Raw genomic sequence first — 144,179 nt, 5'->3', positions numbered from 1 at the left:
AAAAAGAGGAGGCCCATGTTACAACGGGATACCTAGCAATTGACTGACCACGTTACATAACTAGGAACTAGAGCAACAAAAAGGGTGCTCAATGCCCATCACTTGAACAAAATCTCACACCCTCCTACCCCAACAGACATATGCACTTTTCCAAAGTAGATCTGAAACCAAATATTGTGGGGACTTTACACCACTGTGAATCAGCTCACCGCCTAGCCAACTCTCCCTCACCCTTTAGGCAAGGACTCCACAAAAGCTATCGCTTCAGGTGGATCTGTAAAAAAATGTGTCGTATTATTGTGAACGGCATGTAGCGTAGAAGGATACAGCATTGCATATTGTAGCCCCTGCTCCCTCAGCATATGTTTTTCAGGTAGAAATGAGAGTCAGGCATGCTGCACCGAAGGAGTAAAATCCTGGCAAAATGACACTCTAGATTCCTCATAGTGCAAGTCCCCAAGTTCATGTGCTCTGCGCAAAATAGCATCTCGGTCCTGGTAATTCAACAGTCTCACAATGACCGGGCGAGGATTCTGCCCCGGTCTCAGCTTCGGCATTGACACACGATGAGCCCTTTCAATCAGAAACTGAGAGGAAAGCGGGGGATATCTGAGGACTACCCTAATGAAGGACTCTATAAATAGTTCCATATTCTGCGCTGGCACTGATTCAGGGATGCCAACCACTTTTATGTTATTCTGACGAGACTGCGCTTCAAGGTCCTCATTCTTGTCCCTAATTTCCTTCACCTCATGCTGCAATTCTCGAGTAGCCTGCGTCACTTCACTGCTTGCATCTTGTAGCACCCCCACTATGTGCTCAGCTTCACAAAGATGCCTGCTCTCCTTCTTAATCCTCACCTTCATGCAGTCTATTTTGTACTCCATTCGATCAAGTTTGGTATTCACTGATGCAAAGCCACTCTTCACCACCAATAATATATGGCTAAGTTCCGAAATTTGGCCTGTGGACACCCCAGGTGCAGTCGGAGCCGATCCAGCCAGCACCACTTCCTCCTACTCCCTGGAGCAAGATGCAGCTTGCTGCCCTTACACAGAGCCAACCCCTCTTTCTGAGTAAATTGCAAGCACCCCGCTTCTTATTACCCTTTTGGCAATCCAATAACCGCTCACTGACCCTCACCAATGGCACCTGCCGCCCCTACGTATTCAACCAGGAGAAGTTCTTCACAACAGTTCCTGCAGGGGCACCCTGGCCTCCAGTCTCATGCATCATCCCCCTCCACATGCATCTATAGATCAGCCCAGCGATGAAGCGCAGGAATCAGCAGGAAGAAAACAAGATAGGGTAATGGCAAAAGAAGACAGGCAACATCACTCAGTGCCCCAGTCTGATCACCACAGACCACTCCACAGGATAAAAACATCCACCTAGCAGCCGGGTCACAAATAGCCACAATCCAACATGCCCTTTAGTTGGCCATGAATATCACTCCAAACGTTGTCCAGATCCTCCCAGCTGCACAAGGACAGAGCAGCCACAATATATCCAGAAGATGCCCAAAACATAACAAAGTTCTCCTCTGCAGCTCTGCAGCGTGTGTCCAGCAGTGTTGTTCTTCCTCTCTCTGGGCTTGAAGGCTCTCATACGCTGGTGAACATCATAGGCCTGCAGCCGACAGCACCATTCACCCCATGCTCCACCATGCGGCTCCTGGGAGCAGCCCACTTTATAGTGGAGCGAGACACCTCCAACTACCCTGGAGGTGGATGGAGTCGCAGGGCAGCAGCAGGCCATATATCTTTCAGCCCGCAATAGGCTCTGGAGCGGCCATGCACCCACAGCCCTCACCCGGGTTGCAGTCATTCTCAGCCACACCGGAAAGTCAATGCCACAGGAGGGCCAGCACCTGCCTGCAACAAGGCCCTCCGACTCTTCCAGTCTCCGGGCCCAACTGGTAGTGGCCAGGTGCAGTGCCACTGCACTTTATACCCCAAGCCGATTTATCGTGCACAGTGGGCCTCTGGCGATCTCTGCCTCCTCTTGCTACCGTCAGACCACACCCTACTCCAGGGGGTTGCTCACACACTGCACATTGGAACACCTCAAAACATGGTACCCTCTCCTGCTGTGTATCTTACCACTTTGCAACCCATCGTTATAAGGACAGCTATCCGGGCCACATCAGATCCTGGCCTCCTCTTCTCGACTCACCCGATAGGAGCTCAAAGCACAGCAGCCATCTTCGTCTAGAGCGCGAGCGCACCCGCCATTTCTCACTTTAATGTTTTTTCACAAGGTTAAGGATATGAGGTTCTACTAAGTTTAACCCTGCTTTAACATAGAGACAGGTGAGTAGAAGCTCAGGACAGTCAGTGGTTGGCATTTTAAAATGCAAGTGTTGCACAGGCTTGTTAGGGAATTTAACAATTCCCTAGAGTAGAGGAGAGTTACATTGATAACATGGCATAGGCAAGAGTGGGTTTGAATATTTTGGGCGTGTTCAGGGTACATAATTTGTGGGTGGGGTTGGGATTTTTGGGTGATAGGGCAGTACAACGCCCTCGTATTTGTGAATGTGTGAATTGTGGGTGGAGGGTCAGTACATCCCATTTGCATTGTGTAAGCAGAGGAGGCGGCCGCATCACTGAGACCGCTCACATGCATTCCCTAGGAATAGGGAAAGGCCAAAGCACTGACAACCCCATGTCCATTTACTTGGTGTAGGAGAAGGCCAAAGCAAAGAGGACCCCATGTGCATTTTGTAGGCGAATGAAAAAGCCAAAGCACGGAGAACCCTGTGTGCATTTTGAAGGTGGAGAAGGCTGAAAGGATACTGATGATAATGATTTGTTATTTATATTGCGCGTTTGCCCAAGTGTTGTACATAGAACATATTTGCATACAAATGGGAACACTAAGAACATCATGTGCATTTTGTAGGCAGTGGAAAAGGCAAAGCACTGAGATCCCATGTGCATTTATTAGTCACAGGAGAAGGTCAGAGAACTGAGAAACCTAAATTCATACCATATGTGGGGGACAGGGCCAAATCTCTGAGCAACCTATGTGCATTTTGTATGCAGAGGAGAAGGCAAAATGCTCAGAATTCCACATGTGTTTACTAGGCATAGGGGAAGAACAATGGCTTGAGAAATATATGTGCATTTACAAGGCATATGAGAAGGTCAAGGCATTGAGGACCACATGCACATGTTCTAGGCAGAGAAGAAGGTCAAAGATCTGGGAACATATCTAGGTCACTTTCACCATGTGCAGGAATCTGTGTTTCTCTGATTTTTGTTTTCTAAGGTATGGGGGACTAGTGCACGATTATACCTTTTTTACATGGGACACATGGCTATGGAAATACCAGACTTGTTATATTGCCAAGCACACTAATTTTTCACACTGGTAATACTGATCACCAATTTAACAGGTTGCACAACAATAAAACACACACAAACAGTTCCTAAGATTCTGCCTGAGGCACTTTATAATCTTTCTGCAGACTAGAGCAAAAACACGCAGAGAAGAATATTTCAATGGACGTTCATTGGATACATGTACGAAATTACAGCTTTCACAATCTGTCAGTGCAGTGTGTTTATATTTGCAATTATTGGCATCAGACCGCTTGGCATCCCAACCCCAGGAAATGACTTTCCCTTTTGCCTTCAGCGCAATTAGCTACTCCCTAGAAATCTTGGCAGATTAAATGTAATCTGGTAAGTGTGAATGATAAACTTTAGCAGTGCTGAAAAACACTCCTGCAGACCACTTCTCGTTCTCAATGAATTTCTCTTTTCGCAAGGGCGAACACAGCTTCCTAAGAGCAAATGGGATAGTGTCCCCTTTTGCTTGTTTGTCCTGATTTGGCACTCCCTGGATTAGGCTATCAGGTACCCTAATTAATTAATTATTTTTATCACTCTCTACTCCCACAGTCAGCTACTTGCAGGAAAACAGTGAGGTCTACTGGCCCATCTCCCTGCTCTCTCTGCAGCCCAGTTAAGCCAATCTCCCTCTCACTGCACAGTCCAGCCAGCATTTCCCCAATTTCTTTTCTTTTCTGTTTTTCTCTCTCTTAATGTCTCTCTTCGCTCCTTCAATTGCCAGCTCCTGACACTGCTCTTCCTCTGGCTCATAAGCCGCGTTTCTGCTTCCTCAATTTTCCTTATATTTTCATAAGGCCCAATAGTGTTTCACCACCCATTTTCATGCATTTTATCATGAGGTCATCAGTCAATCATCACCTCCCCTTTTAGCAAACACCCCAGTAATTTTCCAAACTCTTAATGTTTCTCTACAGTAACCTTTATACAGCACTCTTCTCCAGCCCGAATGAAATGTAACATAGCACCCTGACATGCTCTCTGCTTTCCTGTTCAAACGAAGGATTTGTTTTTGCAAAACATATTCTGCTGTCTCATTGCGGTCTGAACCCTACATCCACAAAGCAGACTGCCGTTCAGCTTTCAATTCTCATATTTATTTTCTAGGCCAACATTGCAGTGTGACTTCATGCACCCCCATCCTGCAGCCGATCTGCGGCCTAAGCAACTCACTCTCATCCCAATAATTACTAACATTAGTCTTGTTAAGATTAATCATTAGTCGAATTAGTATTTAGTGGTGTTAATGGTTACGAGCATCCTACAATACTCTGTGCTATGCCAAATCGCACATCACCCCCTCTTTAGAGTGCCCTCAATGCCTCACATCATTACTAAGTCACACACCTAACACATGCTGCTACATTAGCATAATGTTTACAGTGGTACACACAACCTCCTACAGAGGTCAGTGCTGCAGATAAAATTAGTGTAATGAATGTACTAATTATCCCTACAGAAACCCAGGCACATTTTGTGGGCAGAAAAGAAGGCAAAGCACTGAGAACCCCACATGCATTTAATAGGTTTATTATAAGGTCATAGCACTGAGAATCCTGTATGCATTTAATAGTCACAGGAAAAGGCCAGTTTACTGAGTACCCCACATGTATTTACTAGGAATGGGAGAAGGGCAAATCTAGAGCACTATGTGTAATTAGGAAGTGCCAGATAAATTAAAATGTCTAAACCTACTGCATGCCCCAAACGTGAATAATGTATCTGTTGGGCATGTTTCACCTGCTACATTAGCATGTATTGAGAAAGCCCAGTTAGTATTTGGGTCTCTGTGTCAGCCACGTCTGTCAATTGGTAGCCACATATCTCTTCCACTATAAAGAGCGAGGGCATCTTTCTCAAAATAATCTGATGCAGCATGAAGAAATGTATTTGTGCATTCAGCTCCTTCAGGCATGTATCAAGTACCAGAGGATGGAGTTCAGGAGGAGGAAGGGGAAGAAGTTGAGGCATCCTCAAGTAAGTTGCAGAATCAGATCATTAACTAACAGAGCAATCCATGGAGGAGGAAGCCGAGTTGTTTCCTGAGAATTTGCCACTTTTGATGTCCTTGGAAAATGTTTACTGGTCACCTGGTCACCCTCTGAACTCTGGCCCAGGCTCATGCATGTCCAGTTGCCCTTGCACTGCCTCCGGGCTCCCCAGCCTATAAGGATCTGTATCGTCAACCCTACAGTCCCTTCTCTGTGCACTTATGAGCCACCCGCTGGCTGCACTTGTGAGTTAACTTGACTTCCCCCTTCCTCTCCCCCTGGCACTTCTTCTCTTCCCTCTTCTCTGCACTTGCACGATCTGAATGACACAAGGCCAAGAAATATTGTTATTTTGTCCTCCCTCTGTTTCCCCCTCCTTGTCTTGTCATGCCTAGAAACACTTGTGTACATGCGCGTTATAAATGCCACATCATATCATATCATAACATCAAAAGCACCAGCTTTTTCCGACAAGAGCACCCTGCACAGCATCCAATGCAAAGTACACCAAGCAAACCCCAAGAAGGAGGAGTTATAAAGGCCAACCCAGAACTCCTGAAAAGTCAGGCAAATGGAGTTATTTTATATCAGCAAAGAAACAATCTCATCTTGCTACCTGCCATGTGCATGAAAGGTGTATTGCAAGAGAAGCTGGATACCCATTTAGATACCATTGCCCTGTGGGCTCACATGAGATGCCACCCATATGGTTGGCAAGGAAAGGGTGACAGAACATCCTCCCAGCAGCTCTCAACTGCAGGCAATGAGCACATGTCCACCACCATCCAGTATTACCACACCAGAAAATCTTACTGATTCACAGATTTTGACAAGCCCTGTTAGAAAACCATCTTTGCCTGCAGACCCAACTGCACACAGACAACTTGTTGTTTGCACCTTAATGAGGCAGCACACTGTAGCTGAGACTTTTGAGCATGTCACAAAATATCACAGAAGACACAAAGCTGTTTAATGAAAAACGTAGTGTAGTGTTGGCAATAGATTTACCACCCTAGTCCTTCCAAGATAACTATGGATCCAGACAGCTCCTAGGCCTAGATGATTCCCTCTTGGAAATTTTGCTTCTGGAATACTTGAACCAAAGATAAGTAGCATGCCGCTACAACCATGCTTTGGAAAGAGTTGGAATGGCACTGGAGCACTGTGAGGGTAGGACTATTCACCTGACAATGCACATGTAGACCAGTGCTCAAGGCACATATTCCTTGGCCAACACCAGAGACTGAGTCACCTTCGTCCCATAACTCTCATCAGCAAAACCCAGGACAGCAGCCACAAAATGTTATCTGCCAGCATGCCACCATTTGCGTGGAAGGTTGGTCAGCAGTTCACATAGAGGGGCTGATTTCTCAGAAAAAGCAAAGGAGATTGCAGCACGTTAGCTCAATCATTGGTTTACAAGTGTGCTTTGAGACAGCTGACACCGGATCTAAGGTATCCCCTGAAGATAGGCAAAAGTATGTGCATGTGCAATGCTTTGCCCATGTTCTCTATCTTGTGGTCACCCACTTATTAAGAACCTGCCACTAAATGGGACGTTAATTGCGGCCCACAGGTTTTGCACACGCGTTAGCTGCACCTTCACTGACATAGAGGCTTTGGAATAGTTCTGTTGGGTATTTTGTGGATATTTGGGGCTTTGCTGTATTTTCTTACCGCCAAAATACCTTTAGCAATAATCACTCTCTTTATTCATATTGGGTCACACATAACAATAATACATTGCATTATTTCAGAATTCAGACCTATTTAGATAATGTGCGCGATAATTTGCGTGGTTGGTTGGTATACTGGTTGGTTTATTTGTGGCCCCAATATCCAACATCCCTTGTTTTTTTATCTAGATTGTTCTTGATCACTAGAGAGACCTCAGGCCTACATTTTAGGGATACCACATTTTCAGTGTTGTGTGCCACCATGGGCTATTGTGGTATTTTTGTGGCAATTTCCACTACCTCATATACGGTATGGAACTATGTCCAGAGAGTCTCTCTTCCCGTTGGCTCATGTACCTCCAACAAGCTATTCTACAAACAGTCACTCACAACTGTCCATACTGAATATAATCATGCACACATCTGTTTTAAAATGACAATTGCACTGTTTAAAAATCTACCCACGTTTAAACCTTTTCCCATGCAAAATGAAAAAGATAAATAATACATACTAGCTATCTGTTTTCAGATATTTTTGTATTATAGAAATTTCCTTTAAACACAGTTTAACCTTTTTTTTACAGAAATAAATGAAATGGTACAACATTATTTGTGATAAAATGAACAGAGAGCTGCGAGAATATATTCAATTGGTAACATTAAATATGCTGATAAGGGACTGGGACTCCCTCGAATACACTGACTGAACAGTTTCGCACACTTTCGCACAGCTCCCACACTTCTGTAATTACCTTATCTGTTCAGCATGAGTTTTCTCCGGCTATTCTCTTTCTGAATTTGGCTCCCTTGAAGATTAACCCCAGGTAAAAACAAGCGTCTGCCGTTCTCAAACCGGGGTTATTGCCTGGAATTCTCAGCTTTTGCAGCAGGAATCCCCAGCCAGGAAACAGGTCCTTCTCCCAGCTCTGCAAGATCTCGATTGTCCTCCCCCTCTCCTCAAGCTTCCCCAGCAAAACTCTAATCACAGCCTCTAGCATGATACTTGCTATGACGCTGCTCCAATCAGAATCAATCATGTCATCTCCTCCCTCACTACACAATGGCTCATTTCTACAGTAAAAATTGTAACAAGCTGATTTCCTGTTCCTTCGAGCTCTTTGCTTCCTGTAGTTATGTGGACAGAGCAGCAGAGAAAAAAAAATGAATGTGCGTTTAAAAGTTCACTTTCAGAGTAGGCCTAATTCTGCAGTGGAGACACATTTTTATTAGTGGGTTATGTTAAATGAAGTTTTATTAGTCAAGTTAGTTATTAATAAGGTTAGTTATTAATTTTCAAATGTGTCTCTTGCAACATAGGCATTTCAGGTGAAAAATAGTGTGCATTTTGAATGTGCACATTTGTGCTTTTAACTGTAAAAATAGATTTGCATCTTATATGTAAAAATCGTTTTTGACTGAATAGCCTGTCTTTACTTATATGTCCATGTTACTCTGGCAACACATATAGCAATGCACCACACCCATGTGGTGGTGCTGCATCAAAAAAAAATGCTACCTGTGCAGTAGTGCTGTACTCTGTGCTGTAACACGGCAAATATCCTTACAGTTCAGCCCCTTATCTTCTCCAACTGGCACTGCCTCCAAATCAAAGCAAGTATTGGCTAGGTTTCCAGTGTGCAAAACACAACTGTTCCCAGTGGGCCTAGTATGTCAAATGTGTCAATATGCAAAACATAAAACGAGTGTCAAAGACTGTGGAGGATTGCCATCTGGAAAGGATGTGGAATACACAGCTTTTTTATTTTTAATAATAATAAAATTAGCAGGTCATTCTCTCTCAGAAAGGGTGGTCTGCTGGCCCGACCCCCCTTTCAGCCAACGCCATGCCAAAAGCTTTGTGTATTGCTGCACTTGCTGAATCGGTATCATGATGTGCAGGGACTGTTCTCCAGTGGCATAGAGTAGGTTCAGAGGTCACAGATGCCCCCTGACAGCTGCAGTGCCAGCCAAGTCACTTCAGCGCACAGGCTGCATTTAAGATATGCACCTCTGTTCCCAAAACCACATACCTATCAGAGTTATTATCCTGCTGGCATTTGCAAACTTTAAATACAAGCCATACCTGAGTTTAAGGTATGGTATATCTCACCACAGAAAAATCAGCACACCTCTCCCTGCCAATCAGCATTCTAGCACACAATTGCATGGTAGAGCTCATCTCCTTAGAAAGTACTCATCGAGAACATGATATGACAGGTTATTAATAACGCACTTAATACCCAGAGGTTTCTAAGCGTGGACCCGGAGATCGAACCTGTGTTGCTCCATGTTGTCTTGCTTCCAAGGCGAGCACGTTGCCCCTGAGCTATCCTCCCGAGACATGGCATAAAGTATAGGGTCGCTGAAGAGCGTGAAAGCTCAGCGATTGTCAAATCAACTAATCATAAATACATGTTTATAGCTACAGACAGTACGCAATCATATTTGCTCTGGACCAATCAAAGAGCCCCCTAACTAGAGCTTGATTTACTGTCTAGTATCGATGGAGGTAATGGCAAACCGCTCGGCGCATGCAATACAACAATGTTGTCCAAAGTGCCAAGCAGAGATTGAAGACAAGGCTCATTTCCTATTCTTTTGCCCTGCATATTGACATTGGTTCTATGTCATTTCATCAACTGATTTGTTTCCGATGGGTTTTTAACTAATGTTTTTCAACGGAAAAACTCATCAAATGTTATTTTATTTTATTTTGGGGGATCCCCCCAACCCCAGTCCCCTATTGTTTTTCTCTATTCCCGACCACCCCCACCCCTTATATGCACTTTTCCACCCCATATATTTGTTAATGAGTTCTTTCATTGAAATTATTTTGTTAAAAAGCCCATCGAAAAAACGACTGTCGATGAAAGGACGTTGTACCTTCACATCTTAGATCAAGTTTACTGGTGCCACCGTTAAAAATCTTCAGATTTGCATAAAACCGCCCCGCCCTTTATTAATTACTAAAAGTTAAGACTCCACTAATAGCTTGGCCATTGTCACTGCATATTTGTAAAGCATGGAAGATCCGGGGGCCGTAAGTAAAATAAGGACATCTTAAGAAACAAATGCATACTGTAAATGATGTCATAATTACATTGTTCATTTTTTTAACAACTGCTGCTTTTTATACGTATTGCAAGATTGTTTTTATCCACTTCAAATGTTTTTTGTGCATGATGTAATTGTTTAATGGAATATATTTTCCTGAATTGAATTGAATAATGTTCCCTTGCTCGCCAGGTGGATGTGGCATGGGAGAAACATGCCTAACAGAACATTGGCGAACACATAGGACACCACATAACCACATGCGGCACCGGGTAGGGAACAGATGCGGCATCTGCTGTGTGATAAACACTATCGAGTAGCCTCCGCGCATGCGTATGTGCTTGGTGAGAGGTTACATCCTTTAGATTGTATTAATACATTCGGAAATTGGTTCAAAAAATAAAATAAACGTACTGCGTAATAAAGGACCATTCCATGTTGCATTGGGTGGCGGAAATGCGAGTTGTAAAAGTGATGTACTTGGGGGAAAACGGGAGGTGAAGCAATCAGGCCCATCAATCTGTGCATTGCGCCCTAAAGACAGGAAAATGCATGCAAAGCATCCGCGAGGGCTGTTATCTATTTCATTTCTATTTTGACATGTTCAGGGGAGCTCTTGGCTTGTGGGGAGTAGTTGTAGGCCCTGCGCTTGTAAAGATAAAATGCTTCCAGAATGTGCTGTCAGGAAACGATGCCTGATTGACCGCATTTCGGACACAAGTCTGGCTCTGGGTGCATTCACTGCTCGGGGAATATCGACGCACGAGAATATTTTTCATTTTGTGTTTGTCCGCTGATGCACTGGTTTAGTAGTGACATTACAGCATGAAAAAAATAGCCGCGCGTTCCCTGCGCGCAGCCTCGCTCTTGATTTAAGAAACCTAACAACACAGGGGGGTGCTGCTGCAGCGACCACCATCCATTGATGTTTGCAGCTGTGATTGCACCGCCATTGTCAGCTCTGATGTTGATTCATGCTCGATTAGATCTACAGATAAGGCACTTTCTGAAATATGCCAATGTGTACGCGAGAGGCTGCTCTGTGCTAGAAATATAACACATGCACATAACTGAAGGTGGACATTTTTATAGTGCTGACTATTCATTTATCCTTGGCACTTTTTTGACTGCATGGGATGAAGAGGGCCAGGAAATAAAGCGGTTGATTGAAAGTGTTCGTTTTAAGTAATCTGCTGCAGGAGCCAAGCACCTGTACTTCAATTTTTATTTCTGGTGCTTACAGCAGCCGCCGACATCCAACATTCGACGCCTGACAGTGTCTTGGACCGCGCGGGAATATTGAGCTGCCATGTTGGACACGCAGGACAAGCTGCGTCATCTGTATCAGAGTGGAGCCATGGCAGTGGCGTTGGCGATGGTCCAGGGAGTGTCTGAGACGTATAGGCAGTGCTTTAAGTGGGGTAAGAAATTGAGGGTTGGGGGGGCTCGTTTGGGGGCGTGGCTTCCATTGTGGGCGTGGCCTATAATTGAGGGTTGGGGGCTCGTTTGGGGGCGTGGCTTCCATTGTGGGCGTGGCCTAAAACGTGCACAAATCATTGTAAGGTGCGCAAACAAATATATAAATGTATGTGAGCATTTATACATGTATGCGTACTACTATGGTTTGTGTACTTTTCAAGCCTTATAAACATAGCAATGTTAAATATTTCTATCTTTATAAAAAGGTGGCTTGAAAAGTGCACAAACCATAGTAAGTAACACACACTTGTGTGCTAACCTTACTATGGTTTGTGTACTTTTCAAGCCACCTTTTATAAGCATAGACATTTATAACATATTTCTATGTTTATATAAGATGGCTTGAAACGTAAACAATTCAAGGCATCTTTTATAAAGCGTTGAGGACGGACAAAACCCAAGGTGATTTTGTCCGTCGACAAAGCTTTATAAAAGATCCCTTGAATTGTGCACGTTTCAAGCCGTCTTTTATAAACATAGAAATATTTCTACGTTTATAAAAGATGGCTTGAAACATATACAATCCAAGGCATATTTTATAAAGCTTTTCCAGCGGAGAAAGGCGACTCGGGCTCAGTGATCTCTGCTCAGAGCAGATAGATCACAGAGCCCGAGGCGTCTTTCACCCTCTGCAAACCCGCGGGCTTCGTGATCTAATCTGCATATTAGATCATGGAGCCCGCGGGTTTGCGGAGGGTCAGTGACCTGGGAAGTGCAAACAAAGGGACAGTAACTTTCTCTGACGACCCCTCAGATGAGCGGTCGTCAGAGAAAGTTACAGTGAATGAAGGAAGTGCCAGCCAGCCTCAGCGACTCTGTGGCTGGCTGGCACTTCTGTCAGCTTGCCTGACATAATGGCGGGCGGATCTCCTGTTGCGGCTGCGTCCGCGACAGGATAATGCGTCCTGCCGATGTTTTGTGGGACCAGGGCCCCGGCAGGGCCCCGGCTCAGTCCCACTTTTTGGAGACTGGCGGGGCCCGGCCCCAGCAGGCCCCGGCCCACTTAAAGCACGGTGTATAGGGATGTGTAATAGACAAGGAGTGGTGCCCTGGGAGATATGCATAAAGTCGGTAAGCAGTTGCTTTAGAAATCTGCTTGAAATGTTTTCTGAAGCGTTCAGGATCAAATCCACACGAGGCAGGCTGGCTCATCATTGCATCCTTCCCAGGTCGATTAAACGTGCCACATTATATTAACCTATCATGGATGCCACGTTCTCTCTTCCTCGTCCCAGTGCATACTCTATGAAGGACCATCCACCGTTTGACGGAACCCTTATCCAAAATTCTTCATTTTTTGCCCTTTGACCTCTCCCAGGCACAGCCCCAGAAAAGATTAACTGAAACAGGACCACCCAAAGAAATAAAGCATTCTACCACAAATCACCACAGCATAATATTAACTTAACAGATAAACATTACCTCTCACAAAAGTACTCAGGCCTCTAACCTTACAAAAAAACTATAATACTCTGAATACTCATCCTCAAACAATGAACAAATCACAATCATACATCCACCGCAGAGAATGAACCCTTAATCTTCAACGAACTACAGACACTCCACAACACCCAACAGGGAACTAAACCAATTACACAAAAATCACCCCATACACAATCATGCACCAAACACCATGTAACAAGTACCAACTAAAAACAAACCAGCACACAGTGATCGGTTTATCCGAACTGAAGCTACCAACAGCACATCAAAGCTCTCTTGTGCTTTTCCATCTCAATCCCACTAACAAAGCCCTTCCAACCTTCCTTTTCAAATCCGCCAGAGCACCTGGAGAACATGTAAATGACAGTGTGCATGGTAAGAATCACAATAGCATAACGTAACGTAAAGTACCTGACCAGTCCCATAATCCTCCTGTTTCCTTTCTTTCCTTTCCAGGAGGTGAACCAGACAGAGGGCTGCTGGAATTATCTCTTCTTTTCCTGAAGGTTAACACCCCATTGCAGGGCTTTAGGAGTCTAAGGATGTTGTCTTTAGGAGTCTAAGGATGTTGTTTAGGATTTCCACCAGGCCTGGTTAGTATCCGGCACCCCCGGGACTCTCTGCCGGGTTAAAAATCAGGGATGCCAAGGCTTGAGGGTTGCAACAACAAGCTTACTTGCTGATTTCAAGTTTCCAGAAATGTTGAACCTGCTGTTGGTCCTCGGGGGTAAAGGCGTGATGTTTATGGTTTCCCCCTTCAGTTCCTGCTGGGCTTGGACTTTGACTTCGGAAGGGGAGGGCTGCCTAAGGCCTGGTGAGTATGGGGCACTCTGGGACTCTGCTGGGTTGAGCCCCAGGGCTGCAGAGGCTTGTGTATGGCTGCAGAGGCCTCTCCCTAAACTCCCAATGGGGAGGGCACTGGGACTGAGCAGCAGAAGACAATGGAGGACGGGCTCTGCATAAAGATGTGTGGATTACAGACACCCCTCCAATGAGCCTTGAGGTCACAGTGAGTAGGAGAGAACTGGACTGAGGTCGTGATGTTATTCTCTATGTCTCATGTACATGGCCACTATCCTGTGTGTCTCAGGTTTGCAAAAAACAAGGCTTCTTGCAGGTTCTGCTGGACTTCCCAGTTTCCTTGGTGTTGGTTGTTGCAGCCCCATGTTAGAGAACGGCATAGGGAGGAGTGACATTTTGGGTGTTCCTGCCACAGCACAGTGGACAGGTTGGCAGTGCTGCTGGGATAACCTTGTATCTGTCCCCTCCCAAATGAAGGAAGGAACACTGCATGGGGATGCATGGACAGCAGACAGCCCCTCCAATGTGTTTTAATGGCACAGTGAGTAGGGGGTGGGGAGGGGTAGGGCTAGTGTCACTGTGTTCCTGTCTTCTGTTTCATACATGTTACCGCTATCCTGTGTTTGATATTTGACGGTGCCCCATGCTCAACTTTGCAAACACAGCCTCTTACAGAGTCTGCAGGCTTTCCTATTGCTGCATGTGGGTGCAGATTTGGATGCTGCCGTCTGTTGCATCATTGGCTGTCGGCCACTGGGGTAAACACCGTTTGGCTATGAAGAAAAGTGTCGGGGGGACCTGCCAGTACGGTAAGAAAACCCTTTCTCCCTTCTCCATCACCCAAGTAAATTAAGCACTTACATTCTTTGGGTAGTGCTCCCTCGATGAAAAAGGTTTGGCAAGCGGCCTGACCTGAAATCTCCCCCCTCTCCAGCCTTCTCCTATTGTTGTACCTGTAGCCTTGTTCAGGCAGTCACAGCCTGTTCTGGATAGTATAAGGAACCTAGAAGATATTCTCTACAAGGCACCATGCATGATATGATATGATATGATATGGTATTTGTAACGCGCCTATACACAAGTGTTTCAAGGCGCGACAAGGCAGGGAGGGAGGGAAACAAGGGGAAGACAGACAAACGATCCTACTAGGCCAGGTGTCATTCAGATCGGGCAAGTGCAGAGGTAAGGGGAAAAGGAGAAAGTGCAGGGGGAGGAGGTGGGGGGGAAAGTGCAGTACACGGTAAGTAGCGTAATAAAATAATAAATAATAAATAAAAGGGCCAGCTGGTGGCAAGTGCGAGGTAAGTGCAGAGCAAGTGCTAGGAATGGGGCTGTAGGGATACAGTGACAGTCCCACAGTGCAGGGGGAGCCAGGGAGGCAGTGCAAGTGGAGAGTGGCTGGGCCCTGGACCGAGGTCGCTGAGAGTGGCCAAGATGCAGGTTTAGTGCAGAATTTCAGTGGGGAGTTAAGCAGGTTTAGCAGGGGAGAGGGAGAGAGAAGGCAGAAGCGAAGAGGAAGGTTTTGAGGTGCTTCCGGAACCGGAGATGGTTCTCCTCAAGTTTCAGGGAGGCAGGAAGGCTGTTCCAGAGGGAGGCCCCTGCTGCGGAGAGAGATCTACCCCCAGCTCGTTGCTTCGAGAAGCGGCTGACCATGAGGGAGTTGGAGACGGATGAGCGAAGGGCTCGTGAAGGAAGATATTTAGGAAGAGAGAGTTGAAGGTATTTAGGCCCCAGGCCCCAGAAGGCCTTGTGGACAATGCAGAGGGTTTTGAACTTAATCCTCGCAGCCACTGGGAGCCAGTGAAGAGATTTCAGTCCTGGAGAGATACGGTCCCTGGGCTTGAGGCCAAGGACAAGTCTCGCAGTTCTGTTCTGGATAAGTTGCAGAGGGCGGAGAGTGGAGGCAGGCAGATTAAGATAGAGGCTGTTACAGTAATCCAGCCTTGAGAGAACCAGGGCTCGGGAGACAGTGAGCTTCTGGGGGAAGGAGAGGAAGGGAAGAATACCTCTGAGGAGGTGCAGCTGGTAGTGTGACTTCTTAGAGACGTCAGATATATGAGGAGAGAAGGAGAGTGTGGAGTCGAAGATGACCCCAAGGTTTTTAGCCTTGCAGGTAGGGGCAGGAAAGGGGCCAAGGGAGGCCGGCCAGAGAGCTGCAGGGAAGGAGGGAGTGGGTGTGCCGATGAGTAGAATCTCAGTCTTACTGGCATTAAGGCAGAGGTAATTGGCGGCACACCATTCCTGGATAGCAGACAGACAGTCGGAGATGAGGGAAGAAGCTTCTTTGCCACTGAGTCTCTTCACTTCTACCTGTCTCTGTGAATGAACCTGTATTCGCGTGTTACCATGGTAACCTTGCAAACACTATCAACTGAAAATAATTGAGCGAGCAACCTACCTACGGGTAGCTCTGTAGTTTGAAATCACATTCAGGTGTTGGGTGTTCAAGCCCGTTTTGTGTAATCTTTTTTCTGCTTGCAGAAATCTCTAACCTCGAGAAGTTTGTGGTGGTTTTATGCTCCAAATATTATGAAGGAATAAGTGACTGTGATGGAAACATTATTGTGTGGTATGTCTTGTTTCTATGAAAAAGGTTTTGCTCAATTATTTTGGAATTGGAGAACAGTTTCAAATGATGTCATTATTCGGTTGATTTGCCGGTGAAATCTTCATAGCCGAACGGTTAAAGCTTTGGACTCTGAGCTCCACAGTTGGGCGATCAGTACCCACGCAGGGCTGACTCTTATGAGTGGGCATCACACGTATACTAAGTTGTAATTAGCTTTTGTCCCTTTCCCTGCGGTTCTGTGTATGTGAGCTCATCAGAGTCTTATTTGGAATGTTGGGTGAGTGTGGCTCTTGTGTGTTCTGAGAGTGACAGTTAGTGATGGCCCGATTAAGAGAGAGGATGTCGGTGGATGTTCCCCTTGTCTTCTACTTGTATATGGTCTACCTATGTTCCTGTGTTTAGTGAGATCTACTTAGTAAATACGTTACGTGTGTTACACTGCAGTTTCAGCGTCATCTCTACGAAAGAACCCTACAATATACTGCATTTTTGCAACAACAGAAAAGTACAGCAAAATGTATAAATGTACACCATTTCATATCTATCAAAGGAGGATTGCAAGGATGTCATTGCTACAAATACAGAGACCCTCTCCAAGTGGGGAGGGGGCTTTAGGGCTCCAGCTGATTTCTGCAGAAGGTATGGAGGTAACTGGTCAGTGAGCATTTTGACTGGTTGCACAGCACCAGGTGGTTGGCAAGATGGCCCCCTCGTATTGGCTCATGTATCTTGCACCTCAGTCATAGGGCGTGCAGACTAGTTCAGGGCAGAGTCACAGGAGTGTGGCTCTTTGAAACTCCCATGGTGTGGGTGCTTGTTGTTGGAGCATGCTAAGGTGAAGGGTTGGGGTGATGATTCTGGTTGGGTGAGCTTGATAGCCCTTCAGGTAATCCTTGTGCCCACAGGACCTTGTGTGCGTGGTTTGAGCGCACTACAAGAGATGTCCACTGGCTGATGTAGGTACTGAATTGCTGCTGTCATGGTTTTCGGCTGTCACAGGGTAGGGCGCCTCTGGTATTTTGTCAGATACCAGCTCTGCCTTATTTCTATGTTGGTTGGGGAAACTTAAGTAGCTGTGGTGCCCTGGCATTACTGTGAGTTGTAGCAAGGTAGTTGGCATTGCTTTGAGTGCTCTCCAGTTGCTGACCAAAGTCTTGGGTGGGGATAACTTCCTCTTTGTCTCAGGTTTGGTGGTATAAGGTTTCAGGGATACGCGTTGGCTCCTGTTTAGATTGTATTAGACTTCTGGCCTCATCACTGCCAGCAGGTGGGATTTTCATCCCTGGTATGGAACTGGGTGGGTTCCCTGTTTTAGAGAAGACCCCTGGCCCTTAGCAGGAGTGAGAGAGGAGAATGCTCTGAATTCTTCCGAGCCGCATTTCCCTCCATGGTGCAAAGAAGTGGTGACTTTGTGCTCCTTGCGTTCCTATCTTCTACCTGCAGAATGCGTGTGTCCTGTTCTTTGCATTGTCGTAGTGTGTCATGTTTGGATGTGGTTGTGAATGACTCTCTAGGGAGCAGTGGAGAGGTAATTCCTTTTCGATCAAATTGAATGTGATCTTTTGAATCTTGGGAAAGCTTCAGCGAGTAAATACTGGGACGAGGAAGAGAGGAGGTGGAGGGAATGCTCTGATTATTTACCAGTAATCTTCATTGCACCTAGTCCTACTCTTCCTCATCACAGTACTGACGTCCCCCATTGGTAAAATCATCCCGGTCATTTTAGGTATAGTCAGGAGGATTATGGGATTGGTCAGGTGCTTTGTACCCCGAGCTACGAACGAGCGGGGCCAAAGGGAGAAAAAAATAAGTATTTTAGGCAAGGGTTCTGTCTGAACAGGTCTAGTCTTTCATAAAGTAAACACTGTTATGAGGAAGAGTAGGACTAGGGGTAGTGAAGATTACTGGTAAGTAATCAGAGCATGACAGTCCTTAGGAGAATGAGAAATCTTCAATGAAGCACTATAAGGAATTACGGTTATAATGTGGTGTTTGTATTTATTTATTAGAAGGCGAAATCTGCAATGAAGCACTATATAGAAATACGGTTATAATGTGGTGTTTGTATTTCTTTATTGGCAATTAATTTCAACTTTAGCATTTAAATAATAACATAGGTGTTTACATTTAAAAGTGGTAGTTAATTTACAAAATGTGTGTTTGCGTTGCATTTTCTTATTACTGTGCTCCATTATACAATTATATTTAATTATAATTTGAGCTGTCGTACTTTAAAATTATTGTATAGGTTTCTATATCCATAGGAGGGAATCTGCAGAAATAGGACATATCTCATGTATACATTAGTTCCAACAACGCTGCAATTTATCAGTGTTCACTTGACACAACTAATAACCAGACGGCCACGTTTTCATTGGTGCCCGAGACACGTTTAGGCCCCAGTCCGACCCTGCTAATATCTACATGTTGTTGTCTATCCAGCCAAGACATTGCACTCCGTTCTATGTTTTCACTGAAGAATGTTCCCTGCAGAATTTTTTAAATGGTATTGATTATGGACATTTTTGCCACAAAAACATTTGGGGGAGACTCCCCACGCACCCTCTGCCACCCAGCCTCTCAAATCCATCCATCCCATAACACCACACCCAAACACCACAAAAGTTTCAGTAACAAAATTGCCGTGAACAGACAAAAATACCTGCATTGAAATGTCCTTGATGAAAACTCTGCATGGAATTGCACTCGTGTAACCTGAAAATGCATTATTGCATGGCGTGGTGGATCCCCTCTTCCGGTCCACTGACACTAAGGATAAACTACTTGCATGATCCGGAATATGTTCTTGCATGCTGAATTGGAATTGTTATGGTAGCCAGTGCCCTCCATTCTAAGCTCCCCTCAACTCAACACCTGCTTGTTTTCCTTGTAGTGCCATGAAGTTTCTTGGAACACAATAGGTGCCTTAAAAGTGTACATTTGGACGGCAACAAACAGAATACTCAAAATGACTTTAAGGCTCTTAAATAATAACTCATCTGCTGACAAAGGACCCTCCCGACAAACACAGAGCAGAGTTAGTCACCTCGTGCACACACTCAAAGGCAACCTCACATCAACCACTTCCGTTCTCACACCCTCACCCGCCGCCCGATCCACCAACTCATTACCGAAAATACTGCTGTGACTGGGGACCCACGCCAACTCCAGATTCATCCCCCCATGCGCACACCGATCAATCTTTCTCCTGATATCGAAAATCACATCCTTCCGTTGTGGGTGTAATCAATTGCATTCAGTCTCGAATTTGGTGTAACAAAAACCCCATTACCCTGAATACCTATAAGACAAATTATCACAGTCTGCACAAAATACCTGCAGTACCGCAAGCCACATGGCTGACAAAAAACATGTTCAATGCTCTTAAAAGTAAAAGTCAAAACGTCTACATACAGTTCCTTTCAAATTCAGAAAATGTTCAGTGTGCCTAAAAAAGGAAATGATGTCAAGCATTTCATGCATTTCTTCATCCATCTCAAATGAAATTCTGGAATGCATCAATGCACTGGGGCTCTCAGGTCTATGGGGCCATGGTGCTATTGGTCCATGCCGGATTCTGCCATGATGGATGGTGGATTTACCGCCCCATTCCAAGGTTGGCGGGGCGGTAAATCCCCATTCACCATGGCCCCTTCCCCATTCCGATTTTTGGGCCATGGGGCTCAATGGGAATGGGGAAGGCGCTAATTACGGCACCGTAAATTACGGTGCCGTAATTAGCACCAAGGTCCCTTAGCGGGTTGGACTTTAACGCCTGCAAAAAGCAGGCGTTAAAGTGTGAATCTTGCGTTAAGGGTTTAACGGCGCCACAGCCTTTTACGGCGCCGTTAACCCCTTAACGCCAGGGTTGTAATAGCTCTCTGCGTGTTTCTCTGTCCCTGAACCATTTTGACCCCTAGTCCTTGGACAGAGCAGGGCACAGATCAGGAAATCCACTCCATGCATGTTTCCACTCTCTGTAGAGACACCTCTACCATCATTAGATTATTATGCAGGTAGAGAGGCTGGGATCCTTTTAATTACCGCATGTATTTAATTGGAACAAAACAGTAGGCAGTATGTACAGGAATGCCATATAATCAACCAGGGGTAAACATTTCAAGTTGCAAGCTACTAGCCAGCCATAAAAGTCACTTGCCCCCACAATTATGCACAGACATACAGCTCACCATTTCCTACTCACCAAGATTCAATTATCAGTAGCCACTGGCTAAGGCTGAGTGAATATGTTGAGCACTGAGGAAAGCCACCATGTGTTTACCTGACAGCATTCATTAATGACCACCTCTGTACAGTCATATGACTATGGCATGGTGCAGTGTCTACCTGTAGACAAGTAATCACACAGGAACCTGGTGACTGCCCACATTGCATTGGCATAATTGATACCAGGTGCAACGTGCAGAAAATCCCTCAGACGTACTGGGGACCACAGAAGTAGTGATCGACCCACTCCTTTCTACAAATTTGCTGTTTGCTCGCATAAAAGCATTCCGAAAACGAAGCGGCGTTTCCTCAAAGGGTAGAAAATTCCCACTGTTTTACCAGCTCCATTAAGAAAATACATATATCCCAGTGGAAATCCTGAATACAAACATGTAGAAAAGCAAAAGAGAGTGATTCTGATTCTATGCTCCCAATTTCTGGAGTTCTCTACCCATCAATCTGAGACGTGCCTCCTCTCTAGGGTTCCTAACATTCATCCCCCGTTTATCACCTAAATCCCTCCTCTCTGTCGCACAGTGACCCAGGCTCGGCTCCAAATCTCTTTAGGAGCTATTTATTTGGCCTAGCCTGCATCTGCACTCCACCATATGACTGGACATAATCTTCTCTAATGTTAGATGCGCAATACTCTTCAGTATTAAGCGCGTTAAAAAAAAACAATTACAATTATAATTATAATTACAAAATGTGTGGATGCTCCCGGCGCAATACTCAATATACATTCTGCAAATAAAATACAGACCTCAATGAGAATGTAGCATAATTCAAACTACACAATCAAGCAATTTCAGCAGTACTTTTATTTTGCTTTTTTATTATAGTTTTATGTGACTGACCACATTACATTCAAGAGAACAAAGAAAGATGAAATGTAGACACAATTTACAATTTCTAACTATTCTCATTTAAATTGCTCTCGAGCTATGGGATTTCTCAGTTAAAGTCAAGCTCCAAGTGTACACAGATATAGGCCTGGGCCGAGGAAGAAAAAACGTAACCTAACCTGAACAAAACAAAAATGGGAGAGTTGATCGGGTGAGAGACATACAGGGGAACATGACACAAATATCCCTTCTAAGACTAGCCATCAAGATGTGGAAGAAATGTCAGTGATTGTCACTTCTTGAGCCAATGTAGACAATCTAGAGGTGGCCTCAAACTGATAGCCTTTCTCTTTCAATTTGTAGGAAATACATGAAGGGGCACAGTAATTTGTCATTTCAGTTAGCCAGTTCACCGAGTTCAACTGAAAAAAGGAATTTTCAATCTTGTAGTATTGCCGTAAGATAGCTCAGTGGGTTGAGCGCTTGCTGTTGTCATCCGTGTGTGATTTGCAGGTCGCAGGTTTAGATCCCAGCAAGGCCAAATCAGCCTTTTATCCTTCCAAGCTCCAAAGATGAGTCCCAACTTCGGTTTGGGTGATGATTGTATATAAATGTGTTCTATGTACAGCGCTTTGGCAAAAGAGCTATATAAATAACAAATCATGATCTTTTTGGCCACCATGAGGGCTCTCCTGTACCACATTGTTTCATGCCCCTCAAGCACATCTTGCCCTTCCAAGTCATCAAACAGCACCATAGCCTTTGAGACCGTATCCCAATGGAGGAGCACTGATGATATTGTCTGATGTATTATTTCCCATAAGGATTTTATCAAGGGACAGGAAAACAGCATGTGGGATGATGCAGCCTTCCTTCCCGTCCACCTCTAGCAAGAGTCATCAGGTAATAGCCCATTCTGGTGCATGCCCGCATGGATGCAAAACACTCTCAGCATGATCTACTGCAGAATGCATGTCATATCAAGGCCAATATCTGCCTCCTGTATTACTCGTCGGTGCCGGATCCACATCTCTTCAGGTGCATCCGTATTGAGGTTGTCCACTCACGCCTTTTAAATTCTTTTAGGAAACCGGCACCTAAGCTCGAGGTGCCCTTAAAAAAATGCTTGCCCCCAAGATGTTGCTCTCAGGTTTTTGCGCCATGGATATCAGAATTTGAGCAACCCCTGGACCAGTAAACGATGATCAAAAACAATGTGTACAATCTTTAAAAATGGTGTTACTTATCTTTTACAGATCTGTTGGATTTTTAGAGTTTAGGCACAAACCTATCCCAGAGCTTCACTGATTTAAGATATTTACCCATCTGACATTCTAGGTTTTGGTTGTGAATGTTAAAGATAGTGGTTTTTATCTTAATTATGTATCTGGACTAATAGGGTTGATCTTGTATTAAGACCTAGCACTAAAAAGTGGAAAAACGTCGGCAACAACGTTTATGTGCATTTGTTGAATACCTAATCTTTCCTAAGCATATGTCAAGATCATCTTTCATTCCTGGCATATGTCTTGTTTATTTGGTATGTAGTGTGGTTTATGCAAACATTTTATACAGTAACTATAAGTACAAACAATACAGCTTCAGGCCATTGATGCCGGTTAAAATTACAATTACTATCCAAACCATTACATCCAAGAGTCAACAACCAATGACTTCTTAACTGCATTTTTGAAATGATTCCACTATCTTAATTTGGCAAAGATAATTGGTCATTGTTCCTCCTTGTCAATATTTATCCTCGACCATTATCCCTCTGTTAATTATCAAGGCCACAGTCCCAAAAATACCTCTGTTGTATTGGACACAAGCTTCACCATCTTGCATAGGATGGAGCAAACTCTCTATAGAGTAGCCATTCTTGCATACCTTCCAGATGTGTGTTCTCCCATTCACCTGTGATGCCTTAGGAGTAAGAAACCCACAATGGTGTAAAATGTACATTTGCTGGGGTGAGGAAATAACTCAACATATTTGGGGTATTTCCGAAAGTACATACATGCATGATTTCTCAAAATGAGCATAATGTAAGGCATACAATCTTACTATGTTTCAGACCGGGGTTGTCCAACTCCAGGCCTCAAGGGCCGGATCCACACTAAGTGTTCAGGGTGCCCCTGGTTTAGGATTTTCTTTTCCTCTGCAGATACAAAAAAATGTAATTTCATATGTATGGTCAAATCAAGTTGCCTGTTCGGAAGGTAGCAGGTTTGAACAAAGTTCACATTTGAACAGATTGCTACTCAATACTTTGTGCTTCTACAAAGTGCATATTTTTCCAATAACTTGCATAAAAATGTTTCCGAATTGAAAACATGTGCATTTTGAAAGCAGTGGAAAATCTCTGCATGTCACATTTTATGACTTCAAATGTACGGTATAATCCCAAGAACTCTTTGTGCTAACCATGTTTGTTGGAATGAGAAGGAGAGATGGGTTAAGAAGCACTGCTTGCACTTGAACGCGACACTCACATGTTTTTTGTCTCTTCTTCGGTAGACTGAAACTACATTTACCCCCATACAAAAGCCTGGCGCCTTTCTCCGCAGGGAACGATCTAAACAGTGACATTATATGTTGTGTGTGTGTGTGTGTTTACTTTTCTATATAAAGTCAATGCTATTTGAGGTAATGTGCATTCGGGTTAATATTACGTTTAACTTGAAACACCGCCGCCTGCTTGCTTCTCCTCTTAAAGTCACCCTCTGAACGTTCTGAATAAGGCTTGTAAAATATTGCCTGTTCTATTGATAATGATACCGTACATCACTTTAATTCACACAGCCTAATTATAAGATGAGTAGTTCATTTTGCACATGTCCGTCTGACACCAATGCAGGGCTATTTGGCTTTTCTCTGCAGTGGAGACAATTACTTCGGAGCACCGGGTTTAACATTAATAGCACAAATCATTAATTATCTCTGCTTGGATCTGACACATCAAATTGCCTAGAATTAAAAAAAAAGTTGTAGATCAATACTATTTAAATGATCAATTATTCTTCGTGTAATTAAAATGGCCATCCCTGGTACAAATCATTTTGATTTCATGTTGCTATTCCCAAGGTGAAGGTCTTGTATAAATCTATTGATCATGGGATCACTTAATATCTCTAATAATCGTATTATTAATCAGCACTTTCAATGGTGTAGATGAATTTCCATTCATGTCCGTCTGCTGTGCAGGTGGACCTGTTAGAATTTACTGCAGTTTATTCTGTTGTCTATTCATATACAACTTCTTCAGACAAGCATCTAAGCACACTGACAAGGTCTGGTAAGGATTACAATCTGGGCCTTTGAATGCCATAGCCGTCTTCTAAATAACAGTGTTGCCTCCTTTCTATGTGTGGGTAATGTAACATCAAAGGAGCATACTGTCTGTGCTAGGGAAGAGTCACAGGAGAAAGTCAATCTTCACAAATTAAGCATATCTAAATTACTCATAATTCACAGAGTATTTCAAATGCATAACATTTTTTTTATATATTTGCATTAATCAATTAATTGATTTTTACAACATCATCTTCTACAGCCACTGAAGAGGAAACGAAAGAGAATGTTTTGATCAGGTTTTTTTCTTGAACTTTGTTTGTTTTTTCGGCCGTAGGTCGGCCCTTTAACACTGTTACACTTTTTGACAGATGTCATGTCGACAGGGAGAGTAAGAGTGTCAGAGAATGTGGTCTGAATGTTTAAGAACATTTCTGGAATCACTACAGGTTTTCCAGCGTGGTCATTAGATGTTGAAATATTTTAGATATTGCCGTTAACGAGGTTGGTTTGTCTCCACTTATCATCCTAGACCACCAACAGTTTTCATTCTCCATCGAGGGGTCAGACTAAAAGTGGTTCATGTACGTTGACCTGATTTTTACCGTTTCTGTGCAATTTAAAAGGAAATGCCGGACAGTCTCTTTTTCGTTTGGTTTTCGGCAAAGTCTACAGTAGTTTGTACTTGATAGTCCTTTGATTGCTTTAATTTCGTTGGTTGGTAGTAGATTGAGTCTAGCTCTTGGGAGGCAGTTTCTGGCTTGTCTACTAGGAAATTGTTTAATAAAACCATGTAGGTCATTCAATTTCTTTATGTTTGTGGGTAGGCGAGATGTTAACTTATTTTCTGAGGCTTTTGCCAAAGTCTGAATACAGTCTAGTTCTTTGATTTTTTTCAATACTTTTACCGGATTGTTCACCAATTCCTCCTCATCATTCTCAATCGAGCTTAAAAGGGCTGTGATTCCTGTCCTCCAAGTTTGTAGCATCTTGCTGGTTTGATTCTCCATCTCTGAGTTTATTAATCTGTAGGGCAGCATGCTTGTAGGAAGCAGGCATTTTCTGAATAGCATCAAGGAATTGCAATTCAGTGACCCTTGTAGGGACAGGAGGCTCAGTTCTCTTCAAATTGACGCTACAGGTGTAGAGATTGGTAGACCGAGAACTGTCCTCCACTAGTACGCTTCGAGTTTAGGCCATGTTTCACTCGGTATCAATAGCATTGCCTCTACTCCATAGATTATTGAGGGCACAACTTTCATTTTGTAGAATCAATGACTGGTATTGATGAGAAACGGCCGAATTTCTGGTCAATTGCCTTTCCTTGGGTTGCCAGTTTTCTGATTTTTGTTCGTAAGGCATCTTGCATAGCTGATTCTCTTTTTGAACTGTCCAATGTTATGCCTAGGTACTTGAAGCTCTTTACTTTGTCGATCTCAGACGATTGGAAGTGCCATTAAGTCTTGTCCGGTTTCCTGGCTGTTCTTTCCAGAATCATTATTTAGTTTTTTTCTTTATTGACTTCCAGGTTGTTAATGGATGTGTATGACAGTAGATTATCAAGTTGGCGCTGTAACCCAATGGGTGTCTGATCAATTAGAGTTAGGTCGTCATCATAGTGTAGCCTGTTGATTTTTTGTTGCCCTAACTAAGTGGAAATGATCTGACGGAGTCTTCTGATGTTTGGTAGTCTCTGAGGCAAGCCAAAAAGAGAGAGGGGGCCAGCGGGCTTCCCTGTTTGACTCCCCTTTGGATCGCGATGGTTGCTGATAGAGACCCTTGACAGTTCATCCGAACTCTCACAGTGGTGTTTTTGTGGAGGACTCTAATGGGGTCTAAGATTTTGTTTGGAGAGGACCAACCTTCTAGTTTGTCCCAAAGGTGGGTCCTGTCGACCCTATCGAAGGCTTGAGTGAAGTCTAGGAAAGCCATGAACAGCCTTGGATCCCCTTCTATCACTTTGCTTTTCAGGGCACTTATTAACAGGATGTTGGCTGTAGTTCCCATGTTTTTCTTGAACCCTGATTGGAACTGATCGTTGCATGGCGCCTCGTTTGCCCAAGCTTGGAACCTTCTCAAGAGTAGAGAACCATAGACCTTTCCAATCGGGTCTTGCAACGCAATTGGGCGGTAGTTGGAAGGATTGTTGCTGTTGCCTCTCTTATATATAGGAACTATGGTGGCTGAAGTCCATGAGGCTGGTATAGATTTGGTCTCTGAACATCTTGCGAAGACTTGGCTGATGAATGTTGTCCAGGCTTCAGGGTGGGTTTTTAGATCTATATTGGTGGTGTCCTCTGGGCCTGGGGCTCTTGAATATTTCAATTTTTTAATTAAGTTGCAGATTTCTTCTTGGTCATCTAGTTTTTCCCAAGAAGTCCACTTTTTTACGGGTTTTGGAGATGTCTGACCCGATGGTAATTTGAAATTTGCCTTGATGTAATTTGTCCAGATTGTTTCACCAATGCCATTCCGAATGGCTTCACTCTCATTTGGTGTAGTGGAGTTTAGCAGTGACCAAAATTCTCTCTAGTTTTTTGTACAGATGGACTTAAGTACTGCTTCCGAGTCTTGTTGGTAGAGCTTTGCTCGGTGTGATCTCCGCCAGGTCCGATAGATTATTTTCACCTCTTGTCTGTCAATTTTGGCTTGCTCCATGTCGAGCTTCGCTGCGTTCATACTTTTCGATATTCTCGTCGCTGTTGAACTAACAGAATGTTGTAAGTATGTTTCTTAGGGTTAGGAGATGGTCGTTTGCTTGAGCTAGGTTTTTTGTATGCTGTTAGAAGGGGACTGTAGTCAGTTGAATTGTACTGTTTGCTAGTTTTGGTCTCTCTGTATTTGCTGATCAGCTCTCTGATGTCTTTGGCCGAGAGCCGAAGTCTGTTCCCTTTGGGGTTTAATTCGAGCTGATAGGCCAATTTTTCCACTGGGTCGTTAGTACTCTTCCAAGTGGTTGTTAAAAGGTTGTGGTCGCTAGCCTTGGTTTGGGCCACTTCGAAAGACGTGATCAGTTCTAAGAACAGTCTCGAGACAAAGATGTGATAAATTGTTGATTGTATCTTCCCGTTAGTCCAGGTAGGCAGGTGGTCATGATTAGGGAAGACTGCACCTAGACTTTGCAGTTTTCTGTAGTCCGATGGTGTGGGATTTCTTTTGGGTTTGTGGAGTGTACAGGTGGCATTCAGGTCTCCGCAAATTAAGATATGTGGCTGGTGGACCGCCAGAATCTCATCAATTACAGTCTCGATTTCCATCAGAAAGGTTGTAGCTTCGATTTTGTCAGGGTTCCAGTATGTATTCAAGATGGCTATCAGTGTACGTTGCACAGTCTTGTCTAGGTTACTTTTGTGGGTCCATATTAAGAGGGCTGCTAGTAGGTTTTGATTAGCCATCAGGACTTTGTCCATCTTAAGCCCATGTCCAATGCGAGTAGCCGTAAGGAGGCCAGATGAAGGTCCACCCATAGAACTCTTTTTCGCCGGGGCAGGATAATTTCATACCCGTCGAGGGTGGGTTCTTTCATGAGCCATGTTCCTTGTAAGCACAAGATGTCGTAATGGCCAATGTTTACATCGCCGGTGGTCAAGTGCAAAAAAACCCTTGTGTTCCAGGAGCAGAGTCTTAAGTCGTGCGTGACAGTGTCTGTTTTGCGTGGCTCCGAAGTGGTGTTATCTTGGCACTTGAGTTGCTATTTGTTCCTCTTAGATGTAAGGGCTTTGGGGAGCCAAGCCCATAAGCCAGATGTAGTCGGCTTGTTCACATTGGTTTCTGTCGAGGTTGATAAAGTTTGGACTTCTTGTCTGATTGTTTTTTTCATATCTTGGTAAGTTTTGTTGCTTTTGCTGGTCGATTGGTTATTACTCTCGTTTGCTGATGAATCGAGAGTGTTGCTTATGTTTAATTGGGTCCTTGGCTATCTGGTGTGGGCTTTGTGGTTCATGTTTTTGTTTTCCGAGTGAGGGGGCAGGATATAACTGGTGAGGTTTAGCTTTTTGTGACATCGTCTCTAGCCCTCTGTAGTTTTTCCTGTAATTTCTGTCTTCACTAGTTGCTAGTTGATTTTTTGACCTTTCATGATCCGTAGGAGTTTGAGCCTTTGTCCGTGGGCTCTGTCTATTATCACTCGGTTCGGTAAGGTCATACCCAAGTCTTAGAAGGTCTTTGCCTCTTTCCTCACCAGGTCTTTGGCCATCCCTGAAAAAATGTGTAAATAAGTTAATGCTCTGCCGTTTCCATGGCTGGGGTCCATGATCTTTATGTCTTCTGTTTTTATCCTCCTCAGTTTCGGTACATGGTGGAACAAAGACAGCACTGAGCCTCTGTTAAGGACCACGTCATCGTGGTTACCCTGCATTTGTTGCAATTTGAACAGCCACCACAACTCTGGTTTTACAGTTGGGGCTTTTCAGTATTTTTCCATTTTAGATCGATAGTGAAATGCTCTAGTATCCTTTCTTCGGGTATGGGAGTCTGTTGGAAGTCTCTTGGCTTCTTTCTCTCGTGTTGATCTTCCTTGTTGGGCACTTAGGTTACTGTTCGTTTGGCTGACCACTGGCTCTCTCCAACTTGGCTTTTCTGAAGCTGGTGTAGTGGGTACCACATCCATTGGACTTTGGTGGGATCTACCTAACGGACGTTGTCTGGAACTCAGTTTTCTCTGGTTTTCTGCCCGCAGTGTGTTTTTGCGGCGTTCTTCTAGCGTGAAGAAGGGCGAGTTTTGCTCAGGACTTTCATCATCAGAGTTGAGGGATGAGCTTGAAGGTATGGAGACAAAGTTGACTTTCCTCTCTAAAACAGGGGAGTATCAGTTTTTGAGCATGGCATGGATTCCTCCTCGAAGTGTTGGCTGATGTTCATAAGAATCTCACTTTCCATAAAGTTGTTACACTCACGAAGCGCTGGTCCCTTTGGTCTAGAAGCCGGCTCTGTGGCTCCATTCGGAAAGGTACCTTCAAGATGGTGGATCACAGCACGGACGATTCCGCTATCATCGTTCCAGTCCTCTCACGTTCGCCAGAGATACGGCGTACCGCTCACGTGACTCTTCATAGGACACAGAGACTTCCAGCTCTTCGCGTCGCTACTGTACTAGTGGATGCTCCGTGAGTTCGCAACTAGGCAATCTCAAATCTTCAGCAAAAACCTCTGACCATTACTAACCCCTCTCCTCTTAACTGTTCAGATTCTCCTTTCAGCATTCTTTGTTGACACAAATCCCCCGGATTCATCTTGCGTCTCATTCTGAAACGCTGCCTTTGAGTTCTCGAGTCACTACATTCTGGGTAATATTAAATACTCCCGTCCAAGTCCCTTTCTGAATCTGTCTTCAGGTATTGTAGGATTTGCCTTTACGGGCCTACTCACCTTTACTTCCTTCTGACAGACTTGTGTTCCAGTCGCCCTCTCCGTGTCTCATATTCTCAGCTTCTCTCCTGGTATTTACAAACCGGCTGGTTAAGAGGTCAGGGGAATTAGTCTCTTTCCTGTTTTTTCCCCTTCCTATACTTCTGCTATTCATTACTTCGCTTCTCATTTCTTCCCTCTCCAGAAGCAGTCTTCCGATACTCTTCACCACGATCGAATAGTCGTCATCAGCCTGCGAACCACACTCCAATCTTCGGATCCTGCGCTCGACCAGGGTTTTCTTCCCCAGAGGGTTTCCCTGACTGGCGCCTACCTCTCACTCTGGGTTTCCCTACCGGTTGAGAGGTTGACGTGTTGGTCGGGGAGATTCTTGAGTTCAGCATTTGCTTCCCGTTGAACATATCAGTCTGCTCAGGTAAGACCACCAGACCTATTTAATCGGGGGTTCTTAAAGATCCATTGAACCTAGACTAAGAATCAAGTATTCTGTAACAGTTAGCGACCCCAAACAAAAGATAAAAACAATAAGGCTACTGCAGACTGAGATTCAATGGAACAGCAAATGCAACAACTTATTGCCGCCATGCAATCAATGTCCCTAGAGATGCAGGCCCTCAAACAGGATAATGCTCAATTACGACAACAGGTTACTCGTGCCTTCTCAGACTCTCCCCCAGTAAGTTTGAATTCTGGCAAGTTTGACGGAGATCCACACAAACTTAAGGAGTTTCTTGATAGCTGCACTGTGCAGTTTACATTTAAGTCCCGCTTCTTTCCCACAGACAAAGATAAGGTTGGCTTTTTGATTTCGCATTTGGCCGGACCTGATTTGGCCTGGGCTACACCATTGGTGACCTCTAATAATGTGATCTTAGACTTTTATTCTGCTTTCACCAACAGTTTGAAATCAATGTTCAGTAGACAAGAGATCTCAGTGTCCCCACAAGAAAGACTGTTAGATCTTAGACAAGGTAACAAAGACCTACTTACCTATATCACTCTCTTCAAACAGCTTTCCTCTGAGTTAGGATGGCCAGACGATGGGTTGCTCACCTTATTCCGACGAGGGCTTTCAGACGAACTAAAGGATGAGGTAGCTAAGGTTCCGCGTCCGGCAAATCTAGCAGATATGATAACACTCATCATGCAAATTGATTACCGCTTACATGAACGTTCGTCTGAAAAGAAGAAGACTAGAGGCATACGATCCCAACTCGATTATCCCTCCATAACAAATAAACCCATAGCTTCTGATGAGCCTATGCAAATTGGAACTGTGAGAGGACCCTTATCGGCAGCAGAGAAAGAGAGAAGGAAGAGTTTTGGACTATGCATGTATTGCGGAGCCTCATCTCATAAGTTGCGAGATTGTCCTTTAGTTCCTCCCCGACGCACTCCAGCTAAGGGGTCGGGAAACTTCAAAGCCCTACCACAGGGGGAACAACGGTAGGGGTACAAGATTCTAATTCCCCAAAGAAGATCCCCGTAAATCTGGACTCAGTAGCAACCACTCACAATATGGTTATTATTTCGGTTACTCTTGTTTTTCACGATCAGATGGTACAGAACGTACCTGCTCTGGTAGACTGCGGAGCTGCAGCGAATTTCGTTGATGATCAATGGGCCAATAAACAAGGAATTACCTGTATACCCAAAGCGATGGTCACTCCTATCCAAGGAGTTGACGGTCATCCACTAAGTTCCGGCCCTATCCGAGAACAGACAGAACCTGTTGTCTGTCAAATAGCCTCACATAAAGAGACCATAACTTTCGATCTAATCAAGGCAGCCTATTTCCCCATTATATTGGGTCTCCCCTGGTTAAGGAGACATAACCCTTTTATAAATTGGACAGCAGGTACTCTCTTCCTCGGCTCGGAATACTGTGTCAGCCATTGTTTAGCCAAGGAATCAGTTGGCATCTACATTCCTACTGAAAATTCGATCCCTACACCAGTATCTTCAATAAACAATTTGGAGATTGTTCCGGAATGTTATTCGAAGTATCAGTCTGTCTTCTCCAATCCCCAGTTCCCTACCCTACCACCGCACAGAAGAGATGACTGTCACATTGAACTTCTTCCTGACAAACCCATCCCCTTTGGGAGAATGTACGTCCTTTCCCAACAAGAAAAGGTAGTCCTTAAAGAATATCTCCAAACCAATTTAAAGAACGGGCTCATTACTGAGTCGGTTTCCCCGGCGGGAGCCTCTCTCTTCTTCATCCCAAAGAAGGAGACTGATGAACTTCGACCTTGTATCGACTACAGGGGTCTTAACAAGATCACAGTGGCAGACAAATATCCTATGCCGTTAATCCCTGACATCCTGGAGGCAGTTCGAGGAGCTTCCTTTTATACTAAGCTGGACCTTCGCAGAGCTTACCATCTCATCCGTATTGCCCCTGGAGACGAATGGAAGACAGCATTTCGAACCCCATTTGGGCCTTTTGAGTATCACGTCATGCCCTTTGGATTGGTGAACGCACCTGCCGTGTTCCAGCGTTTCATGGACCATCTATTCGCAGATATTCTATTCCATTTTGTAATCATCTATCTAGATGACATCTTAGTATACTCCCACTCTCAAGAAGAACACCTGACACATGTAAAAACTGTACTCGAACGATTGCAGTCAAATCAGCTTTACTGTAAAGCATCTAACTGCGAATTTCACCAAAGACATGTAACCTATCTCGGGTTTGTGATGTCAGCCCAAGGCATTTCTATGGATCCAAAAAAGATCTCCGCAGTGGTTGAATGGCCTATACCTTCTAACGTTAAGGAGATTCAACGTTTTTTAGGGTTTGCTAATTTTTACAGGAAATTCATCCCTAACTTTTCGGATATTAGTCTGCCTCTTACTCGACTGTTAAAGAAGGGGATTCCATTTATATGGGAAAAATCCACCGAATTCGCATTTCAGACTCTTAAATCCTTGTCCACCTGTGCATCCTGTTTGATAACTCCCGATCAGAATAAACAGTTTTTTGTGGAAACGGATGCATCTCATCATGCTCTAGGCGCGGTTGTACTTCAACAAACCGACCAAGGAGATGAAAGACCAGTTGCATATCTTTCTAAAACCTTCAGTGCCTCGGAACTTAACTATTCGGTGCTCGAAAAAGAATTGCTGGTTATAAAAAGGGCGTTTGAAGAGTGGAGACACTTACTACTTGGTTCTCCCTTTCCTGTAGTGGTACGCACAGACCATCAAAATCTTAGGGTCCTGCAGAATGCACATACAACCAACAGTCGACAAGCACGTTGGGCGTACTTCTTCCTTCCATTCCGGATCGAATTTACCATACTTCCAGGAAAACAAAACCAGAGGGCGGATGCTCTCTCTCGTAAGGACGTTCCTGTCTCCCAATTCAGCTCTGAACAATTGTTTCCCAAAGCAAGATTCATCGCTGTCATCGCCGACTTCTTAAGTGAATTGAGGACTGCATCGGTCTCTAACCTAGACACCTGCAAGAAGACAGCCAGCACTTATCATCTTACCCAGAACGATTCTTTCTTTTTTCACAAATCACAAGTTTTTATCCCTACTTCAGAGCTGCAGCATGAAGTATTACAAATGTGTCATGACACTCGGGCCGATGGGCATCGAGGCGTTCAAGGCACTTTAGATCTAGTGCTAAGGTATTTTTGGTGGCCAGAAGTCCGCAATGATGTACAGGATTATGTAGCAGCCTGCATCGTTTGTTCCCAATCCAAGAATCCCAGGACCCCACCTTTGGGGCTGCTCACCCGGATGCCAATTCCAGAGAAACCTTGGCAAGTGATTTCTACCGACTTTATAGTAGATCTTCCTCCCTCACACAACAAGACCGCCATAATGGTCACCATAGATTATCTTACGAAGTTGGCACATTTTACTCCCTTGAACAAGCTGCCAGGGGCTGGGGAGATGTCTAAGATTTTTCTTTCGGAAATCTTCTCCAGACATGGTCTACGGGACACAGTGGTCTCCGATAGAGGCCCTCAATACACCTCCAAGTTTTGGGAAAAGGTTTGCCATGTCTTGGGAATCAAGCGGGCTCTCAGCTCGGGGTACCACCCACAGACGAACGGACAGACGGAACGCCTTAACCAAACCTTGGAGACCTATCTACAGTGTTTCGTATCAGCAGCCCAAGACAATTGGTTGGACTTGTTGCCCTTAGCCGAATTTGCATACAACAATGCCCTTCATACAGCCCTTCATACTAGCCCTTTCCATTGTACTTATGGGTTTCATCCGTCCTTTGTTCCTTCTGTCACTTTATCCCCTTCTAACTGTCCAGGAGTGGATGGCCTCATTTCCGAAATACAAGAAGGACATAAATTGGCCAAAGTCTATTTACGAATGGCTCAAGATAGGGCCAAACGGACTTCTGATAAACATCGCCAAGACGTCCCACCATTAAGCCCGGGAGATACTGTTTGGTTGGCTTCTCGCTTTCTTCCCCGGCATTTGGTCCCTTCTAAGCTATCCCCTAGGTTCTTCGGTCCTTTCAGAATCCTATCGATGGTCGGTTCTGCGGCAGTCAAGCTCGATTTGCCCTCGTCATGGTCCCGCATCCATCCTGTTTTTCATCTCTCCCAGATTCGGTTGACAGTACCGGACCGATTTCACCGGTCAGACTGTACCCCTCCTCCTCCTATCTCTACTGATGCTGGCCCAGAATATGAAGTCGCCGGTATCTGTGACTCCCGTTATCGGAGGGGGAAACTACAGTTCTTGGTGGACTGGAAGGGGTACTCCCCTGCAGAAAGGACTTGGGAGCCTACCTCAGGTGTTCATGCTCCACGTCTGATCCAACGTTTCTTTAGGTTACATCCTGGGAAGCCAGGGTCGCCCCCCAGAAGAAGGGGGCATACTGTTACACTCACAAAGCGCTGGTGCCTTTGGTCTAGAAGCCGGCTCTGTGGCTCCATTCGGAAAGGTACCTTCAAGATGGTGGATCGCAGCACGGACGATTCCGCTATCATCGTTCCAGTCCTCTCACGTTCGCCAGAGGTACAGCGTACCGCCCACGTGACTCTTCATAGGACACGGAGACTTCCAGCTCTTCGCGTCGCTACTGTACTAGTGGATGCTCCGTGAGTTCGCAACTAGGCAATCTCAAATCTTCAGCAGAAACCTCTTACCTCTGACCATTACTAACCCCTCTCCTCTTAACTTTTCAGATTCTCCTTTCAGCATTCTTTGTTGACACAAATCCCCCGGATTCATCTTGCGTCTCATTCTGAAACGCTGCCTTTGAAATCTCGAGTCACTACATTCTGGGTAATATTAAATACTCCCGTCCAAGTCCCTTTCTGAATCTGTCTTCAGGTATTGTAGGATTTGCCTTTACGGGCCTACTCACCTTTACTTCCTTCTGACAGACTTGTGTTCCAGTCGCCCTCTCCGTGTCTCATATTCTCAGCTACTCTCCTGGTATTTACAATCCGGCTCGTTAAGAGGTCAGGGGAATTAGCTCCTTTCCTGTTTTTTCCCCTTCCTATACTTCTGCTATTCATTACTTCGCTTCTCATTTCTTCCCTCTCCAGAAGCAGTCTTCCGATACTCTTCACCACGATCGAATAGTCGTCATCAGCCTGCGAACCACACTCCAATCTTCGGATCCTGCGCTCGACCAGGGTTTTCTTCCCCAGAGGGTTTCCCTGACTGGCGCGTACCTCTCACTCTGGGTTTCCCTACCGGTTGAGAGGTTGACGCGTTGGTCGGGGAGATTCTTGAGTTCAGCATTTGCTTCCCGTTGAACATATCAGTCTGCTCAGGTAAGACCTCCAGACCTATTTAATCGGGGGTTCTTAAAGATCCATTGAACCTAGACTAAGAATCAAGTATTCTGTAACAAAAGTCATCAACTGTTTTTGGTGATTGAAGGTGTCTAATTTGCTCAGAAGTTTTTTGGTGAGTTTGGCTGTAATTTCTTGCTTTTCCGGTGACCTTGGGTTCGACCTTAGTCTCTCGGACATGGCTTCTTTTGGTTTCACTTTTGTTTGAGCTGTTGAAGTCACTGTCCTTGTCTTTTTAACTGGTCCCTTCTCACTATTAGTGACTCTTTCCTTTCCTAAATCTTTTTTGAAGATCAGGAAAGGTTGGTCGGGATTTTGTGAAGTAATGCGATTTGCGGATTGAGAGTGAACGGGGTCGTCCACAATGAGTAGCACTTCCTTTTTCCCTCCGGTGTCTCTGGCCATTTGGTTCATTTTTGTTGATTGGGGTTCCGTTTGATTTTGAGTACTGCTCAGAGAGGTTGGTATGGTTAGGTCGATAACTGGTAGAGTTTGTTCGGCCACGTCTCTCGTAGTTCTGCTCAAGCTGTACCCATCTTTCTTTGGGCTGTTTTCCCTCACAGAAATCTGTGCTTGGGTTTTACATTGGTTGTGGTCTTGGGCAGATTTTATTCGTTCTTCATGTGCCATTACATAGCCTTCCAAATAGATCAGTTTGGTATGGATCATTGCCTGTATTGTGGTGTCGTCCTTTAAGATGTCGTTCAAAGATTCGTAAAGTTTTGTGAATGGTGCTAATGCTATAGTAATGGCTGACATGATTGAGAAAATGTCATGTTTTTTCGAAGGAGTCTCTTTAGGCAGTGGGGACCCTTGGGCACTATGTTTTCTTGGTGATAGAAATGAGGGTGGTGGCACAATCGATGGTCTTCTGTGGCTCTTAGTTGGTGGAAGGTCCAAGGAGAGTCTTCTGTGTGGACCACAAGGCGGGGAAAAGACAGGTAGCTCCCCACATCTGCCCCAACCTTTCCTACTGCCTCAGGAAGTCGTAGCCAAGGGAAGACTTTCGTAGTCGTTAACTGTTGTGAGGGTATTTTTCTTCTGGTTTACGTCCAGAAGTGATGCCCCCGGCTTGACATTTTCTTTGGGTTTATTTAATTCCAGGAGGGTAATAGTTGACATAGACGGGCTAACAGTTTGAAGTGAACAATCACCTGGGCTGATAAGAAAAACGTTCTGTGCTGTTGCAGTGGGGATTTTGTTAGCAGTGCCACACTGCTATGGCTGTCTTTGCTATCTCCGGGTTCTTGTGCGCAAACTGGCCTGGGTTGGCAGTGATCTAGTTGCTCCACAGCTCATGGGTCGACTGTTTGGGGTAAGGAATCTTCTCCCCCTGATTTTTGTGGTTCAGGGTAGATCAGCAGATCAGATGACTTGCAGATCAGATGACTTGCTGTTTCCCAAAGGGCTTACCTTTTGAAAGGGCTGGACCAAGTCTTTGGGCAAGGATTCGGTTGGTTTTAGAGCTGGTGAAATTGGGTTTTCAAACCTTCTGAGTTTAGACATTGGCTGGCAGTCTAGTATTGCTTCAAGAAATTCAGAGTCTGTTAACTCCAACCCATGGCTCGTGGGTTGGTGTTACTGTTAAAGAAGCTCATGAGGAGGTTCTGTGAAATGCTTTTCTTCTTGGCATTTTCCCTCCGTGCCATAAAAGAACTGTCTCCATTAGGGTTTCTTTTGGTGTTCATATGTTTTTGGGGGAACAAGCCCCTCTTTGTGATTTCTTCCTGCTCGTTTCTGTGGTTCCTTCTTGTCTGTTGCACAGGTGGGGGGTGTCTTTGGCGCTTCTTGGGATTTGGTTTTAAAGGCATTTCCGTGTTTCCGAGCTACTTTTCAAGGGTGATTGATGGTGACTGGTCGTCACAGCCGTGGTCGTTGGTGGTGTTTTCTTGGTGTATTTAATCGGGCTCGCTTTTCTGCTTTTCTGTTGGAGTGTCTTCCGCATAGCAGTGAACGAGAGCTTGCACTGTGATGGGCGTCTGGATTTCTCCTACTCCTCGCTCCGCCCCCACAGCTCCTGCCCCGCTCTCTGGGGTTAGCGGCTCTTGGCCTCTGGCATTTTCTTGGGTCGCTGTGCCATCCGCCTCCTCCTGCGTCGCGGCTGCACGGGGTTGTATCACTGGATCCTCTTCACATGGCAACGCCGACCCGTTCCCCCCTCCAGAATTCGAGTGTTCGCTGGATTCAAGGTGCATTTTCCTTCGTCGTGGGTTTTTCCGGCTGCAGGCATCACAGTCTGTTTCTGTGTTTTGGAAACTGGTTGAGGCAGCATGTCTTGGTGGTTATTAAAGGGTTCCATTGCGTTTCGCTTAGGCTTTTGGAATGCCTCACTTTTAGTCAGTTTGCCTTTGTTGCCTTTAGGGCTACTTTCTGTTAGGTATGTTGACTCTTGCAGAGACTCTGTTATCATGGCTCTATCAGAGTCCGGGTGGAGGCGCGAGCTGTGCATCCAGCATCTGTCTTCGTCCGGGGGAGAGTTTACTGAGGTGGCAGTCCTCGCAGCCTCGACTGCCATGACAGTCTGGGGAAACAGGGAAGAGAGACACTGCTGGATAGAGATCACTGCAGGACTGCCACTCTCCGCCACTCTGCCAATGCATAACATTTGTGAATAGTGCATAAGTGTGTTTGTAAAGTAATCTCAGCGTGCAAGTAACAAACTCTAACCAGTTTAATTGTATCTTAAAAGTTCCGACCAGTAGTGTAACCTTGTGTCTTCTGATTTGTGTGAACTGTTTGGTAACTAATTATGCAACTAATCCTGAAATATTGTAACTTTCAATGTAACCAGATAAGCACTCCTATGTAACCTACGCCATGATACTTCCGGGTTGTTTGGGCGTGTAATAAATGCTATAAATAAATAAAATAAATAACACATGTCAAATGACACAATACAAAAAAGCAGGAGTATGATGTCTTAATTTTTTTAAATTTCATTTAAAGTTATAAAAGATGGAGTACCTCGATATCTGAAAATTAATGTCAAACCTCATATCATACATCCACAGATTACAAGACCACTTCAAATTCAGGAAAACACTAAACACCTGGCTTTTATTTAACACATTTAGCAGAAGATAGTCACCACTCAACAAAAAGCAAAAACAGCACCTCTCGATCAACACATTCTGACACAAAGACACACCATGAGGGACACACCATTAACTGACTGCCTGTACCAACTCGTGGCTCTCAGAGAAGATATGACAACCCCTGCGGGCAAGACTAAAACCCTAAGAAAATGCCTCACCTTTCTTCTTTGAAATTAGAAACACAACCCGCAACGCAATCAACTGTGGCATAATGCACTTGCACGCGTTGATAAAACATGTAGAGCCAACAGAGGACCCTGTTACTAATCCTAGATTTCTCCAGCTGGTCACTACAAGCAAACTCAAACTAAAGACACTCACCTCAGACTCCACTGCACATGGCTCTACTCCTCCAGTAACAATGGATGCACACAGCCTCCACCCAATGCATGCTGACATGGTGAGCTTGAGGTTCACCCTCGGACCACAAATCCCTTGATGCCCCATACACCATACCTAGAAACATTTCACACATGCAGAGATCAGGGACTTCCAATCTGCAACATCAACACAAAGCACAGCAATCTGGCTATTCCCTCCACTCCTCCAAACACACAGATTCTCTTCCAGATCCGCCAGAGTGCCTGGAGACCATGCAGATGGCAGCTGTGCATGCGACACACCCTATGAGCATAACATATAGCAAAAACATTCAAATGAGCTTGAAGTCATATGCATTTCAAGCGCACGTCATATCTGTACAAAAATCATTTTAGTTGCCATACACTGAGAATCACACAAATGAAAAATGGCATCTGTTTGATCTGTATACCTACACCTAGGGCAGCATGTTCTCACATTGAGGGTGGTAATCAGTTACCAGTCACTAGAACAAGGAGCTAGCAATCACCCACACTCACAACTACTTTTATAATTTAGCATGTCCATTATCATATTATTTCATGATGGCACACACTGTGTGTAATGTTCACATTCTCCAATCTGCCAATGCACATGATGGCTCAGAGTAGAATATGTAGTTGATACAGCAATGCCACGCTGAATGCACAGGTTTCAAGGAACACTAGAACATAATGCCAATACTCAAGGCTTATAACAAATATACCAGGTCTGCTCCTCCATTACTCTTGACTGCACCTGTGATTACAAATAAGATTGTTGCAGACACACAACTGTTGTAAAATGTTCTCACCTTAAGATAGTGGCAATCATTTCTAATCGCATTTCCTCAAACCATTACCAAGCCCACCTTCCACTGTCTCCCATAAGCAAAACACAGCACAACCAGCCGCCTTTTTTAATATTGAGGTCACATTTTCAGTGCGTTGACCAACTATGTATGGTACTTTCCTACCCATCTCCTTTTGTGTGTTGGATCATTGGGGCCTATGTGGTTTCAGAATATCGCTTTGTACCAATTCCCACTGTGAGGGAATGGCTTCTATTATGCCAGAGTACAAGAGTCAGTATTGGCTAAGCTGCCTATTCAGACCCCACTTTTTTACAAACCAACAGTGATACCAATCATGAAAGTAAAGCGGTATTGTTTAATGAACTTCACAAATGTGAGGGTTTTTACACCATCACCAGATAGCAATTCCTCACATTGATATTATGGCCCAATGCTAACCTCTGTCCTTAACCACCAATCTAAACCAATGTAGTTTGGCAGCACACATGACAGGTGTGAAAGTGAGAAATAATCTAGTCAACACTTACTTCACATGAGCATAGCAGATGTGTGGAACCCAATGGCAGCGAGCAAATATGTCTCGATGATGAGTTGTGACCAATGGCAGCTGTGGTACAAGAACGTTGTGATATTTTGATGGAAGAATGGTATTGCACTCACCATCTTATGAAATTACTGTCCACAAGTAACCTCCAAGTGGCATGATGTAGAACAGCATTTGTCAAACAATGCACTCCCACTCACATGCCTTTTGCACTGCACGCCACCTTTTGGCGTAGGCATCTTCACAAACATTAAAATGTGTGAACGCAGTCAGTGCTCAGAATGAACATGCACTACTTCCAAAACCACTGTGGATGTGTGAAACGCAAACGTTACATCCTCACATGCACTAAAACTGTATGCAGAATATATAATTCCAGTCGGCTGGGACCTGAGCCAGTGGACCTGTGAAAGCATAACCTGCAGGAGATCACCACACATGATCATGTTATCATGTACATCAAAATGTGTTTCCTGAAAATAGGATGCAGATATGTTTTGACATCAAAGTTTCATGTTGAACTCAATAGAATTGGAATTATGGCATTGTGGCATACTCTGCATCTCCCTGATTGCTATTCCAGTAATGGGACCCTCAAAGTGCCATACCAGTGTGGTCAGCACTGAAGTGGGACACCTCAAGCAACTGTAATACCGAGAAACAATCACACTACTCAACCAGTGCACCAGACATCTGTGCCAACACTCCAATTTGGATGGAAGCATGTCTAGTCAATGAAACCTATTGTGAGTACAGTTTTGGGGGACACTGCCACAGTACCTGACAGAAAGAGAGGTGAAACAACCAGGGCAGATTATCAAGAAGCTTTATGGTTGCTTATTTGAAATTATCGGGTGCTTTTGGTGTCTCTTTCCAAATCTGTGTTGGTGAGCCCTTCTTTCTGGCAATAACTGAAGATGGTACACACTTGCTGTCAATGTGCCGCTGCGGTGTTCTGCCTCTGTTTTTTGCCAAATTACTTTTTTGATGGAAGATATTCTCCCACAACATGGGTATGCCAGAGGTAATCTTGACAAGTACATCACAAGCTCAGAAGGCGCCAACAAGAATCAGGCATTTTGTTTTTCACCAAAGGAGGAGTTCTCCTGGACTCCACAAACAGTGAAATGGACAAGACAAGCTTCACTGTCAGCAGCATCTGGAACACATGGGTTATCAAGTTGATATACAATGATAGCCACTAAAGGTTCGAGGGCCCCTGACCGGACAGGATTTGTAATCTGCTCATAAAAAAGAACCAGTAATATGGGCGCATACATTGCATTGGCTGTTTTGTTCCATTAGTGTCACACAAGCTATACCTCCGTCCTGATGGAACAGTATCACGGTACCAGTACATAAGAAGGGTGCACATGATGACCCCTGTAACTACCTCCTTTTGGCTATGTTAGACATTGCCTCAAAAATATTTACAAGAGTCTTGCTTGGAGAACTGGAGGCATGGGCGGAGGTGCATAACATTATTCCTCTAAACCAAACTGGCTTTAAGCGTGGTTCCAGTACTGTGGATAATAGCATTGGTAACCATTGTTGAACAGGCATGGATGGTTCGTAAACTACCAGTATACGCTGCTTTTATTGACTTTAGTGCCGCATTTGACACTGTGGACCGGAGTAGGCTCTGGGCTAAGCTCCAGAGCTGAAACATCCCCCCCACCCTGCCTCTTGAAAATTATTGTCTGTTTACATGAGGGCACAAGAGTCAAGGTCCGTTTGGCTCTGCATGGTGGGACGTCCAGATGGATTTTCACTGGGAATGGCCTTAAACAAGGTTTTGGCCTTAAACAAGGTTGTATCCGGTTCTGGAAGCAACTCAAGACCTTCCTTTTCGCTTCCGCTTTCTCTCTTCCTCTCCCCAGCCAATGTCCCTGATAGCTCTGCATACTGGTCCCCTGGCCACCCCTGAACTCGGGCCCAGGCTCCTGCATGACCATTTGCCCATGCATTGCCTATGGGTCAGTATCTGTAACCCTACAGTCCTTTCTCTTTGAACTTAAGAGCCACCCTCGGGCAGCATTTATTGAGTCACCTGCACTTCTCACCCCCACCCCTCCTTGGCACTTCTCCCCTACCCTCTTCCCCGCACTTCCGTGATCTGAATGACACAAGGCCTAGTAAGATCGCTGTTTGTCCTCCTTCTGTTTCCCCCTCCTTTTCTTGTTGCGCCTGGAAACACTTGTGTAAAGGCGAATTATAAATGACATATTATATCAAGGTTTACCTTTGTTATTTGTCTACCTATTGGAAGATAATTAATGCACCAGTTAACACCTTGAAAGGGATAATGGAGGAGGTAATCACTACACGGGCAAGCATGATGCCTTCCAGTCACTTGGTAAAACTCTCTATGGTGGCTAACAAATGGCTGGCATCAGCGCAAATGTGTATTACCAAAGTTTCGTTTAACACATTTAAAAAAACAATGAAGTCAGTCTTGGACAGCATTAGTAAGCAATAGCTAATCGTGAATCTCTCGACTAAAAACAATGCCGGCGGATTTGTAAAATACATACCAGAAGGGGCAATGATGCCCACTTTGTGGGTAACAATTTAGTATGGGACTGTTTAAAAAATAAAATATAATATGGTGAATACCCTGGAGTTTGTAGGCACGTGGTCTAATATCCCAATATTTAATAGGCACTGCAGGCTGTGTGGGGAATTGAAATTGGAATCAGTCTATCAAAGTCTCGTCAACACAGGTCCACCCCTGCTCCTCCAAAACTATTAAGGACCACATCGACTCCTTGGCTCCTGCCCTTGCTGACTTCTGCAATCACTCCTTCGCCTCTGGAGTCTTCCCATCCCCTCTCAAGCACTCCCTTGTGCACCCCCTTCTTAAGAAACCCTCTTCCGACCCGCCCTGCCCAGCTAACTATCTCTATCACTCCTTTCCTGGGCAAGCTCCTGGAGAAACTTGAAATCTCCCAGCTTAATCTCCATGCTGAATCTGTTGGTAGCCTTCATGACCATCAGTCTGGCTTCAGAGCTGCCAGAAGCACGGAAACTGCTCTCCTGAACATCCGTGAGGACCTGCTCTCGAACCTTGACTCTAACATTCCTTGTGTTCTCATTTTGCTTGATCTCTCTTCTGCCTTTGATACTGTCAACCATACCATCCTGCTTAACCGTCTCTGTGATAACCTGGGTATCACTGGTCAGGCTCTGACTTGGCTGACCTCTTACCTCTCAAATCGACCCTCCCAGGTCCAACCAGGGTCTTTCCTGTCTGACATCTTTTTCTCTACCTGTGGTGTCCCCCAGGGTTCCAACCTCTCTCCCTGGCTGTTCAACCAGTATCTGGCACGTCTCGCCCACCGCATCGCTGCTCTCTGCCCCAACTTTCAGTGCTATGTGGATGATACCCAGCTCATTTTCAGGCTACCCTCGGCCTCCTCTTCTCCTTCCCTCATCTCTGACTGTCTTTCTGCTATCCAGGAATGGTGTGCCGCCAACAACCTCTGCCTTAATGCCAGAAAGACCGAGATTCTACTCATCGGCACACCCACTCCCTCCTTCCCTGCAGCTCTCTGGCCGGCCTCTCTTGGCCCTCTTCCTGCTCCTACCTGCAAGGCAAAAAACCCCGGGGTCATCTTCGACTCCACACTCTCCTTCTCTCCTCACATTTCTGACGTTTCTAAGAAGTCACACTACCAGCTGCACCTCCTCAGAGGTATCCTTCCTTTCCTCTCCTTCCCCCAGAACCTCACTGTCTCCAGAGACCTGGTTCTCTCGAAGCTGGACTACTGTAACAGCCTCTATCTAAATCTGCCTGCCTCTACTCTCCACCCTCTGCAACTCATCCAGAACAGGACTGCGAGATTTGTCCTTGGCCTCAAGACCAGGGACCGTATCTCTCCAGGACTGAAATCGCTTCACTGGCTCCCTGTGGCTGCAAGGATTAAGTTCAAAACCCTCTGCATTGTCCACAAGGCCTTCTGGGGCCTGGGGCCAAATTACCTTCAACTCTCCCTTCCTAAATATTTTCCTTCTCGAGCACTCCGCTCTTCCGCCTCCAACTCCCTCAGGGTCAGCTGCTTCTCCAAGCAACGAGTTGGGGGGAGATCTCTCTCCGCAGCAGAGGCCTCCCTCTGGAACAGCCTTCCTGCCTCCCTGAAACTTGAGGAGAACCATCTCCGGTTCCGGAAGCACCTCAAAACCTTCCTCTTTGCTTCTGCTTTCTCTCTCCCTCTCCCCTGCTAAATCACTGAAACTGTACTGAATCAGCAACTGGGCCACTCACCAATCTCGGTGCTTGGCCCTGCCACTCTCCCCTGCACTGCCTTCCTGGCAACCCCTGCACTGCGGGACTGTCTCTGTATCCCTACAGCCCCCCTTCCCAGCACTTGTCTGCACTTATCTTGCACTTGCCACCAGCTGGCCCTTTTTATTTATCCTGTTCATTACTAACCCTGTACTGCACTTTCCCCTCTCCCTTGCCCCCTTGCACTTTTACCGTCCCCCCTACCCATGCACTTCTGCGATCTGAATGACACCTGGCCTAGTAGGATCGCTGTCTGTCTCCCCTTGTTCCCCCTTCCCTGCCTCGTCGCGCCTTGAAACACTTGTGTATAGGCGCGTTACAAGTGCCATATCATATCATATCTATTGTTTTTTTGTAAAGCAGTGGGGAAGTTGTGGGGGAGGCACAGTTGGCAGCTGGGTTAAAGCGCCAATACTCGGAGTATAAACTATGGTTACTGTTCATGGGGAGTAACCATGAGGCTATGGCAATCTATTTGACCTTACTCTGGAGAAACATTTCAAATGTATTTGATATTTTGGAGTGATGCACCGATGGGCTCTTAGATCATTTCTGGTTGTAAAGGAATTGTGGATCTGAATGATTTGATGACATTTGTTTTATGGGTTTTATGAACTTGTGTTATTTATTGATCGTGTGAGCATATTGTTTTTATGGATTACTATTAAAAGTTGACTTCTGTCACTGTATGTGTCACCGGGATCAGTGATATCCTCGTCAGAAAGGGGAGACTCTGATTCACCACCCTCCCCTAGCTCCTCACCTTCGTCCTCCTTCCAGGGACCCTTCTTTTCTTTTCTTCTGGGTCTCTCCTTTTTTTCTGTGGAGATAAGGACGACCGCGGAAGGAAGCCACTGTGTCACCTGCAGAGGTGACCAAGTGCACCCCCCCGGGAGCATCGAGAAGGGGAAAAAGTCCAAAGGCACAAAAAAACCCTGAGAGACCCCGGTGTCAAACTGGAGAGGTGAAGAGACGGAACACTCTTGAGGCAAAGCTGGTCTAGGCGGAACCAATCCACAGAAAGACGGTGGTGAAGATCCTTGGAGGTGTAATACACAGCATGAGGCTGAAGCAAACAAGTGGTACGTTGAGAGTAACAATCCAATAGGCAGGCCGGAACTGGTACACGTGAAAGCAGAGAAATACAGAACGAGGCCGGGAACTTCTAAATAAACGTGGAATGCAGACACAAGAGGGGAGAGGTACAGAGGAGAGAGCGGCAAGAGCGAAAAGCAGGCAGGAACCAAGTAGGTAAGAGAGGGCAAATACGGAAGGAGAAGACAGATAAGAGGAAAGAGAAAGGAGGGGAAGGAAGACGGGCGTACCCGGGAAAAGAACAAGGTAGCGAATGGAAGAAGGCAAGGGAAATAGGTGGGCAAGGTGGCCACGGAAGAGAGGACAGGGGAGGGAAGAAAGGAGCAGGGAAGGGGCAGAAGAAGCACAGGAAACAAAAGCAAGCGAGCTGGCTGGGAAAATACACAGCGGAGCGTACTGCAACAATGCGGAAGGAAACCGGAAGTGTTGCGACGCATCAGCAACCCGGAAGAGGTGGTAGAAATACACCTGGCTGCGTCTGCGTGCAACAACTAGACCAGCAAGCAGAAAAACGTGACGGGAAGGCTATGACGGGCCATGCCGCGAGCGGCTTCATAAATGCCACCTGTCTTGTGACATGACAGTATGCCCCCTCCTAAAATTACCCCCCCCCCGGGTTTACCTGGGTGGAAGTAGTGAAATTTGCGTAGTAAAAAAGGAGCTTAAATGTGTGAGATAGGTTCCCAGGAGTTCTCAGATGTAGGATAACCTTTCCACCGTACCAAATATTCCAACCTCCCTCTACGATATCTAGAGTCGCAGATCTGAACTACCTCAAATTCATCCTGGGTAGAGTTCTGTGGTAATGTGACCCTCTCAGAATGACGAGACCAAGCGTCTTCATGGAAAGGTTTCAATTGTGAAGCATGTAAGACAGGATGGACCCTGCGTAGGCGTTGGGGAAGCCGTAAACGAAAGGCCACAGGGTTGATCTTCTGGATGATCCTATAAGGCCCTAGAAATTTAGGGACAGCTTGGAGAGGTGAGTCCATCGAGGTAAGTATCTTGTGGCAAGCATAACTTTAGAGCCCACTTCGCACCCGGGGACTGGTTGGCGGTGTTTATCGGCTTGGTTCTTGTAACGCTTATGTGCTGCCCTAAGGCTTTCCCTAGTCTTCTTGTGGATTTCTCTAAGGAGGGAATGTGAGGAGTCAATCAAGGGTAAGTTAGTGGACAGATCAGATACAGGCAAGACAGATCGGGGATAGTAGCCATAAGTACAGAAAAACGGACTAAAGCCAAGAGCAGAGTGCACAGTGTTATTGTAGGAGAACTCCACCAAAAGCAGTAGTGAGTACCAATTGTCCTGTTGGGAGTTAGTAAAACATCGCAGGTACTGTTCGAGTGTTCCATTTAGGCGTTCGGTCTGTCCGTTGGATTGCGGGTGGAACCCAGATGTCAGGGCTATTTCTATTCCCAGCCTGTCACAGAGGGCTTTCCAAAACCGGGAAGTATATTGGCTGCCCCTGTCAGATATTATTTTAGTTGGCATCCCGTGTATCCTGAAGACGTCTTTGAGGAACACCTCAGCCATTTCTGCTGCAGAGGGAATGCCAGGCAAAGGGTAGAAGTGAGACATCTTTGTGAATGAAGCTACCACTACCATTATGCACGTACATCCATGGGATTGGGGCAGCTCAACGATGAAGTCAGTCGAGATGGAGCTCCAGGGACCCTGAGGTACAGCACGAGGCTCCAGCAATCCTACCGGTCTTTGGTGTGAAGACTTGTTGCGAAGACAGACGATACAAGACCGGACATAACGGTTAACATCTTCTCTCATTCCAGGCCAGTAGAAATGTCTTTGTAGGTACTCTAGAGTGCCTGTTCCGCCTCTATGACCGGCTAGTTTGGAGTCATGACACCAGGTCAATGCCATCTTACTAAAGGCAGGAGTGGGTAAGTACAGCCTACCCTGTACCAGATAAAGACCGTCTCTGACATCGTATGTCAAGTTCTTAGGATGTTTGTCTACCTCGAATTGTCCTCCAGAAGCCTCTTTTATTTGCCTCAAGAAAGTAGAAACTACTCCAATACGCTTGGTTAGAGGGAACATCCGATCTGGAGGAGGTTCTGATTCTGCCAAATAGTCGCATCGACGGAAAGGCAGTTTGCCACCACATTCAGATTGCCTGGTATGTATGTTTTGTTGAAATCGAATTGGGCGAAAAAGTGAGCCCATCTGGCCTGATGAGTATTGTAGCACTCAAATTGCCTCAGGACCTGCAGATTCTTGTGGTCGGTATGAATGGTAAACGGATATTTACCTCCCTGAAGGAGATGGCGCCACTCCAAACACGCAGATTTCATGGCTAACAATTCACGTTCTATGACTGGGTAATTTCTTTGGCTGGCATTGAGGGTTTTTGAAAAATACGAGACAGGATGTTCTATTCCTTGATGTTCCTGTAAAAGGACGGCTCCAATGGCAGCTGCCGAGGCGTCTGTCTCCAGGATAAAGGGCCTGCTTTGATCTGGCTGTTGTAGAATGGGAGCCAAACAAAAGGCTTCTTTGAGGCTACAAAAACTGTGTTCGGCTTCCGCAGTCCATTGGAACGGATCAGAAGACTTCTTGAGAAGAGTTGTAATGGGGACGATCTTTTGGGAAAAATTCGGTATAAACCTCCGATAGAAATTCGCCAAACCCAGGAACTTTTGGATTTCCTTGACTGAAGTAGGTGATGGCCACTCGAGAATAGAAGTCACCTTGTGGGGATCCATAGAGATTCCTTGACTGGAGAGGATATACCCTAAATAGGGGATGGACTTGGCTGAGTACACACATTTAGTGAGTTTGACTGAGAGGCGGTTATCTCTAAGCCTTTGGAAGACTTCCTTGACGTGCCCTTTGTGTTCTTCTGGATTGTGAGAGAACACCAGGATGTCGTCGAGATACACTAAAGTGGTTTGACACAGTAGATCCGAAAATAGCCTGTCCATAAAACGTTGGAAAATGGAAGGGGCGTTCACTAATCCAAAGGGCATTACCTGATACTCAAAGAGTCCAAATGGAGTCCTGAAGGCGGTCTTCCATTCGTCTCCTGTCTGCACGCGGAGAAGGTTGTACGCATTCCTTAAGTCGAGTTTGGTAAATACTGTGGCCCCTTGGACCGCTTGCAGAATCTCCATTATCAACGGCATAGGATAACGATCCTTTACTGTCACTTTATTTAAGCCCTGATAGTCTATACACAGTCTCAATTCTTTGGTTTCCTTTTTTGGAATGAAAAACAAAGAGGCCCCTGCAGGGGACTTCGAAGGTCTTATGAGACCATTAGCCAAGTTGTTGTCCAGATATTCTCTGAGAAAATGTCTTTACTCCAATGATAGTGGGAACATCCTGCAAAAGGGCACTAAGGCAACCGGGGTTAGAACAATGCAACAGTCCTCTAGTCGGTGTGGGGGTAATTCAATGGGTAATTTTTCTGTGACTTCTTCAGTGAACTCCTTAAGGAAATGGGGCAAGCAATTTACGGCTTTGGTCACGCAGCTGCTTGCAGTCTTGACTGTTTCGAATTTGGGTTCTGGCAGACATTCCGACTTACAGAAGGAGGACTGAAAACTGAGTAAATTCTTTGACCAATCAATGTGGGGGTTGGGTCTGCGTAGCCAACATATTCCTAAAATAAGGGGGAAGTGAGCCGTCCTGGTGATATCAAAGACGATCCTTTCGGAGTGTTGCTGTATTGACAAGGTGAGTTTTTCGGTGGTGTGGGTAATCATTCCAGAACTCAACGGTTCGCCATCTACAACTTCCACCTTCTGATCGTTTGGCCATTCTTTTGACACCCTTCTGTTCGGCCCAATGGGTATCTATGAAGTTGCCGGCAGCCCCACAATCTAGTAAAGCCAAAGTTGTTACCTCGGTCTTCTCTAATTTGAGGGTTACAGTGAGCACCATCAAACGTGAGTCTTCAGAAGTTCCTGATGAGTATACCGATAACGTGGCATAAGGACTTGAATTGGCCCCTCGGAAGTGAGTCCCAGCACTTACTGAGGGCGATCGTTTCCCGATCGTCTGGTAATTCCGGGCAGTCCCTTAACAAATGTGTGGATGACCCGCAATACATGCACAGGCAGCCGTCCCTACGCCGTTTGCGTTCCTCCGGGGTGAGCGGAGCTCGAGTCGTGCCAATTTGCATTGGTTCTTCTTTGGTTTGACGTGGGTAAGGTGCTGATGTGGACGGGTGAGCTTCCAAGGGAGGGGGCACATAGAACTTGGTCTTCTTCTTTTCCATGCATCGTTCTGCTAATCTGAAGTCTATTCGAAGTGTAGCTGTAAGTAGATCAGCAAAAGAGGTAGGTCTTTCAATCTGGGCCAATTCATCTTTAAGGTCTTCTCAACCCACGTCGAAAGATGGCATACTGAGCGTGCTCCTGCCAACCTGCTTCAGCAGCTATTTGCTTAAAGTTTGCGATATACGACAGAAGGTCGGAATTCCCTTGCCGAATATAAAGAAGATCTTCCGATGCCATAAAGGTGCTTTCGGTACGCAAGGAGGTCTGCTGCACCAGGCCTTAAATGCGCTATAGTCCTGCAACACTGGGTCTGGCTGGTTAACTAGGGGGGTGGCCCATGCCAGGGCGTTACCCGTCATATGGGTAATCATAAACCCCACCTTAGCATGATCTGAGGCAAAAGTTTGGGGGCGGAATGAGAAGTACAAATTGCAGGCATCCAGGAATTCTTTGACTCTCTTCGGAGAGCCATCAAACTTGCCCGACACAAGGGGAAGCGGAGGTAGATCTGCAGCGGGTCGTTCCCTCTCTGTCATGCGTTGTTCCAAGGTGGTATTAGCTGCTTTTAGGTTTTGCACTTCCAAATTAAGATTCTGTACCACAGCTACAAGTTCTTGTACTTGTTGCAGGGTAGCCATCTCTATTTCTGTTTGGCGTTGCAAACTGTCACCGGGATCAGTGATATCCTCGTCAGAAAGGGGAGATTCTGATTCACCACCCTCCCCTAGCTCCTCACCTTCGTCCTCCTTCCAGGGACCCTTCTTTTCTTTTCTTCTGGGTCTCTCCTTTTTTTTGTGGAGATAAGGACGACCACGGAAGGAAGCCACTGTGTCACCTGCAGAGGTGACCAAGTGCACCCCCCCGGGAGCGTCGAGAAGGGGAAAAATCCCAAAGGCACAAAAAACCCCTGAGAGACCTTGGTGTCAAACTGGAGAGGTGAACAGACGGAACACTCTTGAGGCAAAGCAGGTCTAGGTGGAACCAATCCACAGAGAGACGGTGGTGAAGATCCTTGGAGGTGTAATACACAGCATGAGGCTGAAGCAAACAAGTGGTACGTTGTGAGTAACAATCCAATAGGCAGGCCGGAACTGGTACACAAGAAAGCAGAGAAATACAGAACGAGTCCGGGAACCTCTAAATAAACGTGGAATGCAGACACAAGAGGGGAGAGGTACAGAGGAGAGAGCGGCAAGAGCGAAAAGCAGGCAGGAACCAAGTAGGTAAGAGAGGGCGAATACGGACGGAGAAGACAGATAAGAGGAAAGAGAAAGGCGGGGAAGAAAGACGGGCGTACCCGGGAAAAGAACAAGGTAGCGAACGGAAGAAGGCAAGGGAAATAGGTGGGCAAGGCGGCCACAGAAGAGAGGGCAGGCAAGGGAAGAAAGGAGCAGGGATGGGGCAGAAGAAGCACGGGAAACAAAAGCAAGCGAGCTGGCTGGGAAAATACACAGCGGAGCGTACTGCAACAATGCGGAACGAAACCGGAAGCGTTGCGACGCATCAGCAAACAGGAAGAGGTGGTAGAAATACACCTGGCTGTGTCTGTGTGCAACAACTAGACCGGCAAGCAGAAAAACGTGACGGGAAGGCTATGACGGGCCATGCCGCCAGCGGCTCCATAAACGCCACCTGTCTCGTGGCATGACAGTATGATACTATATATAAATAAAAATAAAAAACAAATATGCAATGATAGCTAGTGTTATTTGGGGAGGCCCAGTTGTTGTTGTGGTACCCGACCAGACCAGTCAAAGGCCAGAAGTGCCACCACCAATTATGCCAGGTTCCCAATGGGGCCACCTGACATTGGGAATCCTACTCTGACCATTTGTATTTTTAATTTTTATATAGTATCATATAGTCAACATAAGTCAACTTTTAACACAATGCACACAGACAAACTATGTCAATCCCAACCAGGTACATTTTCAAATAAAACCGTCAATACCTAAAGAGTATAACACTATAAAAACGTTCCCCTGGATAATAAAACATTGCTTAAAACCGAAGCTAAAACGTTAGTTACTCCAATATAGTTAACATTTTCCTAATCAAAGTTCAAAATAGCATAAAATGATTAATACAAGTGACCTTATTGCCACTCATAAAAAGATTCCAGTAGTAGTCCAGGTGAGAGGGAGCTAAATTCAAACCAGCCCATGTCAAAAATATAGATCTAAGGCTGGTCAGCACCTAACATTCAAGAAAGAGATGTTTCACGCTTTCAATTTTCAAAATCCTGCATAATCTACAAAATCTTTCTTCCATCCTAATGTGCCCGGCCTCAGTTACATCAAGTGTCACAGTCAAATTAAATTTGATTTTTAAGTATTCCCATGCAGAGAACTTTCCTAGATCGGACTGAATATAATTGGGAGTGTTCCACGATCCATAATATATTGAATAAACAAATAGTAAAGACTGTTAGATGCAAGGTTAACCAATGCTTGTTCCCTACAGTGTGTAAAATGTATATGTTGGGCACAGTGGCGAGGGAGACATTCTTTAAACCTCTAATGGTAACCATCTATTCAAATACTCAAATCTCCTATAAATGGAGAAAGTCATACTGTTATTGTACATAGGAAAATGGCCGGGTTTCCACAATCATACTCAACTGCCGTAAAAGGCAGTCACAGTCTGCGTTGACAATTTTCCCATACAAATAAAGGCATCTCACTGTGAGCTTAGCCCGTATGCTTTTGACATCAAATTTGAGATAAACATATTCCACTCGAGTGGACTTCGAGAGGTGTAAGAGCTTCCTCAAAGTCATGCGCTCCAGTTTTCCAAGTTCATCCATCAAGTCTAATGCCCAGATTTCCGATCCATGCAAGATAATAGGCAATATCTTAGATAAATAGAGCTGGATAATAATTCCTAATGAGACAGTGTTCTGATAGTACCCATAACCCGGGGTGTCCTGAGCTAGATCATTTGAGGAGAACCATCTCCAGTTCCGTAAGCACCTCAAAACCTTCCTCTTTGCTTCTGCTTTCTCTCCCCCTCTCCCCTGCTAGATTCTTGACTGAAACTGCACTTAATCTGCAACTGGGCCACCCTCACCGATCTCAGTCCTTGGCCCAGCCACTCTCCACTTGCACTGCCTCCCTGGCAACCCCTGCACTGCGGGACTGTCTCTGTATCCCTACAGCCTCCCTTCCCAGACTTGTCTGCACTTACCCTGCACTTGCCACCAGCTGGCCCAATTATTTATATTATTTATTATATTATTTATTTGTTATTCTACTTACCCTGTATTCTTCCCCCCTCCCTTTCCCCTTGCACTTTTCCCTTTCCCTCCACCCATGCACTTGCGCGATCTGAATGACACCTGGCCTAGTAGGATTGTTGTCTGTCTTCCCTTTGTTCTCCCCTCCCTGCCTCGTCGCGCCTTGAAACACTTGTGTATAGGCGCGTTACAAATGCCATATCATATCATATCATATCATTTCTAAATGCAATTCCCAGTTAAGGGATGAATCCACCAAGACATCCAGGAAGGGGTAGCTGGAAACAATCTCCAGCTGCTCTCTGCACAACGTCCAGGCATGTCTCACCTTTTGACGGGCAGCTCTGGGATTAAATACCATGATTTTTGACTTTGCAATGTTAATCTTTAATGAGTTCAACACAGCAAAGTCCGTAAAATGATCCAAAGATTTCTGCAACCCATTAGGCATAGTATCACCACATTGTCGGCATAAGCTAGCCACTGACGGCCCATATCACATAAGTATGTTGAATTTTTGAAAACCTGGACACTGCAGTGAGGAAATCCCTTTGGCTCTGGAAGGAAAGTGCTTGAACTCCTGTAACCTCGGAAAAGGAACCCTTTTATTTTGGATGATTGTATTAGCAAACCCCTTTGCCCATATGCTCCCTTTAGGCACAGATCTTTGAAATCATTATTCATCGCTCTAATTTGAATCAGCATTATCATTATAGCACTGCTACTAGAAAGACAATTATCCTGAAACAAAAACCTTTCATGAACCATCGTAAATAAAACCGTTGAAAATATATCTTTTCTGATTGTCTCTATTTCTGGTAGCAAATGTCAAGAGCTGGCAAAACTTGTTGGGCTCGATACAGTCCCCACACCAGTGGGTCAAGTGAAATGCTCCACAGAGTGGACTCTTCAGTTAGAGCACTTAACATCATGAATGCACTGCTTGTTGTCTGCATATGGTCTTTGGTATTCTACCAACTCGACAAGATTCATAATATTATTTTGGGACGGAGACCCCAGGCATCCTCACTTGTGTGCCACTCCCTCACCACCCTCTCCCTTACTTCAGCAGTATCCTCCTCATCCCCTCACAATATGCCTTCTGGATCCACTCTTCTGGACCTCTCTGCAGTCACCTCATCCAACCACACGCACTATGCTGCATTGTGTTTTCCTTTTTCAGGATTCCCCCATTAGTCCCTCAAATAGCATCTGTCATAAATCACCCAAGTATCTTATGTAAAAGGATACCAGTATAACCATAAAGGATACAATTGGTAGGGTTCTTCCGGATCCTTGATGAGGCAAAAGGCTCGAAAGTAGTGAAGTCAAAATAGACCTTCCAAATGATACCACTCTCTGACTAATAGAACAAGCAGAGAGAGGAATCACTTGAAAGGGCATGGGAAAACCCTTGGAGGTCAGCCTAGGATACAATAAGGTATAATGAGGAAGTGTCCCAACATTTACAGGCCGATTCATGGAATAAATGTGCGCCGAAAATTCCGGCGCAGAGGGGCCTATACGTGCGCTGCGCCGAAAAATAGCGAAAAGCGCAGGGAAACCAGCGCACGTCGATTCATGGAAGTCCGTGCGTAAGAAAAGCATAGGACGTGCGCTGAAAAAGTGCGCGGCGCACGCCGGCGCACAGGTCAACCAACGGCGTGCGCCACGGCCACTGCGCTATCACTCCGAGCGCAGCGCACAGCTCTAAAGTAGGCGGAACACAGGGCGGGACACTCGGAATGGGGAATAAAATGGGGCACAACACTCGGAATGGGGAAGAATGTGGGCGGCACGGGGAAGTACAGGAGGCAAGTGCGCGGAACGCCCACACGCTCTCCGGCAACACGTATTCATGGATTCGAACAGGGCAAAACAGCGCTCGATCAAACCAGCGCACAGGCCCAAAAACGTACGCCACAAGTAAGCAGGCGGTAGCGTCCCGACGCACTTAACAAAAGTGCGCCAAAACCTGCGCCAACAAATACCACCCACATACAGCAATGGGCCATACCGTGACCCCAAAGGACAAATGAGGTGCAAAGGTGTACGCCATTAACACGGACACCCACTGTTCAAAAATTCGCGCGTGTGTGTACAACGGGTTGCGCGAGAAGTCACTCGCGCGATTGCCCTGGGTACATGAATCCCGGAGTGCGGGGAAGTCCCACACGCGATTTCCCTGGCCACGTCGATATCAGGGGTGCATGTGAAGTTCCACACGCGAAAAGCCAGGGTACGTCAATTACAGGGGTGCGCGGGAAGTTTCACACGCGAAAAGCTAGGCTACGGGAATTCCAGGGGTGCGCGTGAAATCCTACACGCGAAAAACTAGGGTACGTCATTTACAGGGGTGCGCGGGAAGTTTCACACGCGGCTCTGCTGGGTGGGTCCTCACAGGTGTTCCATTCACACCCTCCACGTCCCCTGCATGCAACCCACACCACAGGGGACTACCCTGCACACCTGCTCATGCCTCCCACCACCCCCACCCCCCCCGCAGTCAGGGGCACCTGCCAGAAGGCCCCCACCCATGTCTACCACCACCCCCACCCCCCCGCAGTCAGGGGCACCTTCCAGCAGGCCCCCACCCATGTCTACCACCACCCCCACCCCCCCAGCAGTCAGGGGCACCTTCCAGCAGGCCCCCACCCATGTCTACCACCACCCCCACCCCCCCAGCAGTCAGGGGCACCTGCCAGAAGGCCCCCACCCATGTCTACCACCACCCCCACCCCCCGCCACCAGGGGCAGCCTCCACCAGGCCCCCACCCATGCCCCCCACCACCCCCCACCCCCCCCCGCCACCAGGGGCAGCCTCCACCAGGCCCCCACCCATGCCCCCCACCACCCCCACCCCCCGCCACCAGGGGCAGCCTCCACCAGGCCCCCACCCATGTCTCCCAACACCCCCACCCACCAGCACTGTGGGGCACGTGGCCAGCAGGCAGTCAGGCAGCAGCAGATGGCAGGTGGGAGCGTGCTCAGGGCTGTGGGGGGCAGTAATTTGGCCTCCTGGCCAGGAGCGTGGTCTCTCGTGTGTGAACGCGTGGACAGCCTGATAGGGAGTGAAATCCCACACGTCAGCGTGTGAATCGAGGAAAGGCCCTTAGCGCGTAAACCCGTCAACAGCATATGCGCGCCTATAGTCACCTGCACGTGCAGGAAATTGTTGCGTGACACGTCCCAGTGTCAAAGCGTGTGATTGGTGAAAATGGATCTACACGCAGAAGTGACAAAGCGTGTGATTGGTGAAAATGGATCTACACGCAGAAGTGACAAAGCGTGTGATTGGTGAAAATGGATCTACACGCAGGAGTGACAAAGCGTGTGATTGGTGAACGTACACGCCGCGTAAGTGACGCTGTACGTGTGGGCCTGTATATAAGGTACATGTAGAACACCATTTCCTTGTACGTGCTTTTCGTGGAGAGCGAGTGGGTGAATTCTGTACTTCTTGTCGTTTCACACGCGATTTACTTCACGGCGTTTCCAGTTCGTACTCCCTGTTACCTCTGACAGCTTTTTCTCTATTTTTCCTCTTGTACTGGTTTACCTGGGCCTGTTCCCTCAAACAGTGTCCCCTTCTACTGTTGTCCTGTCTTCTCAGACAGCGTACACATCTTCTTTTGGCGGGGGTTTAGCCAGCCAAACGCGCTCATTTTTCACGCTCTTTTACCTGGCAGACGGTGAGTCACGCACGTATCCAACTTCTGTGCTTGCCCCGTGTGTAGCCTACCCCTTCAGAGGTCATTCTAGGCTGCGTGTGACACGCATACGTTCATTCTTGTGTTACTGGGAGCCACAGCGTAGTGCAGGTTTTTCTTTCTGCACACCTGGTCTAGGAGGGGTTGCGTGCACGTCATCTCCCTTTTTTGGGCCTCCTGTGCGTTGCGTGACCCGTCATCTTTCCCCAGGGGTTACAATCAGCCGTGCTAGAGCACTAGGGTACAATTACCATCTGGTACCCAACCCCTTTGACCCCCAATTGCCCAGGACAATTGTCTACAGCCACTCCCATACGCACATTAATATCAGTGCCATGGCTGGGAGGCGAGGATTCCGTAAGGGTGGCAAAGGTGGAAGAGCCACAAGTGGTGGCCGTGGTGGATCCGGTAGGGGACGTGGTCGTAACTTGCAGGGTGAGCCTGTCCCCCCATGTGTGGAGGACCAGTCAAGGGCACCCATCATGCCCCCCCTCCCTCCCCCCCCCTCCCGTTGAGGCTGAAGTGGCTGACACCATCCATGCTCAGCCCTTGTTGGACCAGCCCATTGTGGCACCAGACCTGGCTGACTCCATGGCTGACTTCCAGGTCAGCAGGGCTACGACACGTGCGCTGGTGCACGTTGATGCTATCATGCCACGTGGATCTGGGGCAGCAAGGTCATCTGCTGCCCCAAGTAGGCAGGGCGGAGAGGCTGCAGGGGCAGCTGCAGCTCCATCCACCCCAGCTCTCACACACCCAGCCAGGATAGTGTCCGTCCTAGTCCATTCTGCTGACATTCCCCATGACACCATTACACTTGAGCCAATGCCTGCACCAACTCCCATGCTGAGTGTGCAATCCCACACACCTGATACAGAGCCCACCAGGGCTCCTGCCCCTAGTGTCCAGAGCGGCGCAGGACACTCAGGATCACCACCACCTTCCAAGCGGAAGAGGAAGAGTGCTCGTCCGACACAGGCTGATGCCCCCGACACGGCTACACAGTCCGGTCCGTCGAGGAAGCCCAGCTTCACGGATGTGGAACTGAATGCACTTGTCGAGTATGTGTCCGGACATGATAACGAGATGGTCATTGTTGCAGGATCCAAGACCACACCTGCACAACGCCAGGCACACTGGCAGACCATTGCGGACATCGTAAGTGCCCTTGGAATCGTGAGGCGCACAGCCAATGATTGCTACAAGCGCTGGAATGACCTAAAGCGCAGGGCAAAGAAGAAGCTGGCCTCAAGTTATGCCGCAACTCTAGTGACTGGAGGTGGGTCTCCAGTAGAAGACATGGAACTCACTCCACATGATTCAGTCGCTGGGACCTACGTCACGGAGGAACAGATCCAAGGCGTGGGAGATCTGCCTGATTACGAGGCATTGTCCGGTGAGTGCACATGCACGTGTGTGTCATCCATGTGCATGGTGTGTGTGTGAGGGCATCTGTTTGTGTGCCAGGTGAGAGTGTGTGCGCCTGAGTCGAATGGGTCAGCCATGTGCTTCATGCAAGACATCCTGGGTGTAAAGACCGGTGGGGGGGTCTGTACTTCCGCTCTCTATATGGTAGAGGAGAGGCACAGAGGACCCCAGCCAAGATTCTCTAATACGGTAGCGATGGACGAGCAATCAAGGCCTAGCTTCTCAGGAGGTGATGCAGGCTGGTTCTTAAGTACAGTGTATCCCCAAGCCCCCCACAAAGGAATGTCCACACACTGTATTACTGAAAACACAGTCTTTATATAATTAATATTCAAGGGTTATGTACACTTATCACAACAACGCACTTTGTGCTCAGGAAAACCAATAATGATAAATATCTACAATACTAAAGTGGTACCACTAATATTAGACCTCATTAAAGTGCATTCACAATACTGTAAAAATGGCACACAGATCAATAAGAAGGAAACCAGCAATAGAGAGAGGAGAGATAAAAGATGGTTGAAACAATAGGCAGAATACTGGCCCTAGCTACTGGACACAGTTCTGTGTGGAGATCCCCCCACCTGGGCAACCTGTAAAATAAAGGGATATGACACCAGCCCAGTCCATATATTGTTCAACAGTCTTATTCTCTCCTACAATGTTTTTACCCCCCCAATGTACCTGGTGGAGTCGGGTTCTTCGAAGAGGCGTCGACAGATCCTTCTTGAATGACCCCCTTTTAAGCAGGAGTCACGGATCGTCGAGAGGCGTCGAGAAACGTCGAAGACCTCGGGGTTCGGCGACGGGGAATCGACGGCCCTTCTTGAATGCCTTCCCTTTCAAGCGGGAGGCACGGGGCGTCGAACGTCCGTCGACAAACGAGGTAGAACGATGTCGAAGAGGCGGCAGCTTCGTCCGAGCGGTGCTCGTCGGCGTCGGGGCGTCGGCGTCCTGCAAGGCGGAGGTGTGCGGGGCACCTCGATGACAATAGTTCTGGACCGCAAAGATTGTAGAGACGGGAGCCCAGCAAGGGCGTCGAGTCGCTCGAGTCTTTGGGATCGTGAGGTGGCGGGAAACCCACCGGCGGATTCTCCTCGGCGCGTTGGTCGTCCTCGACTTTCTCCGGCAGGGCAAAAGCGGTCGACGGTGCGGACGAGGGAGTCCTTCGAGTCAAATGTTCTTAGGCAAGGAGCGGACGGCTCCGGTCGTCGGCGGCACGGCGTCAAGTGGTTCCCACGGCTGGGTAACACAACTTCGACGGGCCTCCAGCGGTTACACAGACCTGCGAACCCTGGTCGACGGCAATGGACTTCGACAGCGTCGAGGTCCGGGTGCTTCACTTCGATCTCCTCGGCGGTCCCGTCTCGGGTCGGCAGCCTTTCGAGGGTCTGACTTCCAGGGCGCTTCGGTGAAGATTCAGCGGTGCTCGATGGTCCCTCGGAGCACGGGAAGAGGGCGCCTAGCCAGGTCCTCTCTCGGGTCAGTCCTCGACGATGTCGACAACCTTCAGTTTCTGTCGAAGCAAATGCCACAGCAAGTCTTCTTCTTCCAGTTGGACGTCGAGGATCAGCAAATCCAGTTACTCTTGAGTGGAGACTCAGCTTCTGAATGCTTCTGAACAATTTCCAGTGGTGAGAGGTCCCCAGATATACTATTCTGTCTCTCATCCACACTGCTGGCACACACACAGCAGCCAATCACACAGAAGGGCATTCATGCAGTCAGTCAGCCAATCAGGCACACAGTGCATTCAGGCCACACTCCCCCCTTTCAGACACTCACAACAAGGAATGTGGATTGGGACAAGTACCCAGCCATTCAACACTACACACTGCATTCAGGCCAGTTTCGGGCAGGGCTGTCTCAGTCTTTGTCTCTCATGCCAGAAACCAGACAACCACAACAAGGAGTGTATATTGGTCACACACTCCATTCACCCAGGTCCCACCCACAGGAGGTACCCACAACATACAGTCACTGGGAAGGCTCCAGTCAGTCTAGCTGGGCCTTCACAACAACACCATATATGGAACTTCCACCCAACAGCCAGTCAGGGGGAAGGGACAGAGTCAGGGCTTCCCAGGACTTTGGGAAAAACAAGATAACAGGCAATAGAAAGCAAGAGGCCACAGGGGCCATCTTGTTTCCTATCAGGAATCAACTGATTCCAATGGCAGGGCCTGGGTATCCCAAAATGGAGGACACCCAGAGCACCTGTCAAATTCAGCATGGAGCTGCCACCAGCCCATACCCTGCTCTGTGGGCCACCCACAGGTGCCCAAAAACATACACTAGGGGCACAGGGTTGTACCCCTACCCATGGGTGCCATAAGGGTATCCCATGGGTCTGTTCACCAAACCAAAAGAGAGCTGCACTGCCAGGAGTCCCTCATGGACTCCTGGGCAGAAAACATGACAGAACACACGGTAAAAACAGAAAAAGGACAAGGATTCAGAGGCCCTGTCCCTCAGATGCATTTCCGGCATCACACTGGGCCGCTGCATTTCGCCATTGCAGTATCCCTTCTGCCAACAGTAGACATCTAGCCCAACAGCACCCAAGTTGGCCTTGAAGTGTCACCTTGCCACTACATTGTTGATTATTTTCCTATGTTCAATCAGACAGATTGTATGCATTCCACCACTTATACTAGGCATTCCTCAGTCCTCTAGTCACATGTATGGCATGGCCATGGTAAAGTGGAGTTACTTTGTTACCTGGATATCATATGTTCACACATGTCCCTGTGCAATTGGACCATATTGGACTGGCAGCTCCAGGTGATAAAGCAGACCTGTCAGAATTAGAAAAGCTATTGCATGTGGGAACTGGACAGAATGAATAAGTGCTGCCCTCCTCTCCATCTACACTCAAAAGCAATGGCACATGCCATCTGTGTGATGGCATGTGTGTGTCACCTGGCAATCACAGGGCAATGTGTGATGCCACTGCCAGGCAGCATGCATGAAATGTGTTCATCTTCCATCTTTGTGTAATGAGTGTGTGCCATTTGCCTGCCCTTCATACGCAGTGAGGGTGCATGCATGGGAGGGTCTTAGTCATGTGGGACATGTGTCAATCAAGTACTGGTTCTCTTGTTTCACAGCCCTCATTGTGTGCCATGGTGCTAATGCGGGTTTCCATTTCTTTGTCATTATGTCATTGCAGGGGAAGACGCACCTGATACTGCTGGGGTTGTGGAGATGGTGCAGAGCCAAGAGGGGTCCGAGGGCCGACCAACCACCAGTGAGGGACGTGGTGTGCTGGTGGGTGAAAACCCACAAGTGCTGCAGGTCGTGCTCTCAAGGGGTGTCTCTGGCTGCACCTCCCCCGAGCTGTACTCAGCTGTTGACTCGGATGATGAGACCTACGTGCCGTCGCAGGTGAGTGTTCCAGGGAGGGAATCTGTTCTGTCCCACCCACCTGCACCAGGGTCAGAACCCTCAATGGGGATGTCAGTGTTGGCAGCTAGGCCTTTGGTGGTTACGGATGCAGGGTCACACTCCGCGACATCTGATCCTGTTCCTGGGCCAGCAGATCAGAGGGGGAATGCAGTCCTGCAGCCTCAGGCAGTGCCGGCACAGCAAGGCGCAGTCCGCCTTGCCCCAGACAGGTGTGGTGCCCGCCGACGTGGTGGCCGTACGCCACCTGGCAATACCGTATGGGAGCAATCCATTTACGGTATGGCTACCCAACAGGCAGCATCATCCGAGATGATGGCTCAGGCCATGGATAGGGTGGCCACTTCCATTGTCCCCCCTGAAAGGCTGATGGAGCGACTAGAGCAGGCAACCGACTCCATCTGCCAGTCACACAGGGAGGACATGTTGGCGTCCAACAGGGACAGGCGGGCGGCACTGGCGACTCTGCAGGAGGCCATCTCCATAGAGTCCCAGGGCCACAGGGAAGCCCTGAGGCAGGAGCTACATCAACTCAGGACGACTCTTGTTGAGCTAGAGGCTTCAACACACCAAAGGACAGAACAGCAGCTGGAGCGTCTCACCCGTATGCTCTCAGCTGAGATGCAAGCAACGAGGGCGGAGGTCCGGGCATCCCGTGAGTTGTTGCATGTGGACATCCGCACCCTCATCCTCCAGAACGAGACCTACCACACCCGCATGCTTGCAGCCATGGAGGAACAGAGTAGGGCCTTGCGTGGGCTGCCTCCCCTCGTGCCCTTTCCCCTCCCATGCGCAGCGGCTGTGCATGTGGTTGGGGATGTGGGGCCACCACCATGTCCACGGGCAGGCCCCGGCGTGTTGCAACGTTGTGCAGGACACATGCTGCCACTATGATCCTGCACACTACTGGGGGAGCGTATAACAGCTGCCCGCCAGAACGGTCAAGGGAGCGAAAGCGTGACTTTAGCACTCCGAATGTGCGCTCCACTATGCCCCGGGTTGTAATGTGGGCTGTGTTATATCTTACCTCGGGTGGCGTGGTGGGGTTCCGAATTGGCGTCATCATGTGGGGGCTGAGAGGGTAGGCACTGTCCCCTGTGGAGGTGGTGATTGGTATCATTGGTGGGGTTGTGACCTTGCTCAGTATCCAACATGCATGCATGTGCAGTGGCATACATACTCACCGAGAAGCCATGTATCGCCATGCCGCCCAGCATCTATGTCCCGGCATAGGGTGGACATTCGGTAAATGAAGCTGTCGTGGGTGGACCCGGGATAGTTGGCATATACTGAGGTGATGATTCCCTTGGCATTACATACTACCTGCACGTTGATGGAATGCCAGTGCTTGCGGTTCCTATAGATGTGCTCTGATGCCCTGGGGGGACGTAGAGCCACATGGGTGCAGTCGATGGCACCTAGCACTTTGGGGAATCGTGCCACTCCGTAAAAATCCAGGGCGGCAGCATGCCTTTCAGCAGGTGTTCTGGGCAGATATATGTGCCTGCGGACTGATGGGCGTGCAGTGATGATGTCCAAGACCTGGTGTAGGCAGCGTGACTGGGTGGCCTGTGACACCCCACCCACTATGGCACTTGTCCGCTGAAATGATCCAGTGGCTAAGAAGTGCAGTACATTGAGGACCTTCTCCAGGGGGCTGAGTGCTTGAGAGCACAGGGTGGGTGATGTGAGGTCATCCTCCCACTCACTCACCAGGTCCAGTATTATGTGTGGTGGAAACCTGTACCTTCCATACACCTGGTCATCAGGCATCCCGAAAAGGCTGGTTCTGGGTGTGAATATTCTGGCCCTGACTCTCCTCCTCCTCCTCCTTTGGTAGCCCACTGCCACTGCTGCTAGGAACGGTATGTTCATCCTGGCATCTGGCTTGTTATTTGAAAAGTGCGCAAATTAATGCTTTGCGCGTGTTCTAGGCGAGCGTGTGACCCGCGTACCCCTGGAATCTAGTTCCCACTCCAATAGCGTGTGGAAATTCCCACGCAGCAGCCATACAGGTGCGCTGACGTACTTGCGTGTGTAAGTGCCCGCGCACCCCTGAAATACACGTACATAGGCCAATCGCGTGTACGCGCACTTTTGTCCAATTACACGCAATGAAATACACGTACATAGGCCAATCACGCGATGACACTCTGACGTGCAGTATTTCCACGTGTGTTCCGTCATCACGTGCTGAGTGGGGAACGCCCGTGCGGGTCACGTCAGACGCGCTTACGCGCTGAGGGTCTCTGGTCCAATAGAATCGCGTATGCGTGCTGACGCGCTTACGCGCTAAGGACCTTTCCTCGGATTTCACGCTGACGTGCAGGATTTTCACGTACCAAATCACTCCGTATCAAGCTGGCCACCCGAAAACACACGGAACACCACGCTCCTGCCCAGAAGGCCGAGTTACTGCCCCCCAGTGCCCCGAGCAGCCTCCCACGTGCTATCTGCTGCTGCCTGCCTGCCTGCCTGCCTGCTGCCACCGTGCCCTGCCATTTGGTGCCTGCACATCAGCCATCTGCAGGGGTCCAGTTGCTGTGTCCACCCCTGCTGGAACTGAAGACTCCCAACTGGGATTACATCGCTCCACAGCCCAGCCCCAGGACCCAGTTGCCCACCCACACCTGCCTCTGGGGTTGCCATGTCGGGCACTTCCACATCTGGCACCAGTGGCAACCCCAGGCCAGAGGGGCAGAGGGGCACCAGCTTCACTGCCACCGAAGTTGGTGTCCTGGTGGAGCATGTCCTGGGGCAGTATGATGCCCTCTTTGGATCGTCCCGCGCCAGCAAGGAAGGACGGGAGAGGATCTGGGCCGACTGTGTGGTTGCCATCAACGCGGAGGGGGTGGCAACCCGCAACGTCCAGAAGATCAAGAAGCGCTGGGAGGACTTGAGGTCCAGGACCCTTGTGAAGGCCCGGCGCCTCGTGGAGGGGGGCCGGGGCCGCATGAGTTCCATCCAGAAGAGGGTCCTGGAACGCGTACGCCCAGCGCTCCACGCCCAGGTCCTTGAGAGGGAGGCCCGTCTGGAGTTGAGCGGTATGTGTCCAAGCATTACTGTGTGAGACAGGGCATGTTGCGGTGTGCTGGTTCTATGATACTTGCCTGTATGTGTGCCATAGGCCATGTATGCATGTATGTGTGCAGGGACATCATGGTAATGCATGTGCGACCAGTGATGTGTGACCCACATGGTTGTTGCATGTGTTGAAATGCGGCATGGGGAGCCCTATGCAGATTTTGGACATGAGAGCATGCCAGTCTCTGTACCTGGACATGGATGGGGGTGAAGGATGGGTGCTGATGCCAGGTACATATATGGTAGCCATGTCTGTGTGCCTGACCTGCGTGTCTGTGACTTGTGCATGCCATGGATGCATGACACATGTGTGTGACAATGCACAGATTCAGTGACGCACCCAACTTACCCTTGTTTCGCATGTGTTCGGTGTGTTTGGGGCCAGATGGATGTGACTGAGGTGAAGTGTGTGCATGTGATATGCATGAGCCATGATGCATGTGAGTTACATATCATTGAATGTTTCTAGAGTCCATTGGACATGCATGGAAATGTCCATGGCATGCACCATGCCTGTTAGTGTGTGTGTTTTGCCTGGACTGACCCATGTGTTGTGGAGGGACATGATGGAAGTGTACTTTGACAGTGGTGCTCATCTGCTATTGCTTCCTGTCTAGGGGACCATTGTACAGTAGCCTGATGCTTGTGTCCTTTGTCTCCCTCTACGCAGCGGCTAGTGAAGAAGAGGGCGGAGACGGCGCTGTGGAGCAAGGCGGCGGGGATGCCCCCACGGCTGCAGCGGAAGGGGTGGATGAGCCCCCACAGGGGCCTGCTACGGCGGGAGACGGTGAGGAGCCATCCAGGTTGGTGGTTTGCACAGAGGAGGAGGAGGCCGACACTGGTGCACACATGGGGCCTGGTGGGAGCATCCCTGCTGGTGCAAGTGGTGCAGTCCAGGGCCAGGGGCAGGAGGCAGCACAGGTCACCGTGGAGGGGCCTGTGCATGTCACTGTCCCTGACCCTGTGAGTGCACCACCATGCACCAGCAGGGATGCCCCGTCCCAGGCCCGTCCGCAGGTAGAGGGGATGTCCATGTCACCTGACTCCCCTCCACCTGCGGACGTGGTAACCCCTGGCCACGTGGAGAAGGTCCTGATTGGGGTCGCGATGCGCACGGCTGTGATTCGTGATGACGTGCGTGCTTCCCGGGAGGAGCACGCACGTCATCACGAAGTGCACCGTGCCGACGTGGCCCAATTGGGATCGGCCATGTTCGGGGGTTTCCTGCATGTGTTGGCCAATCTGACGGCCCTCTCCTCCTCTGTGCAGGCTATCCACCGGTCGTTCTCCTTGCCGTCTTCCGGCCCAGATGCCACCAGGGCCCCCTGTGGACCTGCCCCGACCAATGCAGCCAGCTCGGTGGGGATCCCATCCCTGCCACAGTTGGGAGTCGGAGGTCCAGCAGGGGTGGACAACACAGCAAGTGGACCCCAGCAGATGGAAGATGTGACGGCATCATCGGGCAGGGCACGTGCACGACGGCGTCGGTGGTTTCCATCAGCGTGGATGCCGTCGTGCTGGCAGAGGCAGTGGCGTCGGAGGCAGCAGCGGGCTCGACGTGGGAGGCATCATGGCTCGGGGCCATCAAGATCAGAGGGGCAGGCATCGGCCGGAGGGCAGGGCAACCCTGGGATGGTGGTGTGTTCCGTGTGGGAGGAGTTTGGCCAGCGGATAGGTGCGGAGCGGGCGGAAGAGGAGCGGCTCGCCATGGTCAGGGCGGAGTTCTCCATGCGTCGGGCATTGAGGCGGGCTGAGTGCCTCGAGGAAGCTCGCAGGGAGTTTGAGGTGGACATGGGGTTGTCCCTGCGAGACCTCGGGGCCAGGACAGAGTCCCGCCTCCAGGACATCGACATGGAGTTCGATAATGCCCTGGCCAGCAACATCACCAAGTGAGCCGCAGGACTTGCCCGCTACCTTTGTATATAGTTATTTAGTTAGTTAGTGCTAGGTTTCCTTTATTTATTTTTATTATTTTGGACCGCTCGGACAATGGCCACTTTTTTGTACATATATTTTTCATTAGTTAGTGGTAGGTTTCATTTTTGGTGTTGGGCTCATGGACCCTGGAACATTCCTGTATATAGTTTGTTTTTTTGGGAGATACATTTTTTTAATTTCTTATTGTTTTCACCATGACGTAATGGTTTTTCATTAATTTCCTATGACATGATATTGCTTTGGACAAAATCATTTTAATTTTTTATTCCTTTGTTTTTTTGTTTATCACTTTTGTTCTCGGACATGGACCATTTATTTACTTAGCCACATCGTTGTATGTTTGAAAAGTTCACTTATTTTTGGTATTTAATACATTTTTTATATTTTCTTACACTTGTGTTATTTTCTCATTGGTTTGTTACATGTCATGATATGGGTTTTGACATTCACTTGCACCCATTGTGTATGTGTGTGTGACAGACATGTGTTCTTTTGCATACTTGGCATTGGGGTTGTGTCATGTGATTGCATTCACTATGTGGGTGGATGCAATCCTTGCCTGGGTGTTTGTGCTGGGTATGCTGGCCATTACTGCCATGATTGTGTATCGTCAGGACCTGGGGCCAGGGGGACATGTGTGGGGGCGTGCTGGCAGGTTCCCCACAGTGCTGGGGGGTGGGGGTGGTGGGAGACATGAGTGGGGGCCTGGTGGAGGGTGCCCCTGGTGGCGGGGGGGTGGGGGTGGTGGGAGACATGAGTGGGGGCCTGGTGGAGGGTGCCCCTGCACTGCTGGGGGGTGGGGGTGGTGGGAGACATGGGTGGGGGCCTGGTGGAGGCTGCCCCTGGATGGTGGGGGGTGGGGGTGGTGGGAGACATGGGTGGGGGCCTGTTGGAGGCTGCCCCTGGATGGTGGGGGGTGGGGGTGGTGGGAGGCATGAGTGGGGGCCTGGTGGAGGCTGCCCCTGCACTGCTGGGGGGTGGGGGTGGTGGGAGACATGGGTGGGGGCCTGGTGGAGGCTGCCCCTGGATGGTGGGGGGTGGGGGTGGTGGGAGACATGAGTGGGGGCCTGGTGGAGGGTGCCCCTGGTGGCGGGGGGTGGGGGTGATAGGGGACATGAGTGGGGGCCTGGTGGAGGCTGCCCCTGCACTGCTGGGGGGTGGGGGTGGTGGGAGACATGGGTGGGGGCCTGGTGGAGGCTGCCCCTGCACTGCTGGGGGGTGGGGGTGGTGGGAGACATGGGTGGGGGCCTGGTGGAGGCTGCCCCTGGATGGTGGGGGGTGGGGGTGGTGGGAGACATGAGTGGGGGCCTGGTGGAGGGTGCCCCTGGTGGCGGGGGGGTGGGGGTGATAGGGGACATGAGTGGGGGCCTGGTGGAGGCTGCCCCTGCACTGCTGGGGGGTGGGGGTGGTGGGAGACATGGGTGGGGGCCTGGTGGAGGCTGCCCCTGGATGGTGGGGGGTGGGGGTGGTGGGAGACATGAGTGGGGGCCTGGTGGAGGGTGCCCCTGGTGGCGGGGGGGTGGGGGTGATAGGGGACATGAGTGGGGGCCTGGTGGAGGCTGCCCCTGCACTGCTGGGGGGTGGGGGTGGTGGGAGACATGGGTGGGGGCCTGGTGGAGGCTGCCCCTGCACTGCTGGGGGGTGGGGGTGGTGGGAGACATGGGTGGGGGCCTGGTGGAGGCTGCCCCTGGATGGTGGGGGGTGGGGGTGGTGGGAGACATGAGTGGGGGCCTGGTGGAGGGTGCCCCTGGTGGCGGGGGGGTGGGGGTGATAGGGGACATGAGTGGGGGCCTGGTGGAGGCTGCCCCTGCACTGCTGGGGGGTGGGGGTGGTGGGAGACATGGGTGGGGGCCTGGTGGAGGCTGCCCCTGGATGGTGGGGGGTGGGGGTGGTGGGAGACATGAGTGGGGGCCTGGTGGAGGGTGCCCCTGGTGACTGGGGGGGTGGGGGTGATAGGGGACATGAGTGGGGGCCTGGTGGAGGCTGCCCCTGCACTGCTGGGGGGTGGGGGTGGTGGGAGACATGGGTGGGGGCCTGGTGGAGGCTGCCCCTGGATGGTGGGGGGTGGGGGTGGTGGGAGACATGAGTGGGGGCCTGGTGGAGGGTGCACCTGGTGGCGGGGGTGTGGGGGTGGTGGGAGACATGAGTGGGGGCCTGGTGGAGGGTGCCCCTGGTGGCGGGGGGATGGGGGTGGTGGGATACATGAGTGGGGGCCTGTTGGAGGCTGCCCCTGGATGGTGGGGGGTGGGGGTGGTGGGAGGCATGAGTGGGGGCCTGGTGGAGGCTGCCCCTGCACTGCTGGGGGGTGGGGGTGGTGGGAGACATGGGTGGGGGCCTGGTGGAGGCTGCCCCTGGATGGTGGGGGGTGGGGGTGGTGGGAGACATGAGTGGGGGCCTGGTGGAGGGTGCCCCTGGTGGCGGGGGGTGGGGGTGATAGGGGACATGAGTGGGGGCCTGGTGGAGGCTGCCCCTGCACTGCTGGGGGGTGGGGGTGGTGGGAGACATGGGTGGGGGCCTGGTGGAGGCTGCCCCTGCACTGCTGGGGGGTGGGGGTGGTGGGAGACATGGGTGGGGGCCTGGTGGAGGCTGCCCCTGGATGGTGGGGGGTGGGGGTGGTGGGAGACATGAGTGGGGGCCTGGTGGAGGGTGCCCCTGGTGGCGGGGGGGTGGGGGTGATAGGGGACATGAGTGGGGGCCTGGTGGAGGCTGCCCCTGCACTGCTGGGGGGTGGGGGTGGTGGGAGACATGGGTGGGGGCCTGGTGGAGGCTGCCCCTGGATGGTGGGGGGTGGGGGTGGTGGGAGACATGAGTGGGGGCCTGGTGGAGGGTGCCCCTGGTGGCGGGGGGGTGGGGGTGATAGGGGACATGAGTGGGGGCCTGGTGGAGGCTGCCCCTGCACTGCTGGGGGGTGGGGGTGGTGGGAGACATGGGTGGGGGCCTGGTGGAGGCTGCCCCTGCACTGCTGGGGGGTGGGGGTGGTGGGAGACATGGGTGGGGGCCTGGTGGAGGCTGCCCCTGGATGGTGGGGGGTGGGGGTGGTGGGAGACATGAGTGGGGGCCTGGTGGAGGGTGCCCCTGGTGGCGGGGGGGTGGGGGTGATAGGGGACATGAGTGGGGGCCTGGTGGAGGCTGCCCCTGCACTGCTGGGGGGTGGGGGTGGTGGGAGACATGGGTGGGGGCCTGGTGGAGGCTGCCCCTGGATGGTGGGGGGTGGGGGTGGTGGGAGACATGAGTGGGGGCCTGGTGGAGGGTGCCCCTGGTGACTGGGGGGGTGGGGGTGATAGGGGACATGAGTGGGGGCCTGGTGGAGGCTGCCCCTGCACTGCTGGGGGGTGGGGGTGGTGGGAGACATGGGTGGGGGCCTGGTGGAGGCTGCCCCTGGATGGTGGGGGGTGGGGGTGGTGGGAGACATGAGTGGGGGCCTGGTGGAGGGTGCACCTGGTGGCGGGGGTGTGGGGGTGGTGGGAGACATGAGTGGGGGCCTGGTGGAGGGTGCCCCTGGTGGCGGGGGGATGGGGGTGGTGGGAGACATGAGTGGGGGCCTGGTGGAGGGTGCCCCTGTACTGCTGGGGGGTGGGGGTAGTGGGAGACATGGGTGGGGGCCTGGTGGAGGCTGCCCCTGCACTGCTGGGGGGTGGGGGTGGTGGGAGACATGGGTGGGGGCCTGGTGGAGGCTGCCCCTGCACTGCTGGGGGGTGGGGGTGGTGGGAGACATGAGTGGGGGCCTGGTGGAGGGTGCCCCTGGATGGTGGGGGGTGGGGGTGGTGGGAGACATGAGTGGGGGCCTGGTGGAGGCTGCCCCTGCACTGCTGGGGGGTGGGGGTGGTGGGAGACATGGGTGGGGGCCTGGTGGAGGCTGCCCCTGCACTGCTGGGGGGTGGGGGTGGTGGGAGACATGAGTGGGGGCCTGGTGGAGGGTGCCCCTGGATGGTGGGGGGTGGGGGTGGTGGGAGACATGAGTGGGGGCCTGGTGGAGGCTGCCCCTGCACTGCTGGGGGGTGGGGGTGGTGGGAGACATGGGTGGGGGCCTGGTGGAGGCTGCCCCTGGATGGTGGGGGGTGGGGGTGGTGGGAGACATGAGTGGGGGCCTGGTGGAGGGTGCCCCTGGTGGCGGGGGGGTGGGGGTGGTGGGAGACATGAGTGGGGGCCTGGTGGAGGGTGCCCCTGGTGACTGGGGGGGTGGGGGTGGTGGGTGACATGAGTGGGGGCCTGGTGGAGGGTGCCCCTGGTGGCGGGGGGGTGGGGGTGATAGGGGACATGAGTGGAGGCCTGGTGGAGGCTGCCCCTGCACTGCTGGGGGGTGGGGGTGGTGGGAGACATGGGTGGGGGCCTGGTGGAGGCTGCCCCTGGATGGTGGGGGGTGGGGGTGGTGGGAGACATGAGTGGGGGCCTGGTGGAGGGTGCCCCTGGTGACTGGGGGGGTGGGGGTGGTGGGTGACATGAGTGGGGGCCTGGTGGAGGATGCCCCTGGTGACTGGGGGGGTGGGGGTGGTGGGTGACATGAGTGGGGGCCTGGTGGAGGGTGCCCCTGGTGACTGGGGGGGTGGGGGTGGTGGGAGACATGGTTGGGGGCCTGGTGGAGGGTGCCCCTGGATGGTGGGGGGTGGGGGTGGTGGGAGACATGGTTGGGGGCCTGGTGGAGGGTGCCCCTGGTGACTGGGGGGGTGGGGGTGGTGGGAGACATGAGTGGGGGCCTGGTGGAGGGTACCCCTGGTGACTGGGGGGGGTGGGGGTGGTGGGAGACATGAGCAGGTGTGCAGGGTAGTCCCCTGTTTTGTGGGCTGCCTGCAGGGGCCGTCGAGGGTGACAGGACCCACCCAGCCTAATCGCGTGTGTAACTTCACACGCACCCTTGTAATACACGTACCAAGCCAAATCGCGTGTGATGATTCCCGCGCACCCCTGAAATACACGCGCCCAGGCTATTCGCGTGTGGAAATTCCCGCGCAGCCCTGAAATACACGTACCCTGCTGTAATCGCGTGTGGGACTTCCCGCGCACCCCTGTAATACACGCGCCCAGCCTATTCGCGTGTGGAAATTCCCGCGCACCCCAGAAAAATACACACGCCCAGGCTATTCGCGTGTGGAACTTCCCGCGCACCCCTGAAATACACGCGGCCTGGCTATTCGCGTGTGGAACTTCCCGCGCACCCCTGAAATACACGTACCCTGCTGTAATCGCGTGTGGGACTTCCCGCGCACCCCTGAAATACACGCGGCCAGGCTATTCGCGTGTGATAATTCCCGCGCACCCCTGAAATACACGCGCCCAGGCTATTCGCGTGTGGAAATTCCCGCGCACCCCTGAAATACACGCGCCCAGGCTATTCGCGTGTGGAAATTCCCGCGCACCCCTGAAATACACGTACCCTGCTGTAATCGCGTGTGGGACTTCCCGCGCACCCCTGTAATACACGCGCCCAGCCTATTCGCGTGTGGAAATTCCCGCGCACCCCTGAAATACACGCGCCCAGGCTATTCGCGTGTGGAACTTCCCGCGCACCCCTGAAATACACGCGCCCAGGCTATTCGCGTGTGGAACTTCCCGCGCACCCCTGAAATACACGTACCCTGCTGTAATCGCGTGTGGGACTTCCCGCGCACCCCTGAAATACACGCGGCCAGGCTATTCGCGTGTGATAATTCCCGCGCACCCCTGAAATACACGCGCCCAGGCTATTCGCGTGTGGAAATTCCCGCGCACCCCTGAAATACACGCGCCCAGGCTATTCGCGTGTGGAAATTCCCACGCACCCCTGAAATACACGTACCCTGCTGTAATCGCGTGTGGGACTTCCCGCGCACCCCTGTAATACACGCGCCCAGCCTATTCGCGTGTGGAAATTCCCGCGCACCCCTGAAATACACGCGCCCAGGCTATTCGCGTGTGGAACTTCCCGCGCACCCCTGAAATACACGCGGCCAGGCTATTCGCGTGTGGAACTTCCCGCGCACCCCTGAAATACACGTACCCTGCTGTAATCGCGTGTGGGACTTCCCGCGCACCCCTGAAATACACGCGGCCAGGCTATTCGCGTGTGGAACTTCCCGCGCACCCCTGAAATACACGTACCCTGCTGTAATCGCGTGTGGGACTTCCCGCGCACCCCTGAAATACACGCGGCCAGGCTATTCGCGTGTGGAAATTCCCGCGCACCCCTGAAATACACGTACCCTGGCTTTTCGCGTGTGGGACTTCCCGCGCACCCCTGGTATTCCCGTAGCCTAGCTTTTCGCGTGTGAAACTTCCCGCGCACCCCTGAAATGGAAGTAGCCTGGGATTTCGCGTGTGAAACGTTCCCGCGCACCCCTGAAATGGAAGTAGCCTGGGATTTCGCGTGTGAAACTTCCCCGCGCACCCCTGAAATGGACGTAGCCTGGGATTTGACGTGTGAAACTTCCCGCGCACCCTTGAAAATCGCATGGGCCGCTTGCCGTGATGGTCCAGGGTTAGCGCAGCCCCTTGCGCTGGTTTGTGATTTTTATGAGATTTCCCAGCGCAAGGGGCGTTCCTGGGGGCGTAACTGGCGCTGCAGCGAGTCGCTGCGCCACTGTGCGCCACGGCTGCCTGGGGAAGCTAAAATCCATGAATACGCTGTGCGCCGGATTCGGTTTTGGCGCACGCGGCTGGCGCAGACTATCGCACGCGCACGCTGTGCGCCAGCCGCGTGCGCTACTTGTGCGCTGAATTCTATGAATTACCCTGAAAGTCTCACTAATGGCACCTCAATAGCAATTAGCACCACACTAACCTGTAGATTCTGATAACTGGAGGCTCTGCCAACTAGTCTCTGAAGTAATCCAAATAAGGGAACAACGACAAAAGGAAGGAAGGTTAGTAAGGGAAAACTTATCCCGAATGGCACAAGGCTCATGCTAGATTCCGGGTTGGTGCACCACAGGATAGCTCCAAAGTACTGTGCACAATCACCTTCTAATTAACAGTTGTTGGCAGTACATCCTTTCCCACATAGAACAGAAATTTGGAGTAGAAATCCACCTGTTGTTTCATCACAGGTGCCAGGATTTAAATCAAAAGCGTAGCACAACTTGCATGTGGAATTATACGTGCAATGATACACACAGCCAGGAAACAGCACGTTAGAAGTTCAGGAACCACGTGTGGCATACACGCAAACAAACGTACACGCAGCCGGGAAGCCGCACGTTAAGAGTTCAGGAAACCGTGTGTGGGTTTACATGCGACAAACTTACACGGAGCCAGGAAAGCCACACGTTAAGAGTTCAGGAAACCGCATGTGGTTTTACACGTGACAAACTCACAAGCACCCAGGAAAGCCACATGTGAAGAGTTCAGGAAACCGTGTAGTGTTTTACATGCGACAAACTTACACGCAGCCAGGAAAGTGGCACGTGAAGAGTTCAGGAAACCGCGTGGTGTTTTACACGTGACAATGTTATACGCAGCCAGGAAAGCCGCACGTTAAGAGTTCAGGAACCGTGTGTGGATTTACATGTGACAAACTTCCACGCAGCCAGGAAAGCCGCACATAAAGAGTTCAGGACCCCGTGTGTGTTTTTACACGCGACAAAAGTGCACGCAGCCGGGACTGCCAGAACTCGCGTGTGCAGAAAAATCTGTCCGTTGGTCTTCTTGTAGACGGCCACCGACAGTAGGGTGTAGAAAAATACGCACGGACAAGGAAAGCTGCTGTATCTTTTTGGAAGCAGCTACAGGAATTTGCGTGTGGAGCAAACACGCAGTAGGAAAGCCAAAGAAGTTGCTGAAGAGATGCAAGGACGCAGATCAAAGTTTCAGCTACAAGACGCCATGTTGGTTCAATCAGAAGCAGCGAGTGACGTCCACACGCTACTTATAAACGTAATGCAGAAACACACGTGACACTCTCTAATCACGTGAATTTAACGACGTGAATAATGCAAACGTCGTTTTCCAGGCAAGATATCAAACAACCTCCATTTAGAATAGAAAGGCTTAGCAGTTCCATGGGCATAACCAGTTCTGTGTGAAGACAGTGTTACAGGTCCTAAGGTAATTTGCCTGCCATGCATGACAGCATTGCACCCTCAATTGTGCTCCCCCCTCAATCGGCTCCTGCTTTTGTTGCATTCATTTCTTTAATGTAACCCCAATCTCTCGAGCCACACAGTAACTACAAACCCCTTGACCCCATCTTCCTCTGCCTACATTACCTTCCATTCACAGGCCGGAGCCCACTTGTGTCTGCCGGCCAGCTGCATGTACTTTTGAGCCATGCTGCCATTCCTTTACGCCCACCACTGCACTCACAAAGATAGAGGATAACTTAATGGATTAAGATGAAAATTAAATGAGAAAGACGCTATTACTATATTACAATTATGTTTGTCTATGACTCAGGCATGTCTATTAGTTAATGTGAATCCCTTCAACATGCCTGGCATACATGTGTAGACCAGTGAACCCAATACCAGATAGGAGATGAAAGGTGTGGAAATGAGAAAGGTAATAAGGAACATACACTCTCCCTGCACCTAGAAATTGTGAGTTGGAATGGGTGGACAGGGCACACAGAGAAAAGGACAAATTAGAGCTGGCATCAGAGAACCCGTAGGCATGAGACTCAGCAAAGAGGTAGACAAGGACTGGGAGTATGAGAACAGAGATAGGGAGAAGAGTTAAGTTGCCAAAACCCGATTACAGGCCAGTCCAGTGGCCCATGCCCCTGGTAGAACCTTTGATCCTTGCCTGGCATGCACATTTAGGCTCACAGACCCAGGGGAAAGCGTCTCTGGCAAACCCAAAGAACCAGTTAAATAAAAAGCAGATTTGGACCAATATAGAGGCAGAATCAAGAAAGAAGTGCTCAGCCACTCAAAGTCCCAGACTAAGACAGTTTTGTGTGCCGCATCAAGACAATTTTAATTCCCAACCAGAGTTGTGTTGCATGTTTTAAACCAAGGAGAAATGTCACCAAACTTGTGGGGGCAAGGAGTGTTAGGACCCCCTAAAAGGGGGATTATTTGTTCTGCCAAGTAATGTATTTAAACCCTTGTCTTGCTAACATGATATTCAAAAACAGATTTAGTGACTATGAAAAACAATGACCGCCGAATGTGCAGTGTATTTGTTTTTTTCTTTTCTTTGAATAGCAGCTGTGCTCACATCATGATTCAGATTAATACATTTTCAAATAATAACTATGACCAAGTTATGTTATCACACATATATAACCCAGGAGAGGGATTAGAAACATCACAAATTGGCCCTTGTTTAGTGTGAGATGCTCAGTCTGACCGTTTACGCCTCCATCACATTGCATTCTGGTACCGTTAATCCTATGACTACTATAAATTTGTCGCTACTTGAAAATCTGTGATCTTAGTCAAATCACTCTACGTAGATGGGTATTATTTTCTTTGGTTACAAGAACTGAGATAACCTAAAAGTGATTCTATTAGGTATGGGCTACAAAAAATGCCCCACTTATGTGCTTCAATAGATTTTTGCCCCAGAGCTATTGCTACTACTACTTCTACTGCTAATAATATTAATAAGAATACCAATAATATCCATAATAAAAATAAAAATAACAATAATAATGATGATGATTATTTATAATGAGAGGTACAGATTATTATGAGAAGAATGGAACTCGCACCACTATCCATCTAGGATAACCTAAAAACTAACTATGACATCACCTTAGCGCAAATGCTGAGAGACCTATCTGCAGCCTTTGGCACATTCCACCACAAAACCCTCATCAGAAGACTCAGCGAAATAGGAATCAGTAACACAGCTTCACTATGGTTAAAATCCATCCTAACATGAATATAAGAAACAACATGGTTATTCCCCTTTAACTCAGCACCACACACAACAACTCAAGACAAGGCTCCTCACTCTCACCAATACTTTTCAACAGCTTCATCAAACTCATCAAAAGACATGGGCTCACCTGCTACAACTATGCAGACAACACACACATTATCTATAAAATCAACACTACTGGAGAAGCAGACCAAACCCTGACTCACAGAAATAAACAAATGGTTGAGCACCAACAGCCTTAAACACAACCCGGACAAAAGAGAAATCATGATCATGCACAATAGCTTGTTGAACCAACACCAAATTCCATGTACTACCACATTGGGAAATTGACTGGAACCTTTCACAATAATTAAAAACTTTGGAATATTATTGGACAACAGCTTAACACTCGAACCACAAATCAACACAGTAGGAAAGAAGTGATTCTTCCCCCTACACACAATCAAGTGGATACTACCATTCATCACCATTCATCCCCTTACCCCATAGAACACTTGCCATCATCTCCCTCATCATGTTAAGAATAGACTATGCCAAACGCATCGATCTGGCAATGCCTGACTACCTCACTAAAAAACTACAGCGAATACAGAATGCAGCAGCAATACTACTACTCATTCTCACTAAGAGTGAACACATCACACCAGAACTGAGAACGCTACACTGGCTACCAGTCAAAAGAATAATTATCTTCAAAACACTCTGGATAACCCACAGAGCAATCCACGGTCAAGCAGATTCATTCATACAGGAAATAAATCGCCATCTGCAAACCAGACCGACAATTGAAGTCCAGCAATGGCATTCAGCTCGAGCCTAGCAATATTCAAAGTTGAAATTTGATGGATCAGCATTCTCCTGCATCTCAACAAAACTTTGTAACTCACTCCCCAAGGAAATATGAACAACACAGGAACACCTACATTTCATACAACTAGTTAAAACATGGCTCTTTAAATCATAAAGTTGGCCTGCAAATACAGTGACAATTATGCAGCAGTAATTGAAAAAGTCTACTGTGCAAAGTTGGGAGGTAGAGTAGCATATGGTGCAGAGCTATGTGGCCTCAATAAATCAACTGCCAAAATAGGCATATGTGGGCAGATCTTATGCAAGACCCTGTGGCATTTACCCAGAGGTTTCTCATCAGCTGCTCTCCATGCACATGTCAACTTCCAGAAACAAGAGAGAAGGATGTTCGAAAGTCTGGCCAGTTACGTGATTAAGAGGATAACCTGTGAAATAAAGAAATTGGTGGATTTGGCATGGCATGAACACTTTTCGATAACCCTGACTCCCTGTATAGGTAGAACGTGCTGAAGGATTTCACTGAACTGAGCCTTGGCTACATTCCCAATCAGGATTTTCTTTTAAATTATAGTCATAGGCTCTTGTTGCATAACTTAAATGAAGCCCAAAAGCTAAGACAATGGAGGCTGGCTGAGAAGGAGACGATTGATTTGGCTTATACCCCCTGGAGTGATATACATGTAGGAGGTGAAGGCCACCAACCATACCTATCGACACTCGCCAAGCCACAGATAAGACACCTCTTTTCTCTTGCACGAGTGAACATTTTACCTCTTGCTGCCATCACCAACAAATGAAAGGGTGATTTTCATCCAAAATGTATAATGTGCTTAGCAGAGAGAGATGATCGGCCACACTTTCTTCTGCAATTACCTGCTTACGACTCCTTCAGGGCTCAACAAATCTTGCCTTTTGTAAGAAATGAAGAACTTTTGGACAATCCAGATGATGCCATGATTTTTCCTTTGGGATCAGGAAAGTAATATGACTAAAGCTATTGCAAGTTTTATTTTCCGCACCTGGCACCAAAGAGTAAAGAAAGTTGGAAACCGTTGCGATTGGAAAAGTCCCTCAGGGTTTCGAGCATAGCCATAAATACAGCAGGACCACTACTAGCTCTCCCCCATGGTCTAAATTGCATCATTTTGTCCCAAGCTTGTTAAAGTGCAAAGAGGCTACCCAACCAAGACTAATTATACAGCCATTCAGGCTTCCCACCCTGTGGCATGGGTCCAAGATGTGTTTCTATAGCAACTGTTTATTTATATTTTTTAGACAATTTTATGTTTTATCCTGTTGTGTTACTATGATGATTTATTTTTATTTTTAAATGTTTTAATTTTTTATGCATCATTTCTTTTTGTATTTTATTTTGCTTGCACTGTATTTTCTAGTTATGAACGACTCAATGAGTCGAAACTGTAAATAAAATCTAATCTAATCATCAAGGTAAACCGGTAATACCACAACACACAACTCAAGGAGAGACACCCAAAACCAACCGAAACCTAATGAACCAAAAGCAGGATGCCCAATGCAACTTAACCCTCACAGAGAAGAGCACAGACCATTTACATCACTAACCCTACTAAAACCTTCCAGTATTCTGCATACGCACCCTCAACCACCAAAAACACATACCTCTACCACAACAGAAACTGGCAATCACCACAAACTGCACTCACTCTGCAACAACCAACTCAACCCAACACACCACAGAAAACTAAACCACATACTTGTAAACCAACCGAAACACACTCATAACCAAAACACTGCCGAACCATTACAAACTTAAATCAAACACAACACACAGTGACCATTAGTTCCTAACTGAAGCTACCAACAGCACTCTAAAGCTTTTTGCACTCTCCCTCTCCATCCCACTAACTGACAGTCCCAAGCCCTCCTACATTTTCAAATCCAGCAGAGCGCCTAGAGACCATGAACATGGCACTGGTGTATGCCATAACATAACATAACACAACATATAGCACATAACACATGCTGAATTACCATTTGTTTGCTCATGGCACAATCACCTGTGTAACTTTCCAAACAGAAAAGTTAAAATTATTATGTGCTACAATGTTTGGTAGGTGGGGGCCTTGTCAGGGGGGCATGGTATTTATGTAAATGGTCCATCAGCGTTATTTATTTTACATCCGAACCCCCGTTCTTGGGGGTGTGTTCATGTTTTTGAATAGGGTGGTTGGGGGAATAGAGATATTTGGTGTGTGGGGGATGCTTGCCACATGCCACACATTGCTTCAGCTCAATAAACAGGTCCCCATGTCCCGATGGCCTCTCCCATACATTGACTAAGGACTGGCCCAGATCCAGGGATCAAAGGTATACACTGCCATTGACCTGTTAAATGGGTACTGGACCGTGCCCGTCAGTAGGGAGGACCAATACAAGCTGGCCTTTACCTTCGGAGGGCATCAGGAGACGTGGACCCGGACTCCATTTGGATACATAAACTCTGGCAACAAATTCAGCATCTTCCGACATAAGGCCATGCCCGACTTGGGTGAAATGGGTAACCTGGCCTATGTGGATGATGTCCTGATAAAAAGCTCAACTGTGGAGGAACACATAGCCGAAATCCGTTATGTTCTGACCCAGTTGAGGGTTGCCAGAGCAAAACTGTCCCACCAAAAGGCACAGTGGTGCAGGACAAAGAAAGATTGAAGAAAATCTGGGGGTGTTGCTCCACACCACAAAGAAAGATTGAAGAAAATCTGGGGGTGTCGTTCCACACCACAAAGAAAGAACTAAGGGGAAGCTGTGAGTGTCACTCCACACTCAAACGAGAGACAACGAGAGGATTGTGGCATACCGCTCCCTGATGGAAGAAGGACTCCACCTGATGGACCCCACTTTGCCCTACTGTTAACCCCACTTTGCCCTACTGATGAATCCCACGTTGCCCTACTCTCCCTCAACAAGGAAGAGTACATGTGGGATTTGTGGGATATATTTACCCACTCAGCAGTATTTCCCCACATCACCAAGCTGCACTTGTAACGCTCACCTGATTCCCGTAGAGGCGCCGGTCTTGACTGGGCGTATACCGTATCTTCAAAGGTGATGTGTAACACACGGCTGGCTCTTTGGGCTGGACCTCTGTGCACTGTATGTCTGACTCGAAGGGTAAGATGTCTTAGGTAAGTGAACGCCGTGCTCTCCATCTGCCTCGGGGCAGGGTGCTGTAACCAGTTTCTTCACTGGATAAGGGGAGCAGGCCTCTTGACTTCAGAGGACTGCTGTCCGTCGTTTACTGCACGAACGGTAAGTTTCGAGTAATTCTAATGTCTTTAAAGTCTTTAGTAATGATGTCTCTTGTTTTGCAGGGTTCCGGCGATGGTGGATGACGGGCTGAAGTGAGTTGAAGATGGAGCCCATGTGATGAATAGAAGCGCCTGGAAGCACGTAAGTAAGCGCTTGTTGCCTGCTTCACGATGAGCTCTAACTGTCTTTTTATTTTGCAGGTACAAGTTCGGAGCGGCTGCAGGGTGCCGGAATACCCACTGGATTAGATGTGGAAAGGAGTAATGGCACGTGAGTATTAAAGTTCCCCAATGTCTTTAAACGCACCTTGTTTTGTCTTTCAGATGCGGGATGCAGCGCCGAAGGCCTCCGGAGCGTGCGAAGAGTTGGTAAGCTTTTGTCTTTCAGATGCCGGAATGCAGTGTGAAGACCTCCGGAGCGCACGAAGAGTAGGTAAGCCTTTGTCTTTCAGATGTCGGAATGCAGCGCGAGGCGTTGGTGACAGCCGATGGACCAGGTAAGTGAAGAGCTGTCACTGAAGACCGTAATGCTAACCTGTTCTTTCTTGTCTTTATAGGTGTTGCTGAAGACTGGATTCAGGATGGTAAGCCTTTTTCCTTAGGCCCAGGATCAGATGCAGAAGACACGATGAGCGTTCTGCTGCAGAGGATGCAGAATAACGCAAAGCAAGATTCATCCATCGGGTGTGGTTTAAATAGCCTCCTGTAGTGCTTAGGTGTCTCCTTCCACAGCCACGCCTAGGTAAGAAAAGAGTTCCTGCTTTCCAGAAGAGTTCCAGTGTTCTGAACCTAGGGAGTGGCTCCTGCCCCACCCAACAGGAAAAGTAGTTCCAAACAGAAGAGGACCAGAGGCTCAACTGGCAGGCAAGTAAGCAGCATGGTCTGCAGCAGGTAAGTCCACCCAAGCATTATGAGCCCGGCGCTTCCAGCGCTGGGACTGGGCATATTTATGAGCCTGGTGCCACTGGCGCCAGGACTGGGTCCAAAAGGTCCCAATTGGGACTGGTTGGCACTCGGAACCTGGGTTATGGATCTGCTTCCAAGGGAGTTGGGAAAACCCTGACCTTTTGGAAGCAGAGATCATGACAGTACCCCCCCTCAAGGCCCCTCCCAAACCGGGCTTCTCCGGGGGTTTTGGCTTGTCAGGAAATGTTCGGTGAAATCTTTTGATTAGGCGAGGAGCGTGGACATATTCAGCAGGTTCCCAGGATCTCTCTTGGGGGCCGTAGCCTTTCCAGTCAATTAGGTAAAATAGTTTAGATTTGGAGATCTTGGAGTCCAGAATGCTTTTGACTTCAAACTTGAGTTCTCCATCAACTAGGATAGGTTTTGGAGATTTAGTTAGTCGGGTTTGAGGTTGCACGGGTTTTAATAGAGAGACGTGGAAGACCGGATGTATCTTCATGTGCGGGGGCAAGTCCAACTTGACCGCTACTGGTTTTACTATGGTAGTGATGGAATAGGGACCAAGGTATCTTGGGTTGAATGTGCGTGGCCCTTTTAGAGGTAGATATTTGGTGGATAACCAGACTTGATCCCCTACTTGATATTGAGGGGCTTCCTTCCGATGTTGATCTGCTCCTTTCTTGTATTGTTCTTTAGCCCTTTGAAGGTGAGAAACAGCTTCCTTAAAGGCTTGGGTGATTGTAGAATGCAGGTAGTCTACTGCTGGTGTTTCAAGATCTTGGAGAGGATCCAACTCCGAGGTCCGAGGGTGACTGCCGTACAAAAGGAAAAACGGGGTTTTCCCAGTTCCCGAATGGACAGAGTTATTGTAGGCATATTGGGCTATCCAAAGGATGTCTTTCCAAGTTTTTTCAGTTTGTTGCAGCATGCAGCGTAAATACTGTTCCAGAGTTTGATTGGTCCTCTCGGTTTGTCCGTCGGTCTGAGGGTGGTGACTGGTCGATAGTCTCACATCAATTTGAGCCGACCGACAGCAACTTCGCCAAAAATGAGAAATAAATTGACTACCTCGATCCGAAATTAGAACCGAAGGAAAACCGTGCAGTCGGACGATGTTTTCGAGAAACTCTCGGGCCATAGTTGCTGCTGTTGGCAAGCCTTTGAGCGGAATGAAATGCGCCATCTTGGAGAATAAGTCCACGATTACTAGAATCGTATTGTATCCAGAGCATGGAGGTAGATCGGTGATAAAGTCCATAGAAAGCGTATGCCAAGGGCGAGGTGGGATGTCAATAGGGCGTAAGAGGCCTGCTGGTCTTTCCTTTTGACTCTTGTTTTGGGCGCATACTCCACAGGACATTATAAAGTCTCTGATATCTTTTTTCCAAGACGGCCACCAGAAGTAGCGCTTGATCTTTTCTGAGGTCTTGGCTATACCGGGATGTCCTTCCATTAAAGAATCGTGATAACAAGAGATTACTTTTTTCTGTAAATCTGTGCTGGGTAGGTATAATCGTTCTTGGAAATACAATAAGTTGTCCTTTACTGCAAAGTCCTTTCCCTGCAGATTCCACTTCTGTATGTCTGCTGGAGTTACAAGTTGCCTGGCTTTATCCTTAACTTCCTCTATGGATTGTGTGGCGATAACACCCAGAATTCTTTGTTCGGGAATGATTGGTACAGGTTTAGGGTTGATCAAGTGTTCTTTCACTCCCATCCGAGAAAGGGCATCAGCTTTACTGTTTTGTGTACCAGGTCGATAGGTAATTATGAAGTCAAACTCGGCAAAGAATAATGCCCAACGGAGTTGTCTAGAGGATTGGGCTTTTGCTGTTTTCAAATATTGCAGGTTTCGGTGATCCGTAATCACAGTCACGGTGTGTCGGGCCCCCAGCAGATAATGCCGCCAAGCCTTAAAGGCAGACTTGATAGCCAGAAGTTCCTTGTCAGTAATCGTGTAATTGATTTCAGGAGGCGAGAATTTGCGGGACCAAAATGCCACGGGATGCAACTGATTGGTTATCGGGTCCTTTTGTGATAGAACTGCCCCCATGGCAAGGCTTGAAGCATCAGTTTCCACGATGTAGGGGAGTTCGGGGCGAGGGTGTTTTAAGATTGGTGCAGAGATAAATTTAGTCTTCAAATCCTGGAAAGCTTGTTCGGCCTCGGTAGACCATTCAAAACGCTTGTTTTTCTTTAACAAGGCAGTGATGGGCTGGACTATTCGAGAGAATTCGGGGATAAACCTGCGGTAAAAGTTAGCGAAGCCTAACATGCTTTGCACACCTTTTACGGAGGATGGTGATGGCCATTTGAGAACTGCATCGACCTTCTTTGAATCCATACGCACTCCGCCAGGTGATAATATGAATCCCAAGAATTCAACTTCAGTCACGTTGAAAACACATTTTTCCAATTTAGCGAAAAGTTTGTGTTGACGCAATCTTTCGAGGACCATTTTCACGTGTTTCCGATGTTCAGATTCCGATGAAGAATAAACGAGGATGTCATCAATGTAAACAACAACACACACATCTATGAGCTCTCTGAGGACATCGTTCATAAAATATTGAAAGGCGGCCGGGGCATTGCAAAGTCCGAAGGGCATGACCTGATATTCAAATAGCCCATACTTGGTGCGGAAGGCCGTCTTCCATTCATCGCCCTCTTTTACTCGTACCAAGTGGTAAGCTCCTCTAAGATCCAGCTTTGTATATATGCGTGCTTTTCTGACTTGGTCCAGGAGTTCAGGGATCAAAGGTAACGGGTATCTATTCTTAACAGTGATCTGGTTCAGGGAGCGATAATCTATACAAGTTCTAAGGTCTCCTTCCTTTTTTGGAACGAAGAACAAAGCTGAAGAAGCAGGGGACTTGGAAGGACGAATAAACCCATTTGCCAGGTATTGATCCAGGTATTGTCGAAGGTGAAGGTTCTCAGGCTCGGTGAGGGCATAAATTCTACTACAAGGAGGAGTAGATCCAGGTATCAGGTCTATCTGGCAGTCATAAGACCTATGAGGAGGTAGAGAGTTAGCCTGATCCTTCCGGAAAACATCTTGGTATTCTAGGTATTCGGGAGGTAACTGGGGAGTCTCTGAAGAAATTGCTGCCAGTGCAACACCAGGTGGAGGGTGACAAGTAGAGACACATTCTGGAAACTGGACCGTTCTTGCTCGCCAATCGATCAGAGGATTGTGTTTCTCTAACCAAGGTATTCCTAGAATAATCTGAAACTGAGGGGCCTTGATCACATCGAACACGATCTTCTCATGGTGTCCATCTTGACTTACTAGCGTCACTTCTTGAGTGGTATGCGTTACTGGCCCGGAGGCTATCTCCGTACCATCCACCGTAGTAATGACGTCCTTTACAGCCTTGGGACAAAGAGTTAGATTCATCCTCAAAACCATTTCATGATCCACATAATTGTCGATGGCACCGCTGTCGACGTAAGCTTCAATTGCATGTAATCGATCCGGATTATCAGGGCTAATGAGGACCATAGGTATCACGAAATGCGAGGTCACGGAACTGGTTTTGAAGCTCGGCAAGAGGACCTCTATTCTTGTCGGGCGAGGTCGTTTCCCTGCTCAGAGTTTGTAACTTTGGTAACTGCAGCTCCTACTGCCTTCTTGGCAGGTTTCACCGGACAGTCTCGAAGAAAGTGCCCTGAGTTTCCGCAATAGAGGCATAATTGCAACTGTTTTCTCCTTTCCCGCTCCTTTTGTGTTAGAGGACCTTTCAGACCCCCTATTGGCATGGGTTCCCCGGAGTCTACTCCTTTGGAAGGAGTTGGCGGTTTGGAAAAAACTCGAGCATCAAACTTGGAACAATCGGCCTTCCTGTTCTGCAGTCTGTGATCTATTTGAACGACTAAGTCTATATAGTCCAAACAATCTTGTGGGGGATTCACTACTTGGGCTAACACATCTTTGAGCTCTCCACATAGACCTCTATAAAACAGCGTAATCCTTTTGTCCTCAGGCCATTGAGTTTCCACTATCAGTCTATTGAAAGACGCAATATAAGCCAAAAGGTCTTGATTACCTTGTTGCAACGAAAGAAGCTCATTGTCCAAGGCCTGCCCCTGTGAATGTCTTGCGAACAGTTTTTCCATACTGAGCTGAAAAGCTTGAAAATCATGGAGGACCGGATCATCTTGATTTACTAAAGGGATCGACCAGTCTGCCGCATTGCCACTAAGGTACGAAAGCATGAAAGCTACTTTAGCTTGATCAGTTGGAAAGGCTGCTGGCCGGCATAAGAAATGCAACCGGCACTGATTGATAAATACTGCAAACCTCTTTGGGTCACCAGAAAATCGTTCGGGCAGAGCCAGAGGTACATTCCCAGGTAGGTTGATCTGCACTGGATTCATAGAGGATGTAGAAGGAAGATTTCCCCCAGATGCGGGTAACGGGGTCTGTCCGGCTTGTGACTGTAGCAATTGTCTAGCGAGATCATCTGTTCGCTCCTTGGAAATAATCAGTTCCCTTCTTAGAGCGTTCGTTTCCTGATGGGCTGCATGCACTTCTGCCCTTAGTTCCCCAAGTAACTGGGCTAGTTGGTCGGTATCCGAGGTTTCCATAGCGCCTGGACGGGAGTTTTGTGGTAGGCTTTGCGTTCTGTAACGCTCACCTGATTCCCGTAGAGGCGCCGGTCTTGACTGGGCGTATACCGTATCTTCAAAGGTGATGTGTAACACACGGCTGGCTCTTTGGGCTGGACCTCTGTGCACTGTATGTCTGACTCGAAGGGTAAGATGTCTTAGGTAAGTGAACGCCGTGCTCTCCATCTGCCTCGGGGCAGGGTGCTGTAACCAGTTTCTTCACTGGATAAGGGGAGCAGGCCTCTTGACTTCAGAGGACTGCTGTCCGTCATTTACTGCACGAACGGTAAGTTTCGAGTAATTCTAATGTCTTTAAAGTCTTTAGTAATGATGTCTCTTGTTTTGCAGGGTTCCGGCGATGGTGGATGACGGGCTGAAGTGAGTTGAAGATGGAGCCCGTGTGATGAATAGAAGCGCCTGGAAGCTCGTAAGTAAGCGCTTGTTGCCTGCTTCACGATGAGCTCTAACTGTCTTTTTATTTTGCAGGTACAAGTTCGGAGCGGCTGCAGGGTGCCGGAATACCCACTGGATTAGATGTGGAAAGGAGTAATGGCACGTGAGTATAAAAGTTCCCCAATGTCTTTAAACGCACCTTGTTTTGTCTTTCAGATGCGGGATGCAGCGCCGAAGGCCTCCGGAGCGTGCAAAGAGTTGGTAAGCTTTTGTCTTTCAGATGCCGGAATGCAGTGTGAAGACCTCCGGAGCGCACGAAGAGTAGGTAAGCCTTTGTCTTTCAGATGTCGGAATGCAGCGCGAGGCGTTGGTGACAGCCGATGGACCAGGTAAGTGAAGAGCTGTCACTGAAGACCGTAATGCTAACCTGTTCTTTCTTGTCTTTATAGGTGTTGCTGAAGACTGGATTCAGGATGGTAAGCCTTTTTCCTTAGGCCCAGGATCAGATGCAGAAGACACGATGAGCGTTCTGCTGCAGAGGATGCAGAATAACGCAAAGCAAGATTCATCCATCGGGTGTGGTTTAAATAGCCTCCTGTAGTGCTTAGGTGTCTCCTTCCACAGCCACGCCTAGGTAAGAAAAGAGTTCCTGCTTTCCAGAAGAGTTCCAGTGTTCTGAACCTAGGGAGTGGCTCCTGCCCCACCCAACAGGAAAAGTAGTTCCAAACAGAAGAGGATCAGAGGCTCAACTGGCAGGCAAGTAAGCAGCATGGTCTGCTGCAGGTAAGTCCACCCAAGCATTATGAGCCCGGCGCTTCCAGCGCTGGGACTGGGCATATTTATGAGCCTGGTGCCACTGGCGCCAGGACTGGGTCCAAAAGGATACAATTGGGACTGGTTGGCACTCGGAACCTGGGTTATGGATCTGCTTCCAAGGGAGTTGGGAAAACCCTGACCTTTTGGAAGCAGAGATCATGACAGCACTTCAGCAGAACCAGCAAAATGACTGCGCTGGCTCCTTTGAGCACCAGTGCCTTGCCTCAAAACTGCGTTTTGCAGCTACAAAGGGATGGCTGCATTGTTTTGCCAAGCACCATTGGGCAAGTTGGAACAGGGAGCACCCTGAGAAAGGCTGCCAGGGTGTGTTCTTGTGTGTACTAAAGACGCAAAGTGAAAAGCTGCGCTGCTTTGCTGCTAGCCCAAAGTTTCCCATGGAAAAAGGGAAATATTTCCCAATTAAAATGATGCCGCTCTGATGCTCTTTTCATCTGTTCTACATTACTATTCTTTTATCGGTGAAGCCCTGCCATGCCAATCCATATTCAGATTGTGCCCCAACAGGAGAGGGCATTATTCCTGAATGGCAGGCTGTGTCAGACCAAATCTGGGAAATCAACAGAAACTTCAATTCAGCTGCACGGAACAACGCTTGACTTTTGGGCTACAAAATGTCAAAAATCACTGCTTCAAAAGAAACCCTAGCTCTAAGGGCCTATGTCAATTTCAGTGGATTTGTGTCTTAAACATATTGCTCTATGAGAGAAACTGACTAGGACTACAAAACCATGTGGGAAATTCAGATGGGAGAGAAAACCTTTTGAAAGAGACATATCAGCAGACTTCAACACATGTTTAAATGTGTTTTTTCCAAAATAAGAAAAATACCTGTTTTAAAAGTATATGTTGGATAAGGCCCTGTTGTGGCCTAGCAAGGTAAAGCTTTTTTTTCTTGGAAACATATATGAGATGTGTTATTTCAATAGGCTTGCTTCTGATTCAGAACAAAATAAAATAAAATAAAGAATGAAATGCATTGGTTTGACTGAGAAAGCTCCAGAACAGGTTTTTCTGCTGGCTAAACTGAGCCCTTCCTCAAAAGGAGCCACCATAAAACTTCTGGACATATTCATGTTAATTGCTACCTTTGGAAACTTTGAATGGACCAAGACAAAGAAAGATCACACGCTCGTCAGACTTTTGTCTGTGCTTCAGCTTGAGACAATAGATCTGGGACACCTATGTGTGAAATGGGGACAGTGGCAATAAACATTCAATCAAACTGGGAAACCCCCATGGGCTGAAACTGACATTTGGTAGTAGCTGAAGAAAAAAATGGTCCCAGTTGAAGTACAAAGGTTGACCATCTCTCTCAAGATACTATTGGATGAATATATTTTTAAGACTGTTGATTTTGTAACCGGACAGCACAGAAATGTAAAAGTTGTACAGTTTAAATGTGATTTTCGTGGCTTCTAAACATGATATTGTGGCCGTCCATAGCATGTACGGGACACAATCGCCAGGAGAGTGTAAAACATGGGGAAAGTACATATGGTGGAACGTTAGAAATTAATAGAAATATGCCCTATGATAATATGCACACACACCTAAAAGTGTGAGATTTTGAAGTGGTTCTTACTAAAATCGCAAAAAAATATTAGAAGGGTGAAACAATGGCATACATACCTGGGAGTGGGAACACCATGCTCTGTATAAAATATGTAATCTGCTTATGTAATGATTTAAAGTCCCACAACTGTACAAATGTGTAATTTATGTTAAGAATGATTTTTGGCAAAAAGGACTGTGGGAAGGCTTTGCACCTCATAAAAACTCAACCCCATAAACTGAGTCCCCTCCTAGAGGAGTCAACCAACATTGGCTGACCTATTCGGTTCTTGGGGGTAGATCTAGCTCAGCTTTGCCCAACAATAAACCAGTGATGTCACCCCCTTTTATATAAAGGGTGGGAGCTCACAGGGACAGGACATTCTCTCCTGAATTTCCAGCGCCTGCATATCCTGACATTCCGGATCCACCGTTGCAAGATTCCAGACTCTACTGCAAAGCCAAAGCATAGCTGATCCGATCCCAGCAAGGACAAAACATAGCTGATCCTATCCCAGCAACGCCATTGAGCCAGAAATTCCACTAAAAATCCCATTAAAAAAGGGGAAAAGCTGTGGTACCCTTTTGGGAAGCATCCTGTGACCAGACTGGCTTTTTGCCCACTCCCTACCAGCCCGCTGTATCCATGCCATTATCCAGTGACCAGACTTGCCCAGCTGTTTGCTGTAAGCGGTGCCCGCTATCCTGTGACCAGAATCTTTTGAGTCCAGAACCAGTTGACTGTCCAAATCCAAACTCAAGCGCTGATTGTGAGTATCTCCCATTCCCATAGCAACGCATAGTCTACCCATCTTGATACTTTGTCTTTGTTCTACTCCCTAAGAAATCCTATCCTTGTCTTGCTAACTTGTGTAAGACTGTCAGAATTGTCTGTGCACCCTGTCCTTGATTTCCTAGTGTTAGCCCCATCCTTTCATTCATCCCATCTTGTAACTCCTTAGCAATATTTTGATTAAATAAATGAATTTTCCCTGAAGGAAATGGGTACACTGCGTGAAGGGTTACAACTGCAGCGTAACTTTTATGTTCACGGGTGGCGTTCCTCTTTTCTAGCCATTAAATCTTGTGTGAGTAAAACTTGTCCATTTTCTTTCAAAACCAATTTTCGCTTTTTAACTGCTTTATTTTCCTAAAAGCGAAACTCCTTTCGCCTTGAAAATTTCATCCAATTCTTCGGGTATAGTCACCCTTTCATTTCTATATTGTCCCTGTGATGTGCATCTATCACCCAGCCTAAAAACCGCATTCCAATTCTGTGTTTTTCACCCGTTTTTAAAAGAAAAACGTTTTTTGACATTTAAAGCTGAAACCGAGAAAAATGCAACTTTTCCATGTGTGATTTGACTACACTGTGTTTTCAATTTGAATCCGCTTTGTGAACTGTATGCCTTTGGTGATACCTTGCCTTATGGTTGCTAGTGATATAGCATACCTCATAATGTGATAAAACATATGTACATAATTATTTGACCACACATATAATTAATTATTTTTTAAAACCTGAGTGTCATTTTAGGTAATTGCAAAGGGTTTAAAATCCATTTTTGCCTCTTATTTTGTGAGGGAAGGTTGGATTTTGATTGCTGCCTCATATCTCTGACTACCTGCTGCTTCTTTCTATCCACTCAGAATTTGAGTAATTGTGGGTTGAGGGAACATTGCAGGGGGAAACCTTAACTTGGGTGCTATCTATCCTAATTGAAAAAGTGCTCCTATTCATTTGTGCTGTGGATATGTTCTTGTAGAAGGTTACCCAAGTGTATTTCAGTAGTTTTCATTGTAATTATCACCCCATTGGTGATTGCTGCCCAACATAAAAATTGTGTGATTTCCTTTGAAATTAAAATAAATAAATATTGTATTCCTATCAACTGGCCTGGTTCATGGTCCATTGCGACCCGGATATTTGTATATGGGGGTGTGAGACGGGTAGGGTAACGGCTCAATTCGGATTTGTTGAAAATAAAGAAAAAGTATTCTAATTGAGCGCTACATACTAGGCTAAGGGCAATAGTCCTGATCCACTGTGTGACGCCCGGTTAGAATCCTTCACAAATTGGGGGCTCGTAGCTGGGGATTTGGGTTGTTTATTCACCTGTAACAGCTTAACACAGCAGACTAACCTTCAAGGTAGTGATACTTTGTGTGGGTGGAACACTGTGTTACGCTGTAGAAGCGCCTCCCCAAAACAAAAATCCTAAGTACCAGGCCTGTGTATAAAATTAAAGCTAGATCAACCCCAAAAATCGACAAAAAGCAACAGAATACAGGTTGCCCTTTTATAAATAAATTAATAAGGAAAGGACACTTTCCAAAACGGCCACAGTAGAGATCAATATAGCTAGGGAGCACCTTCTGCACAATTATTTGTCAGGGGGGAATGGCCAGAACAAGATGAAAAAGTCTGGCTAGAAGAAATGGTGCAACAGGTCACCACCCTGGACATGGACACGTGGCAGGATAGTGGCCTATTACATCAAGCTTTGAGCGAGTTGTACATGACTCCAAAAATGAAAGAGGAGCAGATTAAAATTGTCAGAATCACGGCCTACCTCTATCCCCATATGGGAGTGATGCAGGAAAAGCATGAAGAAAATACAACTAATGGTCAAAATCATTCTGAACTCAACTAAAATCCAGACTGAACTAAAATTAGCGGAACAAAAATTGCAAAAGAGCCAAGATTCTGAGGCAGAATCTAGAAACTATATGAAACAGTTAAAAGAGGACTTGGCTCTACAACAGCAAAATAATGCAGATCAAGAGGCCCAATTAGATGCATGGAAAGAGGAGAGTAGGGAAAGGGTTGAGCTAAATCAACAAATAAAATATAATAGGGCCTGCGCAGAGCAGATAGTTACTCTGCAAGATCAGATAAAAAATTGGAAGAGGAAAATAATAAATTAATTATTCGAGACCCCCACTCTCAATCAGAATTTGATGAAGAGCGCCAGAAATTAGGCGCCATACCACAACAAAGAGATGACCTGGCTGAAAAAGGGGGCACTCTGTGTCAGGAGAAAGAGGCCCTATAACAGGAAATTAGCAGTTAAAAAACCAAACTAGAGAGAAAGGAGTCATACCTTCAGGTACTGACTGGCATAAAAGAAGAATCTGATAAAATAATGGGACATAGGAGACAAATGGAACTCGAGTTAGAGCAGGCCTTGGAGGCTCTAAATGTACAGAAAAAGGAGGTTCACCTCCTGCAAAATAAATTGTCTCATTGTTCCCAAACCATACAGGTAGCGCAGAGAGACAATGAGGCCCTCTGTGAGGAGAAAGAGGGGCTCCGACAGCAGGTGGTAGCTCAAGAGCGGGTCATAGAGGCCAGTAAAGCCTTGATAGCTGAGAAAAAGGATCAGATCTTTGCCTATTATCAAGAAGTAGGGGCTTAGAAGGAGAAACTAGCAAGGTTGGAGAAGGAGGGTGCTAGATTTAATCCAAACTGGAAGGACCCCGAACAGGTAGAGAGGGGCAGGGCAACCCCTGATCATAGTATGATGACCTCGGTACTAAGGGACTCAAACCCATTTAATGCTTTGAACACTGCCGACTTTATGTCTACTGGTTCACATGAGCCAGAAACCATGAGGCCGGCAGAATTCAATAGGTTTAGTATTATGGATCTGAAAGGTCAGCGCCCCCTAGAAATTGATGGACGGGTGTCCCGGTATAGATACCAAAACATTAAGGCTGATGTCTCTGAAGACCTCCACCAGGGAGGAGTCAGAAGACTACTCTCATGTGCGCCAAACGGGAGTAGAAACTAGGCCCCACCATTCTGCAAGCCCCTCCCAAGCCCAAAGAATCAGGGAGCACCTAGAAGATCAGGAGGGCTCCTCCAACAGTTGCACCTCTGAGTCTGAGGGAGAGTGGACTCAGGTGACGCGGCCAAAGAAGGCAAATAAACTAAAGAGAGTTAGGGTGAAAGACCCCATTAGGCAGATCAAGGCCATTAGGAGATTCCTAACCTCATACCACAAAAACGCAAAATATTCTGTCTGGGAACATTTGGAACTCTATGAACAAATGATGGACACTTTTCACCTTAAAGACAACCAGAACTGCATAGAGTATGCTAAATGGACATTGTCTCCAGAGTACTCCAGCTTCTTTGCTGGACTGGAGGACCAGAACCATTCAAGATGCTCCACCTACAGGGCGGCCATCTTGAAGCACTTTCTGCCCACAGAAACGCCCAAGAGGCTCGCAAAGCGGGCTACACTACAATATGCAGTGTGGGGAAGATCAGGCCCCCGAGAATCTGTGCAGGAGCTAAAACTCGCCTTTGCACAAACCACTAGGAGGGTGCGCACGGATAGCAGGTAGTTTATAACTGCCTTCTTTTATGCGCTCCCAAAATATATCATGACCCAGCTGGTGAGGGATTTCCATGATAAAAGATCTCTGGACTGGGTAATAGAGCAGGCGACCCACATTTATGAAGTCCAAAAACCTGCAGAAAATAAAAACCAGACCAAAAACTCCAAACCAGCCAACACCCCTGCTGCTGCTTAGGTGGCAGAGGTGAATGTTGCCCCCATTTTAGACCGAGAAATGGGGGAGCCTAAAAATGTACCTACGCAAAACCAGCAAACTCAAAGGCCAAGAAGGCCTTCTGGCCAAACAGAAACAGGGGGCAGTCAGGGAGGTAATCCCACCAATGGTACCCCTAACTCTCCTGATTATCTAAGTCCCAGATACAAGGGCAACCAAGCTATCATGGGGTATGTATGGACTCCGCCAGCCCAACATAGGGGTCCTGCCAGTTAAGTACTCCCCCAGGAAACTTCCCTCCTAACTTCTCTCAGAGGGCAGTAATCCCCTAAATCCTGGGTTAAGTTTCTTTCCCCGGTATCCTCAAACCCCAACCTACAGGATATCCCTCCTTTCTTTCCCCGGTTTCAGGAGCCCAGACAACCCAATTCGGTAGAGGGGAGGCCAAGGGTGGATGGTTACCAAAATCCCCATTACCCAGGGTACCCCGGGAGAAGGGATAGTTATCCTTCCCGTGAACCCCCTAGATATGAACAAAGACCCCTGTACCAGCCAGAACGGGTGTCCCAACTGGAAAGCCAGGTCCAGAACCTAACACAGGATCTGGGTCACTCAACAGAACCCTCAGATGAACAGGGCGACTCAGAACCCTGCAAATCAGGGTCTGGCACCCCAGAAAAATGATGGGGAGAGAACCCCGTTAATTCACCGGTCCCCGAGGAGGAGGCACGGGGGAATGCGGGTGTAAAGCCTTAGAGGAAGCTTCCTTCCTCACCCATGAAAAACCCCTGGACACCCCGGAACTGGAACTAAAATCTCCTGCCCCGGAAAATCTGCAACCCAGGGATCAGAGGGTGGGTGGGAGAAATAAAGACCTCAAAAAGGCCCATTTTGGGGAGGAAGTTAGTGTCCTCCAATTTGAAGGGGAAGAATCCTTAGAGGATTCTGTGAAAACAATCTTCTCTTTCAGGGGCGGGGGAATTCCTCCCAAAGTAAAATGGGTCCTGAGAGATTCGAATGAAGACTGGGTGTGTGTGGGGACTGATCCAGAGTCACCCATCCCTGAACCCCAGAATTGCCATTCTGAGAGTAAAATAGTAAAGGAGGGATCCTTCCCACAAACTGGTCCTAGTTACTGCCTCCATGTAAAAGGGGGCAGCACAGAATTAGGGAAACAGGGGATTCCAAAAACCCTATCTATTTCAGGATGTCATGTTTTTATTACAGATTCCCAGACTCTGACACAGAAAATAGTCCAAAATGCCACTGTGTCAGAGTCCAAAATAAAGAAATTGACCACCCAGCACCCGAAATGCTCATTACCTTTGCCCTCTTGAGGAGAAGGAGGGGAGATTGTATGCCCCCGTTCAAGTGCAAGGGCAACTTGCAATTTAAGCACTGGTGGACACGGATCCCAAGCCACTCTTCTTTCTAAAAGGGCCCTCGAGCAGCTAAATTCAAGAAGGGAGGAGAGACACCAGATCCCTCTCACCCCTCATCCTAGACAACTCCAGAACTTCAACGGGAATGAAATTCCTGTCGAGGGGACTGCGGATTTGGAAATAAAAATAGGGCAACACAAGGTGAAACACCCGGTCATAGACGTGACTCCAGAGGGAACACCCTGTCTACTAGGGAATTACATCCTGCGCAGGTTGTCTCCCCTAATATACTGTGTGAACAAGGAACTCTGGACTCAGACTAACCGGCCAATAAAATTAAAACAGAGTGTCAACCATGTTAGTTTAAATGGCTCATGCCACATGGTTGAACAAAAATCTGATCATGTTGAGTTTCATTTCCAGAATAAACAAAAACCTGACGTGTCAGTAATTGTTATAGGACAAGAAACTGGCGATGGGAACTCCTCTCCATTCCTGAAAATTAACCTTCCTTCCAGTTTTAAGTGCCATTCCACACTGTAAGGAAATACTTTGAACATTTATGCTTATTCACAATCTGAAAACCCCAATTCTATAGTGAAAGGTGATGAGAAACCAGCTCAAAGTTTAGCTGACATTCAGAAAATTAGAGAACAGTTGTTCCTCCCTAGTCAGTTAAATGAGGGGAAGGAGTCTGTTCTCACCCGAGTTTGCGTGAACAACGGAAAGAGCTTCATCAGCGAAGCCACGTTCAGACAGCTCCCAAAAGATCCAGTCATTCCCACATTTAAATTGATCAATAAGTGGGAAATGGGCCTGGAAACTCCCAATTTCAAACATCTCCTGCCTAGCAGGTGTGTGGTCAAAATTTATAGGTAACAAAAGCATAGAACATAATTGTTGGGTCGTGCAAGATGTCCCTGCTGCATTCTATTTAGGCAGTGACATTCTCAATCGGTTTGCCATTAATTTGGACCTGATCAATTCAAAGCCTGGTCCCGAATAGGGGGCAATCCCATGGACTTTGATGATTCAGAAAAAGCATTTCGGTCAGCCCAATTGCTGCCATATGCAGTTGAAGTTCAAATTGGAGAGGAGGTCACATCCTTGGACGGACCTGACAATTCCCAATTGAATTAAAAATGAAAAGAGGACAGAAACTGCAAAACCTTGACGTATATTTACACCTCAATGCCCATCTGCAACAGCAGTTGGGGTTAAACCCAACCCCATTAATAAATGTAGAACACAACCATTCCACTATTGATGGATAACAGCGACCTTAAGAGTATCATTCTGGGAGCAGGCACCATTATTGGAATGGTGGTTGATGACCAACATTTTTCCTTAAATCTAGGAAATAAACTAATAGGACCAATCCCCAATGACTGCTTTGACAATGATAGTGACAATGACATACCACCAGACAGGATCTTCATCCGGCAAGGGGGAATTTCCTGGTGTACTCTTCCTGCCCTTACAGGGAGTACTGTCCAGGTCAATACTCTAACCAGAGACCTCTCCACGCAACTGGAGGAGGCCGCTGAGATATCAAAACCCAAAGTCTTTCCAGGCTTCAGGCAAATGGCTGAAGAGCAGGTCAACCTAGCTGATGCCTGTGAGACTCCGGAGCAAAAATTCAGAAACAGGTGTTCTTAGATTTTCAAGATCTCTTTGCTGTGGACTCGTACGACTGTGGTCGCACAGAGGTCCATACTACACCAATTCCCACAAACCCTGGAATGACTCCAGTGTTTGTGAAGCAATATCACTTGCTTCTCACATCTATGGGGTCCCTGACGGAAATCATCAAAAACCTTGAGTCCCGTGGGATAATTCGTCCAGTCCACAGCACCTTTAATAATCCGGTGCTGGGGATTTTAAAACAAAAAACGGCCAGTGGCGACTCTGTGCCGACCTTAGGGAGCTCAATAAACGGGTCCCCATGTCCCGATGGCCTCTCCCATACATTGACCAAGGACTTGCGCAGATCCAAGGGTCAAAGGTATACACTGCCATTGACCTGACAAATGGGTACTGGATCGTGCCCATCAGTAGGGAGGAACCAATACAAGCTGGCCTTTACCTTCTGGGGACAGCAGTACGCGTGGATCCGGACTCCCTTTTGATACATAAACTCCGGCAACAAATTCAACATCTTCCTACATAAGACCATGCCCGACTTGGGTGAAAGCGGTAACCTGGCCTATGTGGATGATGTCCTGATAAAAAGCTCAACTGCGGAGGAACACATAGCAGAAATTCGTTATGTTCTGACCCAGTTGAGGGTTGCCATAGCAAAACTGTCCTTCCAAAAGGCACAGTGGTGCAGGACCCATGTCAACTTCTTGGGACATGAAATAACTACTGAGGGTCTCTGTCCCCAGGAGAAGAAAGGGGAAGCACTCCTAAAACTAAAAGACCCCACAACTCTGCTCGAGCTAAGAAGCCTCCTTCGACTGACTAATTATAGTAGGAAGTTCATTGAGGATAACGCAGAGATCACAAGACCCCTGATCCATCTGTTGAAGGGGGGGTCAAGTGGGAGTGGGGTCCAGAACAAGCCGAGGCAGTAAAGCAACTCAAAAGAAGCCTCTCACAAGCACCTTGTCTAGCTTACCCTGTCAAAAACAAGGAGTTCTTCTTGAAGACAGGGTTCTCAAATACATGCTTGACAGCAGTATTGTATTAAAAGCATGACAAGGTCAATAAAGTCATCTCGTATGCAAGCAAAACTTTATCCTCTGTGGAGGAAAAATTCAACGATCGTAAGAAGGCACTCCTGGCAACGGTGTGGGCATTGAAAAATTACCGCCCGTTTATATAGGGGGAACACATCATAGTGGAGACTCCACACCAGCCGTTGCAATACCTCCAAAGTGACAGAATCTGGGCCGGAAATGTGAGTAATTCCAGAATTACTTCCTGGATTCTGTCAATGCAAGGCTTTCCTGTAGAGGTCAGATATGGCCAAAACAAGAAGAGTCCCTTTGCGCAAGGTCTGGCTGACTTGCATGATTGTGCCAGAGAAAACTGTCTTGAGGACGAAAGTCTGAAAAGCCAAAGCAACATGGAGGCGTACCTGAATTCCCTGCACAAAGTCTATGAAGAAGACAAGTGCGAGGGAATGCCCAGTTAATGTGGACTGGTGCTCCTACCATGTTGACAACAACGGGGAAAAGGAACTGGTGGCCGGCGTTGGCAATGCCTGGGTGAATGATGGCCCGGAACCCTCCGCTGGTTACAAAATCGGTCCCCGTAGTAGTGAGGTGGTTGAATTGATGGCAGTTCATCAGGCCATCCTCACTGCCGTCCAACACCAACTCCACAAACTGGTCATAAACACCGACTCAGATTACGTCCGGAATAGGTTCGTGGAGCACCTGGTTAATTGGAAAACCAGAGGCATGCTATGTGCTAATAACAAACCACTCAAACATGGCAAGCTAATACAAAATATTGATGATCTAGTCACCTCTAGTGGGATGACCATCTATTGGAAGAAGATCAAGGGGCATTCCAGAATAGAGGGGCCAGACAAAACTGGAAATGACCTAGCTGATCAGCTGGCCAAAACCAGAGCCATCGAGGGGGATCTCCTAGAGATCGAATCCTGTTGGGGGAAATCCAGGTCACTGCTATCACTAGGTCCAAGACAAATGCTCACAATGAACTGTCAACTGCCCAGTGGAGTAAGGAGACCTCAGATGCTGATTTAATCGTGGCACAAAAAGGGGATCCGATTATTGGGAAATGTTATCAACATATTGAGGACCCTGAGAACTTTCCCCTGACGGATACCGATTACCTTGGGAAAGAGGACCTCAGAGTGTTGATGAAGTGTCCCAAAATGTTCCGAATCCAAGCTGGTTTGTTGGTAAGGAGATCCATCTCTGACTGTGACCAGTGGGTGGTACCTACCTCATTCCGAAGCCTGATGCTTAGTCATGCCTATGACGCTGCCACATCCGGTCATCAGCGGTTTCGCACTACTTTAGAAATATTGCGGGAGGTTGCATACTGGCCACACATGGGGCAGGACCTCGACCAATATTTGAAGGGGTTTCTTGTGTGTGCACAATTTTAGCCAACTTCACTCACACACCAAGCTCCCCTCCAGAAGAGGGGGATGACACTGCCTTGGTCAGATTTACAAGTAGATTTCATCAGGCCTGTGATTCGCTCCTCTAAGGGGAACAAGTACATGTTAACAGTAACATGCTTGTTTACCAAATGGGTGGAATGACTACCGGCCCAAAATTGCAAGGCAGAAACAGCAGCTACCATGATGATCAATCACATCTTCTCACGTTTTGGCCTACCCCAAAGGATTGAGTCAGACCGAGGTAGTCACTTCACCAGCGAAGTAATGACAAAGATGTGGTAGATACTTGGGGTAAAAAGGAAACCTCACATTGTATACTGCAGTCCTCTAGTGGGGGAGTTGAGAGGTACAACAAAACCATTTTAAGCATTCTAAAGAAGTTTGTGGCATATTCTGAGCCAAGTTGGGACATCCGATTACCGCTTGTCATTATACCCATCAGATCTACACCTTTTTCTGTGACCAAGATGTCTACATTTGAGCTAAGGACTGGACGAAGGATGGTGCTACCTCAGCATCTGCTCTATAGAAGACAAGAGCAGACACTGATAAACGCATCCACAACTCATGAGTATGTTGAGAAGCTAAGAAAACAACTTCAACATGCTTTTGCGTACGCTCAGCGGAATCTGGAAAAATCTTCAGAGGGGATGAAGACTCAATATGACTTAAAAACAACCAAAAAGGAATACCAAGTTGGAGACAGGGTCTACTTGTGCAATTTCCAAAGGAACCCTACCAAGGAGCAGAAATGTTTACCGAGCTGGCACGGTCTTTTGAAATTGTAGATAAAATTTCACCTGTCGCCTATAGAATCCGCATCCCCAAAGGAGTGTTGGCAGAAGAGAAATGGGTCCATATTAATCAGCTAAAAAGCTGTAACCCTAGGCACACTTTGCAGCAAATTGAGGAGCCAAGAGAAAATCAAATAGAGGAGACATCTGGAGAATAAGAACAAGAAAAAGAAGAACCAGAAAAAAACAGGTAGGTTTATAGGTATAATTATTTAACAGGGAGTATTTTTCTTCATTGTCAATGCGAGATGAATCCCCAAAAATTGTAGTAACACCAGTAGTTATCTGTGTCTTTATTGTCTCAAATACTGTATTGTTTGCAATGGATGTGTGTCCCACTGCTGTCAAACCTTCTGTGGAGGCAGTCAGTGGGAAAATGTAGTGACCGGATCCTATTTCTTTACTAGATTATTCGTACTGGTTCCGCCCATTCATAGACCAATGAGGATTTCCCTGGGGACCTGGAAAGGAAAGATCAAAGAAAAATCTGGGGATGTCGCTCCACACCATAAAGAAAGATTGAAGAAAATCTGGGGGTGTCGCTCCACACCACAAAGAAAGATTGAAGAAAATCTGTGGGTGACGCTCCACACCACAAAGAAAGAACTAAGGGGAAGCTGTGGGTGTCGCTCCACACTCCAACGAGAGACAACGGGAGGATCATGGTGTACCGCTCCCAGGTGGAAGAAGGACTCCAACTGTTGAACCCCACTTTGCCCTACTGATGAACCCCATTTTGCCCTACTGATGAATCCCACCTTGCCTACTCTCCCTCGACAAAGAATCTCAGAAGAGACAGGGGGGATTTGTGGGATATATTTACCCACTCAGCAGTACTTCCCCACATCACCAAGCCGCACTCCATCAGAACCAGCAAAATGGCTGCGCTGGCTCCTATGAGCACCAGCGCCTTGCCTCAAAACTGTGTTTTGCAGCTACAAAAGGATGGCTGCACTGTTTTGCCTAGCACCATAGGGCAAGTTGGATCAGGGAGCACCCAGAGAAAGGCTGTCAGGGTGTGTTCCTGTGTGTACTAAAGAAGCGAAGTGAAAAGCTGTGCTGCTTTGCTGCTAGCCCAAAGTTTCCCACAGAAAAAGGGAAACATTTTACATTTAAAATGATGCCGCTCTGATGCTCTTTTCATCTGTTCTACATTACTCTGCTTTTATCAGTGAGGCCCTGCCATGCCCATCCATATTCAGATTGTGCCCCAGCAGGAGAGGGCATTATTCCTGAATGGCAGGCTGTGTGAGACCAAATCTGGGAAATCAACAGAAACTTAATTTCAGCTCCACGGAACAACGCTTCACTTTTGGGCTACAAAATGTCAAGAATCACTGCTTCAAAAGAAACCCTAGCTCTAAGACCCTATGTCAATTTCAGTGGATCTGTGTCTTAAAAAGATTGCTGTATGAGAGAAACTGACTAGGGCTGCAAAACCATGTGGGAAATTCAGATGGGAGAGAAAACCTTTTGAACGGGACATATCAGCAGACTTCACCACATATTTAAATGTGCTTTTTCAAAATAAGAAAAATACCAGTTTTAAAAGTATATGTTGGATAAGGCCCTGTCTTGGCCTAGCAATGTAGAGGGGTTTTTGCTGGGAAACATATATGGGATGTTTTATTTCAATCGGCTTGCTTTGGATTCAGAACAAAATAAAATAAAATAAATAATTAAATGTATTGTTTGGACTGAGGAAGCTCCAGAACAGGTTTTTCTGCTGGCTAAACTGAGCCTTTCCTCAAAAGGAGCCACCAAAAAACTTCTGGGGCATATTCATGTTAATTTCTACCTTTGGAAACTTTGAATGCACCAAGTTAAAGAAAGATTGCACGCTCGTCAGACTTTTGTCTGTGCTTCAGCTTGAGACAATAGATCTGGGACAACTATGTGTGAAGTGGAGGAAGTGGCAATGAACAGTCAATCAAACTGAGAAACCCCCATGGCCACCCTGGGCTGAAACTGACAGTTGGTAATAGCTGAAGAAAAAAATGGTCCCAGTTGAATGACAAAGGCTGACCATCCGTCTCAAAATACTATTTGATTAATAAACTTTTAAGACTGTTAATTTTGTAACCAGACAGCGCAGAAATGGAAAAGTTGTATAGTTTAAATGGGATTTCCATGGCTTCTAAACACGATATTGTGGCCGTCCATAGCAGGTATGGGACACAAACGCCAGGAGAATGTAAATCATGGGGAAAGTACATATGGTGGAACGTTAAAAATTAATAGAAATATGCCCTATGATAATTTGCACACACACCTAAAAGTGTGGGATTTTTGGTGAAGCGGTTCTTACTAAAATCGCGAAAAACTATTAGAAGGGTGAAACAATGGTGCACAGACCTGGGATTGGGAACACCATGTCTGTATAAAATATGTAATCTGCTTATCTTATTTGTTAAAGTCCTACAACTGTACAAATGTGTAATTTATGTTAAGAATGATTTTTGGCAAAAAGGAGTGTGGGAAGGCTGTGCACCTCATAAAAACACAACCCCATGAATGGAGTCCCATCCTAGAGGAGGCAACCAACACTGGCTGACCTATCCGGTTCTTGGTGGTAGGTCCAGCTCAGTTCTGCCCAACAATAAACCTGTGATGTCACCCACTTTTATATAAAGGGTGGGAGCTCACATGGACAGGACACTCTCGCCTGCATTTGCAGCGCCTGCGTATCCTGATATTCCAGATCCACAGCTGCAATATTCCAGACTCTACTGCAAGGCCAAAGCATAGCTGATCCTATCCCAGCAAGGCCAAAGCATAGCTGATCTTATCCCAGCAAGGCCAAAGCATAGCTGATCCTATCCCAGCAAGGCCATTGATCCAGAAATTCCACTAAAAATCCCAATAAAAAAGGAGAAAAGCTGTGGTACCCTTTTGGGAAGCATCCTGTGACCAGACCAGCTTTTCGCCCACTCCCTGCCAGCCCGCTGTATCCGTTCCATCATCCAGTGACCAGACTTGCCCTGCTGTTTGCTGTAAGCGGCGCCCGCTATCCTGTGACCAGAATCTTTTGAGTCCAGAACCGGTTGACTGTCCAAATCCAAACTCAAGCGCTGATTGTGAGTATCTCCCCATCCCATAGCAACGGATAGTCTAACCATCTTGATACTTTGTCGTTGTTCTACTCCTTAAGAAATCCTATCCTTGCCCTGGTAACTCGTTTAAGACTGTTAGAATTCTCTGTGCACCCTGCCCTTAATTTCCTAGTGTTAGCGCCATCCTTTCATTCATCTCATCTTGTAACTCCTTAGCAATATTTTGATTAAATACATACATTTTCCCTGAAGGAAAGGGGTACACGGTGTGAAGGGTTACAACTGCAGCGTAACTTTTACATTCACGGGTTGCATTCCTCTTTTCTAGCCATTAAATCTCGTGTGAGTAAAACTTGTCCTTTTTCTTTCAAAACCGATTTTTGCTTTTTAACTTTATTTTCCTAAAATCAAAACTCCTTTCACCTTGAAAATCTCATCCAATTCTTCATCTATAGTCACCCTTTCACTTCTATATTGTCCCTGTGATGTGCATCTATCACTCAGCCTAAAAATCGCATTCCGATTCTGTAATTGTCACCCATTTAAAAAAAAAAAGTGTTTGACATTTAAAGCTGAAAAAAAGAAAAAAGCTACTTTTCCATGTGTGATTTGAACTGTGTTTTAAATTTGAACCTGCTTTATGAACTGTATGCCTTTGGTAATACCTTCCCCTATAGGTGCTAGTGATATAGCATACCTGATGCTGTGATAAAACATATGTACATAATTATTTGACCACACATATAATTAATTATTTTTTAAAATCTGAGTGTCATATCAGGTCATTGCAAAGGGTTTAAAATCCGGTTTTGCCTCTTATTTTTTGAGGGAATGTTGGATTTTGATTGCTGCCTCATATCTCTGACTACCTGCTGCTTCTTTCTATCCACTCAGAATTTGAGTAATTGTGGGTTGAGGGAACATTGCAGGGGGAAACCTTAACGTGGGTGCTATCTATCCTAATTGAAAAAGTGCTCCTATTCATTTGTGCTGTGGATATGTTCTTGTAGAAGGTTACCCAAGTGTATTTCAGTAGTTTTCATTGTAATTATCAACCCATTTGTGATTGCTGCCCAACATAAAAATTGTGTGATTTCCTTTGAAATTAAAATAAATAAATATTATATTCCCATCAACCGGCCTGGTTCATGGTCCTTGTGACCCAGGGTATTTGTAAAAGGGGGTGTGAGACGGGTAGGGTATCGGCTCAATTCGAATTAGTTGAAAATAAAGAAAAAGTATTCTAATTGAGCGCTACATCCTAGGCTAAGGGCAAGAGTCCTGATCCAGTGTGTGACGCACGGTTAGAATCCTTCCTAGTGGGTGATTTCTTACCCTGCTATTATTTGTGTTAAACTGGGGCTGTCACACTAGCATTTTCATCCCCCATACAGAGATGGACATTCTTTTTTTTTCTTGTAGTTGCTGTGAGCCTCTCATAATTTGTGTCGTGGGTGTATGTATGTATGCAAAGAGGATGGACAGTGCATCTTTGGGCCAATGTTGAGAAAAACGTGACCTGCGCATTTCTAAAAATAGCACAGATTAAACATTCTCTGCACTACTTTCATTTTAGTTATTTTTGGTGAATCTGACCCAGTGTGTAGGAACAGGCATGTTCCTCTAATGCCACTTCCTGTGATGCCACTCGCCATTATGTCATTTTCCATTGCATCAACTGGGTCAAGAGTTGCACCACACAATACTTTAGAGTATATCCACCTCCTCCCTTTCGCAGAACCCTGCTTCTCTTGACACACCCATACTATTGCAAAATATTGTTCCCATTCTGCAGCCAGGGGAGTTGCTACGTCTGGAAAAGGTCTTGAGCTACGCTAATGTCGGGATTGTCTCAGGGCTCGCCAGCCTTTTGGTTGCAGCCTCTGGGCTCCTATCGGGGGCTCCAACCAAAAGACGGGCTATAGCTCGCTCAGCCCCACAGCCCCAGCAAGGCCTCTGGCTGTAGTCCTACCTACCTGTATTTGTAGAATTTGTTTTCCCACTTTTCCACCCTCTTTTTTTTCCCCTAGCTCATGTTCTTTCTTCGAGCAGACTAATATCTCGATATCCATGACAGAGGCACAGTTCTCTACTTCACGGACAAGCATAGCTGTTCGGAGACTTCTCTGGTGGTGGTTTGGCAATCTGCCCCTGATTAATTTAAATGTCAATACACCTGCCAAGGAGATTGCATCATGTGCTTAGGTTCCCTTGTTTCCTTAGTCAGCCCAAGTTAGTACCAACACACAATGAATCTGCATTCCTTAATTACACCAACTTCTGTGTCTGTTTCTCATTAATTCCGCTCGGCTTTCTGACAAATGATATCAGAAATTGGATCATTTAAGGCTAACATACAATTTCCACCATGCTCCACTTTAGGGGTTTTAGAGTTGCCAAGCAGGAAAACTCCCATAGAAAGCTGTTGCAAAGTTGGCTGGTTTTGACCAATACAGTATTGAGAATCTCACTGTTCTTTCTTGGTGTCAGGTCTTACTTTTCACTGATGTAAGCATTTAGCTGCCCAGGATTCACCTCTTCCTCATCTGGAGGCATTTGAAACTCTTCACTGTTCTCTGATTCAGATAATTAATCTATTTCTATTGGCTCCTCTGCTTCAGTTACTTCTGCCAATTTGGTAGAGACAGGTTTGATTGTCAGGAGATTGGGTTTGGTATCTGGAAAGGATAATGAAACTCTGTCCCCAGTTGTGAGTATCAGAGTAAGTCTACTATATGATTTTAAGTTCTAATCCAATGCTCTTTTTATATGTGATAACGGATTCTGGCGGGAAAAAAATGTTTTTACTGCTCTAGATGAAAGGCAGTTCTGGTTACTATTTGTTGTTTAATTAGGAAAATTGTGTCTTGCGGTTTAACATGTAAAACAAACTCATCCGCCTCAGTGGTTTGGATTATTACATTTGTAACAAAACTAAGATTTGATTCTTAGTGTATCCCCAGTTTGTATGAACTGATTGCGATCCCACCTCTGGCATCAGATTTGAGGGGTCAGAAATGTGAGTCGGACAACTTTGTGAAGGCTTTTCAAAAGATGCCATTTTATTAAACTCAAAAGGGCTTGATGAATATCTCACTATCCCTAACCTAACTATGATTTCCCTACCTATAAAATAAGCTAAAGAAAACACTCTGACAAAGGATTCTGTCCCTTACACCTATCCATACAATAAGCTCACCAAGGTTATGCATAGCAGTTTAAACATAACAATGATGAACATTGGTCTGTAAAATCTGGTCATTATTCCACTTTGTGATCTGGATGAATTCCCCGTCCCCAGATTCAATCAGGATCTCAGTCAATAGTTCAAAAAGATAAGGAAATCCAATAGTATTACAAAGTTCAAATAATGTTCCTCTTCCGTAATACGTCTCCCACTTGTGATTAATCAACAGTTCAAAAATGTTCTGCAAGCCATTTGTCTCTCCACTGAGAGTAGAGAGTTCCACACAACTACTTCTTGGCAACAAACAGGTATAATTGCACAGGGTATACGTTTCAATAAAAAGACTTCTGACAGCATGATTCTGTCATAGTTCACAATGCATTCTCATCAGCAATTACTTCTTTGGAACATAAAAGATGTACTTCCACAGTGCATCTATGTCAAAGAAAATACTTCTGTCAGAATAATTCTGCAATAGTTCACAATGCACTCTCATCAATAATGTTGATTAGCTTATTTTTATCAGGATGATTCTGCAGCAGTTCATAATGCACTATCATCAGCAATGTTGATTAGCCAATATAATTCTACAACAATTAATCACAAGCCTTGGTAGTCTTGCAACTTCCTCTTCAACACTTTTAGTAATACCACCATACTTTAAAGAGTGCCGCCTGGCATATACTACAAAAGCCCTTTGCCCTGGTGTGCTCTCCTGCCAGGACAATGTGAAACTCTACTACTATTACAAATACTTCTGTCACACAGTTCTGCTTTGTACAACTAATAAAGTCTTTGACTTTCCCAACCTCAGTGTTGACTACTTATTCTGGGAAAGCATGAGACACATTGGTGCTGTTTGTTCCACACTTTTGATTGCCACATGCAATGCAGGTTATGCTCCTCTCCTCCTGAACACCTTCTATAAGAAGAGTATTATTCCTGCCCCTCTTGTTCACCCACTCTGGTTTTAACCAAGTGCTGCTATTGGGTTTATCCCACTCATGCTCTTATTTGGCTTATGCTATCCTTATTCAGGTCAGTTCTTTCTATTGTTTCTATTGTCTCTTCTTTTACAATAGGGTTCATACACAACTGGTTGCTTAACTTCCCCCTTTTGACTTTGGCTACATTGGTTCTCTCTAACTAGATTCACTATCGCCTTAGCAACAGTTGTTGGCTTTGGTTTTTAGAAATATTGCCCTTGAGTGTTGGCAATTATTCTAACCTGTAAATTCACAATAGTTTTGCCACTTTCTCCCCTTCGTATCAACATGACATTCATCATAAATATCTCTTAACTTTTTGCCAGTTCAATTCACACAGTTTTTACTTATCTGCTACTTAGTTTCTTTCTCATTAGTCTGGTATTCAAAAGGCCCACGTTCAGCTAGCGGGCGGTCAAGAAGCCCTGCGGGGTCACAGTAATCAAGTGAACTCACCGGGTTTGGCTTGCGCATCTGCTCGCTCCGCTGCCGTTGCAATCTCTGCTTCTGCTGCTGTCGGCGGACTGGAAAACCGCCTGACTCGGTTTTCTTCATTCCGCACTTTACAAATTTGGAGCGTTTCTTGCTCCCTGGGTATTGAGGTGTTCACCTGGCACCCAAGCCTGTTGTGCATTAGGGAGAGCATTCTCACCTCGCGCTTCCCGCTGCACTATCTCTGCAAATGTGGTGCTGAGAGGGAAAACCTTTACATAAAACATTTCCCACTGTGCAACCTCTCCAAACAACGTCTCTGAAGAAAGAGACCATCTCATCACCGACTTCCGTACAACAAAAGTCGGCAGTTCCGGCATCTCTTCAATCAGCTGCAATCTGCTTTTTAAAAGGAATATAATAAGGTTGTACTGCATGGTTTTGCTCTTTAGGGAATGGTTGACTTTCAGAATCTAACATGGTAAAATACAAAGATTCATCTTTCATATTCCCTCGTTGAACATAAAAACTTTCACCTCTACAATTATGTTTAAATTGGGGAAATTATTTATATTTCTAAAACAGGACTGATCAGAACAATTTTTATCACCAAAAGTATAATTAGCTTTGGGGAAGAAAACCTTCTTCTGGCAACACCCAATTATTGCCTCTTCCGCCTCAGAGGAAGACAAATACTGTGTCTCTCCCAGTAGAGTCTTCCCAATCCCTTCGGGACCTTATATTCTCTGGTGATCCTCCCGGCTAACACCACCCCCAGGGTTGTGATCAAGTAGCAGCTGCCTTCCCCTGGCCACCTGGGAGGAGACGTTAGATAGGGTCTTGTAGCATTGAGTCATCCTTTCATCACGAGACTCTGCGCGAGCCTCTCGTGATGAAAGGGTGAATGGAATGCAATGACGGCATGCGGAACGGAGCTTCAAACAGACGAGTCCGTTACTGCCTCAGCTGTGGGGCCTGTCCGCATACACTAACCTAAAGGTTAAATAAATATACCCTTATTTAAACCCAGCTGTCTCCTTGCTTACCTCGACCACTTCAAGTGGCGACGAGGATCAAGCCAGGCCCCACCGCTCATTTCACGCCAGCGCTGATGCCAGCTGTTTAATCTGCGTTTCCCCACGGAAATAGTATCTCTACGAGCGTGGAGCAGGCCCCGCAGCCGCATCAAAGACTGTGCTTGGGCCGCTCCGCTCCAACGATCAGCTGCTCACATGAGCGTGTAGCAGGCCGTGCAGCTGTATCACAAGCTGTGGCCACTCCGCTCCAACTGATCCTGCCTCTGCATTTTCCAGCGCCGGAGCGTTAATTCTCAAGTGAGTGCTGTCTGCCTCTGTCTGTGTCCCCTGCGCATGTTGCGTGTTGTTTTCTTTCCGTGTGGAGATCCCATGGATACGCCCATTTCCTGCATCTGATTTTACCGTATTACATGGTGTACAAGTGCAGTATATTATACAGTATTATACAGACAGAGGAGCAAGCAGAAAGTACAATAATCATACTTACACTGCATTAAGCCAAAGACATTTTTTTTACAACACTGGTTGGACATATTTTGGCACCCTATGATGTATGGACACTAATCTTGTGTGAAATAAGAGGAAGACATCTGTCATCATCTACACTTTATTAGCATATCTCCACTTTCGCCATGTCTTTCAACAGTGTGCCACCACCGATGTTTTTTTTGTCAGATGTCGGTGACCCAGTCATTCCATGGAAAAGGTGGATAAAATCATTTGAACATTATGCCGGTGTTGTATGTGGTCAAAATTGCAGCGTAGAAAAAAGAAAATCTCTGTTGATGCACTGTCTGGGCCCAGCAGGGCAGGAGAAATTTGAAGATCTGCCAGATCTGCCATCTGATGAAGATATTGACCTCAATGAGTATGAACGTTCAGTGAAGAAAATGGGGAAACACTATGAAAAAAAATTGAGTACCATTTTGGAACGGTACAAGTTTGGCAAAAGGACTCAAGGAGAAAGTGAGAGTGTAGAACAATATATTACAAATTTGAGGAAATTAGCTAAAACATGATTTCAATACCCAATTGGATGAGAGATTAAGAGACCAATTCATGTTGGAATGTAGGAGTAGTAAAGTAAGAGAGAGATTATGGGCTGAAGATAATCCCAATTTAGACACAGTTTTGCGTGTAGCCAAGGAAGTAGAGCACACTGAGAAATGTGTCAAGGAATTAGAGAGCAGGATGCAACTTACTGAAATTAAACATGAAACTTCGAAAGATAAAGTCAACATGCCCACGACATCCAAGAATACTGAGTGTATAGCTCAGGTGACAGAAAATGTCAATAGAAGATACAGGTCTGAAAGAAATAGCAGATTGCCTTACAATGATGATAAAAGAAAAAAATCAAGCTTTAGAGTCAATAATGGTGATGTAAAAAGGAAGAGTCCACGCAGAAGAGGAGATGACTCTAGAAGGAAGAATACCGGGAGATGTTTCAGATGCGATAGCACAGACCATTGGGCGGATAACCCAGAATGTCCTGCTCTGAAGATCATATGTGGAAAATGTAAGGGTAAGGGACATTATGCCAGATGTTGCAGGATGCAGAACATCTCTACTAATTGGATAGGAGATGATGGGTGTAGTGATGAAGATGGAGAAGAATGCGTTTTTGTTATAACAGATGAAGAAAATGAGCAAGAAATGGAAAGCCCCAGAGCTATAGTGTGTGTTGATGGAACCGACATGCAAATGATGATTGATTCAGGGGCCAAGTATACCTTATTACCACAAAGTCTGTGGGACAAGAAGAAACACAAATACTTGCATGAACCAGACATAAAACCCAGAGCATATGGAGGAGTTAGGATAGATGTCATTGGATGGTTCTGGGGAGCACTCAAATTCAAGGAGAGGAAGGCCAATGGAAAAATATACATAACCAAAGGGGGAAGAACAACTTTGTTGAGCTGGACTCACCAGAGCAAACTCAAAGTAAAATTAGATGCTGCTTCTGATGAGTCAGTATACTCAATTGAAAGTGGTTTTGGGAGAATCCAAGAAATCAAAGAGACCACTAGTAATGTTGACATGATAAAGGAAGTTTTCAGGAAAGAGATTGGATGCCTGCGTGGATTTGTCCATAAGATCAATATGAAGCCAGGACATACTCCGGTGGCGCAGAAGTTGCGCAACATTCCACTTTCTATGAGAGAAGAGGTAAGGAAGGAGATCAAGTTATTGGAGGATCAGAAGATCATTGAAAGAATAGACGCCAGTGAATGGGTTTCACCTTTGGTAGTGTTAAGAAAAAAATCTGGAAAACTGAGAATATGTGTGGACATGAGAGAATTAAATAAAAGTGTAATTCCAGACAGACATCCTCTCCCTAATATACAAGAGATAGTATCCACCATTGGGCCTTCGAAATATTTTTCTACCCTTGATCTAACATCAGCTTACCATCAAGTTAAATTGCATAAAGAATCTAAAAAGATGACAGCATTCATGACACCAGATGGGTTATACCAATACAGAAGAATGCCTTTTGGGCTCGTGTCAGCTGCTTCAGTATTCCAAAGGATTATGCACAATCTGTTTGAAGACGATGAAGGAATCATTTGTTTCCAAGATGACATCTTGGTGCATGCTATTGATCAAAAAGTACATAATGAAAGGTTACACTGTGTTTATAAAAAATTATATGACGCAGGAATGACTCTCAGTAGAGACAAATGTAACATCAATCGCAGTGAGATTGAATATCTAGGACCTACCATTTCTGCTGGAGGCATAAGACCGAAGAAACAATTAGCTGATGCCATAGTGAACATGCCGAGACCCAAAACAAAAGAAGAGGTGCGTACATTCATTGGGATGGCAGAGTACTATTCGAAATTTATAAAGGGTTTTGCTTTGCATACAGTTCCACTCCGTGAACTGTTAAAAAAGAAGACATTTGAATGGGATATAGAATGTGAAGAAGAATTTGAAAATATCAAGTTGGAATTGAACAGGGCACCATCGTTAAAGAATTTCAAGAGTGGTAATAAGACTATAATTACAACAGATGCTAGCAACTTGGGCTTAGGCGCTGTTGTCACCCAGGAAGTTGATGGGAAAGAGGTCTTAATTGCTTTTGCATCAAGGTTGTTAAAGGGTGCAGAAAAGTCATACGCTACAATAGAGAAGGACATTTTGGCAATCAAATGGGCAACAGAGAAATTCAGGAATTTTATCTGGGGAGTGGAGGTGGAAATTCGCACTGACCATAAACCGTTAATACATGTTATTATGAATAAAGGATTGGATAATGTATCAAACAGAATCAAGAGATGGGTCATACTTTTACAAGAATATAACTGTAATGTACGATATGTGCCAGGAGTGAAAAATCGTGCTGCTGACTGTCTGTCACGTCTCACTAACAACTCTGAGACAGACGATGAAAGTGAAGTGAATTCAGAAGTCATTTTGAATATAGAAACGCTGTCCATATCAAAAACAGAATGGGAAGAAGCAGAGAATCAAGATGAAGATATGAGTCGATTGAGACAAATTATTCAAAGCAGTGAGAACCTTAGGAAGACTAAGTTTGAAGAATGTAATCTCATGGAATATTGGAGAGTTGCAGATGAACTCAATGTGATGAATGACAGAGTTATGAGAGGAGATCGAATAATTCCACCTGTGAATCTACGACAAAAGATAATTGAATTGGGTCACGAAGGACATCAAGGAATAGTGAAGACCAAACAGAGAATACTTGATGATTATTGGTGGCCAGGATGCGATCTGCAGATCGAGAGAACCATCAGAGAATGTATCCTTTGCAATGAGAGTGACAGAGTGTGTGTGGGTGCAAAATATCCAATGGTGATAACGAGCATTCCAGGAAAAGTTTGGGATGAAGTAGGCATGGATATACTAGGGCCTATTTATTGTGATGGAAAACAGAAACTTTGCTTAGTGGTCATTGATCTGTTGACCAGATGGGTAGAAGTTTCAATTAAACCTAACATGAATGCAAGGATGATTATAGATTTCATGTCAGAAATATGTGCTAGAGAAGGTTTCCCGAGGAGCATATTAACGGATAATGGTGTCCAATTTAGATCGAAAGAAATGGAAAAGTTCTGTACTGAGAATTCTATTGTGCATAAAAGGAGTGCTATATATCACCCGCAAACGAATGGAGTAGTTGAGAGATTCAACAAAATACTCAAGGACGCCATTCGTTGGGCCTGGGCTAATAATCTTAACTGGGAAGAAGCGGTAAAAAGAAAAATAATTGCTCATCGCTTCACGCCTCATAGTACTACTGGTTTATCACCTTTTGAGTTGAGTAGAGGACGTAGAGCAAACACCAAATTGACTCCATCCTGGTTGGGGAGGGAGACTGTTGTTAGGAAAGACTTTGGAGAGGTAGTGGAGAACATTAGGAACAGACAGATAAAGAACAAAACAGCTCATGACAGTCATGTAAAAAAAGATAAAGGTAATGAAGGACCTAAAGTAGGAAGTCAGGTGAGAATTAAACTACCCCCAGTGATGAGAGATGGACCTTGCAAATGGTCCAAGCCAGTGAGTGTGATTGAAGTTTACAAACATGCGGTGAGAGTACAAGATGGAAGAGTCTGGAATATGGAGAGGGTATGTGTGATGAAACCATGTAAAATTGTGATAACTAATGAGCCGATACACGGAGGACAAACAAGTTGTAGTGGGAATGAGAATGTGGAAGAGAATGATAGGCATGTGAGATCTATGTCGGATTGCATTGGGGAACGTGTAAGAAATACGTCTAATAGGAATGCAATGTCAAAATTTTCCTTGCCAGGAATAAAATCAGATCTATCACGAGTATCAAGAACAGGAAGGATAATCCGCAGACCAGATCACTTGGAAGACTTTATTTAAGGATACAGAAGAACTCTCATCAGACTGTTTTAATTGACGAACGGTTAAGGAGGGGAGATGTGTAGCATTGAGTCATCCTTTCATCACGAGACTCTGCGCGAGCCTCTCGTGATGAAAGGGTGAATGGAATGCAATGACGGCATGCAGAACGGAGCTTCAAACAGACGAGTCCGTTACTGCCTCAGCTGTGGGGCCTGTCCGCATACACTAACCTAAAGGTTAAATAAATATACCCTTATTTAAACCCAGCTGTCTCCTTGCTTACCTCGACCACTTCAGGTCTTTGTGATGACTCTGCAGGATTCATCACATTAGCTAGTGAGTGCTCACAGAAAGAAGCATATGTCATGAACTTGGAACTATCCAATTCATATATGTGATCATGTGATTGTAGAAGGACAGTGTGCAAGCAATGTCAGTGTCAAAGGGGAAAATTGAATGTTGACTGGCAATGTTGGACAAAATAATTTCTGTGAACAATCTGTGATTCCATCGCTTTGAGGGGAGATTCTGAATTTTCCATGGTGAGAATCTTTCTGGAAACAGATGTTTAGGGATGTGCTGACAGAGGACAGGGCATCTTTCTCTCAGTTGCTTTTAACAAAAAGGTCTAGCTTTTTTGAAGAGTGCAGTGGATAAGTGCAGAAACACACTTCACTTCTTGTTACTGTATAAGGTGATAAGGATTTCAAATGTTACGGATCCAGCAATTCCATATTTTTTCTAACCTTGTTGATAGTCCTTCCTGCAGTTTCCAGCAAACCAAACTTCTAGACCCACGTTGTAATCTCCACTCATGAATGTAGAAAGCACTTTCATGTGTCCATCAGTGCTCTTAGATAGTCAGCAGATCTAAAAATATTGTGACCAACATAATTAGTCACTATCATACTTCTTGCCAGTTATAAAATGAGCTATGATGGTGATGTAATTTTATTCAAATCTTTGTTTTTCTTTTTTTTCTGAAATGATTGAAAATTAATGTAAGGTTCTTTTTTCCTTTTGTGTTTTGTATCAAAATATTGAAAGGTTGATGTATTTCAGCTAAATCAATAAAAAACATTTTTAAAAAAATAAAAAATGAGCTATGCATGCTTTCTCTAAGTAAACGGAGAATGAATTATCTCACTTTATTTCCCCCATTTGGGTCATATGGTTTGATTCTGTGTTCACTATGGATATCCAGCACGGGATATAAGGTAGTGCTGAACAGCTTCGGGAGACACGCCTCCTCCTTCATCATTGCCATTTTCCGGGATCCAATGAAGCAGCATACTATCCTTTATCTTGTGACCTTATAGGTCTGCGTTAGCAGCCACTATCATGAGTTGAAATTGCAAATGTTCAAGGCCCTCCACTTTTTCCTCCACCATCAAGATGTGGCTTTCCAGTTCAGTAATCCTGCCTGCTTGCATCTAGGAGTCTTTCCTCATGCTCCTAAGGTCAGCATCAGTGTCAGTATTAAGGGTATTGGGTCAACTGTTAGTTTTGAAGAAACTATCTGAACACACAGTTGGTTTAATGAGGATAATCCTCCTGGTGTCCATTGGGGATCCATGAGGTGATCTGAAGGTGGATCAGATGCAGCCATCAGTTACATTAACCCCAAAGGAACTGAGGTCATCATTATGAGGGTTGAGTGCCGCATATTCCGTCACTGAGCTAAGGGAAAGGTTATGGAATTGAGTTTCAAAAACTAATATTTTATGCAGCCTCAATGGTCCTGATCAGGACTGTGGTGTTAGAAATCAGTGATTTATTCAGTGGGACTGAGCCCAAAACATGGCTGGGAGTTTGTTAGGATTTGTTAAAATAACTTCATTGTGGAGGTGGTTTTGGGATAACATTATTTAAACCAGAAAGATGAATCCAATGGAGTCATCACGGATTCCCTGGCAATGACCTCCTCCCAGGTGGCCAGGGGATGGCAGTTGCTACCTGAACCTGACCCTGGGAGTGGTAATATGGGGAGGGTCACATGGGAGGATACAACTACTGGAGAGACTTGTTGACTTCATTAGAGAAGACGCAGCATTCCCCCTTTCCCATGAGGAAGAACCTCTGAGACCCAAGACCTTAATGGCTTATTGTCAACTAACGGTTCCCCCTTGAAGAGAAAGTCAAGAAAACAGTTTTCTACACTACTCTGGTCATGACCCCACCATTAACACAAACACCAACAATGTGCATACATTGCCCTTGTTTCTGGCATACCTTTATGTGAAACCTCTACGAAAAACTATCCAAGGGTTGAAAGTCAAATGACGTCCATGGACTCCAACTCCCATAAACATACAAGTACTGAGACAAGCAAGATCTCTAGGTGAAACCATTTAAGAGTTAAAGGTCCAATAACATCTATGGGCTCTAACTCCCATAATCACACAGTTACAGAGACGGGGAGGAGGATGCAGGAGTTTGTGCAAAGTGACAGGAGCTTGAAGTACAACATGCTGGCTAGTCGTTTTACCAAGCCTTTGGTGCACGGGACATTTTAAGATGGCAACCGCACTATGTTGATGAGCTGTGCAGGTGAGGACATTAAACCCCGGCCTGTGGTTTGCAAATGCAAAAGACAAAGAAAGGCTTGCTCGACCGGATAAGGCCACTGGAACAGTAGAAGAGAAGGCCCATGTGAGCAAGAAGGGCCATGGAGACATTGTGACCCGCGTAGGAGCTCTGGATGTCAGACCGCTTGTAGAGACAACACTTCTCAGTCTGGGCCGAAGAGGAAAGCTGGCGTGTCACTGTGGAGCAGTCCAGGATTTTGGAAGAACATCAGCACACTCCACTGTGGAAAGCGGATGAAGAAGCCATACCACAGAGGCACAAGCAGATGTTGGAAGAGACCAGTGAGTCTGCCCAAAGCAGCTGGGGAACCTGGGCATTCTGACAGGTGAAACAATCACAAGTGTTTGAATGGTACGAAATTGCTGATGCCAAAAATACCCAAAGTGTGTTTGAATGCAGTTAAGGCAAATTACAAATTCAACACCCAATAATAAGCATGTTTGATTGCAGACAAGACAAAGTAAGAAGAATGTTTGATTGCAGACAAGACAAAATAAGAAGAATGTGGGGGAGACGTTTGAGCAAGTGCTACAATAGATAGATATACCAGGGGGCGTGGCCAGCGCGCATGCCGTAAGGACAGACCTCCACGGAGCTCCGTCCGCGATCCTGTGAATATCGCTTAACTTTCACTGAACCCAGGTCTACGAGACGAACGGAGGCCAGAATACTGTGGGGGAACCGATTGCCAGCACTCGGCAACAACTCTGGGTGGAATCGGAGTCCGAAAGGCGGAGAACGGAAAGCCCGAACTCGAGCCCCCTGGGATTCCAAGATGGCGGCGCCCGCCGCGGAATAGGAAAAGGCCAGCCTCGGCCCCCTGGGTCACACCACGAACCGTTGCGGCTGGGGGCGGCCGCTGTGGAGGAGCCTGCCGACGACGAACATTTGAGAGCAGGGGCCGGCGCAGGAGACTGCTGCGGAGGTAGGAGAAACCGCGGCGCGGGCATGGCCGGGAGGAGGTCGCATCTGCCGCGGACGCCGGAGCAGGGAACACGGAGCAATTCCAGCGGTGCGAGGGCGAGACCGGCCGCCGGGAACAGAACGAAAGGCGGCGGGCCCCTTACTAACGCTGGAAGCGGGATCGGGTCCCCTCCACGGCACTCCCTAACGGGACCACCCGCAATTGCCTCACACGGCCTCAGCAACCTGGGGGAGCGAGGCTCGGCCGGCCCTGAGGCCCAACACTGACTCCTGCAAAGAGGCCTGGTCTGAATCTGCGGGGGCCCGATCGCCCTAGAGGCTGCCTGAAACGCGGGAAGACCCGCGGGACGCAGACCCCAGCGGACTGGACCCACTCGCACCACTAAGGCCCGAAGGAGAGAAGGGTGACAAACATTCTGACTAGTGGTGGGAAGACACCTACATGCCGGTACCCCCATTGGAAAGCCGGCAGGAATCAGAAAATACTGGACACAACCTGTGGCTCCGGGCCTATCTGCACCACAACGACTCCCAGAGCGGGGCCCCCCATGCAACCTGAACCTAATTGCTGGAAAACACCAGTAGCCAGAAACAACCGAATACCTGAGGTTGGGTCCCTGGGACCAAAGCTCCCTAGTAGCTGTTAGGAAAGATTTCGTAATTGTAGGGAATTTTCCTTCCATGTGGCAACCCCTAAACTTTTTGCTATTGTTTTTAAACTGGTTCTTGACTTTGCCAGAGAAGTACAGCCTTCTGCCGCACTTCTCTGGGCTTTCGCTCCTTTCTTACCGGGAAACTGACATGCCCTTAAGACAGTCAGTACCGGGGAACGTGGTTTCCCGTAGTTTCTTCTATCGTGTCGCAGCTTTAGTGCAACACGACACAAGAGGGCCCTGTAAGCTAAGTTACAGCTCTCTTGGGTCTCTAGCCTTCTACAGGCCCTAGATACTCTTTTAGGAATGTATTTGATCGGTGCAAGTCATTCAGGGACTCGAATGGTGGCAGCGATCGTATTGTTTATTTTGAGCTCCTTTTGGCGTTCTGAGCACGTTTTTGCACTGAACCCAAAATGGTGGCCTGGCTCCCAAAATGGCCAGGCCGCGAGGCTCCTTTGTCTTGTCCACTGTCCGTCTTGCTCCCTTCACCTTCCCCAGGTCCGGCGACCCGGGGCCTTCCTTATTTGGGCATGTACTTTCCCGCGAAACGTGGTTGCTTTCGCGGGCTTCTACATGTCGTTTGTGTGCCTCCAGGGTGTGGGCTGGGATGTCTGGTCCCAATACACATCCTGGGTGCCAGAGAGTCTAGGGTGGTGTGAATGCCTGGGACCACCGTGGTCCGTGATTGGTCCACGTATGGTATGTGTTTTGATGAGCAGATCTCCCATTGGCTCCCCTCCGTTTTGGCGCGAAGGGAACCGTGGATAAGAGGGGGCTGGAAACACCACTACCATGTCGATCTCCTGAGTTCTCACGAACGAAGGAATACAGGAGCCAAGTATCCTGCAACTACGAGGCTGGACCGAGGAATCGCTGGTGACCCGCTGAAGGAATCCTCCTTTGCACTGCTGTCGTCCGGAGAGCCCCTGTCCTCCTTTGATCGAACCAGAAGGCCTGTACTGGTGCTTCGACCTTTGGAATAGCAGGAACAGCTATTCCCGGCATCTTCAACCATCTCCCGCCAAGTAAGCCTTCGGAAGCGTCTCTGGGCCATCCAGTTGACTGACCAGCTTACCAAGGAGTTTGGCTCTGCAACCGCCGCCAGGTTGTGTTGTATTGCGAGTCCTTGACCCTCTCCCACGCTTCGTACGCTTGGCGTTCCCAGGTCTGAAGGGAGGAGGGTTCATTTGGCTCGAATACACACGGCCGCTCCGTTGTCCTGTGCGGCAACAAAACTGTGCTGGTTTCGTCGATTGGGACGTCTTTTTGCTCTACACGACTACAAAGCGTCTCCTGCTCTTCTGAACCTGCCAGCTGCTGAAACTATCGTGGAGAAGCCTGGGTCTGCTTGCTTCGGGGACCGGTGAGTAGTATATCTAGGATCTGGTCGCCCTCCTGCAGTATCCCATTGCTTTTCCCTGCTGTGTAAAAACAGCACCCTTTTGCCGCGCTCGCGCTCTGCTTCTGCCCGCTGTGGAGGCTGCGCTTGAGTTGCGGAACCTGTTCTTCTTCTGCTGTGCACTAACGTGAACCGCCTGACTTCCTCCGAAGAGCTTCCCCTTGTGCCCGTCGGCACCGGCGTGGCAGGTACTTTGAGCACAAGGCTCCACTCTTCGCAGGGCTCGGACTTCCATCTAGTTAGGTGCCTATGAAGGCGAACTGAGTCGAAAGCATTATCGCACTGCCTGTTTTCCTTCCCTGGCAGGTGGACTACATATTTCGTGCTTTAAACGCTTGCGACTGTGTATTTGTATATATATTGTGTTGATATGGTATGTGTTGGTTTAATATTGTGATATTGTGATTTTCTCGCTACGGTCATTATTTTAAAGGCCTTAAAATAAATGTGTATCTATTTTTGATATAACAACTGTTTGGAGTAGTTTGTAAGCGCTCTTGCTTTGTGTGCTCATTGCGGGCTTTCAGTCACCCTCACCCCTCTTGAGACCTAGTCTTGACCGCCGCGATCGCTACCTTGATTGGTCTGGCTTGTCCAGAGGTTACCCTGTTCCAAGTAATTAGGTTGGCCTTCTGAACTTCTGCGCCACCAGGACAGAGTTCAGAAATCCGTCTTAACAAATTGGTGGCAGCGGTGGGATACGACTCAAGGTATCCAGTGTTGCGCTCGAACTAAGGCATTTCAGGTTATTCCAAACAGTACACGTAGTGAATTGTTATAGTATAACTTTAAAAAGGCCATAGTCCTATCAAACAGTATGGAAACAAGTACGTTGTTAACTTTAAATGCTTCCAAGTCAGAAACATTGAAAAAGATGTGTGCGGAGAGAGGTGTTTCCTCTCAAGGCACGAAATTGGAAATGATCCAAAGAATCGTGGCGTGGCAAGAAGCACAGCTTGACGCTATTACTTCTGAGGACAGTGCGGAAGGTGGTGGGGCTGCTCTCACTGGTAGAACCGACGGTTCTGCCGCCGCACTGTTCCACCGCGACCACGAGGACAGGGAGGACGAGCTGTCTAATGTTTCCTCTGCCAGTGCTGATGGGGAGGCTATGCTTGAATTCAAGAGGCAAGAGCTGCGGTTTAGGCAGCAGGAGCTTGAATTCAGCATAGCCAAACTAAAAATCGAACAGGCAGAAAAACAAAAAGACAGGGATCACCAGTTGGAACTGGCCAAGCTTCAGGTTGCAAATGGATCCAAGGGTCCTGGACATGGGTCTGGGGCCTCCTCTCATCCACGGTTTCCAAAAGATCTGCTCAGTGTGTATGAAGAGAGGAATGACATTATGGACTGGCTGAATGCGTTTGAGTATGCATGCGAGGTCCAGGAAGTTGACAATGCTGATAAGATTGCGTGGTTGCTCAGTAGACTGCCCCATTCTGGCTGTAGTGCCATTATGGAAATGTCGAAGGCTGAGCGGGCTGATTTCGCAATGTTAAAGCAGACTCTCATTTTAAAGTTTGGGAAGACTCCGGCCCAATATTTAAAGCGTTTTCGAGAGTATAAGAAAAAGGAAGGTGGTACTTGGGTATCTTATGTCGCTGAATCTTTGAAAAACTTAACTGGCTGGGTCGAAGGCTATAAGGTTTCTACCTTCGACGGCATGATAAATCTTGTCATGCTGGAACACATTTTTGCTTCTTCTTCCCCGGAGCTTAAGCAGCATTTGGCCGATTCGAAGGAGATAGATCCTAAGAAGCTGGCCATTGCAGCAGACTTATGGGTGTCACATCGAGTGTCCCATAAGGACAAAACTCATCCTGGTAAGCAGGAGGAGGGGAAAAAGTCCAAAGATATGGAGGGTGGGGAATCTGCTAAATCTTCTTCCCAAAAGGGCCACAAAAAGAAAAACAAGGGTAAGACACAAGAGAACTCACAGGGTAGTGGAGGTGCGCCTCCGAAACAGAACTCTGGTTACAATAAGCCTCCCTACGTAAACAGACCCTCTGGGGCTTGTTTTTCTTGTGGAGCAACTGACCATGTGAAGGGGGATCCCCGTTGTAAGGTTAAACCTTTGGGGGTCCACTCCGCTAATCTGGCCTTCTCCTCCTACGAGGAAGAAGAGATTACAGGAGCATCCTTCTCCTCGGACTCATTTCCCAGCGGAATAGAGGCCGAGGTAGTTTTAGTGTCCCTGGGTTCCTGGGAGCCTAAAGTCGCAGAGGCTTATGCTAAGATTCCGGATAATACCAAGCACTACTTTAAAGACAGTGTGCTGATCAATGGAGTGGATACTCCAGCTCTTAGGGATAGTGGGTGCAGTCGAACTGTAGTGGATTCTACCTTGGTAGACTCAGAGGAAGTTGCCAGAGCTACTCTGATGCCCACTAAGTTGGCTGACGGCCCCCTCCGTATGTTTCCCGTGATCCCTGTTAATCTAACTTTAAATGGTACAGCAGTCAGGATTCCAGTGAGCATTCAGAGAAACGTCCCGGGAAAGGTCTTATTAGGTAATGATCTCAGAGCTTTAGGGCTCGTAGGAGACACTGCCGAACGACCCTACACACGGTCTCAAGCACGGGCAGCATTGGCCAAGTCCAATACGCCGCCCCAGCCGAAGGGGAAACCCAAGGCGAAAGGAGTCTACAAGTCAAGACGGGGGAAAGAGAATATTCCCCCGAGCTCGCCTACCACTGCGGTGGAGGAAGTTGGTCAATCGCCCGAGCCTGACGAGGAGGTGGCGATGCCTGAAGTATTCGACCCCAACGACCATCCGGAACTAAAAGACTTGTTAGTTGAAGGAGGTCCTGATAGGGACGAATTCAGTAAAGGCCAATGTGAGTGCCCATCTCTGGAAGGCCTAAGGAGACAGGCCTGCTCCCAGCTTGAGGGTGAACCTCCTGGGAAGCATAGGATTTATTGGGAAGGTGGACTCCTGTATAGTGAGCCCACAGAGTCTACAGAAGGAGACCATAGGAGGTTGGTGGTTCCCCTTGCTGTTAGACCCTTCCTCCTGCAGTTGGCGCATGAAGTTCCCCTTGCTGGTCACCTTGGTATGAAGAGGACCAAGCAAAGGTTATCCATGCACTTCTACTGGCCCAAGATGGGGGTGCAAGTAGAAAGTCACTGCAGGAGTTGCGCCTCCTGCCAGTTGTCTGGTAAGGTTGGCGCGACAATCCAAGCTCCGTTGGTACCGCTCCCAGTTGTGGGGGTACCATTTGAAAGGGTAGGGATCGACATCGTTGGTCCCCTTGACCCGCAAACATCCTCGGGCAATAGGTTTATCCTGGTGCTGGTCGACCATGCAACCAGGTATCCTGAGGCCATCCCATTGAAAACTGTAACTGCCAAGTCAGTTGCAAAAGCTTTACTCGGCATATTTACTAGGGTTGGCTTCCCTAAAGAAGTTGTGTCAGATCGTGGCAGCAACTTTATGTCGAAGTATATGCAGGCTATGTGGAAAGAATGTGGGGTCACCTACAAGTTCTCTTCTGCATACCACCCCCAGACCAATGGTCTGGTGGAACGTTTCAACAGGACGTTAAAGAGCATGATTGGGGCTCTGGAGGAGCCCCAGAGAAGAAAATGGGATCTTCTTTTACCATGCTTGCTGTTTGCCTACCGAGAGGTACCACAGGAGGGTGTTGGCTTCAGCCCCTTCGAACTTCTGTTCGGTCATCCCGTACGGGGACCCTTAGCCATTGTCAAGGAGGGATGGGAGATGCCCACTCCCCCTGTTACTACCAATGTAGTTGACTATGTGCTAGGGCTCAGAAAACGGATGGTACTTCTGATGGGCTTGGCTAGTGATAAATTGAAGGCAGGGCAAGCGCTGGTGAAACATTGGTACGACCAGAAAGCTTCCCTCATCAACTTTACACCTGGTCAGCAAGTCCTGATCATGAATCCAATAAGGCCTTGCGCTTTACAGGACAAATGGTCAGGCCCTTACACAGTGGTGGAGCCCCTGGGTGAGGTGAACTATTTAGTGGACCTTGGAAGGCCTGGACACGCTCCAAAAGTGTTCCACGTGAATAGGCTGAAGGCTTTCGTCCCAAGAGTCGAAATCGCAGCACTGCTACTGGCGTCAGACGTTGAGGAAGAGGAGTCTGAACCTCTCCCCGACCTGTTCCAAAGCGGTCCTTCAGATAGCTCAGTTGAGGGTGTCCGAGTGGCCCCTCACCTGACTTCTGATCAGCAGGCGGAGGTGAAAAGTTTGCTTAGGCAGTTTTCCCCCCTGTTCTCACAGTCGCCTGGTTTGACACCTTGGTGCAAACATAACATTGACACAGGAGACAGTGTACCTACCAAAAGTAGGGGATACAGGATGTCAGATAAAGTACGGTCTTATATTAAGACCGAGGTCAACAAGATGTTAGATCTTGGGGTGATTGAACCCTCTAGTAGTCCTTGGTCCAGTCCTGTGGTGTTGGTTCCAAAGGCAGGTACTTCTGAATTGAGGTTCTGCGTGGATTTCAGGGCTCTGAATGCTGTCACCAAGACAGATGCCCACCCCTTGCCTCGAACAGATGAGCTGGTGGATACTTTGGGTGCCTCCAAGTACCTCAGCACGTTTGACCTTACTGCTGGCTATTGGCAAATAGCTTTAGCAGAACATGCCAGGGAGAAGACAGCATTTTCTACACCAGACGGCCTTTACCAATTCCGGGTAATGCCGTTCGGGTTGAAGAATGCACCTGCCACTTTCCAGAGGCTTGTGAATCATGTGTTGAATGGGTTGGACGAATTCTGCCTTGCATATCTGGACGATATAGCAGTTTTCAGTGCCACCTGGGAAGACCATGTGAAACACCTCGGGATTGTGCTCCAGGCTCTTCAGAAAGCCCACTTGACCATAAAGGCTAGTAAATGCCAGATTGGACAAGGCTCAGTGGTTTACCTTGGACATGAAGTAGGTGGAGGGAGGATACAGCCTCTACCCAGTAAAGTACAAGCAGTACAAGACTGGCCTACCCCCACTACGCAAACCCAAGTGAGAGCCTTCTTAGGACTCACGGGGTATTATCGCAATTTTGTGGCAGACTATGGCACCATAGCTGCTCCTCTGACTGCCCTCACAACTCCGAAGAAACCCAAGAAGGTAACTTGGACCGACGAGTGTGAGAAGGCCTTCAATGGCTTAAAAGACTCCTTGTGCCAGGCCCCTGTGCTCAGGGCCCCTGATTACCAAAGACCTTTTATCGTGCAGACGGATGCCTCTGACACTGGGATAGGAGCTGTACTATCACAAGTAGATGAGAAGGGTAAGGAACACCCTATCGGTTTTATTAGTCGCCAGCTTAAGGACAGAGAGCTCAGGTGGTCCACGGTAGAGAAAGAATGTTTCTCTGTTGTGTGGGCCCTAAGGAAGCTGAGGCCCTACCTCTATGGGACCCACTTCACTGTGCAGACTGACCATAAGCCGTTAAAGTGGCTAATGAACATGAAGGGGGAGAATCCAAAGTTGCTTAGGTGGTCCATAAGTCTTCAAGGCTTCGACTTCACTATTGAGCATAGACCAGGTGTCCAACATAGCAATGCTGATGGGTTGTCCAGAATGTTTAACCGACCTGAACAAGAGACTCATCCAGGGGTGGATTAGTTCCCCCTGTCCATAGTCTGGGAGGGGCGAGTGTTAGGAAAGATTTCGTAATTGTAGGGAATTTTCCTTCCATGTGGCAACCCCTAAACTTTTTGCTATTGTTTTTAAACTGGTTCTTGACTTTGCCAGAGAAGTACAGCCTTCTGCCGCACTTCTCTGGGCTTTCGCTCCTTTCTTACGGGGAAACTGACATGCCCTTAAGACAGTCAGTACCGGGGAACGTGGTTTCCCGTAGTTTCTTCTATCGTGTCGCAGCTTTAGTGCAACACGACACAAGAGGGCCCTGTAAGCTAAGTTACAGCTCTCTTGGGTCTCTAGCCTTCTACAGGCCCTAGATACTCTTTTAGGAATGTATTTGATCGGTGCAAGTCATTCAGGGACTCGAATGGTGGCAGCGATCGTATTGTTTATTTTGAGCTCCTTTTGGCGTTCTGAGCACGTTTTTGCACTGAACCCAAAATGGTGGCCTGGCTCCCAAAATGGCCAGGCCGCGAGGCTCCTTTGTCTTGTCCACTGTCCGTCTTGCTCCCTTCACCTTCCCCAGGTCCGGCGACCCGGGGCCTTCCTTATTTGGGCATGTACTTTCCCGCGAAACGTGGTTGCTTTCGCGGGCTTCTACATGTCGTTTGTGTGCCTCCAGGGTGTGGGCTGGGATGTCTGGTCCCAATACACATCCTGGGTGCCAGAGAGTCTAGGGTGGTGTGAATGCCTGGGACCACCGTGGTCCGTGATTGGTCCACGTATGGTATGTGTTTTGATGAGCAGATCTCCCATTGGCTCCCCTCTGTTTTGGCGCGAAGGGAACCGTGGATAAGAGGGGGCTGGAAACACCACTACCATGTCGATCTCCTGAGTTCTCACGAACGAAGGAATACATGAGCCAAGTATCCTGCAACTACGAGGCTGGACCGAGGAATCGCTGGTGACCCGCTGAAGGAATCCTCCTTTGCACTGCTGTCGTCCGGAGAGCCCCTGTCCTCCTTTGATCGAACCAGAAGGCCTGTACTGGTGCTTCGACCTTTGGAATAGCAGGAACAGCTATTCCCGGCATCTTCAACCATCTCCCGCCAAGTAAGCCTTCGGAAGCGTCTCTGGGCCATCCAGTTGACTGACCAGCTTACCAAGGAGTTTGGCTCTGCAACCGCCGCCAGGTTGTGTTGTATTGCGAGTCCTTGACCCTCTCCCACGCTTCGTACGCTTGGCGTTCCCAGGTCTGAAGGGAGGAGGGTTCATTTGGCTCGAATACACACGGCCGCTCCGTTGTCCTGTGCGGCAACAAAACTGTGCTGGTTTCGTCGATTGGGACGTCTTTTTGCTCTACACGACTACAAAGCGTCTCCTGCTCTTCTGAACCTGCCAGCTGCTGAAACTATCGTGGAGAAGCCTGGGTCTGCTTGCTTCTGGGACCGGTGAGTAGTATATCTAGGATCTGGTCGCCCTCCTGCAGTATCCCATTGCTTTTCCCTGCTGTGTAAAAACAGCACCCTTTTGCCGCGCTCGCGCTCTGCTTCTGCCCGCTGTGGAGGCTGCGCTTGAGTTGCGGAACCTGTTCTTCTTCTGCTGTGCACTAACGTGAACCGCCTGACTTCCTCCGAAGAGCTTCCCCTTGTGCCCGTCGGCACCGGCGTGGCAGGTACTTTGAGCACAAGGCTCCACTCTTCGCAGGGCTCGGACTTCCATCTAGTTAGGTGCCTATGAAGGCGAACTGAGTCGAAAGCATTATCGCACTGCCTGTTTTCCTTCCCTGGCAGGTGGACTACATATTTCGTGCTTTAAACGCTTGCGACTGTGTATTTGTATATATATTGTGTTGATATGGTATGTGTTGGTTTAATATTGTGATATTGTGATTTTCTCGCTACGGTCATTATTTTAAAGGCCTTAAAATAAATGTGTATCTATTTTTGATATAACAACTGTTTGGAGTAGTTTGTAAGCGCTCTTGCTTTGTGTGCTCATTGCGGGCTTTCAGTCACCCTCACCCCTCTTGAGACCTAGTCTTGACCGCCGCGATCGCTACCTTGATTGGTCTGGCTTGTCCAGAGGTTACCCTGTTCCAAGTAATTAGGTTGGCCTTCTGAACTTCTGCGCCACCAGGACAGAGTTCAGAAATCCGTCTTAACAGTAGCCCACAGGAAAATTTCAATACAAGGGTCGCCGACGGATTCCCACTCTGCAGGGGGCAGCACTTACAGAACATTAGTCAGGAGATGTCTCCCCCCAGGACCAAACCGAAACTGGTCACGATGGACTCCTTCACGACAGTCAGACCCCAACGGCAGTCAACACAACAAGACCGAGAAACCCCCGAAGACCCGCCCCAACAGGAGGAAGACCGTAAACACACGCAAGTCCTCCAAGCAATAGCTGCCCTCCGCACATCACTCGAGGGACGGCTCGAAGAGGTGAAATCTGACATGCAACTTATGCGGCAGGACGCCCGCAACCTAACAGAAAGGGTCACGGTGACAGAGACTGCCCTGCAGGAAAATGTTGAGAACACCCGAGACTTGGAGATGACGGTTAGAGATTTGGAACAAAAGGTAGCAAGGCTAGAGGCCCGCTCTGAGGACGCAGAAGGTCGAGCGCGCCGTAATAACATTCGTATACTGGGGGTCCCTGAAGATCTGGAAGGCCCGGACACGACAACCTTTATCGAAATGCTGCTACAGCAAGAAATAGGGGCGGCAAAACTCTCCCAGGGGTTCTCCGTCGAAAGGGCCCACAGGTCTCTCCAGAGACGTCCCCCACCTGGATCGCATCCACGGCCAATTATAGCAAAGATCTTAAATTTCAGAGACCGCGAAATCATACTGCGGTTCTCCAGAGAAGGCGGGGAGATAAAAAGAAATGGCTCCACAATAGTCATTTACCCAGACTACACCCCAGCAGTACAGCGAGCAAGAAACTCTTACATTCCAATAAAAGCCCGGCTGAGAAAGCTCAACTTGAAATATATGCTCTTATACCCGTCCCGGCTCAAGATTCTATATAAGGGGAAAGCAACGTTCCTGGAGACCCCAGCCGCGGCTAATATGTGGCTTGAGCATAACAACCTGGCGGATGACAAGGAGGATCCACTGAATTGGGATCGGGGATGACTACCCACCCCCGGGTGCATGCGGGCAAAGGGCAATCCCTGCAGCAAATAGAAGGGACGCTACACGAATCGTAGACGAACGAACCATCATGAAAGACCTACTACTAATCTCGCTACATCGGACGCGAGACCCGAGGAGCACACAAGCGGCGGACAAACAACCCACCCCACCAACAAAGGTGTAAGCTGTTTGCTCACACACAACCTGATCCGGAAGGCCAGGAGTGGCCTGGAAGGCTCAGGAGCCCCTGAGCGCTGCAAGTTTAAAGCAGCTGCTAGGGTCAGTTTGGAAAGTTTTGTTTGGTTTTCTTCCCATATAACACAATGGGATCTACACAAGTTCATGAATCTCCAACCTGCGATAGACCTGGGGCCGGAACGAGAGGGCAGGCGGGGAGAAGTCCAGGACGAGATGACGGGACATGTGAGGACAACAGGGGGCGGACAACTGTGAGTGTGACCCAATTACCCTGTAATGGCGGCTAAAATAAATATAAAGATACTGACCTGGAATGTGAGAGGCTTGGGATCATACCTACGCCGAAATAGAGTCAAGTCCTATTTGAACAGAAAGAAAGTACAGATAGCGTTACTCCAAGAGACACACTGCACGGCTGAATCCTTAGCGAGGCTAAGTGAACACTGGGGAGGCCAGGGGGTCGGATCTTCGTATTCCAGGTATGCGAGAGGGGTATATACTTGGATTCACCCACAACTCCCTTTCCGGGTAACTAAGTCTGAGTCTGACCCAGAGGGAAGATTTGTAATAATATGGGGCAGGCTAGAACAATCAGATATTTGTATAGTGAATTCTTATCTCCCCAACACTAACATCCCATCACACCTAAACTCCATGTACACTAAGATTGCGCTAAATAGGCATGAAATCCTTTTCTGGGGGGGAGATTTCAACTGTGTCCATGATCCAATACTTGATAGGTCCTTCCCGCACCCGAAAGGGCCCTCAGCAGCTACTACAGCCCTCACTCTATTAGTCAATAGGTTACACTTGGCGGATACCTGGAGGGAGTGTCACCCTGATGTTCGGGGGTATTCATATTTCTCCTCTCCACACGGTCTCCACACCAGACTGGACTATGTTTTTATAAGTAATGAACACCTTTCACAGATAGAAGAAGCTCAATATCTGGGCAGAACCATTTCTGACCACTCGCCTCTTCTGGTGGGCTGGAATCACACTGGCCCCAGGCCTCCTATCCCAATGTGGAGAATGCCGATAGATGCCCTGGGTGACCCGACATTTAGGGCGGACCTACACGAATTCATAGAAAACTTCATAGAGAGAAACACTGGAAGCGTAGACCGCTTAAGTACAATGTGGGACGCCCTGAAAGTAGTGACGAGAGGAGAAATAATAGCAAAGGCAGGGGGCATTAAGAGACAACTTAGGGGCGACCTGGCCCGCTGGGAGCAGGAAATAGAACAATTAGAAGCAGCCCCGGTCGACACAGAACAAAGGGAGGACAACCTCAGAGCACTTAGAACTAACTCTACCTTGGCATGGAATAGGCTCGCCAAATTTGATTATGACACCAAAACTAATACAATACACGCGGAGGCTGACAAACCAGGCAGAATGCTCGCCTGGCTCTGCAAGAAAGAACATCCCAGACACACAATCACTGGAGTACAGACTGAAGAGGGGGGGGTAGCACAGACACAACAAGCTATTAACGAAACGTTTAAGGGCTTCTACGAATACCTTTACTCTCATGACGACCAGGTCCCCCTGGAAAAAATCATGGACACCCTTGAAGAGATAGGACTCCCCAGGATGCCCCCAGAACAATCAGAGGTCCTAGATGCAGATATCACAACAGAGGAAATCACGGAAGCTATTAGTTCACTAGCCACTTGCAAGACGCCTGGGAGCGATGGCCTGCCCACGGAGTTTTATAAGACGTATGAGCCTACATTAACGCCCCTGCTACACGAGGTCTTTCGGGAAGCATATGAGACAGGGATATTACCTGATAGCATGAGAGAGACCCTCCTGATCCCGATTATTAAGCCCAATAAACCCACTGATAGATGCGACTCTTACCGCCCAATAGCAATGCTTAACTATGACGCGAAAATCCTGACAACAGTGTTAGCAAATAGACTGGCCAGAATCATAGGGGAAGTAGTACATGAGGACCAATGCGGCTTCATACCAGCCCGAAACACAACCATGAATTTGCGCCAAGTGCAGCATGTCATCGCCCAAACCGTAGATAGCACAGAAGCATTCGCACTGCTGTCCCTGGACGCCATCAAGGCGTTCGATTCGATCTTTTGGGAATGGCTGCTGGCGGTTCTGGAAGGGTTTGGTTTTGGCCCTAGGTTCATTAGGTGGATCAAGATACTTTACACGAAACCTAGAGCCAGAGTAAAAACTGGGAAGCATATATCGGAGGTCTGGAACATATGCAGAGGAACCAGACAGGGTCGCCCCCTCTCTCCCATGCTCTACGTATTGGGCCTGGAACCCATTGCTATCTATTTTCGAAAGCAATTTTTTGATGCTGGGATCCGGCTGGGAGACATTGACCACATTATTTCTCTTTACGCGGACGACATCCTATTATTTGTCAGGGACCCATACTATAATGTGCCCACGATGCTGGAGGTCCTAGATAATTTTGCGAAGGTCTCTGGAATAAAATTCAGCAGAGCCAAATCCTGCCTCTTCCCCCTGGCAAATCTTAAGGGAAAGGAAGCATCGGAGCTTCCTTCGGTGGGAATAAGGTGGGAACACACCTCGTTCAAATACTTAGGCATACACATAATGCACTCCCCGGAACAAATGCATGAGCGCAACACTAAGGCTGCTCTCCCGGCCTTGAGGAAATCTATGGCCTTCTGGGCGAAACTCCCCCTATCCATGATGGGCAGAGCCTCAATAACTAAAATGATTGTCCTTCCCAGATTCTTGTATGGATTTCAGAACGTACACTTCTACATCAAAGCGCCCTTCTTTCGCCTACTGGAAAGTATGCTGAGAGACTTCCTATGGGGGAAGGGAAGACGAAAGATTGCGCTTGCCACGTTGTCACTACCGTACACTCAGGGGGGAATCCAACTCCCAAACTTTGAAAAGTACTTCCTAGCAGCGCAGCTTGGCTTTGTCACCAAGTGGCTAGCAGACGATGCCACATCGGAGACGCCACTCCTGCAGCCACTGGTCTCCCCGTTATATATGAAAGAACTTCCCTGGGCCCCCACCCATTTGACAAGAAACGGCCCCCTACTGGTCTCCCTTGGACGCAAAATCTGGCATAGGGCTGAATCCCTTGCACACGTCAAACACCAATACTCCCCGAACATACCGCTTGTCTCAGACCTATGCAAATCCCCCGCAGATCTGCAACACCTCAGGCACTGGGAACGGAAGGGGATTTACTCATGGGGGGACTTATACACGGAGGGGGAGTTCATGGAGTTTGAAACACTTCAAGAACAAAATGATGTCCACGCTGGCCAGTTTCTATGGTACCAAAAATTAAGATCCACGGCACGCACCAGATGGTCGACATGGCCGGAGGAACCAGACACGAACCCCCTGATTACGCTACTATATGAACTAGGAGAAGGAGGGAGACCGGTGTCTCAGATCTACGGCCACCTAAATGACACCCCCAATCCACGCAGTGCTGGGCTAAAATCCAGATGGGAAGTAGACATAGGCCGAGAAGTAACGGATGGGGAATGGGAAAGGGCCCTCATATTTCCTAAAACAGTGTCCAGAAATCACAGATTTAGACAAATACAATAGAACCTTCTGCATCGAACATACCTAACCCCATCCAGGCTGGCCAAACTCTATAACACTCAAAGCCCTGATTGCACCTGGTGCGAAATGGACAATGCGGACCTGTTCCACATGTTCTGGCGGTGTGCTAAGACACAATCACTGTGGTCTTTTGTACAGCAGATAAGCGAATCTCTGGGGCTGACCAGATATGAATGGACCCCTGCGGAGTGCCTACTAGGCACGTACCCCAGACCAGCAAAGCTAAAACACCTTAGTAGATTAATGGACATTATGTGTATTCTGGCTAAGAGGACAATTGCAATGTCCTGGAAGAAACCATCGGGACCACAACAGAAAATCTGGCACAGAGAACTGAAACGATGGATGCAAGCCGAAACGAAAGCCTGGGAAGAAAGTGTAGCTAGATCCACAGATGCCTCGAGTGTGACCCTAGATGCCTGGAGAGGACTCACAGACCCCTTGTTTTACCCCTCGGACGATAAGCCCCCATGAGTCAGCACAAACCCGCAATAGGAAGTCCCACGGACAGGAGTGGAATCCTTGAGGAAGCCCAACCATAACTTCATGCGAGCTCTGCTAAAGGAATTCCTCTCACCCCCCGAAACTCCCAATCCCCCCCGGTGACCCACCTGGCACCGACTTCTCAAGAAGCAGACATTTGGAGATAGTTAAAGTTTCTATGTTAAGTTATGTTAAGTTGTAAATGTTAATAACCTGAGACGCAATCTGATTTATTGTTTGGTGGAAGATTTGACAATTTTCTTGTGTTTATAACGAATAACAAATGCCAATAAACAGATTTAAAAATAAATAGATAGATATACCAAGCACCTCACATCATATGCTATTTTGGCATATCCAAAGAACTGAGAAACGCATAAGAGGTCCTGCCACGTGAGTACTCCAGGCAGCTGAAATTGCGGAATGATTCCTGGCAGGGGGGATACCAGGTGATCTAGAAGCCCATAAAAAAGTCCTGGCAGGTGAGTACACCAGTGTAATGCGTGTGCAGAAATGAGCTAAAACATGGCGCTGATGCCCAGGCCATTTTGGACATTCACTTCCAAACCGGAATGAAAGTCTACGTTTCTGTGAGCTTAGTTAGAGGGCGGACATGAATTTGGTAACAGTTGCAATATTATATTATGAAACAGAGGAGCTCACTAGGAACGATAGTTGCTGTATTGTTCTCTCAAGTACGAGCCGAGAAGGGAGTTAGAGATGTGCAGGTGCATTGATAAGGGGTGCTGGGAACAAGTGCATGAGAGACAAGCTGGGTGTGTCCGCTACTGTCTGGATTTTTCTGCTTTTTGCCTCCCATGCTTGTTGTCTGTCCTTCGGCTGGGGGGCAGTTTGCAATTTATGAGTGGCAGGTATTTGTCCCCCATAAGAAGAGAGGTAACCTGATTAGGAGACAAAGAATTGGAAGCCCGGGTGATGAAGTCACGCTGCGAGGGAGGACGCACCGCTCCGCTGCAGACCCATTAGTACGTGTGATCTCTCTGCCTACATGCCTTGAGACTGGGTAGTGTCGTCATGGATGACATTAAGTTTTCTCCTAAAACTGCACTAACAGAAATGTAAACCTTTTGTAACTATCCTTGTTTGTGTGTTTATGCATAACTAATTTCATTTATTCCAACAGTTATTTGTATGCTTATAATTTGGGTGAATAAGGAGCCTGTAAAGAGCCAATTACATTCCAATTGTTGGTCTAAGTGTGTAATATTGCCTTCCTGAGTCCATGAACTTTTGGTCCGTGTAATAAGGTGAGTAGTTCTGAGGTCATTACACGTGTCCGAAAAGCAAAACAATAAAGAAATTGAAATTGAACAAATATTCATGGAAGGGGAGTACACCAGGCAACCTGCAAAGTTACAAGACATCTACAGAAAGACTGTAAAAGAATGTATTTCTTAAACAAGAACGTTGTGAGTACAGAGAAGGTCCAAAGGAACTGTTATTTAAAGAGACAATGGGCCTCATTACAAGTACTCCGGTCCGGAATTAACACTGCTGGTAAAACGATACCGGCACCGTTTCCATGTCCGCCCAATCATGACCCGCGGCCCCGGTAATAGCACCACCCTAAACCGCCACCGCGGAAATAGGGGTCCCGTTAAGTCCGTCTGCACGGAAACCCCTCCGTTCCGTCAACACGAAACACGTGAGCATCACAACTAGCGCGGACACGGAAATACCGGCAAAAAAATGGCGTAAATACCGTGATCACGGTGGCGGAACCGCCGCCACCGCGAACATGGCGTTATACACTGCCTGCTGAACTGAATCAGGGCACAGGTGCACCAAATCAGCCCAGCTGGACCTAGCAGGCCACTGGGAGCCTACAAAAGGGCCACACCCAGCCCAACACAACACAGAACCATGCAGGCAGCAGGTCTAGTAGCACTGGGACTGGGCCTACTCAACCAACGGGCAGCACTGCACATGGTGGCAGTAATGGCGCAGAGGAGGAGGCGTAGGCGGAGGCCCATTGCCCAGCCAGCCCGACCCCGCCGCCAGCCAGCAATACCACGCATCAGGGCCTCACCCTGGAACCTCACTCCAGGACAGATCCACACACTATACCGGCTGGACCGTGCAACAATCCTGCACATCACCGCCATGATTGAGGATAACATCAGCAGCCCAATCGACAACCCCACCGCCACCCCCCCCTCTTGAAGGTTGTCTCAGTACTGCATTTCCTTGGCACTGGCACCTATCAACACACGGTTGGTGAGCTGCATGGCATATCACAACCCTGTTTCTCCAAAATCCTGGTACAGGTACTGGATGCCCTGTTGCGCCATCTGTCGGAACACATAGCCCTACCCCGCACCCTCCCCGAGGTCATTGCCACCAAGTTGGCCTTCCATGCCATAGCAGGCATGGTAAATTGCATAGGCGCAGTTGACTGCACCCACGTCGAGTTGACAGTACCACGTGCAATTGAGGCGGTGTTCCGCAATAGGAAACAGTATCACTCTTTGAATGTCCAGATGGTTTGTGATGCCATGCAACTGATTACACACTGCTGCGCACGTTTCCCAGGCTCATCACATGACTCAATGGTACTGCGGAATTCCACGTTGCCACGGTACATGGAACGCTATGCCGGACAAAGCACCTGGCTATTGGGTGAGTACAGCTGACGATGCTACAACCCTGTCGGAGTGGTGTGTGTGTGTGTGTCCAGGCCAATGAGCATTGTGAGTGTGCCGCTGTGACCGCACATGCATCACACCCCTTCCATCTACCAAATACACAGCGGATGCCAAACATCATGAAGGAAGACATGACAGGGCACCACAATGTGCCCCTGCACACGCTGGCACAGCCAATCCCGTCACTGTCCCATGAACCCTGTGCCACTGCAGACACCCACCCTCAATTGAAACACTGCCTCAAAAGGCACGAGAGGCGTGTAAATGAGACGACGTGTATTTACTACTTCCGTACAGTGGAGTCACTCTGCCATGTGTGGACAGCACTGCACCGTGACATGCACACAATCAAATGTCACCCGCAGGGCACAGTAAACATGCAAGTTAATGTGTAGGCCCATATCCAGTCAGCGACATACATCGTGATGCCCAAAACATACCTCCATACACTGCATGGTACATATGCATGAATGAATGATGATACAAGAATGCACAGCAGCAGATGAGGACATGATGCCACAAACACTGACATGTTCCCCCATCTACATCCCATGTAGGTGATGCGGGATATGCACTCACGCCATGGATGATGACACCTGTACGGATACCAAGGAACAGGCATGAAGAGGCATACAATAGGGCACATATCCGCACACGTGGAATGATTGAGAGGACATTTAGACTGCTGAAGGCCCGTTTCCGCTGTCTGAGCAGATCTGGCGGATCACTGCTGTACAGCCCAGTGAAGACGGGTAAAATCACGCTCGTATGTGCCATGCTGCACAATATATGCCTGCGCAGGAACATCCCAATGCCACCAGACGCAGATGAGGAAGATGGGGATGGGGATGGAGATGGGGATGTGGATGGAGATGGGGATGGGATGGCACCGCCTCACCCTGGGGGTCCACATGATGGCCAGAGAGCACGGGATGCCCTGATTCGCATTTACTTTTGAGTCACAGCACATTCACAGAAATGCACGAACATGGTGACGACAATGAATTAATAGTTGCACTGCAAAATAAATGATCAATGTCCACACATGTATGTCTTGATTTGAAATGGTGATGTATTGATGTAATAACAACAGGGAAGGAGGTGCATTGGTTAGGGAAGCTGTACACCCAGGGCCACCCACCACCCAAACGTGCCCACCCCTCTCACACCCTTGTAGTCCACATGTGTCCTGCACTGCCCCACACACATGACATCAATTCCGTGTGCGCTTCTGTGCCTGTGCAACCTTGCCCGAGGGACCCGTTAGCCTACTCGAGCGCCTCCTTGGACTGGCAGTAGTGGAGCTGGATGGGGTGGTTGTGTTTGATTGGCCAGAATCCGGGATTGAGGGCATCCGTGCCAGATTTGCCTGTTGGCCAACTAACATGGCCTCTACAAGCCTGGAGGTGTGGTCGTTGCCCTCCCGCACATGGCGTGCAAGGGTTACTATAGTGCTCGCAAAGAGTCCGATGGACCTCGACAGGCGACGCACTGAGGTGCTGTAGCTCTCCCTCTGCAGCCTGGATTCCTCTAGCTGCCTCTCCACCAGCTGGGTGAGGGTAGCCTGTTGGTTCTCCATCCGTTGCATGCGGGCATTCAGTTCGGCCATGGATGGGGTGGGCGACCTCATGGGACTCCCCAGTGATGTGCGGCTGAACCCCAGCTCATGGAAGGAGCCCAGGTCTTCCAATGTGGGCACTGTTATCACTGCAGGCCGCCCCCTCTGCAGTGCTGCTGCCTTCGGTGTTGTGTTGGGTGGCCATGATAGGTTCCCGTGGCACCTGTCTAGACTCAGCCAGTGTGGAGACAGTGGCGATGTCGGTGGTGGTGGTGAGCCGCACATCTGTAGTGGCTGGTAATGTGGCCAGAGGTGCAGAACTGCCGGCAGCATCCTCCTGTGTGATGGCGGTGGCTTGTGTACTTGCCGGTGCAGATTGGCTGGCCTGTTGTGCAGTATCACTGTCACTTGAAACGGCTGTGGGGACACAAAGGGCATGCAATTAGTGTTGTTGTGGTGGCAGATGGGTGCATCACATGCGTCATTAAGATTGTACATTGAATAGTGTTAGTCACATGCATCTGATTGCTGGTGTATGCATTCTGTGATATTGGTTGCCATACGGATCATGATGGGTCCTTTGGCCCACACATGCACTGCCTGGGGGGGGGTTGTTAATGGGTCCTTTGGCCCACACATGCACTGCCTGGGGGGGGGGGGTTGTTAATGGGTCCTTTGGCCCACACATGCACTGCCTGGGTTGGGGGGGTTGTTAATGGGTCCTTTGGCCCACACATGCACTGCCTGGGGGGGGGGGGGGTTGTTAATGGGTCCTTTGGCCCAGTAATCACAACTGCATATTTACATGTGGCATTCCTGTTTGGGCACTTACCGGCATCTGCAGGTGGGCTCACTCCTGCCTCAGCCTGCCCGATCCCATGGATTCCCTCTAGGTGGAGGACGCTGCTGCAACGCTCCTCCCATGCTTGCAGCCTCAGTGGGGAAGGGGGTCCTCCGCCTGTCCCACTGCTGCGTTGGCGGTGCGTGGAAATGAGGTTGCGTACCCTCAGCCTCAGGTCGTGCCACCGCTTGTGGCAGTCCTTCACGCTCCTCACTGCCACGCCCACAGCGGTGCACTTGCGTGCAGCTTCGGCCCACACCTCCTTCCTCCGCTGCTGTGTGGCACGCCGTTGGTCGGCGCTGAACAGCATCTCCGCATTGTCCACAATGTGCTCCACCAAGACGGTTAGCTCCGCCTCGCTGAAGCGCTGTTTGCGCTGCCTCTGAGCAGGAATCCTGGCAGACATGCTGGTGGTCCCTTTTGGCTTCTCAGAGTTAGGATTGTGCTTGTGCTGGCTCTGGATGGCAATGGATTGTGCTTTTATATGATGGCAGCCTCTCTGTTTCCTGTTTTGGCGATCATGGTATTTCCGGTTCCGTGTCCGTGGCGGCGGAGGTGGAAACGGGTTTTGCGCCACTTGTGGCTGCGTTATTTCCATTTCCGTGGGGTTTTCCGTGACGGCGGTAACAACGTTTCCGAGTCCGTGTGGTGCGCGCGACCGACAGCGTGTAATCGGACGGTTTTTCCGCACCCTTGCGGACACGGAAACGTTTTTACCGCCATCACGGATTTTGCACGGTCCCGGACTGGCAGGTTGTAATGAGGCCCAATATGTTCAACCTATTTAAAGAATCCATGGGAAGGGAACCACCCTCTGGAGCCAAAGGTATTTGCCTTTGAGAACATTTTAGTTGGAGTTATTCATGTACGTTTGATTTTGATCACTTTTGCCTACATCAAATCAAAACATTTCTTTGCACCCTTTGTTGTTTTGTTTATAGTGTGAGAGCCAGCATAGGATGTTTTCGGCACAAGGACGGGTTATCTTTTACTGACATCCTTAGACAGACAGATCCTTAGTTTGGTTTCTAAGTGGGAAAATACCTCTTTAGATCTGGGCTAGAATGGTATTTTCCCAACCCATTTTTTTAATAGATATGATATGACATTTATAACGATATGATATGATATGACATTTATAATGCACCCATACACAAGTGTTTCAGATGTCTTTGTTTGAAAACCTGGACACTGTGTGTCCATCTCTCATTCTTGACCCCTCTCACAAAGGGGGTTATAAAGGAAATGTACTTTTCTTTACATTGGTACTATAAAGACCCATATTTATAAAGCAAATATATTCATCAAACATGCAGAGGAAGCTGCTATGTCACTAGTTTGCATATTGCTTAAAATGACATCTGGTGAATCCTACCAGAAACCAGGTGAACTCTGATGGCAAGCGCACACATCAATCTTTGTACAAATTCTTAATTCAATTACAAAGAATATTCACAAAAAACAATGGATTTTTCTTCATACTGACAAATAGATGCGAAGGCGTTTCATTAAAAAGTCAATCTCTTGGTCATAAAAGTCTGCGCACAATGGAACAATGGAGAGCTATTTGGTTAAATGTCCCTCCAATCGTATCCGAATCCAACTGTTAAGAATTTGTTTGAATTTGTGCCTGGCTAACGAGATCCGTGCCAGGAGGGGGCTAATTCTGAAAAATCAAAATTTGTGTCGGTTTTGTAACTTGTGGACAGAAACGTTATCACATATAGTGGTCAGTTGTCCAGCTATGACAAGCATGTGGAATAAGTATTTTAACAAATTATTTCAATTTAGTCAATATCAAACTGAAGACAAAATATGGAGGCAAATATTCTCCAGCCGGCGAATTGCTGTACAAATTGCACTAGCCCAATATGTTCGAGCAATATATCCTGATGGAGACAAATTAGAAGAGGAATGGTGTAGTGACTGAACACTGTTTTATGTGTGTCATAGAGATTTATTGTTCAGATTTTACTGATTGTATTTTGTTTTAGGATCAGTAATTAATTCTCACAATCAATGCCATTACAAAGTGTATAAAGAAGTACGAAGGTTGATATGAAAAATGTAAACATAAATTGAATATTGTGTACTAAACAGTGTTAAAATGTATGAATTTTTTTAACATGTATGAAACTAAACAACAATTGAAAGGCTGATTTAATCAACCAAACAAATAACGTTAAAAAAAAAGTTTTTTATCATCAACACAGGCATAGATGTGTATCCAATGCATTTCGGAATTCTCTTCCTTCCTCAGGAAAAACATTTGCCTCAATTGCTTTCCTCCTGAGATGGTTAAGGGATTATGAATCCTCCCTAAACAACTTCCTTAATTTATCATTGAGAAGGAACTTTTCACATACCAAAATGTCACTGGTAACTCAGTCTAGTGCAGATGATACTGTAACGCGCACTTATAGGAAATAAAATATTATATAGTGATAGTATTACAGTTGTACCCACTCTCTACATGGGCACCAGTTGCATATTATCAGATTTCTCATATTCTCAGGAAGAAGAGACCCTCCTATCATAATACATGTTGCTGTTTAACAAGGGCCCATATTTGTACCCAGAGTGTTACTCACAATTGGACAGAGCAAGTCATGCTGTAGCATATCAATACTGCTGGAGTAAGATTCTTCAAAGGTGGCACTACTTAATGTGCTATCCCAGGAATAACGAATAACCTAACTTGTGTGACTACGTACATGTTAAGGGCACCACAATTTGCATGACCTTCATGTACTTTTCGCCAAATGATTTGCTAACATATTGTTGGATTATACATATTGCCACTAAAACTTTGAATGCACATGTCATTAAAGAGGAGAGCTTCAGAAAAATAAAACATGTAGAAGTTGATTGTCAAGGTGGATGGGTGGTAAAAAACAGGTTCTAAGGTCAGAGGCTGGAGTGAGAAAGAAACTGAAAGAAACACACTGTTCTGAGAACTGCCAAGCAATGTGTTTAAAAAGACATCAAAAACCAAAACACGTGCCTACAAATCAAAATGAAAAACAAAGAAATGTAAACAACTGACTTGTGAGGAAAGGATGTAGGGATAACAAAAGGATCAAGATAGGGAAGTACCGTTAGGTCATTTTCCTGGTTTGAGTTCTCCTTTATGGAGCTGTCAACTTTGTCTGCAAGAGCATTGTAATGCATCCTCCTACATCTCTGCCTAATGAGTGTATGATCAAATCAGCTTAAAGGTTTAGGACAGAGGTCTGCAACCTGCTGGCCTCCTGATGTTTTGGGCTATGACTTCGATGATCCCTCACCATTGGCCATGCCGGCCTGGGATGATGACATGTGTAGTCTAAATCATGTGGAGAGTCAAAGGTTAAAAACTCTGCTTTCAGAAGTCCTGGCCCCTGAAAGGAATGTTGGGTGTAGAGGCATATCAGACCAGCATGTGTACCATGGCAATGGGGCATTTGTGGGACGTACAGCTCAAAGAAAGGTGCTTGGCATGCATTATTGTATTATTACCTTTATTTATGTTGAGAATTCATAAGGATCAAACATATCACAAAAAGCCGCACAGTGTTTATCAAGATGCTCCAGGGATACAGCAATGGAAGAACTAGTGCAAGGTTTTCAGGCATTTAGGAGCTTTAAGAAGTACAGTAGTGCCTTGGAGTCCCAGTGATTTGAAAGTGAGAACTCCAGAAAAAAGCTGCACACACAGCAAATCTTCTTACCTTGAATGTGGAATATCTGTAAGAGGGGGTGTCTATCAAGTTTCTGTAGAATGAGTGGAAATGTCTCTAGGTGTATAAAGGGAGGCATAATAACAAGGTTACTCACCGTAGTGACTATCTTACTCCTAGTCCATAGTCCCCTTTCCTCCATACTTGTGGGACGTTCTGTCCTTCGGGACGGGACCGGAGCACTTTTGTCAAAAAGCATCAAAAATGTAATGTTGGTCTTTCTTTTATTTTTACGCAGGGCCACAGCACGTGGCCGTATCCCCGCAATCCCGAGTTCCGCCCTGCACATCACCCTTCAGTCCTTTTCTATCTATCCAGGTATGAGACAATTTAAGCAATGACAGAGGATGATTTTTAGAATGGACGGCAGGCGGGCGTATGATGGAAAGGGGACTATGGACTAGGAGTGAGATATTCACTACGGTGAGCAACTTTGTTATACTCCTACATCCAGTCCCCTTTCCTCCATACTTGTGGGAGATTCCCAAGCACAACCAGAGGTAGTAAACATGGATGGAAAATCCCTTCACTGAAACAAGTTTTTGAGGACAGCCTGGCAAAACTGGGCATCAGCCCTGGAGCTCAGGTCTAAGCAATAATGCTTGCAGAAAGCTGATGGGGAGGCCCACGTAGCCACCTTGGCAATGGACTCCCAAGGAACATATTTTTGGAAAGCAACAGCAGCCGCTTTGCCCGTGGACTAGATGAGCATGGATGCCCTTAGGGGGTTGAAGGCCTTGGATCTTATAGGCTTCTGAAATGCATGAGGAAATCCAACGGGAAATGGATGCTTTGGCAGCTGGCTTCTCTTTAGGGTCACCGAACATAACAAAGAATTGTGAGGAGTTTCTGAGTTCCCCCGTTCTATTGATGTAAAACTTTAGGGCTCGCCTAACGTCCAAATTGTGTAGAACTCTCTCGGCAGCAGATGCCGGGTCGGGAAGAAGGCTGGTACGGAGATAGACTGATTCAAATAAAAGTCAGTAACCACCTTAGGAAGGAAGGAAGGAGGAGTGCGAAGCACAACTTCATCCTTGTGGAAAGTGAGCAACGGATGTTCCACAGAAAGAGCTTGGAGTTCGCTTGCTCGCCTTGCGGATGTAATGGCAATCAGAGAAGCAACCTTCCAAGAAAGGTACTTAAGCTCAGTAGTGGCCATGGATTAAAACAGCTTATGGCATAAAGCAGTGAGGACCACATTTAAATCCCATTTGGGATGAGGAGGGCGTATTGGCGGGAAAAGACGGAGGAGTCCCGCAAAATGCCTTTTGATTACTGGATTAGTCAATGAGAAGGAACAGCTGTCCATGGACAGGTAGGCCGAATGGCAGATAAATAAGTTCTGCAAGACAGAATATGAATGCCAGAAGCTGCCAGGCGAGACGCAAAGGATAGAACGGTGTTGACCACAGCATGTCTGGAGTCGAGCTGTTTAGCTAAGCACCAGTGGCAAAACGGAGCCATTTGCTCCTATATGGAGCCCTCGTAGAAGGCTTCCTGGCCACTTGGGTAATGCGCATATTGTCTTTGGACAGATTAAACTGTGCTAAATATCTGAACTCAGGCACCAGGCCGCCAAGCTGAATGATTGTGGGGAGGGGTACTACAGCTGGTGATCAATCTGGTGAAGAATGTCAGGAATCAGCAGCATTCTGATCGGGGGAAGAATCAACAGATGCTGAAGTTCCGAAAACTATAATCTGGCTGGCCACCAAGGAGCTATGAACAGGAGAGTGCAATTTTATGCAGTCCTGAGCTTGCAGAGTGACCGATGAATCAGAGGCAATGGAGGGAAGGCATAAGCCTCCATGTTGTCCCACGAAATCTCAAGGGCTTCTCCCAGGGAGGACACTCCGAGCCCATCCCTGGATGCACAAAGAGGAAGTTTCCTGTGTGTAGAAGTTGCAAAGAGGTCCACCTCTGGAGTGCCCCATTGGTGGAAAATGTTGGAGAGGACATTGTAGTTCATTTCCCAATCATAAATGGCTGCAGACTGACAGCCTAGTGAGTCTGCAGTTACATTGATAGGGCCCGGGATGTGTACAACCTGGAGCAAGACCTTGTGCTGAATAGCCACTCCCAGGTTTGTATAGCTAGGTCCACAAGGAGAGGTGCCTTGGTACCACCATGCTTGTTGATGTAAAACATTGCCACTGAATTTTCTGTGTGAACATGGACTACCCTGTTGGTGATAGACGGTTGAAAAGCTTTGAGCACCAGGAACACAGCCAGGAGTTCCAGTAATTGATATGAAACTGCTGTCCTGAGGCGTTCATAGGTCGAGAACTTCGTGGTGACACAGCGTCGCTTGCCACCCCAGAAGGGAGGAGTCCTTGGTAACCATCACCTAGGAAGGAGGCCCCCACTGAAAGGTTGTTGGTCGAGGACCACCATTGTAGATCCGCTATCATGTAGGATGGAACTGGAATTATCTTGGAATCTGGATCCGATGACTGAGACCAGCAGCTCCAAAGTGCTAGCAGAGTGTGCCTCATCTTCAGACGTGCAAGGTGTAGAGCTAGCACGCAAGAGGCTACAAGACCCAGAAGTCTTTGAAACCACCAGGCCGTCATGTGCGAGGACAGGAGGAAGAGCTGACACGTTCCCAATAGGTCGGTATACTGGTCACCGTTAGGAATACCTTGGTACTGACTGTATTCCAACAGAAACCCAGGAAAATCAGGTCTTGAGAGACCGCCATGGACGACAAGTATGGATATTCATGAAGCCCCTACAGTCTGAGGAAAGCTGCGATGACCAATATCATCTTCGTAAAGACACGCAGTGTTCTGCTGAGACCAAAAGGGAGTAAACAAAACTGGAAGTGTTCTGCTCCCAGGAAGAACCGCAGATATTTCCAATGCAGACTCCAAATCAGTATGTGCATGTATGCATCATGGGGATCTTCTACACTGAGCCAATCACCCTTCCAAAGAGAGGACTTTATTTACGGGTCTCAGCCAAGTCGTCCTTCTGGAGGAACATGCTGGTGTGCTCCTGAGGTGATAGATTTAAGGCTCCAGAAAGCACCCCCTCCGGTGGAGCGGGGGCCTCAGGCACTGGAGTGTCAAGCAAAGCCATCATATCCAGCACCCGTTCATAAAAGGCTCTAATAGAGCAGAGCTGTTCATCACTGCCCTGGTCTGCCTGGCCCTCGTCCAGTGAAGCAGGAGCAGAAGACTGATCCGCTG

The sequence above is a fragment of the Ambystoma mexicanum genome, chromosome 1p (assembly GCF_040938575.1).
Source record: "Ambystoma mexicanum isolate Mex_15411 chromosome 1p, UKY_AmexF1_1, whole genome shotgun sequence".
Lineage (NCBI taxonomy): Eukaryota > Metazoa > Chordata > Amphibia > Caudata > Ambystomatidae > Ambystoma > Ambystoma mexicanum.
Note: the sequence above shows the minus strand (reverse complement) of the source record.